At 39.8% G+C, this 144,179-nt stretch overlaps 1 non-coding gene across 1 annotated transcript; it reads left to right on the top strand.

The window, feature by feature from the left end:
- The first annotated feature begins 92,237 nt into the window (after positions 1-92,237).
- Positions 92,238-92,344, top strand: LOC122223263. Its single transcript, XR_006204149.1, has one exon. It is a non-coding gene; the product is annotated as a U6 spliceosomal RNA (small nuclear RNA).
- The last annotated feature ends 51,835 nt before the right edge of the window (positions 92,345-144,179 follow it).

Genomic DNA, 144,179 nt, shown 5'->3' on the forward strand with positions numbered 1-144,179 from the left:
GCTGTCAGCACCAAGCCTGACGTGGGGCTCGAACTCACAAACCGTGAGATCATGACCTGAGCTGAAGTCGGTCACTCAACCAACTGAGCCACCCAGGCGCCCCTGTTTTTTGTTTTTTAAAGAAGGACCCAGTTGTGTTTTGCTGCAAATGGTACACTTTAGGTACAAAGACATATATGATTTGAAAGGAAAAAGAAGAAAGAAGACATAACTTAAAGTAAAATACATTTCAAGATAAGGGGCATTATCATTGATGAAGAGGGATATTTTGCAATAATATAATGATTAACTTATTGAGAAGACATAACAATTATAAATACATACTGTAGTGACAGGGCTTCAAAATATATGAAACACAAACTGACAAAAGTAAAAGGACATATAGATTAATGCACAATCATAATCATAATTGGAGATTTTGAACAATTCTTTCTCAGAATTGAAAGAACAAGGGAAAAAAACCAGCTTTTAGCATGTACATGATCTTTACGACAATATCAACCACCTTGACATCATTGACATTTATGTAGTGCTACATTCAACAACTACAGAATATATTGTTCTTTTCAAAGTACCCTGAAAATACATCAAAATGGACCAAATGTTAAGACGTAAATAGTACTTGAAAAGATTTACGAAGCATGTCATGTGATCCCAGAGGAATTAAATTAGAAATCAATAACATATTGCGAAAAGCCCCAAACATTTGCAAATTAAACAGTGTGGTTTTAAATATTGCATAGATCAAAGAAGAAAATAAAAATGAAAATTAAAAAATATTTTGAGGGGTGCCTGGGTGGCTCAGTCTGTTGGGCGGCTGACTTCATTCAGCTCGGGTCATGATCTCGTGGTCCGTGAGGGCTGTGAGTTCGAGGCCCGCGTCGGGCTCTGTGCTGACAGCTCAGAGCCTGGAGCCTGTTTCAGATTCTGTGTCTCCCTCTCTCTGACCCTCCCCTGTTCATGCTCTGTCTCTCTCTGTCTCAAAAATAAATAAATGTTAAAAAAAATTTTTCAAAAAAATATTTTGAAGTAAATAATCATAAAAATATAACATGCAAAATTTATGAAATGCAATTAAAACTGATTAGAGGGCAATCTATAGCTTTAAATGCTTACATGTTTTTAAAGGGTTTAAAATCAGTGATCTGAGTTTACACATTTATAAGCTAGAAAAATAAAAGCAAATTGAACCCAGTATAGTAGAATGAAGGAAATAATGAAGAGCAGAAATTAATGAATTGATGCACAGAGAAAAGATTTAAAGTCAGTTGTATTTCTACATACTAGCTACAAATTAGTATTATTCATTTAGAGTATCTTTAAAAAATAACTTACTTAGGAATCATATCCTTTTTTTTTTCATGTTTATTTTTGAGAGGTGGGGGGAGAAAGAGACACAGAGAAGAGGTGACAGAGGATCCTAAGCAGGGCTCTGCACTGACAGCAGTGAGCCTGATGTGGGGCTTAAGCTCACAAACCACAAGATCATGACCTGAGCCAAAGTCGGACGCTCAACTGACTGAGCCACCCGGGAGCCCCTAGGAATAATTTTCTTTGTGCATGACTGATAACCTGAAGACTACAGAATAGTAGTCTGTCTCACTGCAGAGATAAATTATTAAAGACCAAAATTAGTAGAGAGATAGATATACTATGTTTGTGAATCAGAAGACTCAATATTGTAAAAATGCCCATTCTCCCCTCTCCAAATTGATCTACACAGATATAATATGTCTTATAATCTTAAAATTTATATGACAATGCAAAGAACTAGATTAGCCAAAGGAAAGGAAGAATAAAGTTTAAAGTTTAAAAACTGTACTCCCTGACCTCAAGACATTTTATAAAGCTACAGTAATCAAGACAATGTGATGTTAGGCAGATACATGACAATGTAGATAGGCAGATAGGCATATAAGAAAAAAAGAGAACCTTAAACATTATCTCATATCAAACACAAAGATCCATTTGAGAAAGACTATTGACCAGAATAGAAAAGCTAAAATCTACGAAGCCTTAGAAGAAACTACGGGAGAATATATTTGTTACTTAGGATTAGTCAAAGATTTCTTAGAAAAGATAAGAAAGGAAGTTGGCATAAAGCAAATAACAAAAAGATAAATGAGACTTCATCAGAACTTTAAACATTTGATAATCATCAAGTAATATTAAGGAAATTAGTAAGTAAGCAAGAGATTGAGAAAATACTTGTAAAAATATATCTGATACAAAGGACTCTACAACCAAAAGGTAAATAAACTAATCCAAATATGCAAAAGACTTGATTAGACAATACACTAAAGTAAGAATAGGAATGGTCATGCACACAAAAAAGTGGCTAACATCATTCATTATTCATTAAGAAAACACACATCCACATGAGCTATGCATTGCAGACCATTCACATGGTAAAGGTTAAAAACACTGTCACTCTTATTGATAGGAATGTAAAATGGTATAAACACTTTTTTAAAAAGGTCTGATAATTTCTTATAAAAGTAAACCTATGTGACTCCTGACCCAGCAATTCTACTCATAGTACTTACCTAAGAAATAAAAGCATATATTCACAGAGACTCATAGACGAATGTTGATAGCATCTTCATTTATAATCGATCCAAACTAGAAACATCTCAGTTTTTCATAGTCAGAATAATATACAAAGTGTTATATATTTATACAGTGAAGCACTACAGAGCAATAAGATGTTTAGTCATATCGTGGACTATTTAGCAATAAGATGGAACAAATTAATGATTGATGTAATAGCATGGATGATTCTTAAGAGCATTATGCTGAATCACAGAAGCCTTGTGCAATAATACATACTGTTTGAATCTCACAGATATCAAGATGAGCAAATGAAGCCAGAGCAAAAGAGAGAGGGAGGGATGGAGGGAGGGAGGGAGAGCAAGAGAGAGAGAGATGATTACATTCATATAGGCAAAATAAATCCTGAAAAAAAAATTCAGAGAAGTGGTTGCCTCTGGTAACTGAGAAGGGACAAGGGGAACTTTCGTGGTTCGTGGACATGTTTCATGTCTTGACAGGAATGTGGTTTAATGAGGTATTTTTTTTGTTACAGCTCATCAAATTGTGTAGTTCAGATTTGTGCATTTGAATGTATGTAAATTTGAGATTAAGAAAAAACTATAAACTAATAATTGAAATCAAATTAGTAGGTTGCCTTTTCACTGCCTTTTGTGTATTGCAGGCTCGCATAAATGAGCAGATAAGGAAAGTATAAAGAAAGGTTTCTCACTGTTGGGGAAGAGAGTCACAATCAAGGGAAGGAAAGGCAAGAATGCACCCTGTGCTTCTGGATTGGAATTGGAGATATCAATATGAACTAATGGATATTAATGTAGGTACATAGATGAGTAGATGGATAGATGAAGTAAAGAGAGAAATGGAAAGATTTTATATCTAACATATGTAAAATACTTGAGATATATATACATGTATACACATGTACACATTGGTATTTATGTATATACCATGTATATACCATATATATATATATATACATGTATATATACATACATGTATACACATGCAATATTTGTATATCATATATAAATGCACATCTATAGGTCATAGATTTTTGACACATATTATCTAGCTTTGTTTGCTGAGGGGGGCAAAAGCAATGATACACCAGTAGGAATAAAGATTCCTAGTGTCCAGATCTTTATTTATGCCTGGACTATACTCACATGGCTTATTCTCTTATGCCCTTCAAGTATTTTCTTGAATGTATTCTCAGTGATGCCTAATCTGATCTATCCTATTTAAAATTTCAACCCTTCACCCAATCTGTACCTCATCAGCCATCTTTGCTTTTTGTCCTCCATGCCATCACTTGCTATCATGCTATATAATTAATTATTTTATATATTTTCTCTCGTCCTGCTAAAGAGTGAACCTGGAGGGCAAGGATTTTTGATTCACTGATGATTTTTCAACACTTAGAACAGCATCTGGAACATAATAGGCACTTAGTATTTGTTAAATAAATGAATGACTGGCATTGTTATGATAAGGAAACTGGGGTTTGAGTTCATGGCTAGTGAGTAACAGAGGTGGGATGTGTACCCATCTCATTTACTACAGAATTCATTTCACAGAATGCCTTTATAGTGTGAAAGATCTGTAATGTGAAACCAAATCTGACTCTATAATCTAAGCACTACACCCTTCATGGCACTGAATATAAATTTTGATTGCTTCCTAGCTGGGCCCAGGCTAAGGCTAAGCCAGCTCAGCAACTATATTCAAAGTCCTTTTGTCCTGAATGCCCATTTGCATCAATGAAGATAGACTGGGCCTTTTAAGTAGATATGGTGACTCCTGCCAAACGAGCCCACCCTGGGGACAATGCTTTACTCATCCACATAATTTACTGGGGCTTCAGCTCACATATATCCTCTCTCTTTATCCTCACTCTCACCAAGAGCCTTGTAAGAGCATGCAGATGAACCTCAAGAAATTTGTCTACGTTGGGAGAAAAAGGGTGTGAACAGAAGAAAGATGTCACATTTAGCGAGAGGTATCTGTCAGGAAGAAACAAAAATTAACATCAGAAGAAACAGCTACCTGTTTGGTGACTGATGGCATTTTTTTAAGAAAAACAATATTTCTTTAAAATTAGATGCTAAACAGGAAATTGTGCAGGAGAAAGAAAAGGCTAGAATTCCCTTTAGTAGAACCACAAAGCTAAAATCAACAATAAGCAGCTAAACCAACAAATGAGGGAAAGGTATGTCTGGAAATTTTGGTTTAAAGCAGTTTGGGGGTTTGGAAGAGGAAAAAGAATATGACAATTTAAGCATCACTCAAGTCTGTCCAAGTGTGAATACAGATCTAAAGGTCCAGTTACTTTAGGTTCCCCAGTCCATTAGGTTCTGAAGACTCTGCTAATTACATGATCTATCCCTTTGACCACAGGAAAAGACATACTATTCTTGCCTGGATAACCTTAATGCCCAGAACCCTTGGCCATGGTGACTGGCTAAGGAATGATCTCATGCCCATATGCGCAGGATTTTTCTCCAGATTTCATGGATAGACTAAGTGAGATAAGACCTCACTTTCTCCTGGCTACCTAAGCTGGAATGGTAGAAACTTGAACTTGTTTAGTGTCCATGCCTTCCTCCTCTTGCCAAAAGAGAAAACCTGTGGAGCAAAACAAATGAAGCCCAAACCCAGAACAAACAAGACAGAGAAAGAGAAGGATGGGAGCACTGTCTGAATTCCTGGTAGTCTTTATAACTAAGCCTAATCCTAGACTTTCCAGTGTTTTGAGTTGTTTCTAGGTACTTGAAGCAAAGAGTCCTGACCAACAAACCTACCATTCAAAACTCTCTCTCTCTCTCTCTCTCTTTCTCTCTCTCAGTTAAATTTTTCTTGACACCATACTAAGCACTGGAAAGAAGGAAAACCTGCCATGAACCCAGTCCTCTGGGAGGTGAAAATATAAAACATGCAGTATTAGCTGTTGTGATTCTAATAGTCCCCTCACCGTGCTTTGGTAAAAATCAGGTGGGCCCAGGGGGGTGGCTCACTGGATCTTAGCAGCACAGATGGGTTAGACAAAGCAGGATATTTTGATGAGACCAAGTTCAGGGGAACCTGTGTAACTATAGGACTGACTGAGGAGAGCACTCAGGAGACCATATAAGAGCTAGATTTGGGCCAGTCTCAAAATTAGAGGAGATCCAATACAGGAGTGAGGCAAAGGGACAGAGCATAAATAGTGGATGAATCTGTGAGTCAGAAGAGATGGGAGAATTATAGTTCCAGGGGATTGATCCATGGGCGGAAGGGATAGTGTCAGCTAGTAGCTAGAGGTGTGAGATGTGGTGCCAAGGTCCAGTTGGCCAGAATTCAGCAGAGTTCCAGTCTAATAGTCTGTAGTTCTTTGGAGATCTGGTTTGCTTTTCTGTGTGGACAAGACATTTACCAGCCAACTGGTCAATGTCATTGTGAGAACCCAGAGCTTAGAATTTACAGTGGGCTCTGGGTCTTTACCCAGAACAGCCTGGAGAGGGTGAACATGATGATGAGTATAAGCTACAATACTAGGAAGGGTCATGGGACAAGCCAATAACCAAAATTCAGCATTCATATGCAAAGGCTTGTGGAGAATCCAGAACTGGGAATGAGAGACCAAAGTGGTCCAAGACTGAAGAATCAAAGGAACAGAGTATGAGGCAAGAGAAAGGATGCGAACCAAGTGAATGCTTTTGAACAAATTTCCCAGAGGAGACTGCTGTTCACCCAGCATGTTTTTATTAATGGACTGCTAGGTAGGTTGTGGGTAGTCATCCTGATTTAAAGATGGATGTAGGAGCTGGTGGACATCAAGGAATAAGGGAATTGAAGGCAGAGGCCAATGATGCAGAATGAGCAAACTGTAAGGCTCTCAGAAAGGCTACAGATCAGTAGGTATGCAAGTTGCCTGGTTTCCTTCCTGTATAGTATTGGGGTGGGTAGTGACACTCTTTACTGGACTTAAGGTCAGGGTCCCAGCAATGGCAGAATCCTGTTCTGCCATCCACCCCATTCACTCCAATAGAAGAGTATAGTATAATCTATATGAGCAGACTACTTGGGTTCAAATGCAAGGTTTACTATTAACTACTTCTATGACTTTAAACAGGTTATATAATACCATATTACTTATTTTCCTCATCTATAAAAAAGAGAATGTTTTGGTACTACCATAGAAGATTATTATAATAATAATAACATTAATACACATTAAGCACTTAGAACTGTTCCTAGCAAGTATTAAGGAATCAATGTTAGCAATTAATACTACCTCTCAAGAGGAAAATACAAGGGAACAGTAAGCAAAAGGGCGGCAAAGGACCACTTTGCTGTTAGCTTGCAAGAGTGCCTAAGAAGCCCAGTGCAGAGCACTCGAGAGCATATGACATGGGTTTAAAGTCAAGGGATTTTCACCATTCTCTAAAGTTTAAATCCAAATCTTGGATCTTCACAGTGTCTGACCTGGCTTATTATTAGAAACTAAAGGAATGGGGCACCTGGGTGGCTCAGTCAGTTGAGCATCTGACTCTTGATTTCAACTCAGGCCACGATCTGACAGGTTGTGGGATTGAGCCCTGCATCAGGCTCTACGCTAACAGTGCAGATCCTGCTTGGGATTCTCTCTCTCCCTCTATCTCTTTCCCCACCCCAAGAAATAAACAAACATTTGAAAAAAAGAAACTAAAGAAATAACCTTCGTGTTTGGAAATGTGTGAGAAAAGAAGAGCAAAGCCTGCGTCTACTTATTCTCCAGCTGCAGTGAAGAGAGGACAGCAAAATGGAGAGTGAGTCTGGGGTTCTAATACTGAGTGACAATGCCTTCAGTTAATGCAACCCAACAAGTATCCCAGGCTACTACACCGTCACATTAGCAGCATATTTCCCTACGTAGGCATGGGTAGTAGAAAGTAGGAGTGGGGTGAAAGCAGGCAGTGGAATCAGGTCTCTGTCAAGAGAATAGAAGGAGGTACATCTACTCTGGATGAATATCCAGCCAGTTGTAATAAAGCTACTTCCAGAATCCACAGGCGGGTGGGTCTGAGCTTATTTCAAAAAATCCAGTCTTTCATTTTTAGGATTAACTCAGGAGCTAGCTCAGATAAGAAGCAACTCATCATAGGCAGGGCTGACTAGGCAATGTGGCAATTGACTGAACCTTTACCCTTGACTGTATGTGTATTTTTTTTTTATTTTTTTAATGTTTATTTATTTTTGAGAGATAGAGTGTGTATGTGAGCAGAGGAGGGGCAGAGCGAGCGAGAGAGAGAGAGAGAGAGAGAGAGCCACGGAATCTGAAGCAGGCTCCAGGCTTTGAGCTGTCAAGCACAGAGCCCGACGTGGGGCTCAAACTCACAAACCGTGAGATCATGACCTGAGCTGAAGTCGGATGCTCAACTGACTGAGCCACCCAGGCGCCCCAACTGTATGTGTATTTCTAATGAAGAGTGTACAAACTGGGCTTGATACTTTCTGAAATGATGAGTTTATATTTATAACTCCCCCCACCATCGTTTAAAGCTTTATTTTTTTCTCTTTTTTTACTACTTATTGTCTGAGTTAAAGCAACTGAAGAAGGGTAAACAGTGGTCTCTTTCATTGCAGAGTCCTCCAGTGCTCTTCAACAACTCCTCCACAGCCTTTAGCACCACTGCAGGCTGCTTTCAAATTTATGGTTCCTGATGATTCTAAGGGCAGCCCCCCAAGCCAAAACTATCCAGAGATAGGATATCTCCTTGGTGTGCACCCTAATTTGAAATGATGAGAACACATAGGAGGAAATGCATGAGGGAATATTAAGAAGTGTAAAGAATTAGTATTTATGTGCAGTATGACACAGGGGCACCTACTGGGATGTAATGATTGCATCTAGCAGGGGTGTTACCTGTGAATCCCAGTTTCTCTTCATTTTTTATAGATTGGATTCTATAGAGATTTATGGCAAACCTCCTGCAGTGAAACATTGCTGTTAAACCTAGGAGGGCAGAAATTTTATTTTCCCTTTCCTGCTTCTTTCTCACCCCAAAATAGTCTCCTTTGATTAAGTACAGACAAATTTCACAGAATCACAGCATTTCAGGTCTGGAAGCAATTTCTTTGCTCGTTGTTTCTTTTTGGAGACATATATCCTTTCTAGAATCATGTTTCTTTTACTTAAAGTACATGTTTTAGATATCCCTTGAGGATAGATCTGTTGTTGGTAAACTTCAAGTTTGTTTGTCTGAAAAGGTTTTTGTTTCATCCTTATTTTGGAAAGATAGTTGTCCTCAGTGTATAAATGTACAGTGAGTTCTGAGTTATTTTTCCTCAGAATTTTGAAAATATTATTTTACTATACTTTGATTTCTGTATTGTAAGAAACCTGATAGGAGTCCAACTGTTATTTCTTTGCAGGTGAGTAATCTTTAAAAAAAACAAACTACTTTTGGTGTTTTTATTTATCTTCCTTATCCTATGATTTTATTTATAGACACAGATTTCTTTTATGCTTCAGATTTGTTGTGGTTCCTGAATCTGACAGTGTGTGACTTGAATTAAATTCTGGAAGTTTTTCATTATCTCTCAAATGCTACCTTTTCTACTTTTTCTAGTCTTTTTTTTCTGGAACTTGGAAAAAATGTTTCCTAGACTTTGCTTTCAATCTTCCCTATTTCTTTATATTCCCTATCACATTTTCATCTTTTTCTCTAAACAGTAATTACTTCAGTACACAATAGTATACAGTAAGAAATTTCTTTAGAGCTATTTTTGAGTTCACTAATTCTCCCTTCAACTCTAATTTGCTCTTTGATCCATCCATTAAATTTTTAATTTTAAATGTTATGTAACTTTTTAAATTTCTAGATATCTATTCATTTGTTTTTTTTTCAAGATGTCCTAGTGTTTTTTCATAATAAATTGTTCCTTGATCATATTTTCAATTCCTTCTTTTATTTATTTACATGTTTTAAACATACCAATTATTATTTATTTATTCTTTCATTTATTTTGACAATTGCTCTCAGAGGTCCACAGGAACCTAAATTTTTTGCTTGCAGTTTGGTTTTGTTTGTAATTTTGTTTGTGGTTGCTACTTACTTTGGTTTGATTCTCAGAGTTTTATAACTTAGGTTTTTCAACTCTTGTTCATTTCAGTAATAGCTTTGTAAATTCTGCAAAGTCCACTTTGAGACTGATTCTTTACAGGAAGGATTTACTTCTGTTTCTGCCCAGCACTTGTTACATGATCACTGTAAATTCGTATTTTTGACTTGAGGCTTCCTAGATCACCTCAGTGGCGTAGAAATAAACCTGAAACCCATGTGAGCACAGACCTGTGTTCACAGATTCTCAAAGGAGACATTTTTTCCTCACAAGAGCTTACACCCAGATTAACAAGTTTCTTCTCTTGCCAGTAGGCTAATGTTTACTATCTTTCACTGAAATTAGACTCCTTTTGAAACTCTTGATTCTTTATGGAGTCCTGAATTCAATTCTCTATCTTTCACAGTCCCAAGACTTATCTCATATCCTCTTATACAGCCATTAAACCCCACTTTGTCACAAGAATCAGCAAAGACCTTAACAGCAGCCAAAGTTACAGGCGTTCTTGCTTCCTGTTCCCTCTTAGTGTTTGGCCCCTAAAGATTTCCCTTACCTTGTTATAAACTTAGCCAAACTTTATAAAACTTGCATTTTATCCTGTATTTCTAGGTGTCATGAAGCAGGTGGTGTTTTAAAAAATATTTAACAGGGGTGCCTGGGTGGCTCAGTCGGTTGGGCGTCCGACTTCGGCTCAGATCATGATCTTGTGGACCGTGAGTTCAAGCCTTGTGTCGGGCTCTGGGCTGACAGCTTGGAGGCTGGAGCCTGTTTCGGATTCTGTGTCTCCCTCTCTCTGACCCTCCCCTGCTCATGCTCTGTCTCTCTCTATCTCAAAAATAAATAAATGTTAAAAAAAAAATTTTTTTTAAATTAAAAATTCCCTGATATGGACCACAAGTTTAATTAACCTAGATCAATTTGTTTTTTTTATATAACACAACAACTCTTATTTCAAATGATTTGTAGAACCTCAGTATATTAAGAGAATAGAATAGAGTAGAATAAAATAGAATAGAATAGAATCAGAATTAGAATTTCTCTGGCTATAGCTGGGCAAGCCCAGAACTCCACCTGTTTCGAGTTTTTCTTATTCTTCATGACAGCATCCAAGAACATACTGGGACCTATAGGACTACACAGGTCACACTTGGAAAAAAAATCTAATCTTGACCAAACTCCTGATTTTCAAAAGAAAGAAATTCTAACTTCATATAGCTTGCTACGGTCAGACTTCTCTCCTTAGACTGGGTCCATGCCACAGATGGACATGAGGAAGGATGTTAAATTCAGTATAGCATCTCTGCTATTGAGGCATTTGACTTCCTATTTGTAAATACAAAGGAGGTTTAAACATAAACTTAAGGCTAATGTATTTATACAGTTCTCTTAAGTTTAAATGCAGGGTAACGTTGTTTTCTAAAATAGCTAGACCCATGAAGCATTTGATGTAAACCAAATCCTACATTCGCACTTACTTTCATTGTAATATCAGAGCTATGTTCTCAGGAGAAAAACAGTATGGTCCCAGGATGCAAAATTACCTTAAAGAATGCAAAAAATGTAATATAAGTGCATGTTAATTTTTGTAAATCACTTATAATAAAATATTATCTCTTAATAAAATATTAAACAGGGCCACCTGAGTGGCTCAGCAGGTTAAGTGTTTTGGGTCAGGTCATGATCTCACAGTTTGTGGGATCGAGCCCCACATAGGGCTCTGTGCTGATAGCCTGGAGCCTGCTTGGCATTCTCTCTCCCTCCCTCTTTCTCTCTGCCCCTCCCTTGCTCATGTGCATGTGCTCTCTCTCTCTCAAAATAAATAAACTTTAAAATTGTTTAAATATTAGGCAAAAAAAAATGGAACTTTGTAAGTTGAATTATAAATGGCATGTAGAAGAAAGAAGCTTCATTTCATTAATTGAGCAGTCTGGTCTTTAAAAAAATTATACTTACTGTATCCACAAACCACATCACATTCAAAGACAGCTGAAGTGAGCATGTCTTGTCTTATTTTGTTCATTCTATGAGAGTTTCTGGTTCACACTTTTCCCAAGTGTGTTAGGGCAGATGAAAATGTAGTAGAGTAAAAAGCTGGTGACAGACACTCAGTCTTGGATTTCTGTAACAAAAACCTGTATCATTGTGAAGGCTCCACTCTTTCTCTTCTGGCCACAATTGCAGTCCGATACTCATAGTGGCTAGTTTCAGAAGAAGTCAGAGCCAGAAAGATGTGTGATTGGAAAGGTTGGAAAAGTAGGATTTGGTGGAATGGCCACATGGCTTGGAGATTTGATGGTTTCCTCAGCAGGGCAGCAAGAGCAAAGGCAAAAACATAAAAATGAGAAAGACCAAAGAAAAACAGAAAGCAAGATACAAAAAACAGATGAGCAGAGGCACATTGAAGAAAGGGTATTTGCATCTTCAGCTCCTCCAAACTCCCTCACCCAGTGACCTATTGTCTACATTTTGTGGTATGTCCTGTCTTTCTGACTTTAAGTTTCTTAAGAGCAGGGCATAAATAATAATTTATTATAATTCTGTAACACTTCAAGGTTTGTAGTGAGATTGCCTCTTAACATTATCTCACTTATTCAAATTAAGGAAGGCATTTATTAAGATTATCTCCATTTTACAACTAAGAAAATTGAGTTTTAAAAGGTTAAGTAAGAGATTTGCCGAGGGTCACATAGCTAGTATATGATAAAACCAGGAGTTGGACAAAGTTTCTGTGTTCTTCCTACCAAACCAGCACCCATGTCTGGTTCATTCCTGTCTCATTCATTACATGTTGCACAGGACTTTGCAGATAGCAGATGCTTATTTGGTGAAGGAATAAATATTTTTTTTTGGAAGAAAGTAAACTTCATACTGAAGTTTCTTAAAGGAGTCATTTCAGATATCTCATGATAAACTATGTCCTATCCAATTTTATTCTCCATTTATACTTCATCTCATGTGTCGTATGTGGTTAGTTTGTGTAGCCTTGATTTTCCAAATGATTCCAGACCTTTCTCCCACATGTTGGGGCCAGCTATAGGAATAGAATTTATAGCCTTTCTGTAATAGTTTACATTTCATGGTCTCTTCTGGAAGCTGGAGTGGGCTCATGCCTTTGGGAGTGATGGTTAAACTGCTAGAACTAACTAATATTTGTAAGCCATCCAGCAGAGGCCAAGACAGTGCTTGGCATTTTGATTCCATCAGATCATTTAATCCCCTTGAAATATGATTCTGTGAGATAGGATTATTATCAACAAGACTCAGAGGCATTTCCCAGATTAAGCAACTTTCCCAAGATGATTGTACTGGTAAGTGAGAGAATGGGGATGCAAACAGGTTGATCTCATTCAGCAAACATCTACACCACACCCACTTTGTTCCAGGAGGTCAAAATGCTAAGCACTGCCTCCAGTGAATTTTTAATTGAGCTGAGAAAGCAGATAGGCAAGAGTAGAGGGTTGTAATCCCGTATGATAAAGGCTATTTAAGAACCAAAACCAATGTGCAACAGTAGGGGTTTTTGAGGAATATCAAAATAAAACTTGGGGGTTGGAAGCTCCCAGAAGAAAATGGCCTTGAACTGAGTCTTTAGGGATGTTTGAAATTTAATCAGCAGGAAAAAAAAAAAAAAAAGAGAGAGAGAGAGAGAGAGAAATACATTAATGACAGGGGCTATAATATGCATAAGATACAGGAAGGCAAAACATCATAGGTCTCTAGACATGATGAATGTTCAATAGTAATTGCATATAAGAATGAACGAGTGAATAGATAGATGGTTGGCCTTCTCAGAGAATGGTCAAAGGAACCAAAACTGAGGGTGTTCAGTGGAGCTAACAAATTAATAAAAGTTTGTGCATTGAGCTAACCAGTTACAGTTTGAATTTTGTCCTGGAGGTAATAGGAAAACCACTGGAAAATTTTGAGCAGGGTAATAATATGAGATTTATGTTTGGGAAACACCACTCTTGCAACAAGCAGTGTATGGTGTGGAAATGAAGTGAGCTCAAACTCTTAGTGAGGCAAAGAGGTAGGAAACTCCTGGGATAATACAAGTAGATGTTATAATAGGTTAGACTAAAGCAGTGGTGGAGAAAATGGTTGGGATAGTACTAATTTGAGGAAATTCTTAGGACAAAGAACCTGTAGGGGACGTGGGAATGATTGGATTTGGAGATGACCTGGCAATGTTGTTTCTTTGTAATGAAGTTGATGATAGCAACAGTGGAAAATCTGGGTAAGGGGAGTGGATTGTGTTAAATTTGGTGATGAACACCTTGAATTTGAAAACATTGGAGAACATCTAGTTGCATATATGGGCTTGGAGTTCATGAGAGAAATAGAGTCAGAAATGTTGACTTGGGAGTTACCAGCTTATAAGTAGAATTTTAATCATGGTTTGGAATAAGATAACCAGGAGATAGGAGTGGAGACCCAAGGATACAGCCCCAAAGAACACTGAATATAAGAGGTAAGAAGAAGAGCCCAAAAAGAGCCTGTGAAGGATAACCCAGAGGAGGAAGAAAACCAGGAAGATGGAGGGAAAGTTGGTAGGGACACCAAGCCTAAGAGAGAGTAGTCACTTTTCTCAAAAGGTCGGAAAGCAGATGCCTAAAGTAAGGACAGAAAGTTGTTCAATGGATTTCACAACATGGTGATGCTCGAAGGAATGATATCTGCATACAGGGATGGACTGCAGTGTGAGCATTGCAAGACAGTGTAGGGAGCAGGCACCAGTAAACACTCTTTCAAGAAGCTTGTCTGTGGAGGGAAGAGCTGAGCTGTATAGCCTTGATCCTATCTGCAGAAGGATCAGATAAATGTGTTGTGAATATTTTCTCTCAACCTGAGGCTTAATAGTGTATTTTCATAAGCGTGTCTCTTAATGAGCAGTTTTTAATTTTTTTTTTTATTTTTTTTTTTAACGTTTATTTTTGAGACAGAGAGAGACAGAGCGTGAACAGGGGAGGGGCAGAGAGAGAGGGAGACAGAGAATCCGAAACAGGCTCCAGGCTCTGAGCTGTCAGCACAGAGCCCGACACGGGGCTCGAACTCCCAGACCGCGAGATCATGACCTGAGCCGAAGTCGGACACTTAACCGACGAGCCACCCAGGCGCGCCGAGCAGTTTTTAATTTTGATGGAAGTCGTCTTTTACTTTTCATTTATGGTTGGTGCTTTCTGTGCCCACTGAAATCTTTGCCTACCCCCAAGGTCATGAAGATACCTTTCTATGTGTATTTCTAGAAGTTTTGTAGTTTTAGCTCTATTTAAATCTATGATCCACTGTAAGTTGATTTTTGTATATGGTGTGAGGGAGGAATTGAGGTTCATTTGTCATATAGATACCCAGTGGTTCTAGAACCATTTTTGAAAATACTTTCTTTCTTCCTTGAGTTGCTTTGGTCAAAGAAAAAATTACCAAAAATTACTTCACTGCCTAAATGTGGGTTTGTTTCTGGCCTGTATGTTCTGTTCCATCATTCCATTCACTTATCCTTTTCTCAGTACCCTGTTATCTTGATTATTGCAACATTCTGCCATGGTTCTACTTATTCAGTTTTTAAGCAACTAGTAGTTCATTTGACTTGCCATAATTATAGAGACATTTGCCATTGTTTCAAATATTCATTTTTCATTTATTCAATAAATGTTTAAATGTCAACCTTATGGCAGACATGGTGGTTGGTACTGGGAAATAGCAGTAGATTAAGTAAATGTAATTCCTGTCTTAAGGAACTCCCATAGCGAGGGCCACACTCACACCAACAAGTAACCATTATACAGTGTGCTAAAAGTAATCACTCAGCCAATAAATATTTGCTGAGCATAAACTGTCAGCATGGCTCTGTGGAATAGTGAGTTCATGTCATATTTCAACTTTGCCAACACAAGTGTCAGCTTCTCTTCCTAACCTCACGTCACCCACATCGTCTATTTTCCAAGCTCCCCATTCCCCGCTAATTAGTTAGATACTTCTCTTTTGAACATTTTCCCACCACAAAAGCACAATAATATGAATAGTAATACCTTGTATTAGCATAGTGCTTTCAACTTTTCAAAGTGTTTTTACATCCATTATCTTGTTTTTCTCTTCACATTTCTCCTGCGCATTAGAAAAGGCAAACATTAATATTTGTATTTGACAGAGACAGGTAGATCACAGAAGTGGTAAGTGATTTGCTCACTGTCACCCAGCAAAGGCTACAGCCTTCCCCTTTCCCGCCCCCACCCCAACTCCCTTCCTGCTTCTTTTCCCATTATTCTCTCTTCAGCATCTTATCAGTACATACTGTACCTGGAAGGCTTCCAATTTCAGGTACCACTCCTGAGCTCCCAGTTAAGCTGCCACAATGGTACCTTATGTTGAAAGACTACAATAGATTGTCAGCGTTATCTTCAAATGCTGATGGAGATTTATGAATGGGGATGGAGAAAAGAATCATGATCATTTTCACCATTACAACTGCCTGCAGAAGATTCATAAAATTTCTGACACTTTCTTCATCCTTTTTGCCAGGCATCAGCTGTCACGGGAAGGTCGCCCCTTCCCACCCAGCTTTGGAATGAAGTGATAAATGTGTCAGAAAGCTCATGCCGGGTACAATCTTCTGCCTTGTAAACAGTTTTCATTGATACATACATTAAAGTTTGCTTTCTTTTTTTAAGCCTCCGTAAAAGTGCTTGAAAAACGGCACTGTCACAGATAAATGTCTCCCCTATTGTGGGACTTTTAAGAATATGGGCTTGTTTAAAAAAATATAAAGATGTATAAGTGGCTGGATATCTTGAGTCTTGTTTGACAGCAGGCTGACCAGGGTGTCAAGGTTGCTGTTTTTACATGAGGAAATTTACACCAGCGTTCTGAATTTTCATGAGCTCATTCTCTTCTTCCAGCCCCTCTCTTTTCCACCTCCGATATCTTACCAAAAAGAAAACCTTATCAAGCCTCTAAAGACATGGAAATATTGAATGCATATTTTTTTAAAAAGGATTTTTAGGTCAGTTTTTTTTTCAGTGTTTAATGCAGGAAAGGGCCCCATTTTGCATTCCCATCGGCAATGTAGACAGAGTGAGGAGTGTGTAATTGGGATCACGGCAGGAAGTGTGCTAGGGACTGAGAAAAAGTTTTGCGAAATTAGACTATCAAGAGGGTACCGTGGGGAAAAAGGAAGAAGATCTCTTTGGGCAGAATACAGGCTGCAGCATGTGCCCACTTTTCAACAGAGGATGAAAGGGATGAATTATCCTACCAAATCAGAAAACCAAAAAAGCTAGCAAAAACAGAACATGAAATGATCAGTTTAGCCTCTAGGACTTCAACTTTTATTATAATTGTTATTATTATTAAATCATATATTACCCAACCAAGCTTCCAAGTAAAGAGAATTAAGTCAAAATTGGATTAAATTTTTGATCAAGTATACATCTATAGGACTCTCAGTTTCTTAGTCACTCAAATTCGTCATCGTGGGCTCCATTGATGGATGAAGTCAAGAGAAACAGAGAGACTAAATGATTTACCTAACATCACACAGCTAGGAGACTGTGCAAGCAAGAAACTGAGTCTTTTTTTAAAAGTTTATTTTTGAGAGAGAGAGAGAGAGATAGGTAGACAGACAGAATGCACGCATAAGCTGGGGAGGGAAAGAGAGAGAGACACACACACACACACACACACACACACACACACACACACAGAATCTGAAATAGGCTCCAGGTTCTGAGCTGTCAGCACAGAGCCTGATGTGGGCCTCGAACCCATGAACTGTGAGATAATGTACTGAACCGAAGTTGGGATGTTCAGCTGACTGAGCCACCCAGGCACCCCAAGAAACAGAGTCTTTTTGAGTTAGTCCTCCTCTTCCCCATTCTTATCCAGTCTGTTAGAGTGCTCTGACAGTTTTTCTGCTTTTCTGCTCGTGTGATTCCTGCTGCCTCCATGCTTACCAAGTCTCTCACCGATTTATCCAAGGTCTTTCTCTCTGGCCTCCTCCTATGTTACATGTCCTGGACTCTGACCTTCAGAAACATGGCTGCCACCATGTCATTCTCAGGCATGTCTCCTCTCCCTCAGCTTTCTCATTGTCAGTCAGAATCCCTGTGACCCATCCCCTTCTTTATTCATTTCCTATAGTTGCCATAACAAAATACCACAAACTTAGTGGTTAAAAATAACAGAAGTCTATAGTCTCACAGTTCTGGAGACTGCATGTTCAAAAATCAAGAAGTCAGTAGTGGCATGTTTCCTCTGAATCTTTCTTTGACTCTTCTTGGCTTTTGGTGATTTGCCATCAATCTTTGGCATCCCTTGGCTTATAGCTACATAATTCTAATCTCTGCCTTCTTCATCACATGGCACTCTCCCTGTATGTCTATGTCTTCACATGGCCATCTTCTTAAAAGGGCACCAGTTATGTTGGAATAGGGGCTCACCCTACTCCAATGGAACGTCATGTTAACTAATGACATCTACAATGACCCTATTTGCAAATAACATCTCATTCTAAGGTACCAGGAATTAGAACTTCAACATATCATTTTCTTGTGTGTTTTTGTTTTTGTTTTTTGGCAGGGGAGGCACTTTTCAACCTGTAAGATCTTCCTAAAGTAGTCACACCTGACCTAGCTAATTTAAAATCCCAAGCTTCCAACATGTAGCCTCAGTGTGGTTCTAAGTATGCAATACAGATAAGCCCAGAGATAACATCACCATGAAGAAGAGACTGAGTCCTGAATGGCAGGTCTACCTGGGAGGGAGATTTACTCAAGACATAATATAAGGCATAACAGCTGGAGGAAATTGTGGTCAAGGTGAGCATAAAGTTGCTGGGTAGGACTGCATAATCTACCTTGTCCAAGACCCACTGTATTCATTCCCATTTCCTGGGTTTGACTTATTTTGTTTCTTCCCACTCCCCAAATGTTTTCATTGGACAACTATCCACCTTGAATTGTTTTCATTCTTCAACCCTAATGGTACCTGCATTTGCATTTAGTTAGGTACTGCCTACCACTCTGTGCACCAGGTGTGACCATCCATTCCCTTGTCCCTAGAAGGCAAAGACCTGAGATGAATACTTACAATGCTGAAATTCTTTGGAGCTAGATGGAGCTTAGGCATCATATATTCCATGATCTCTTAAATTATGCTCAGAGGTGCCATGTAGAAGAGCACAGTGAGAGGGAATGTCAGCCTGGAAGATTCTAAGCCAGCTACCTCAGAGTCACCCTCCTTTGATGCATTTTTTTTCTTGCAGAGAGCTATATAAAACATCATTTGTGTTTTAAAGAGTTCTCCAGCTGAAGAAAAGTTTGAAAACACTAATCTAATTTAGTTTCATCATTTTACAGACAAACTGAAATGCAGGCAGGCTAAGTGTCTCATCCACCATGACACAACTAGTTTGGAGAACTAGAAGTATATTTTTCCCTGTCTTTCTGATTTCTTCTAGAAGTATATCTGTTTCATCTTGTATAACTCTCTTTTTTTTTAATGTTTATTTATTTTTGAGAGAGAGAGAGAGAGAGAGAGAGAGAGAGCGAGCATGAGTAGGGAAGGGACAGAGAGAGAGGGAGACACAGAATCTGAAGCAGGCTCCGGGCTCTGAACTGTCAGCACAGAGCCCAACATGGGGCTTGAACCCACAGACCACGAGATCATGACCTGAGCTGAAGTCAGATGCTTAACCGACTGAGCCACCCAGGTGTCCCTCATCTTGTATAAGTGTCTTAACAAATCTTTAGGCATTCTTATTTTTCCTTTAAAATTATCAAAGTTTAGGGGCGCCTGGGTGGCGCAGTCGGTTAAGCGTCCGACTTTAGCCAGGTCACGATCTCACGGTCCGTGAGTTCGAGCCCCGCATCAGGCTCTGGGCTGATGGCTCGGAGCCTGGAGCCTGTTTCTGATTCTGTGTCTCCCTCTCTCTCTGACCCTCCCCCATTCATGCTCTGTCTCTCTCTGTCCCAAAAATAAATAAAAAACGTTGAAAAAAAATTTTTAAAAAATAAAATTATCAAAGTTTAATGTAAAATAAAATTCACACGGTTTGCTCAAGCTGTGCCAGTTAGCAGGGGTGAGATTACATCCAAAAGTGCCTGCTTATTCTACTGGACCACACTGAGAAACTCTTGGAGCTAAAACATGAAGATCATTTAGTTGAACTACTTTCATGATATTTGTGGCAGGAAAAAGAACCCAGACCTCAAATTATAAACTCATTAACTGACTATCATCATGGTGGGTGACACCTATTAGGGATTCACTAAAACTTGATTTCAGGAAGTCTGTCATTTGGTCATATTTTAAATAAAAAAGCAACTCCTCCTGAAATTCATGTACCAACTTTGTAATAAAACTAGTATTCTATTTCTCTGTATCCCCAATAAAACTGGGTATAATAGGTTCTTATTTAATGCATGGTCCTGCTGAAATTACCTCATAGTGAGGCATTTACTCTCTTGGTATCTCAATGCATTATGCTAAAACACTTTAGTGTTCCCTTCATATTCCCTCCCCTTTGTGCCTCTTTTGATTTCCAAACAGGCTGGCTTCTTCTAGAAGCACTTCCCTAACTGCTTTTGGAAAAGTGCTTCAATTCTTCTGTGGAAGCCCATTTATAATCCAGAGAGGCTAAATTAGATCCAATTAAGTTAAGAATCTGCAAAGGTCCTGTTTTTCCTGGCCTCAGGCAAGAGGCCTTCTTTGAAAACAAATAGATTCCTCATCTCTCCCCTTGAACAGCATGACCCTGAATCCAAGGAGCTGTAGGAAGGGGGTATATAAGAAAGCTGGGGAAGGGATCTTTCAAATTCCAAGTGGTTGTTAAATATTTCATTTGTCCATGACTTTAAAGTTGCCACAGGTGTGGCTAATTTTTCTTTATGTTAGTTATGGGTGACATCATTTTGGCCAATGAAAATTTAAAAAGATACCTTCACTGATGTCTGCTCTAGATGATATTTCTTGTCAGTTCAGAAAGCATAATAGAATTTTTGAATTCTGATGATGTGTTGCAGTATTTAGATATAGGGAGAGTTAAAAAATTGTCCCCAAAGTAAGCATTCATTTAGAAAAGGGGAAAGGGTAGCTTGAGCCCTGTAGTGTTGGATTGTAATCAGAGGTATCAGTATGAACTCATGGTTTTATAATATATATACAAAATAATAGATACAGAAATAATTATAGATATGTATGTGAATATATATACATAAGGGTTAATATACATATGTATTTCCTAGCTCTGTACAGTGACAGCACCTAGAAGAAATGCCACTCAAGCACTGATGAGCACACCTTGTGCCCAGATCTTGGTATCTAAATGCCATTTCCCAATAAAAGGAAGAACTTGGGCTCCTTGGAAGTGGTTGATTACAGGGCTGGGGCAGAGAAAACACAAGATGAGCCTGGAGTATCTGTGGTGCCACAAAGTAAGAAGTACTCAAAAACAGGATGGGGGGCAGTGCTCTAAGGTCAAGGAGCTCTCAATGGTCAAAGTCAGAACAATTCCAACAACAATAAAAAAATAATGACAGTATTGGATGATAGCCCATAAAACAAAATAAATATTCATGAGTCTATGCTAATATAAATGAATAATTGAATAAATAAATACATGGGGAAGAAGGGACAATTTCTCCTTACAAAGGAATTCCAATTAACAATTGTAAGGAATGTGCAAACTACAAAATCAACATTAGGACACCATAATAATAATTGTTTCAGACAAGATATACCAGTGGACAGAAGTTTGAGAAAGAATAGGATATTCGCATAGTCTAAAAGTATGTCTCCTAAGATTTTTATTTACTACAGAGGGAATAAGAATGATAATTTTACAGTGGTAAAATCCTATAGGGCACCATCTTCACCCAAGTGATCAAGGTCAGCGTTGATATCATGTACCTCTAGTATGATGCACTCTGATGCATTTGCCAAGGTGGCAAGTTTTAGCATATTTTGCCAAAAGTGTATGACCTCAATCTAATCATGATAGAACATCAGACAAGCCTGAACTGAAAGACAGTCCACAAACTAACTGACCACTGTTCAAGGTTGTGAAAGGCAAGGAAATTTTGAGGAACTGTCACAAGATTGAAGGAGGCTACGAAGGCATAACAACTAAGTGCAGTGTGGGACCCTGGGTTGGAATGAAACAGAGAAAGGTTATTAGAAGAAATACTGGTGAAATTTGAATAAAGTCTGGAGTTAGTTAAAAGCACTGTGCCAATGTTAATTTCCCGGTTTCAATCATTGTACAGTAATTATTTAAGATATTAACATTATGAAACTGGGTGAAGTGTGCATGGGAGGTCCCTGTATTATTTTTGCAAATACTCTGAAAATATATAATTATTTCAAAACAAAAAAACTTTAATTGTAAGTAAGCATCCAGCTAGGATATTTTATTTCACAGTGGAATTTGATTAATTGCACCTCAACTAACCGGAACCTTAAAGTGTTGGAAATTTTCTTCTCTATACCTCTGCATTTAGCAGAAAAGCTTGCAACTAAGCTGTTACATGGGGTTTATTCAGAAATTTTATTTCCCAGGGAAAGTCTGGAGTTAGTTTGCCTCCAGTGTAGACCTCAGTCCCGGACTCTGTGAGCCCCACCCAACCTCCCTGTCTAGCCTCTTCGTCTCTGGGTAGTCTCCTCTCCAACCAGTTTCTGAACCCATCGGGCACTTCCACATCCATATGTTGTCCATGCTCTTTGCTCAGCCAGAAACTGATTTTCCTCTTCATCTATGTGCTGGCTTTGGAATCTACCAGAGCTTGGTTTGAATGATGGGTTGTCCTGCCAAAAATTAGTTATGTGAGTGTAAGTGAGTTACTTCATTTTCTGAGTCTCACTTTCTTCATCTGTAAAACATAGACACTAATCTTTACCCTACATAAATTTTAAGATGTTTAGCCCAGTGGCTGATCCACATAGATACGCTTTAAATGGTAGCTCTACAGTCAGGATTGATTAATAATGGAAAACTCAGCCATGCCACCTTTTCTGAGAAGTCCTTAAGTGATTAATTCATTTACGTATTCATCAAACAGCAACAAAAGCCTACCGAAATCTCCCTGTGCCAGGCTCTGTACTAGAGTTTAGAAATACATCACTCGGCAATTCAGCCTCACTCCTGCCCTGGCACAGCTTACAGAGGCTGATACAGGAGACAGGTGTTAAGCCATTCCGAGTAAGACCAGTGCTGGAAGAAAGGAAGTTAGTTTTGTAACACAGTGTAATCTCATTGATTAGAATCAATTATTTTTTCCTCTGCTTTCAGACAGCAAGGACAAATTCCTGATATTCACTGATTTCCTATGATTAAGCAGGAGCAAGGGCAGGCAAAATTAAGATTATTTACAACTAAATACAGAATACTGAGTTTTTTGGAAAACTCATTCAAACTTCATTTAAATAGAAAGTGCCAGTTTCCATTCACTGAGTGTCCTAGGTAATGAAAATTAACTGTAATTTTTTTTTATCAGTGCTACTCACTTCATCCATGCATTCAGGTAAAATCTCTCAGGGACTTAGTTTTGGCCAGGTACTTTGTTGGACTTTGGCTTCAGTGGTGACATCAGGGCACATAAATATTATAATACAGGGCAGTGAGTTAAAACCCAAAGATGTAGCATTAAATTCTGCCTAGGGGGTCAGTGAAAGCCTGACCAAGGATGTAATATTCATCTGGGTCTAAAGGAAAACAAGGCTATTTTTTGTGAAAAGGGCCAGGACATCCTTGTGCAGAAGAGTAGAGAAGATACCACAGAAAAAAAGAACTTATTGGCTAGGCAGTAGTATGCTCCCAGGCCAAGAAGTAGTCATTTTACTTCTGTTCCACTCGATTTTGTAGGCTAGGGGGCACAGACCACTTAGGGCCCTGAGAAGGAATCTATTTGATGTTCTCAGCTGACCGTCCTGAGAGCCAAATTTGGGCAAGGTTTGGTTATGTTCACCAAGTTTGCAGCAGTTCTGGGTGATTTTGTTCTTTGTTCAAGTGTTAAGTTTCTTTTGATTAATATCTGCAGATGAGTCACTCCCTAAGCTGTATCTTTCATACTCATCATACCTCTTTGCAGTCACTTTCAAACACCTCCCCGCCTTTCAAACACTTCTCTGCTGTGGGTGTTTTTGTAGAGAGCAGATCCTCCCCCAGAAGCCCCAGGCTCCCATGTCTGTCACCAAATATATCAGCAGTCTATCCACAGTGAAGATAGAAATTCCTGTCCTGGAGGGCACCGTCTAACCCCCAGGGATGCTTGCCAGAGGTTCCACAAACTTGGTTTCCCAGAGAGTCAGGCAATGAGATGTGCCAGAAAGGGCACACATTTACTGCACCTGGAATCTTCTTCAGAATCTACTTTTATTTTCAGAGCATACAGTGGGGATGCTACAGCTGGGGTTGTAGAAAGAGCTTTAACCTAGGAGTCGGGTGATTTGGATTCAGTTCCAGTTGTATCTCTTGTGAGCCACTGTGAGTAAGCTTTAACCTTTCTAAATTTTAATATCCTTTTCTGTTAAATGGGGAGAGTAATCATTGAAGATGCCCATCTTCTTGTGGAAGTCATATGAGATAATGAACATGAAAGTGCTCTGTAAACTGCAAAGAACTGTACAAATTTGAGCAAGATATTATTAACTTTGATGATAACCTTAAATAATCTTGAATATAATGGAATTATTCTTTGTTGACATTTTCAGATTTTAAAATTAATCAGCATCATTCTTCTAGACAGATTATTACGCTGATCATACATTATTGGAGAAATAAATTGTCATTTCTGTGAGCTTTTCTAGATGAATCCCTTTTTACTAGTATGTTCAGTTTGTCATATACATCCGAACTCTCAGCAAACTGCAAAATTTTAACAAGAGATGATGCGTTTGGACAATATCCCTGCCACCAGAGTTTACCTGTGAAGTCAGAGGGAGACACATGCTGAGAAAGCATATCCAGTGCTAAGAGCTCAGGCCAGGTGAGGGATGCCAGACACATGAAGTTGGGATCATGGCTCAGCTGGGTCACAGCTGGGTGACCTGGGCCTCTTACTTGACTTCCCTGAGCTTCAGCTCCTCAATGGGATTAATTACATTTCCTTGGTAGCTTAGAGTGAATATTGAATAAGAGAATGCATGTGGCAAGTTCTTTAACTGTTCAGTGCTTCGGATAAAATGTAGTTGCTGTCATCAGGTGAGAGATCTTGTATTCTTTTCTAGATTGACACAAATCAATCATGTCTCTGGGCAGTGATGCATGTCGGACAGTGCTCCACATAATAATGCATTCTCTATTGCATAGTGGAGAAAATGGTGAACTGCAGTCAGATTTCTTGAGTTCAGATCCTGTCTGGCTCCACTCTTAGCAGCTTAGTGACTTGGGGCAAGTTCTCTACCCTCTCTACGCCACATTTTGTCTTCTCTAAAATGGAAATGACAGCTGCTTCAGCTTCGCATGGGGTGTGATGCAGGGAAAATGAGCAAGATAATGAATGAAGGGCTTGGCATGTAATGGTTAATTCTTTTTATGACTACATTTTTTTTTTGTCTGTCCGCTATCTCACAAGAGCCTCTTTTTTCATGCTCAGAGTAAAGACCTGCCAAAGGAAAATAAACTTAAATACTGTCAGTGGGCAGCAGCCCTCCTATCTCAGAAGCAATTTGCCATCAGCTAGTTTATTTATACGGGGTCTCCATTTGAGAAGACTTGCTTTTCCTCATGTCTCTTCCTGTGCCATTACTGACTGTAACATCCAAAGGCAAGATTGGCATTTTCTTGGAAACCTGTATCGTCAGATACATCCTAAACTGAAAAGGTCTTGTTTGAGTTTTGCTTATCACGGTTTAGATGCTGCTGTGTGGGAGATGAGATACAGGTTGGGGGAGTTGCCATGTTCTGACCCCAGCTCTGCCACCAGATCTGTGGCCTTGGGCAAGTTGTTTCAGCTCCCTGGCTCCCTGTGTCCTCCTGTGTGCACTAAAGAACAGAACCTCTGTTTAAAGAAAAGCTCCAGTTACCAAAACACTTCTTTCGATATTTATGTTAAAAATGTTATTATTTTTTTATTTCTAAAACCACACACAAAAAATATGGTCGGAGTAGTTAGGTTATTTTGGGATTATTTGCTTGATTATTTGTTTGTTTTTCCTTCCAAGTTTTTATTTAAATTCCAGTTAGTTAATATACAGTGTAATGTTAGTTTCAGGTGTAGAATTTAGTGATTCATCACTTACATACATCAACCAATACTCATCACAAGTGCCTTCCTTAGTACCCATCACCTGTATAACCCATCCCGCCCCCACCTCCCCTCCAGTAACCATCAGTGTGTTCTCTGTAGTTAATACTCTATTTCTTGGTTTTCCCCTCTTTTTTTCCCCATGTTCTTTTTGTTTGTTTGTTTCTTGAATTCCACATATGAGTGAAACCATATGATATTTGTCTTTCTCTGACTCATTTCACTTAGCATAATACTCTCTAGCTGCATCTACATTGTTGGAAATGGCAAGATATTCTTTTTTATGGCTAAGTAGTATTCTATTGTGGATATCTATATCTATCTATCTATCTATCACATCTTCTATTATCCAGTCATCAGTCTATGGACATTTGGGATATTCCCATAATTTGGCTATTGTAAATAATGCTGCTATAAACAAAGGGGTTCATGTATCCCTTTGAAGGGATTATTGGCTTGTATGCCCATTTTGAGGCAGAAGTAAAGCTGATAGTTTCTGCTGCTACACGTGTGAACTTCTTAAACCCCAATTTGAAAAGAGATGCACTAGATAAGATTCGGGGGACTACATGAGTCCCTTAGTGATGGCTGTCTATTACCTGAGTCCCTCCCCTCCCCAAGTCTACTGGAAGGAAGGATTCTGGGGACTCCCCCTTGCTGTTATTCATTAGGAGTGGCTAGATTCCCAAGTGCATCGCAGAGTTGTTATTCCCTAGGAGGAAAATGGACAAACATACAACGTTTAATGAACTGTCACAAGAATGGATTGTCACTTTCCATTTTTCTTTCTCTTTTTTCCTGACACCATATCCCTCATCACCTCCTAATGCATTGATCTGTCTCTTCTTTCTCCCCTTTAGACCAGAAGCATCTTCCTTGGGGGCAGGAGTTATATCTTATTCCTGTGTCCCTGGTGACTAGTACCCGACTCCACGCATAATAAACACTTAATGAACATTATTTAAATCAGCTATTGATGAGTGATTGATGGGTGATCTCTAAGATCCTCCCAGCTTGCACATTCTGATACCTGTCCCAAAATATTGGCTAATTTATTTCAAATATCCTTTCTGCTACTTATAGCATGGCCTCCTGGTCTGTGAGAATAGCACTAAAGTATAATGTATTAAATATGGAAGCAGTCCTTTCTCCTTCCTTTCCTTTAGCCTGTAACAGACACCTTATTAAGTATAATTGAATAAAACAGACAAAGTCCCTGCCTTCACAGACCTTACAGTCTTACAGTTAACGAGATGGTTGTTAAACAGATAATCCCAACATAGAAAAATCAATTCCAGTTGTGAATGATAGGAAAGCCAGAGTAGAAGGCATGACGCAGAGGGAAAGTGCATGCTTCCTAAAGTGGAAAACTCTGGAAATGTAGCTGGGAACTTTCTGTTGGCATTCCAAGAGTTAAAGTAAGCTATGTCATAGATTGAGTAAAGTGTTTCTCCTGAGACCATCCCTACTTAAATTCACTTCTGCCAATCATAATGTCCTACTTACATGAGCTTGCTTGGGTATTATCTCTGTCTCAGTAATGTAATCTTCTACCATCTCCTACCCGTGCTGCCATCTTATCTTTATCCTAATGGATCACACTTCCTTCTCTGTGAACTCAATATCATATTGTTTGGGTTTTTTTTTTAATTTTTTTTTAACGTTTTATTTATTTTTGAGACAGAGAGAGACACAGCATGAACGGGGGAGGGGCAGAGAGAGAGGGAGACACAGAATCGGAAGCAGGCTCCAGGCTCTGAGCCATCAGCCCAGAGCCCGACGTGGGGCTCGAACTCGCGGACTGCGAGATCGTGACCCGAGCTGAAGTCGGACGCTTAACCGACTGAGCCACCCAGGCACCCCAATATCATATTGTTTAACTCCTCCTCTGGTCAGCGCTCTCATGTTCCTCTTTCTGTTTTCTAGTGTTGATATTTTTTACTTTTGTAGCTAGTCTTTCTACCACTTGTCTCATTACCTAATGGGAGGCAACGGATTATAGAGAAAAGAGCCTGAGCTTTGAAGGCAGAAAGACTTGCGCTCAAAGTCGAGCCTCACGAATTAACAGTTATATAACCTTGGTCAAGTGGTCAGGGATTCCAAATGTCCCGAGATGCCAAATAGAATGAGAAAACTCAGTTTCAGAAAAATGTCTCCCCAATTATTTCATTTGCTCTTGATTGACCAAATGACTTTTATAATAATAGCTCTCATAATGTGTTAGGCACTGTTATAAGTGCCTTACACATAGTCTTTCATAAATTCCTCACAACGCCCCTAGAAGATGAAATAATAAAACAATAATAATCTCCCACCTCATCTCTATTCCCATGTTATGTAGGAGAACATAGAACACAAGAAGATGAGGCATGTGCCTAACGTTGTGATAGCTCATGAATGTCAGAGGCCTGATCTACACTCTGACATCTCAGTCCACACCCCTGCACTGTGCTGCTTCCCTGTCCCTATTTACACTCCCTCGCAGTTTTCTCATCTGTAAATTGAGGCCAGTACACCTCATGGAATTGTTATGAGAATTAAATAGGATCACGTATATAAAACCCTTGATGCTCCGCCTGCTGTTTAGTAAACTGTAGACAAATGTCCATTTGGACTCCCTCCTTTATTAAAACCACATACATTCTGTGATTTTCCGTTTGTGTTCATTGTGTTAACATGTGCCCACTATGTTCTACCTGTTCTTCATTCCTCATAGAAATGTATCATGCTTTTTCTTTTATAAATATTCTCCCTTTTCTATTCACCCATGAAGTTTCCTGACATTCTGTAGCCTTTATTTAACAAAAAATGATCTGTATTACTGTAAAACATGTATGTAGTTCGAAATGGCAAACAGTACTAAAAGATTTATCCTGAAGGATATCAGTGTCCTAACCACTCTGCCCCATGTTCAAGCTCTGTTCTTAAGAGGAAGTTACTTTCACCTCTTTAAATCTTTTTCTAGAGTTTACTGTTATGTTTTCAAATGTTACACACATGCTGTATTTCTTTGTTCTTCAATTTTTTAAAAAATAATGTTTCTATTGACATCTTTCCATGGGGGTTAAACAAACAGCTATCAACCCTGGCCATACACAAGACTGTCCCACAACATCCTCGTCTTTAAATTATATCACAGTTTTGAAAAAAGTGTTTGATCTTTGTGTCATTACAAACACAGTTACATAATGCCATTATTATGTTACATAATTATGTATGTATGTATGTATGTTTGTATGTAGATAGCTAGCTAGATAGAAAATGTGTGTGTGTGTATATACAAATATGTTGTTTATAGCTTAGTCTAGTGAGTTAGAATGATTACATTTAATTTCCCGTATTTTTGTTTTTCATAGAATTAATAACTACCTTTAATTTTCTGAGTCCTATCACTAAATAATCTGACATAAGGGAAACACCACATTTCTGACAGAAGGGATTATTCACTCTTAGCAGACCGAGGTCAAGAGTGCAAAAGGAATTGCACATATCATGTGTTTCTGTAGTTAAGAGTTATCACTATAGCTAGGAAACTGTTACATAATTTCCTATGACCTCCTGCCTTGAAAAATAATCATAATAAAACAAAATATGTGTAACACAACCAGTTCATATCAAATATTTGAACTATAATAACAAATTAGTTTCATTTTCTGTCTAAGAGCAGTGGAAGTGGCCATTCCCAGGGTTAGAAGAGGAAAAAGAAAGAAGTTCTTCTCACCTGCTGCTTTGCTGGAGCTGGCATCCTCATGGCCTCTTCCAGCCTTTGGGAAATCTACAGGGTCAATGCCCACTTTTTCTTTTTTCTTCTTCTTTTTTTTCCTCTTGGAGGCTCAGGTGCTCACCCACCCATCACTCCACCTCCGGGTACTTTCACCACCCTAAGCACAGAAAGAAGACTAGGATTCTGTATGTAGACTTACCCTCTCCCCTGACTTTCACTACCCTGCCTCACCCCTCCCTTCTCTGTGCTCATGTTCCCAGGTCTGGGGCTTCTCTGTTCTACCATATTTATAGATAAACCTCTGGATCCTTTTTGGGTGGAAAACAACAGAGACTTCTCTGCATGGGCTCAGAGAAGAGTGAGGGATCCTTCAGACCAGTCATTCTCAACTGGGAGGGATTCTGTCCCTGAAGAAATGTTTGGCAGTGTCTGGAGACATTTTCATTTGTCACAACTGGAAAGGGAGACCTATCTAGTGCATAGAGACCAGGGCTGCTGCTAAATCTACAATGCCAGATAGCGCCCCACACAAAGAATTCTCCTGCCCAAAATGTCAGTAGGGACGAGGCTGAGAAACCCTGCTTTAGACAGAATTTCCAGCAGTCATCCTGTTTGCATTCCCTCTGTTGTCTCCAGAGGAACCTGGCATCTCTGATCCCTGAGCTTTTCCAAAGCACTAAAGCATGAATCAGCTGGCTTTTCACAGGTACCTCCCTATGCAGGCACTCATGTCCCAATTATCTCTCATCCACAACTTTTCCACCTTCCAGAATACCTTTTAGCATCTCTGGTCCATTGTTGTCTCCTGTCCCATTCTCCTTGTCCTTGTAGACTTCAAACAGTTTTGTTCCTTTACTATCTTTCTAATTGAGATTTAGACAGAGAGCCAAAATAGTAGATATGTTCAATCTTTCAGGTTTGACCGGCAATCTACAACCTTCCTATAATTCCAAGAACTGTTTTCTCACTTTCTCTTTACAGTCCAGTGTCATGAACTATAAACTGTTCCTGTGTTTGTTAAATAAAGATTCTGGGAACCATTGAACCAGGTGAATTGTAATATAAGGAGAATGGTTGAGGGGTGTTTTATTCTTCTCTGTAAGTCTGTTGGCATTATTAATGGAAACAGCCACTAGTGGGGTGGGTGATAACACCCAGCTCAGGTGCTGTAGGGGCTCTTGGTGGTATCCAGACCAGTGTTTCCTACCTCTAGTCATGTCGTTTAACGATTGTGGCTATGTCTATTTGTCGCTTGTACAAATAATGGTATTCAATAGACATACTTCTAAAACATGTAGTTCCATTTATTTTCAAAGAAAACATCATGTTACTAATATCACTGGAATACCAGGATCTCCTGCCATCATTAGAAAATGACCTCAAATTCATATACCATTGGCAGGAGTAGAGAGGGTATGATATTTAAATTCTAGCTAGATATTGCTACCTGCCAAAGGCTCTGAGCCTGTGGTTTGTTCTCTTAAAAAGAGAAAATCAGTAAGAAATCAAAGAGGTGTTGAAGACATATCAGCACCAAACTGAGGTTTTCTCCACAATACAATGCAAAAAAAAAAAAAAAAATACTGAGAGAAAGTTGCAAAAGAGATTAACATTTTTTAAAATGTGATTCAGGGGCGCCTGAGTGGCTCAGTCGGTTGAGCGTCTGACTTCGGCTCAGGTCATGATCTCACAGCTCATGAGTTCGAGCCCCACGTCAGGCTCTGTGCTGACAGCTCAGAGCCTGGAGCCTGTTTCTGCTTCTGTGTCTCCCTCTCTCTCTGCCCCAACCCACTCGCATTCTGTCCCTGTCTCTGTCTCTGTCAAAAATAAATAAACATTAACAAAAAAAATTTAAAAAAAATAAAATAAAATAAAAAATAAAATGTGATTCAACATTATCAAACATCCCCTAAATCCCAGGTCAGCAGTGTTAGGACTCTGCTCCATTGGGAAGCCTAGTCTAAATCTTCTCTTTAGTCTTCAGATGATGAATTGAAGGGTGAGAGGGAAATGCCCTTCACAGTGTCCCCAGCTAGGGAACAGCAGTGCTGGTGCTCATTTCCAGGTCTTCTGACTCCCCAGTCTGTATTCTCTCTCCTGTACACCTCCAATTTCCTATGGAAGTACAGATGTCAGTGTAGCAGTGTGGAAAGGGCTGAGTGACAAAATGTGACCTCAGAAAAAGTGAGGCCTGTTCTCTTCTCCACTTTCTGTCAAATAAGGATTGTTAAATTTACGTGAATATGTCGTGGAAGCTCTCTTTGTTCCTCCCCTTCCTTTGGATCATTTTTCAGTTAAGGATTGTTTTTCTTTTGAAAATATGTTTTAGCTACTCTTTCACAACATTATCCACACTCTACAGAAAGGAAGCTTATTAAAAGTTAAAAAGGAGCACAGAAAATAGCACTTACACTGCAGCTGAACAAAAGAATGCATACGGTGGAAAACTGAAACTCCTGTCTTTATTAATTAAATGACAGTATTACAGCTTCTGTTTTCATATACATTTTTAACCAGACAGATTTAGAAATAGATATTTAACAGTCATGGTCCTGAAAATATAAATCATATTTTGACTTGGAGTTTCAAGACATATAAAGAGAGGAAGGCATGTATCAGGCATAATTAATCTGCAATAGAGATTCTTACAAAGAAGTAAAACCAAAGGAAGTAATTCTCACAAATTCCTGGGCTCTTTCATTTCTCCAGTCTTTATTCCTAGATGCATTTCAAAGCCTACTTTCACTTCCAATTAGGCTATTTTTGGCTACTTAGAATGCCCCCATAATATGGGATGCTGGGGAATCTAACACTTATTGAACACACTTTTATGTACTGCAAGGGGGCATTTTTTATAATAAGGTGGGTTTGTCTAAATGTATTACCCTCTATGTGTTTTATATGTCTTGTTTTATTTGCTCCCATCATAACATCGTAAGATCAACCCTAGCAGATGAAGTATTGGCATGTTGGTCATAGTGCTTTTCCTCCCTGGGTCCCTTTTGATCCTAACACATGGGGCCCCCTCTGGCCCTGACTGGGGCAAGGCAGTAACTTGATTTGAGAAAAACCTCTGTTAATGGTCAGCAACCAGTGACCTGTTGGGAAAGGCTTTCTCCAAATGAGCTGATAATAACCGAGATAATCCAACCGGACTACCTCTTTCTTCAAGTTGGCATTGATAAAATAGAGCTGCAGTCGGCACACAGCAATGGAAATGCTATGCAAGAGAAATCATTTGGACCATAGAGAAGAATGCAGAGATCTATAGGCTTGATTCTGAGCAGCTTCCTACTTTCAGGCTAATCTGGTTGTATTTTTGCAATAATTCACTTTTTCTTAAGATGGTCCAAGGGAGTTCTGTTGCCTTGCTAACAAAAGTAAGTATTAGTAGCCCCATTTTATAGATGAGGATGCTAAGGCTCTAAAAATCACTCATGTAATTCAAATTCAAGCCTGCCTTTGTCCCAAGCCAATTTACTATGCCATGCCACTTCCCTAGATTCATCTTCAAAGACCCTCTTATCCTAGGAGCCCACAGAAGTCCAGAAACATTCAGAAGAAGTGAAAGGAGTCCTCTGTCAGACATATCTCCAAAATATATCCCCTAGTCTTCTACTTCGCTGTTTTCTTTTTACTCCCTCAGTTAGGACCCAGCTCCATCACCTTGCACTTGAATCACAGGGACCTAAATGGACGCTTAGCTCTGACTTCTGCCTCCATTCAACCCTCTCTCCACACAGCAGCCAGTGTTTTGCCTAAAACATCAATTGATGTTTATCTGATGTTCTGCTTCAAGATGGTGGTTTGAATGCACCTATTAAACGACCTGTCACCCACCCCACTTTCTAAATCTACTGGGATTAGGAAACATGGAATAAACACATTTTTTTCAAGTGTTGAGACTGGGAATTGAGGGAGTTATATCCATAGCAGAGATCTTGTTAAATTCCTGGAGGATTGTAAGGGGGATGGAATTGTGTTAACTGGTCAACCAGAAAGAAGGGTCGCCCAAGTCAGAAAGGCTGCAGGGAAGGCAGGGGTTTTCCTTTGTGTGGATTCCCCCACAGTGGCTCTGGGACAGGAGGCAGAAGGCCAGAGTTCTTGTTGAGGACAGAAGCCCAGAGGCAACATTGGTCCTAAAAAGTCTGTGTTTAGTGCTCTCTCAGGTCAGATGCTCAGCATGATCCTGCATTTGTAAATATGGAGGGAGAACCAAGGAGCACTAGACAGCTGAGGCAATCCAACAGCAAAAGGTGAAAATTCAAAACAAATCACCTAGGAGATACAGAGAGAATCCAAGGAATAAAGCAAGCTTAAAAAAAATTCTTATTAGTGTCCTCAGAGAGACTTATGAATGTATTTCACCTGTAAAGCAAGAACAGGCCACTGTGAAGAAGCAGTCAGAGAGGGAGAAAGAATTCATGGAAAGAAAAAATAGATACGCTTGCCACAAGTTCATTTAAAGAGCTACTAGTAAACATTAAGCAGTGTCCCTAAACATGGAGCAAAAAACACACAGATAGAAAAAGAGAAGGGGAAAAAGTATGAGGCACAGAAAATCAATCAAGGAAGGCCAAATCCATCAAAGAAGGAACAGAGTAATGGAAGAGGAGTAATAAAAGAATAATAGGAAAATCTTGCCAGTACTAGAAAGATTCCAGTCTTCAGAATGAAACTCTTCCCTGGGTGTCTGTCAGAAAGAATAAAGAAGACCCACACCTAAGGATACCTGGGTGGTTCAGTCAGTTAAGCATCTGACTCTTGATTTCACCTCACGTCATGATCTCATGGTTTGTGAGATCGAGCCCCACGCTGGGCTCTGCACTGACAGCATGGAGCCTGCTTGGGTTTCTCTCTCCCTCTCTCTCTGACCCTTATCCATTTGTGCCCTCCTTCCCCCCCCCCCCCCCGTCTCTCTCTCTGTGTCTCTCTCTCTCCCTCCTTACCTACCTCCCTCCCCCTCTCCCTCTCTCTCAAAATAAATTACTAAATATTAAAAAAAAAAGACCCACACCCAGATTCACCTTTATACAATTTCAGAACATTAAGATGAAAAAGGAGATCCAGGGGCACCTGGGTGGCTCAGTTGGTTAAGTGTCTGACTTCAGCTCAGATCACGATCTCTTGGTTCATGAATTTTAGTCCCGCATCCAGCTCTATGCTGACAGCTCAGAGCCTGGAGCCTGCTTCAGAGTCTTTGTCTCTGCCCCTCACTCCACTCACACTCTGTCTCTTTCTCTCTAAAATCAATAAACATTTTTAAAAAATCCAAATAAAGGTTAAAAACGTTCAAGTCGAAATATAAATGTATAATACATACAGGTAGGTAGATTATAGGTAGGTGGATGGATGGATGGATGGACAGAAGGAAGGAAGGAATGAACGAAGGAACGAAGGAAGGAAGGAAGGAAAGAGGAATAGATAGGAATCTAGATACAAGGTCCCAAACACTTTCAAATGGAAATAAGAACGTAGTGAGGCATATGTCACATGTGTCTGTGAATTTGTGTTGTTCACACAAAAAAACAAATATCAGATTAGCATCAGACTTGTCAGCAATTTATCAAGACAAATTATCAGCAACTTACCATAACAACCCCGAGTTACAACTGAATATAAAAAGTAACTCCATAACAAGTTAACCTGTATCTCTAGTACAGTGACTATGGAAAATACATGTGAGGCATACTTTCTGTTCTCAGTATATATCTATAACAGATACAGTTGAAAATCAAGAAAGTAAAAAGTCAGAGTTGGATTGGAGAATTGGCTAAGCATATCTGTAAACTAGAAATAGAAAAGAAATTCCAAGTGATAATCAGAGAGTGAGGCTGAGACTAAAATTGTTCCATGTCAAGGAGGGGACCAAAGCCAAGCTGCTTCTTGAAGCCTGGGGCAGGTATCAGGCTGCCCTCCTCATGAGGAGCCTGAAAAATCGCTATTGACCACCAGACATTTTTGCCTTTAATAAGCTGCAAGTTTCTGAAGGCTGAATGGCACGGATATTGACACATCTGACAAGCAGGGTCTGACCCAAGCACGTCCGTCTCTCCATCCTTGGATCTGCAGTAATCTGAATAGTATCTTGGGAAAGGAGTCCTAAAATGTCATAGCACGTAAGTCTAGACTGAGGACCCAGGGTTCTCAGAAGGAGCCATTGGGAAAGACTGAATAGAAATGAATGTGCACAGAGGAAGAAAGAGTAAGAAAAAAACATATGAACCAGAAATCCTCCTTTCAAACTGAGCCTGTGGACTAAGTTCAAAAACCAACAAAGAAATCTAAGAGTCAACAAAATCAGTAGTCAACCATCAAAATATGCCTTCACTCAGATCATATAATCTGCCAAGACTTTAAAAAAAGAAAGAATGTTTAGAATGCTCAAAGACAAAGGAATTTTTTTAAAAAGGAAATATAATCTTGGAAATAAAAATAGTATAAAAATTAAAAACTCAATAGATGAGACAAATTTTAGATTGAACAGTTTAAGGAAGAACTAGCAAAAGAGAAGCCCCTGGGTGGCTCACTCAGTTAAGAGTCTGACTCTTGATTTCGGCTCTGGTCATGATATTGTGGTTTGCAGTTCATGGGTTTGAGCCCTACGTCGGGCTCTGTGCTGATGGTGCAGAGAACCTGCTTGGGAGGCTGGCTCCCTCCCTCTCTGCTCCTCCCCTGCTCACTCTCTATCTCTCTCTCTAAATAAATAAATAAACATTAAAAAAAATTAAAAAATTAAAAGAGAACAACAAAAGGGCACTAAGATAAAAAGATGTTCAACTTCAGTAGTTATCAGAGATTCATGAGTTAAAACAATGGTATACTATTTCACATCCATTCAGCTGGCAAAAATTTTTAAATCTTAAAACACTAAATGTGGACAAAGATATGAATATAAATGGGAAATCTCATACACCGCTGAGAGATTGGCACCACCCCGTTATTAAATATTTAGCAAGATTTAGTAGCAGTAAAGATACATATGCCCAACAAATTAGCAATTCCACTAGTTAGTATCCTAGAGGAAATTTCACTCATGAGTACAAGGAGATATTTGTAAGGTCTGTTGCAGCATTGTTCATGGTAACTAAAAATTGAAAACAACTTTAATATACATCAACATAAGGGATAAATTTAGATAGAGCTATACTGTTGAATACTTTATATTACCTAAAAAAGAATGAACTACAGTATCCGTGTATCAACATGAATAAATCTCAAGAACTCTGTTGAAATATGCATTATGATACTATTTATATACATTTGGAAAAAAATGTGCAAACCAATTCTATATATTGTTTTAGACATGTATGTGTACTAAAACTATAAAAATTTTGGAAGGAGGTAGAAAACACCAAATTCAGAATGGCAGCTACCATTCTGGGGAGGAAGAGAGGAAGTTGGGATTAGAGAAAGTTACACTGGAAACTTCAATAGTATCTACAGTTTAAAAAGATATTGTAGAAAATTTCAAATCTACACAAAAGTGTAAGAAATAGTAAAATGTACCCCTATGCACCTAATGCCAAGCTTCAATAATTAGCATATAATTATCAAACATTTTGCCAATCATATTTTATCCATTCTCCATCCACACACATCCACTTATTTTTCTGGAATTTTTAAGGCAAAAGCATACATCATGCTATTTCACCCATAAATATTTCAGCAAACATCTATAACAGTTGAAGACATTTAAAAACATAATCACGATACTGACCCATCATATACTGGTCACTCATATTGGCCAAAATTATCAATAACTTGTGTGGTGAGCTAAATATCACTCTACCACAGATGTTCATGTTCAAATCCCTGAACCTGTGACTTTGTTACCTTACATGGTAAAAGGGACTTTGCAGATGTAATTAAACTAAGGATCTGGAGATGGGCAGATTATCCTGCATCTTTCAGTACAAGGGAGGCTGAAGGATCAGAGTAGGAGGTAGGATGAGGGGAGCCAAGTGAGTGTTGAAGATAGAGGAAGTGGACATATGCCAGGGAATGCAGATAGCCTCTAGACCTGGAATAATCAAGGAATCAGATTCTCTCCTAGAGCCTCTAGAAGGAACAAAGTCCTGATGACATCTTGATTTTAGCCAAGTGGAATCCCTTTCAGAATTTCGAATTCTACTAAGGCCATAAATTTGTGTTGTTTTAAGCCACTAAATTTGTGATAATTTGTTATAGCAGAAATAGGAAACTAATGTATTTCCTTACTACCACCTAATGTATAATTAATACTTAATTTTTCCCAGTAGTCTCAGAAGTATCCCTTTATAGTATTTGTGCCTACTACTTCAATAGTAGAACCAAATTAGAGGACAAGATTTCTTGTTATTTGTCTTTGGGCAATTTGTTTGCCCCCAATGCTGTTTCTGGGGTGTTTTTTTTTTTTTAATTGTGTAATGGGAGTTTTTAACCAGCATCCTTGTCACAGGGGATGAATTAGCAAGTATAAACATGTTTTTAAAAGGTTAAAATAGGGGCGCCTGGGTGGCTCAGTCGGTTAAGCATCCAACTTCAGCTCAGGTCACGATCTCACAGTCCGTGAGTTTGAGCCCCGCGTCGGGCTCTGGACTGATGGCTCAGAGCCTGGAGCCTGCTTCCAATTCTGTGTCTCCCTCTCTCTCTGCCCCTCCCCCGTTCATGCTCTGTCTCTCTCTGTCTCAAAAATAAATAAACGTTAAAAAAATTAAAAAAAATAAAAGGTTAAAATATTGTGCAACTATAAGGTAATTGGTATATAATCCCAGTTAGCCCAATAATATTTATTGAGCAACCATTATATGCAGGACACTTCTAAGCAGAAGTGGGACACCAGTATGAAAAGACCATTTATTTTGTGATTACCATTTATTTGTGAAAAGCATCCTGATGTCAGGTAAGACAATATAAAATAATAGGAACACCAAAATCTGAGAATCAAACAGACCTGGGTCCAAGCCAAGTCATATTCCCAGCTTGACCAATTATAAGCCAGGAACTCTTGGAAAAGTTACTTTCAGAGAAGTAACTTTTCCAAGAGTTGTTGAGTCCTTCATAGAGTTGAATAAAGGTGTGAAGCCCTGTTAAGCTATGGGCAGGTAAAATGTGTTCCAGGTAAGCTGGTTTCCCTTCCAGGGGAACATAAACGTTACTCAGCCTAGATTCATACTATTTAAAGGATGATACTATTTAAAGGATGTACAAACTCAAGGTGTTACTGGTTCAGAGAGGATGAGGCCACTGTAGAGAAACTGAGAAAGCCAGTGGCTTAAAGGAGATGGTAGGCTGTGATCCGAGTCTTGCCAAGTGTAGACTATGTGGTTTGGAAGAAAGCAGGGAGGAAGATATTCCAGGTGGGAAAGGACAGGAAAGGGAAGGTGGACCCACATTAGCAATCAGACGGCAAGGAGATGGTCTCAGTGAAAGCGAAGGTCTTCAAAGAGCAATAGTAGAAGAAAAAATGAGGATTGTAGGAAGTTATTTATTAAACATTCCTCATTTATTACACAGGTCTTAGTACCCGTAATGTACCATTAGGAAACCTTCCCTTTCCAGCTGCTACTGCCTCTACAAAGAACCTTGAACCCTGGTTTATCTTGTCTTTTGGAATTCTGTCACTTAAAAAAAGAAATAAATAAACCTAGTACAAGCAAAATTCATAAATCCCAGACAATGGCATCATGACAGAGAGCAGAGTATCTTGAGGCTGCTGCCAGGATCCATTTCACAATTTCTGCTCTGAACCTTTCATTAATCCTTACTGTTTCCATTTAATTTGAAGGCCTGAACAGAATGTCCCACACAGAATTGCTTGCTGTCTTTTTCACCTTCATCTCTGAGTTCCTATTTGACCCTCACATTAGCATATATTACCCAGTCCCATACTCTTCATGGTTTTCCATTTGAGGGACCAACTCTGAGTAAAGCCCTCCCTGAGTTTTGTGCCCAAAAGGAGTTGGTTGGGCAGATGTAGAAAGAGGGGATTGTCTCAGTGTTATAATGCTTGTTTCCTTTCCCTGTTTCCTTTCCCCTTGCTGGCTGTAGGTTATGAGGCTGGATAGGGAGTAGTGCTGTTGGTTAGGGCTGGGAACAGCAAGGAGAAATTCCCTATAGATTTCAAACAGAGCAACATTTCAAAGAGGGAATTGGCTTATCAGACCATTTAAGAGGGAAGGAGGAGTGGTCCCTAGGTTGAGTCCTCCCTGCCAGTGACTCCCAGAGCACTGAAGAGCTGGTGCCACCTTCTCTGCTCAAATCAGGAGGCTGTTTCTGGAGTTGAAGACCACTCCAAGCTGAAGGTCACTGAGATCCAAGTATATAAAGCTACTGCCTCCACCACTGCCCACCCCCAACACTCTAGCATGGACTACAAATCCTCTACCTTTATTTACCAGTAGAGAGCAGCCAAGCTGCCTCCCTTCGCCTCCCAAATCTTTTACAAGTGTGAACAACTGATAGAACTAATTCCCAGACAGAACCCTAGCTGCAAGGATCTGAAAATTGTAATTACAATTTCCAGCCTCTGCAGTGCAGAAAGGCATATCAGAAGAAGGTGGGAATGGGTACTATGGACATTTCAACCTTATCCAATATGAATAGGGGTCCTGAAAATGTCAGGATCATGACAGAGATATGCTGCACTGAAGCTGGCCAAACAGGCAAAGGTTAAGAGGTCTGGACTTCTAATTCTGTAACTCATTCCCAGCTCTGTCACCTGGCTGGTGTTTGATGCTGAGCCTGTACAGTTCTCTGAGCCTCCATTTTCTCCTCTGAAAGATGGATATAAAGTGCAACCGGGACGGTGTTGGGAAAACTGGACAACTACATGAAAAAGAATAAAGTTGGACCACTTTCTTACACCATACATAAAAATAAACTCAAAATGGATGAAGGACCTAAATGTGAGGCCTGCAATGATAAAAATCCTAGAAGAGAGCATAGGCACTAATTTCTTTGACATTGGCCATAGAAACACTTTCCTAGATGTGTCTCCTGAGGCAAGGGGAAAAAAAGCAAAAACTACTAGGACTACATCAAAATAAAAAGCTTCTGGGGCACCTGGGTGGCTCAGTCAGTTAAGCATCCAGCTCTTGGTTTTGGCTCAGATCATGATTTCCGAGTCATGAGATGGAGCCCTGATTCAGGTTCTGTGCTGGGCATGGAGCCTGCTTAAGATTCTCTCTCTCCTTCCACCACTCATGCTCTCTCTATATATATCTCATAAAGAAAGAAAGAAAGAAAGAAAGAAAGAAAGAAAGAAAGAAAGAAAGGAAGGAAGGATAAAATTAATAAATAAATGAATGTTTTAAGAAATTAAAAAAACAAAAAGCATTGGCATAGCCAAGGGAATAATGAACAAAACTAAAAGACAACCTACTGCATGGGAGAAGATATTTGCAAATAACATATCTGATAAAGGGTTAGTATCCAAAATATCTAAAGAACTTATACACCTCAACAAACACGCGCGCGCGCGCACACACACACACACACACACACACACACACACAATTCAGTTAAAAATGGGCAAAGGGCATGAACAGATATATCTCCAAAGAAGATATACAGATGGCCAATGGACACTGAAAAAATGCTCATCATCACTTAAAATCAGGGAAATGCAAATCGAAACTACAGTGAGATATCATCTCACACCTGTCAGAATTACTAAAATCAAAAACACAAGAAACAATAGGCATTGATGAGGATGCGGAGAAAAAGGAACCCTCTTGCACTATTGGTGAGAATGCAAGTTAGTGTAGCCACTCTGGAAAACAGTATGCATATTTCTCAAAAAAATTAAAAATTGAATTACCATATGATCCAGTAATTCCACCACTGGGTATTTACCTAAAGAATATGGAAACACTAATTTATAAAGCTATGTGCACGTCTGTGTTTACTGCAACATTATTTACAATAGCCAAATTATGGAAACAGCCCCAGAATCCATCAGTAGATGAATGGATAAAGAAAATGTGGTATGTATGTGTGTGCATACACACACACACACACACACACACACACACACACACACACTGGAATATTACTCAGCCTTAAAAAAGGAAAGAATCTTGACATTTGCAACAACATGGATGGATCTAAAGGGTATAATGCTAAGTGAAATAAATCAGTCAGAGAAAGGCATATATCACATGATTTCATTCATATGTGGAATTTAAGAAACAAAACCAGTGGACAAAGGAAAAAAGAGACAAAACTAAAAAAAACACTCTTAACTGTAGAGAACAGATGACTGGTTACCAGAAGGCAGGTGGGAGTATGATTGAAATAGGTGATAGGGATTAAGAGTACACTTATCATGATGAGCTCTGAGAAATGTATAGAATTATTGAATCATATTATACACCTGAAACTAATTTACCACTATATGTTAATGATACTGGATGTTACCGATTCTGTGTCTCCCTCTCTTTCTGCCCCTCTCCCGTTCATGCTCTGTCTCTCTCTGTCCCAAAAATAAATAAAAAACGTTGAAAAAAAAAATTAAAAAAAAAAAAAAAAGAAAAAAAAAGGGGCGCCTGGGTGGCGCAGTCGGTTAAGCGTCTGACTTCAGCCAGGTCACGATCTCGCGGTCTGTGAGTTCGAGCCCCGCGTCAGGCTCTGGGCTGATGGCTCGGAGCCTGGAGCCTGTTTCCGATTCTGTGTCTCCCTCTCTCTCTGCCCCTCCCCCGTTCATGCTCTGTCTCTCTCTGTCCCAAAAATAAATAAAAAACGTTGAAAAAAAAACTTAAAAAAAAAAATAATGATACTGGAAAAGGAAGAAAGGAAGGGAGGGAGGGAGGAGGAAATGAAGGGAGGGAAATCCAACCAGGAAGGTAGTAGAGGGAAAAAGAGATAAGGTGATAATAGAATGGACCTGCCTTGGTTTGGGCTCTCAGTGAGTTTCAGTTTCCTTCTTCTTCCTTTTATAATAACTACTAAGTACCTCAAAGAAATAACCAGTCAGTATGGAAGCAAAATATGGGTTTAAGTTTCTGGCTATTGGCTATGGGAATAGCATCTGGAGCAATATTAGAGAGTAATTGAGAGAGGGCTTAACTCTGTGTCAGAAAAGTGCACAAGGAAGTAGTCAACATACTCAGTTTAGTTTAAAAACAAAGGTTTGATTGATCTGTACGTGCCATGGAAATAACCTTTTCCACTGCCCAGAGGGAAAGGGTGGCCTGGTATGGATGCTGCTTTGTAGCCTTTGCTCCTTTTCACAGCTGTAAAGAAGAGCTCCCAAAGGAGGTCAGAGGGACCAGCCTAGCTGCTGTGCTCACCAGTAGTGTTCATGTCTCTATGACAATGGTGGCAGCCTGCTTGTTTCTTGCCAAAACAAGCCATGGCCCCATTGTAATCTTAATGAGTATTTGTTCAAACACTACACACAGTCTCCTCAGTCAGTGTGATTAACTTTTTTAACTTTCTTAACATTTAATGGGGAGATACACTCAGCCAGACATTGAATTACCTCTGGAGAAAATGTAGGGATGCATTAGGGTCACTGTCAGACAGAAACTATCATTCAGTGTCATAAGTGTGTAGAGAGGACCAAGGTTGGAGTGGGGCAGAGGAGAGAGCCCTGAGAGCCAAGGCAGGTGGGGTACATCCTAGAAGGGCTTCCCTTATCTGGGTCAGCCTCTCAGCAGGACCCTCAACTGATGTCTTCTTTGAACCCTCCTTCCCCTGCTCTCCCCTCGCTCACTGTTCCTTCCTCACCAGTCTCCTTTGTGGGTTCTTTCTCCTCTATTCAAGCTCTAAATGGTGAGATTCCTCAGGGTCTTCTACTGGATCCTCTTCCCTCTTTCCCTATGATTTGTCATTCAGAGATTGCATTCATTCCTGCAGGGGTAGATGCCCACTGTGTGCTGATGATGCCCACACCTATTTTCTAAACTCCCACATCCAACTTAGCATCTCTCTTTGGAGATCTCAAGAACAGCTGGCACTGAAAATGTCCAAAACAGAACCCCTAATCCCAACCTGTCCCCACCTTCCTTCATCTCAGCAGTACTACAGCCATCACCTGCCCTTTGCCCTCCGAAACATCACCTTTAATTTCTTCCACATCCAATCCATCAGCTCGCTGATGTTCACACTCCAACGTTTATTTCTCATCCCTACGACCACCTCCTGAATTGAGGCTCACCATCATCTCTGGCCTAGACTATGCTGTAGTTTCCTACGGTAACCCTGCCTCCACTCCTATCCCAATCCATTCTCACAAAGCTAATAAACACTATCTGTTAATAATGGGAACTGCATTTTAAAAAAATGAGAATTGCATCACGTCAATCATCTGCTTGATTGTAATCACATCATCACATCTACTTAAACCTTGTCATGGCTTCCCATTGCATTTAGGGTAAAATCCAAATTTCTTCCCCTCTAGGCAAGGCCCTGTATGATCTGGCCTTTTCTACCTCTTGCCATAAAACTAGGTGGTGTCAGAGAAGTTGCTTCATACTAGGTCTGGGGACACAGCGGTATTGATTGGACCAGTGACACAGAAGAGGATTGAGGTCAGGATAAGGGGCAGGGACATGACCATCTGAGCAATGGCAAGGTTCCTGACCCCCAGCAGTGGTGCCATAAGCACACTCAGACCAGAAAGATTCAGGTGCAGCTCAGTGGACACCAGAGCAGGATCCCCAGTGAGCAGGCACAGCATTTGAGGTCACATGTCCTCTCATGGGAGCCAGGGCAAACCCAGAAAACAGGTGCACTACCTCAGGCACTCTGGTGCCATGCAAGGAGGAGATGGGGCAGTCTCTTTGAAAAGAGGGAAAGGTACAGACAGGGAGTTCGAACTTTGAATTGATTGAACATTTATCAAAAGAGAAACTATTTTAAGTCGTAGAGTCCCTTAAGTGTGAAGGCTAAGTTTGTCTTTTCTTTTTTCTTTCTGTTTTTAACACCATCACTTGGAATGGAGGCTCCACAGCCAGGTAAAGACAATTATAGTAGCTTTCGAAAGTTCTGTATCAGGAGCACATCTTATTTGTGAGCATAGATTTTTATACCTATTACAGACATATATATACTATAGATATGGGTAAGAATGGAAAGAAATTAACCTAAATGTTAACACAAGATATCTCTGGTTTGTGAGAGTAAATATTTTAACTGTAATTTTTCCATTTTTCTCTTTTCCAATTTTTCTACAGTGAGCATATATGACTTAGAATAACACGGCTAGCATTTTGGAGAGTTCAGGTGTCTCTTCATCTGATTCCAAAGACAAGCCCTAAGAGCTCTTTTCCTGCCCTCCCATTACCCATGGCCCTCTTAGAGCACTTTTATTGCTGTATTGTAATTATCTGGCTTCCTCACGAGGCTAGGAGCTCTTTAGAACAGAGGCAGTGTCTTTTCATCTATATATTCTCAGCCCAAGACATACAACCACTGGACATTTAATAAGTATTTGTTGAATAAAAGATTAAGAATCCACAGTGAGACAGTCACTCTTTTGGCTTCAGACATTGTATTTTAAGGACACTTTTGCTCAATTGCTAATTTCTGAAAGGAGAATAAATCCTTTGTCAGCAATTAACATTCAGTATGGATTAACTGAATAGAGCCTAGAAAAACCAGGTAGCAGACAGTAAATTGGGATTGTCAGGGAGGAAACAGAGACCACGTTATGGGCCAGCATGCCCTGTGAAATGATACAAGGTGAGGTGATGGCAAGGGTGAAGTTATTGTGAGGCACTGGCCTTGGGTGCACAATTTCAGAGGGCTCAGAGAACTCAGTGATCAAGATAAATCATATTTTAGTGCAAATTTTTAAAAATTGAAATTTATGCAAAATATCCATGCTAAACAAAATATCAAGATTGTTCAATAACACATAAAATCAGTATATTAATTTTTCCTTTTGCCTCAGGCTTCAATATGGCTCAGCACAGAACTGCCACTGATCTTGTCTTTTCTGAAAAGTTTGGTATTTTGTTCATCCTGGATTTTTTTTTTTTTTTGCATTAAGCTTAATATTTTTTTTAAATATTGCATGGGAGTGTTTCTATTGATGACTAAGTTTTTGTCACCACACTAATGCAAGTGCCTCATACTCTTCCCCTTGTCCCAGCCCTATGTGACTGCCAGCTATGGGGAGTATGTGAGCAAGTCCACTCTCTAGGACAGAAGAAGGGATCTTGCCTGACTCAACACTCAGTGTGTTGTCTGCTGGGCTGCCCTAACGAAATATCACAAACTCAAGGACTTCAAGAATGGAATTGTATTTCTCACAGTTCTGGAGCCTGGAAGTCTGAAATCAGGGACCCAACGTGGTCAGCTTATAGGTGAGAACTATTTTCCAGGTGTGCAGACAGCTCTTTCCCCTGTGTCCTCATGTGATAGAGACAAAGAAAGAATAAGCTCTCTGATATATCTTATTTTAAGGGTACTAATCCCATCAGGGGGCTACCCTCATGACCTTAGCAAACCTTCACTGTCTCCCAAAGGCCCCTTCTCCAAATACCATCTGACTAGGAGCTAGGGTTCAACATACAAATTTGGGGGGACCCAAGCATTCAGTCCATGACACCAAGGGTCAGCATTGCTTCTGATAATAGTGCCCCTGACAATAGTAGGGAGAGTAAGAATATTAATAATGTCACACTTAAAGCATGTCCCAGTTTTACTTCCATGGTTTCCACTGATCTTCACAAAAAGTCTTTTGAGGAAGGGTGAGTTAGCATACTTACAGAATGAGGGAACTGAGCAAAGGCAAGTTGTACATCAATAGCAGAGACGTTATTTGAACCAAGGGTCCTGGTTCCAAAGGAATGTTCTTCCTAGCACTATAGCATTCTCTCCCTTTTTGATAACCTGTGAAGGACATTTTATTTATCATGTGCTTTAACCTCCATTATCTCTTTTATGATTCTAAGAGCAACTCTGTGAAGTAGGCAGGAAAGGGATTCTTATCCCCTTTTTACAGATGAGTATGCTGAGTCCAGAAAGCATTGTGCTGGCTTAAACCATAGAGTACCTAAGTAGGAGAGTCAGTTTTCAATCTCAGGTTCTCTGACCATGCCTCTTCCCTGGGAGAGAAGCACCCATGTCTCCACTTTTCCCATTATGAGGTATGGTGGGGTCCTGCCTGTTTGCTGGGCCTGAACTGCTGTAATAACAGAGGGCCTTGCAAACATACTAAGTGGGAGGGTCTTCCTGCAAAGGCACCATGGAACAGCATTTGGCTTCCTGGGATGATGAAATGTGTGAATACGTGGGCAAGCTGTTTTACATACAGCTCAACCACTTACTGGAGGTCCTGCCAGTGCCTCTGATATTCACAATCATCCTGTGGATGATAGCAGGACCCAGACTCACAATATGCAGAAGATCCCCAGAGCAGGCCATGGAGCACTGGCGGAGTCAGGCACAGGTCTGTCACTGCAGCAGCACTGTTCAACAGGTAGAAGGATAGGGGCTTTTAGGGTCTTCCACAAACCATAGTTTCCTCAAAACTGAAGGCAGCGCAAAGACCTAGAGCCCCATCAAGGACTGTAAAAATGCCAGCACATGGCAAATGGACCACAGATCTTAAAATTCAATTATGGTGACAGGAGAAAAATACTGGGAAAATAAATTTGATCCCAGCTAAAACACTGAACCAAAGAGGAAAAAAATGAAATCCACTTAGGAAGAACTTAAGGGGTACCTTATATAGGACCCAGCCCTTTGAAACCCAGGGAATCAATTACCAAAGACCTTCGTGAGCTTAGTGGAGTAATGATGAGTCTTTAGAAAGAAGAATTCCAATTAATGTGTTTGTGACTCAGAATTAAGAATTAATAAGTGCCAAAATGTCCGGTGGCCATAACATTAAATATGAATGATTGGGAACAAAAATGTCAGAGGCTGGTGATGTGTTGGAAGCCACTGATGGGATGAGAACCCAATGAAACTTTTATTTTCCTTAGAAAGAATCTATTATATGAAAATCTAGAGTAGGTATGTTTAATCTGAAAACACCAGATGTTTGCCTCTTCTTCATCCTCTCAACTTCCTCCTCCTCCTCTTCCAGTTCCTCCTTCCCCTTTCCTTCTCTTCCCCTCTCTTTCCTTTTCCTTTCCTTCTCTTTTCCCTCTGTCATCTTCTTTCTCTCTTCTTCCTCTTCTTCCTTCCTCTCTCCATTTATCTCTCCTTCCCTCCTCTTCTTATTCTCTTTTATTATTTATTCCTTTTTCCACTTCCACTTTTTCTACCCTTTCCAGGAAGATTATTCTGCTCCCAGATGCCTTTGACTATGTGATCTGGGGCCACTTGGAAAATTCTTAAGTCTTCCTGGAAATGAAAAGGCTGTACAAAAGGCTTCTTGGCACAAGAATGGAGAGCATGCATACTGCTTGTAAGTTTTCCAAACTGGAATGTTATACAGCCACTAAAAATGATGGCCCTGAAAACTGAAATGGCATGAAAACAGCTTATCCATTATATTTAAATGAAAAATTCAGTATGCAAAATTTTATGTGCAGCATAATGGCAGTTTTGTTCAAAAACGAGCCAAAATCTATGCATAGGGAAAGCCTAGAAGGAAATATGCCAAAATGTTAACAGCCATTTTCTTCTAGTAGGGAGACTTTGGAGGATTGTTTTCCATTTTTTACTCCTTTCCAGATTTTATTTACTAAGCACATATTGCCTTTATAATGATAAAATAAGCAGTAAAATGGTCTTGCCAGACACTTGCTGTCAAGACACCGCCACTTTGCAGCTTGAGGTCACTCTGTAATGAGCAGTGCTTGGTGCCAGCTGAGTGAGAGTCAGCTATTTACAAAACTTCGTACCAACCCCCTCATGTCGAAATTCATGGAACCCTACTTGGCTTTTTAGCCTTAACACAGGAAACTCATATTCACTGGGTCCACTCTACTAAGGAGCAGGCATAGTGTTGGAAGCTTCACATACCATGTCATTACAGTCCATAACAGCCGTAAGGGAGAAGAGCTCTCATCATTGCCATTCTACAGCTGATGAAAATGAGACTTAGAAATCGGAAGTGATTCATTCAGTATCACACAGAGACTCAGTCATAAAATAAGTTTTAACTCAGTTTGGTCTGAATTTTCCATAACCCCAAATGATTACTCCCCAAGGAGCTCAAGATTCTGAAAGAATCAGAGGAGGAGAAAAGCATCTAGGGAATGAAGAATTATAGAAACCAGTAAAGTGTGGGTTGGGAAAGGAACTAGCCCAGACTCCAGAGCTCCTTGGCCTTGAGTATTGAGTGATATTGGTTATCTGAAAATATCTTTTTTCTTGACATCTTAGCTCAAAATGTTTCCATATGTGACCAAACTGTTAATATTAAGGACCTTAAGAATCCTGCATTCACTACACATTATCATGTACTACAAAAAGAGTTTTAAAGTATTTTTCAGTCTATGTTGTTAATTATTTTTACTTATTATTAAGACAAATTTACAGTATTTCAAACATAGCCTGACTACCCATCACATTAACTATTCACGTTTTTCATTGATTTCTATAGCTTTTCACACTTTGTGTGCATTGTCATAGTTGCAATTACACTTTTATACAATTTTTGTCTCAGTTTTGTCCCTAACATTTCATATACTCTTTCCCATTTTATATACAGTCTTTTCTTTATTGAGGTATAATTGACATTATATAGTTTCATGTGTGCAATTTAATGATTTGATATTGGTATATATTGCAAAATGTTCCCCACCCTATGTCCAGTTAACATCCATAATGTACTTAGTCTTTATCATTTTCAGTATGTATCTCATGCTCTTGGAATGAATATATCACAGTTATCTTAATTCCCCTATTATTGGGCATTTAGGATTTTTTAACCATTACAAATAATGCTGCTATAAATATGTTTTACATACCACTTTTTTTTCATCTGACTTACTACCTTAGAACAAATTCCCAAGAGTCAAATTACTCATACAAAATAAGTAAAAATAGTAATGACTCTAAATATGTACTGCTGAATTATAACCCAAAAGGATAGGCCAATATATAGTACCCAGATCTCAGTAGGTGCTCAATAAATGTTTAATGAATGCATGAACAGATGCCATCAGCAACATATGTAAATCTTCTGTTGAATATATAAACTGTTACAGGAAAAAAGACTTGGCCTTTCTTTATTAAATGCATGTATTCTAGTCACAATGACTGAAACCAGAATTTCTGAGAATCAGATATTCTTCCCTCATTTTAGTTTTTCTAACTGCAAATTTCCAAGAAAGGGAGGTTCTTCAGGACACTAACTTGGATACCTTTGCTAGGGAAAGAGCGGAGGTGAGCTCCATCATTGTGACCGCAATGGGAGTCTGCATCTGAGTGGGACGCACTTGGTTTCCGTGGCCCCTCCACTCTCCAAGCTTTTCCACATCCCCTGGGGCTCCCCAGGTCTGTGCATATGTCTTCTATCTCTTATCATTCCTTGAGTCTAAAGCTCTAGTGGTTTTAGTTCTCCTTTCCTGATTCCCGACTTAAGCAGTCTTGGAGAATAAATACACCACAGACAACCCAAATGAAGACACATGAAATGAAGAAATGCACCAGCCAGAATGCAGAATCTAAGCCCAGAAACCAATGTGTAAATTTGAGGGAAGTAGGAAACAGTCTTTGAGGAAACAAAATCATATTACAACTCCAGAGAGGAATAGAAAGCCAACAGGAACACAGAGAAGGCACCAACAATAGCAGAATCTCCCTAAAGGCAGCAGAAAACATCTGATAACCGCCCCTTGGGTAGATAATAGGAAAAAGAGTAACTGCAAATAGAAGCTTGCAGGAATAGCAAAAGACAGCACTGAACTTGTAATGTGATAACAGAACCAAAGGCATCCATGGAGACCTTTCCATCAGGGTTAAGTATTGGCCGTAGAACCCTTTGCATGCCCAAATGAAATCCCACAAAATGCACGGACATTTGATGCATTGTGGGCGAACAAGAGACCTGGACAGAAGAATGAGGAGAGTTACATCAAGTGAGTTAAAAAGCCAAGATCAAAAGGGCCTATGATGAAGAATGTAAAAGCAGGGAGTTGGGGGTGAGTTCCAGCAAAATGTCTAGCACTTATGCTAAGAGAGTGTCTCTCAACAGCTATCCTTAAAGATAGATCCCCAGAAAGTGACCTGTCAGAATTGAACCTGAAGGACAAAGACAAGTTCTATTAAGTAATCATATGCAAAAATAAGAATTACGTCATACTTCACCCATTCACATTTGGCCCAGAGCAAGGGCCCTTGGAGGGACATCCACTCAGACTAAGAGAAATAATGCTAGTACACAGAACTTCTTGCCAAGATTATTGTTCTCCTTGTAAGCACAAAGAGCATGTTCCAAGACCCACCCACAGGATGTGAAATGATTTGTTAACAAAGTCCCACAGACACAAAGATCACTTTAGGAAGTAATGAAGATTTAAAGCTCAGCAGAGTATAACTTTTTTCCCCCTTAAAGTTATCTACTGGCAATTAATGTTCATTTTACCAAAATTTGCTATCTCATGAATGATGTTCTCTAGCCTAAGTGCTTCTGAGTTTACAGCTCTGGTTAACACACAATGAAGTGTCAACCCTTCCTTTTCACCTAATCTTGTAAGGTCAAAGCTTTGAACTTCATAAGATGAATTTGCTTAAAATGATGCATTATTCTGACTCTAGAAACAGTATTTAACACACTGCTCTGCAAAATTGTGTGCATTTTATAAGTGTTAGTAATGATAAAATGGCCTGTGTCAAAACTGGGGAAAAAATTGTTTTCAAAGGGATTATATCATCATACTCACTGAACTTGGATTTTTTAAATTAACATTTATTTTATCAAAATAATACATGCATGCAGTTTAAAAGTCAAGTAGTGCTAAAAGTCAAGTAGTGCTAAAATAATTCTCTGTCCCATCACTCCACAGTCTTTGCAGCCTACCTCTTCACAGGCAACTATTTTGTTCTTTTAGTTTTTATTTCTGGCATTTAAGCATATACATTTCTAAATAATATGCATGTATTTCTCTCCTTGGATTAATGAATTTTAACCATTATCTCTGACTTTCTATTGTCATAGATGAGGACTTAGCTCCTTCTTCTCTGCTTCTCCTTCCCCATCATATTTGGATAAATCAGTAGTTATTTATTACCACAGTATTCCTATGCAAATATTTCCAGCTTGGCACTGTTGAGTACTGTGTTTGCTTTCTTCCTTGCCTTTCATCTTTTCTGAAGTGGACTCGTGTGTGTGTGTGTGTGTGTGTGTGTGTGTGTGTGTGTGTGTTCACATTATTAGTTGTCTTTTTATATATTGCTAATTTCCCCACAATTTTCAAAAGCTTTTCAGTATAATTTTCTACACAGTCAACTGCATCAAGAAATTTATAGGTTAAAAGTTGATTGGAAATGGGCAATTTCACACAATTCAACCTTATGTATGCTATTTTTTCCATATCACTTTAAAGAGCTCTTTTCGTGGAATGAGAGAAATCATGATACATTTAATTTTAAGTGATGCTCCACATGAAAGCATAAGATCACCCTGAAAAATAGACCTCAGTGTTTTTGACTGAATTATACCTGCCCACATTTTTACCCCCCACTTTAATTGCTCTTTTTTCCCAGTAGGATGATTTCAGTGTACCTTGCCAGGGCAAAATGAGCCAAGCTTTGATGTACTGAAATGAGCAATGGTGTTGACATTAAAACGCCCAATTCTTACCTCCAGTATTTATTCTCTGTGTAATGTTGGAATTCCCTGAACCTCAGTGTTTCTTTAATAGAAACCTCTACTTTTGGTATTAGATAGCACTGGTTTTAGAAGTTTGTTAGCTAGTTGGTCTTGGAGAGTCTTCATCTCTGTTTAGGAGGACTAAATGAAATAATGAAAGTCATGGTCTTAGCATGATACCTGGCATGTAATAACTGTCTCAGTAATGTTAATATTATCATTATTAATTATTCGTGGTATTAACAACAGTGTTATATATATATATGACAGCTATTAAGTTATAAGAATCAAATATATGTTCATTTCCTCCCTTGTGATCACTGTTCTGGAAGATGTAAGAATCAAGTGAGAAAACTTACTTAAAATCTCCAAGTAGGGGCGCCTGGGTGGCTCAGTCGGTTGAGCGGCCGACTTCGGCTCAGGTCATGATCTCACGGTCCGTGAGTTCAAGTCCCGCGTCAGGCTCTGTGCTGACATCTTGGAGCCTGGAGCCTGTTTCGGATTCTGTGTCTCCCTCTCTCTGACCCTCCCCCGTTCATGCTCTGTCTCTCTCTGTCTCAAAAATAAATAAACGTTAAAAAAATTTTTTTAAATAAAAAATAAAAAAAATCTCCAAGTAAATGCTATCCATAGTGTGCCGTGTATTGCAGACCACTGATCAATATCTTCCTTTGAACTGGTTAACCCAAAGGAACCTGCACAATGTTGAAGGTGACTTCTTAGTGCACCTGCCAGTCAGACAGGTGTATTTTCTGTTGCTTTTGTGCCTCTCTGCAGTAGCTCCCCAAACCAATGGGATTCAAGTGGCAGAAGTGTCAAAAGTCAGGCAAGCCAAATCCTTTCTACACCCAAATGTATTTTATCTTTCAAAATTGAAATTGGTCTCAAAGAATAATCCTTGCCCCTAAAACTTTCAAGAAAGGTGATAATTAAGGGAAAAATAAGGATTAGGCTTCATTTTCCAAATGTGATCTTTCCTCCTTGTTTTTTAAATGAAGCCTTGGTAAATAAAACCAAAGCATGGCTGTTCAGTGTGCTTTTTAGTTTCACTCCTGTGAAACCTACTGTGATCTTGTACAGTCTTATGAGACTTAAGCATATGAAGAACCTGTAGAGGGATCAAATGACTGAAAAAAATTTCCAAGGTTATCCTCCTATGGGTTTGAGATGATTTCTCTGGAAATGTGTCCAAAAAGGATATATGTCTTTTGTCAATTTGAAAGACTGGGGTATGAGGTGGGGGGGGGGGGGGAGTCTTAAAACAAGTTGTGCGGGAATGTATTATTACTAGAGACTTATTAGGAAGAGATGTCTTATAGAATAAAAGAATTGTTCAAGTCATCGAATAATCTGTTTTTTGGAATTACAGAACACTATGGTTACAGAACAGTCAGAGTGGAGGGGCAAATTAACAGTTACTGAGCACCCACTCGGCCTTCTGGGGAAAGAAAGGTGGGGATTAGTAGTGCTCTATTAAAAATAAGTAAAGGGGCGCCTGGGTGGCTCAGTCGGTTAAGCGGCCGACTTCAGCTCAGGTCACGATCTCACGGTCCGTGAGTTCGAGCCCCGCGTCGGGCTCTGGGCTGATGGCTCAGAGCCTGGAGCCTGCTTCCGATTCTGTGTCTCCCTGTCTCTCTGCCCCTCCCCCGTTCATGCTCTGTCTCTCTCTGTCTCAAAAATAAATAAAACATTTAAAAAAAAATTAAAAAAAAAAAGATAAGTAAGCAGAGGCTCTGGAAGATTAATATGTTCAAGAATTCCCAGCTCTTTATGTTGATGCAGATCTAGAACTCAGGACTGTCTTGTTCTAAAGTATTAGCTTTTTATTCTCTACTTGACAGATGAGAAAACTAAGGTACAGAAAGAGGAAGAAATACAGTCTGGGTTTTGCTGCTATCACAAAATGATAAGCAAAACACAGGTCTTTCAACTCTTGGTTCAGCTCACCGTCCCCTACCTTGTACTGCTTTTCTCACAAATTGCCCATAGACTGTCTTTGGATAAATAATTCTCCCATGATCAGAAGTGAGAATGGATTTGTCATGGTCTCAGGCTTTGACACACGTTAGTAGAGAGAATAGAGATGAGACTTGCTTTAACTGATTCTTTGTACTTTCTTGACTTGGTCAGATGGTGGCTATTGAGATTTATTGTCTGGTTACTTCTCAGAAGATATCTAAATAATTGCGAACTGATAAGGCCCCTTTAGAATAGTGATAGTGGAGGGGCGCCTGGGTGGCTCAGTCGGTTGAGCGTCCGACTTCAGCTCAGGTCATGATCTCACAATCTGTGAGTTCTAGCCCCTCATCAGGCTCTGTGCTGACAGCTTAGAGCTTGGAGCCTGCTTTGGATTCTGTGTCTCCCTCTCTCTCTGCCCCTCCCCTGCTCATGCTCTGTCTCTCTCTGTCTCAAAAATAAATAAAAACATCAAAAAAAAAAAAAGAATAGTGATAGTGGAGCATAATTATAAGAACCCACTTTGTTTGACTTTGCATAAGAGAAAGCTCATTTATCTATAGGAATAATCCCTTTGAGTGTGATGATTCAGGCCATCATTTCTCTAAACCCACTCTAGTCATTACAGATGCCACAGGCCTGGTGCAACAGAAGGACTTTAAATGAACCCTCTGAAAATGTTTTAAAGGGACATCTTCATAGCTAATTGCTGTACTTAATGCTAGGGTGTTGGAAAATTTTGTTTTAAGTAATGGAATATTTTTCATGGAGTAAAAGAATTGCCTTACTAATGAGCTCCATGTTAAAACATACTGAGTACCAACTCTAGATATATATCTAGATATATAGAGATATATAGATATAGATATAGATATATAGAAAATTATAGAAAGAATAAATGACAGAACATATTAAAGAGATATGTGGAGATTGTCAGCAAATAGTAGCATGCAATGAACATGCAATGAAATTAGGATTGTTTTTAATTTTCACTTTTCACTTTATTTATTGAATTATTAAAGTGTTTGTCAAATACAATATATATTTGCATGTATATCCTATATGAAGATTAACAGGAGTGCAGGAGGATTGTTTGATGAATTCTGATCTCAAGAAGGAATGATACCAGATTTGAAACCACACAGACCCTTAATGAGAGATTTAAACATTTTGAGCTGTCTATAGAATCATGATAATGCCTACCCATTATACATATGATGATTAAGCATCTAAGAGCATAAAGATCTTAGATGTGTTCCTAGCACATTGTATAAGTTGCATTATTTGCCTCCATTTCTTCAATTTCCCTGTGTGCACACACTCTTTGCTTTGTGCCTTTACAGTGTTCTTCTACTGTGAACAGAATGTACTCCCTTGCCCCTTGACTTGGGTTTGGACATACAGCATGCTTTGCCAATAAAATGAAGCAGATTATGATGCGTGCCAGTTCCTAGTTGAGACCTCAAGAGGCCTTATCTGTTTCTACTCTTCTCTTGCTTCTTGACCATCACTGTGAGAATATGCTGGGGTTAGGTTGCTATTCTCAGGAGAATAAGAGACATGTAAGGTGGAAATGCCCTACTTAAGCTACCCCAGCCTAGAGCAGAGCCCTCACCACACCCCTGCCACAGCCAACCCCTAGGCAGATGAGTAAGTTCACCCAGGGTGAACTGAGACACTCAGACAAGCCAGCCTACATTACCCAACCCCCCAGAAACATTAGCTCTCATAATAAGTATTATTTGTAAGTATATAAAAAGTTGAATTAAATTACTGACTATTGAGGTAGTTTGTTACATGGCAGTTACTGATAACATTCATAGTAGGTACCTAGTAAGATCTCTTCTAATAAGATGAAGAGTTGAAAAACCACGACACATGAATAGCTCAACCTGTTTGTACCAGTTTGGCTTCTTAACACAGCTCTCTGTACATCCATGACTGAGGCTATAGGCACTCTTAAAAAAATTCTAGAACCGATATGTGAATTCAGCAAAGTCTCAGGATACAAAATTAATGTACAGAAATCAGTTGCATCCTTATACACTAATAATGAAGCAACAGAAAGACAAATAAAGAAACCGATCCCATTCACAATTGCACCAAGAGTCATAAAATACCTAGGAATAAACCTAACCAAAGATGTAAAAGATCTGTATGCTGAAAACTGTAGAAAGCTTATGAAGGAAATTGAAGAAGATACAAAGAAATGGAAAAACATTCCATGCTCATGGATTGGAAGAATAAACATTGTTAAAATGTCAATACTACCCAAAGCAATCTACACATTCAATGCAATCCCAATCAAAATTGCACCAGCATTCTTCTCTAAGCTAGAACAAGCAATCCTAAAATTTGTATGGAACCACAAAAGACCCCAAATAGCCAAAGTAATATTGAAGAAGACCAAAGTGGGAGACATCACAATCCCAGACTTTAGCCTCCACTACAAAGCTGTAATCATCAAGACAGCATGGTATTGGCACAAAAACAGACACATAGACCAGTGGAATAAAATAGAGACTCCAGAATTGGACCCACAAAAATATGGCCAACTAATCTTCGACAAAGCAGGAAAGAATATCCAAAGGAAAATAGATAGTCTCTTTAACAAATGGTGCTGGGAGAACTGGACAGCAACATGCAGAAGAATAAAACCAGACCACTTTCTTACACCATTCACAAAAATAAACTCAAAATGGATAAAGGACCCGAATGTGAGACAGGAAACCATCAAAACCCTAGAGGAGAAAGCAGGAAAAAACCTCTCTGACCTCAGCCGCAGCAATTTCTTACTTGACACATCCCCAAAGACAAGGGAATTAAAAGCAAAAATGAACTATTGGGACCTTATGAAGATAAAAAGCTTCTACACTGCAAAGGAAACAATCAACAAAACTAAAAGGCAACCAACGGAATGGGAAAAGATATTTGCAAATGACGTATCGGACAAAGAGCTAGTATCCAAAATGTATAAAGAACTCACCAAACTCCACACCTGAAAAACAAATAATCCAGTGAAGAAATGGGCAGAAAACATGAATAGACACTTCTCTAAAGAAGACATCCAGATGGCCAACAGGCACATGAAAAGATGCTCAACATCACTCTTCATTAGGGAAATACAAATCAAAACCACACTCAGATACCACCTCACGCCAGTCAGAGTGGCCAAAATAAACAAATCAGGAGACTATAGATGCTGGCGAGGATGTGGAGAAACGGGAACCCTCTTGCTCTGTTGGTGGGAATGCAAACTGGTGCAGCCGCTCTGGAAGACAGTGTGGAGGTTCCTCAAAAAATGAAAAATAGATCTACCCTATGACCCAGCAATAGCACTGCTAGGAATATACCCAAGGGATACAGGACTGCTGATGCACAGGGGCACTTGTATCCCAATGTTTATAGCAGTGCTTTCAACAACAGCCAAATTATGGAAACAGCCTAAGTGTCCATCAACAGATGAATGGTAAAGAAGTTGTGGTTTATATACACAATGGAATACTACTTGGCAATGAGAAAGAATGAAATCTGGCCTTTTGTAGCACCGTGCATGGAACTGGAGAGAGTTATGCTAAGTGAAATAAGTCATACAGAGAAAGACAGATAGCATATGTTTTCACTCCTATGTGGATCTTGAGAAACTTAACAGAAGACCGTGGGGGGAGGCGAAGGGGGAAGAAAAAGTTACAGAGAGGGAAGGAGGCAAACCATAAGAGACTCCTAAAATACTGAGAATAAACTGAGGGTTGGTAGGGGTGGGAGGGAGGGGAAAGTGGGTGATGGGCATTGAGAAGGGCATCTGTTGGGATGAGCACTGAGAGTTGTATGGAAACCAATTTGACAATAAATTTCACATTTAAAAAAAAGTACTGGGAGATTCCCTCCAGCAGCTGAGAGTTGATCTCCAGTCCTCTCTTTCTCTGGTAAGTTCTCCTCAAATTCCATTATTTAGTACCTAGATTCTTGCTCTTGGCCCAGCTATGCAGACTTTCATCATGGTTGTCCCAATGGCTTGGCTTTTTATTTTGATTGCAGCTGGACACTCTGTCATATGATATTCAATTTTATACCAGTAGCTCAACACCTGTCCCACCACATCTCCATACTCAAACCAAACTCTGAGACATGATTTCTGACTTCCCTTTTATGTGGGAAGAAAGACTAAGCAAGAATTACCCAGTGTGCTAATAATGGCTTAAGCAGTACTCTCATTGTAACTTTTTTTTGGATTCACTTGACTAAATAATTCTTATTGTCATATGAGGGCAAAACAAGGCATTTAGCTGAGTTTTGTCAAAATTCTCTTCTCCGACAAATGGGAGTCCAGAACATTGGAATCCCGTAAGCCTGCTCTGGGCAGAGGGTATAGCAGGATCACTATTTGGGTCTACACAGTACAGGAATAAAGAAAGTCCAAGAGACTATGTCCCCAAATGAAACCAACATCATGAGCCAAGTAGACAGTTCAACTAAAGTGCCAGTACAAAGGATTTAGGCAAAGAGGTACAATCCAATAATGAGGAAATAGGTCAGCGACCAGGAATCCTAGTCCTTTTAGGAATAAAATGATTTCCACTGGAAAAGGAAAGGGGTCCTGAAGAACATACCTAAATTGTTCATAGAGCTACTAGGCAGTCAGCTATGACAGGGGAAAGAGCTCTCCATGTCACCTGCCAGTTCCTCAATGAACTATAAATCAACTAATCATTACTGTCATAAGACCTGTAATGGTTCTTGTACTGTGTATATAATATACATTCAAAAAGTGATTCTTATCCTGCCATCTTTCTTCAATTGCTCACAATCGTTTCACAGTAGGAAAGGGAACAAAACAATTGCCCTAACTCGCCAGACCCTGGGGACAGCTCAACTTTCCTATTTCCCAGAGATACCATGGAGGTGTAGTTGACAGAGGAGAGAACTTCTATCTGTATATGAAGAAAATTGTTCATATCTGCCCACGGGCCATGTGTTGTCATAGAATTTTAACACAGAAGTTGGGGGGAAAAAAAAGAAAGCTATATGACCAAGAAGGGATAATCTTTCAACAGCTTGAATTAGTGGAGACCTAGGTATGAATGCAGTTTCAAATGTCTAGTAAATCCTATTGCCCTTCAAAAATATCTTGCGTCTTTTCCTGAAACTGTGTCATTAGAGATTCATTTTTCTGGGTACAAGAATACCTTAAATACTTCTCCCAGAGTACTCTATTCTAATATAGAGGTCCTTGGGAGAAGTAAGGATCCATGAGTCATTTAAACCTTAGTGGCAATTAGCTTAATAGTGGGAGGTTGGGGATAGGCAGACCTGTTGGAATTCCATGGTGGATATTGTATGGCCCCGAGCACTGTGAAAATGATGGGAGAGTAGGGACCAGGAGACACAGAGAGTAGAAAAGTGAGAAGAAACACAAGAAGTGAGAAAAATTTTACACACTTAATGATTAGAATGTTGGAAACAAATAGACGGAGAAAGGACAAGCCAGGATTGAACATTAGCATTTTCCTCAGAGGATTGTCTGGAGGACAAGCCAAAATGGATGTAAACCTGCTAGGTGTAAAACATCTAGCATAATGCTTGACACACACCAGACACCCAATAAATGACAACTATCATTACTTTTTCTATAAGTCTCATTTCCCTAAGAAGATGCCTGTGTTCTTAGAACAAGTGCCAGGATACCAGTCTTTGAGATCAAATCCTGAATCTCTTAACTTCATCCACACCCAGTCTTCAGTCCTTATTCTACCCAAGCCTCCTGCTACCATGTCTCTTGCCCCATCCCACTTAAGCCCTTTCCTTTCCTTCCATTTGGATGTAACATCTGGTTCCATGGTCCTTCCTTGTTATCTATTCTCCTTTTACTTCCTTGTTCAGTGTTTACATGAACATAACTTCCTTTCTGAAATAAATCACCCTCCAGACTCTCCTCCTATATACTGTCCCCCTTATGCAGAGTTTTCTAGTCTGTCCTGGATTCATAGACACAACATTACAGAAAGAAACTTATACTTTTAGTAAACCTGAATGTTAGACCTGATGCTTCCCTTGATCACTGTGTGACTGTGAAAAACAGTGATCGGGGCACCTGGGTAGCTCAGTCGGTTAAGCGGCCAACTTTGGCTCAGGTCATGATCTCACGGTCCGTGAGTTCAAGCCCCGCGTCGGGCTCTGTGCTGACAGCTCAGAGCCTGGAGCCTGTTTCAGATTCTGTGTCTCCCTCTCTCTGACCCTCCCCCATTCGTGCTCTGTCTCTTTCTGTCTCAAAAATAAATAAACATTAAAAAAACTTAAAAAAAAAAAAAAGAAAAACAGTGATCATCTCTGTGCCTCAATTTTCTTATCTATACGACATTTCTTACCCTATTTATTTAGCATTCAACCTATATGTGCTGAACAACGTACTAGGTAAAAGGTACACTGTAGTGAGTGTGAAAATAGGCCTGGTCATTCTCTCCACAGAGCTTATAGTCCAGGGTAGGAGGAAACAAATTCATACAAATAATGTAAATAAATATAAAATAATAAATGTGATTTAAAATAAAGGTAAAATATCAACTGTGGCAGGTGCTATGAGAAAGGGATGGTGGGGATATAACAGAAGGATTTTACATAGTTATGGGATCAGAGAAGATTGACTACCTGAGGAAGTGATTTTTGAGCTAATCAGTTGAGCATCTGATTCTTGATTTTTCTTGATTTTGGCTCAGGTCATGATCCCATGTCAGACTCAGTGCTGAGTATGGAGCCTGCTTCAGGTTCTCTGCCTCTCTCTCTCTCTCTCTCTCTCTCTCTCTCTCTCTCTCTCTCCCTCTGCCCCTCTCCCCCACTCGTGCTCACTCTCTTTCTCTCTCTAAAATTAAAAAAAAACTTAAAACTTTCTTAAAGGGTCTATAATTTTATTCCACTGGAAGCTAACAACTTAATCTACTACAAGTTTATGGTACTGGCAGAAGACATGAGATTCCTGGGTCAGACACCAAGGACTTTCTTCTCATGCACAGGCAGTTTCATGTTTTTATCAGTTTCTCTTGCCCCAAAATTGCATGAGGGTGAATGATGTGACCCAGGTGGGTGCTGAGCACACATTGGTTCCTATCACAGCTGAGAACCTCCAGGCTTAGGAAATGCAAATCCTTTATAACAGGTTGGCACAAACCTGCCCTTGTCCTAGAAAGAAATATGATCTTTATTTTACTGGACAAGCAAATCTGCTCTTTGTTCGAGAGGTTGATACTCATTATAGAAATATCCTTAATAAGACAGTCCACATAAAAGGCTGTGAGTGCCCTGCTCACAGATGTGCAAAAATATGAAAGACCCAGAGGGAATTGTCTTTCTATAGTGGTAAACCCTGGAAAACAACCTTGCAATTTTATGGCTATCCTGAGGTTTTCTATGAGGATCAAACAACACAGTGTAAGCTAAACTGACTACAAAACTGCAAAGTAAGAAGCATTAGTAACCATGCCACCCCCTGTCCTTCATGAAGTCACCCTATATGCTTCACTTGAAGTTTTGCAATCAACAAGAAGGAACGGAATACAAGAAGGAAATTAACATTTGGGAGTAAGAGAATTACTAGATATTTTCCACATGCCAGGTTGAATGTTAACACACACTATCTTATTTAGTTTTCACAATCAGATTATAAAGTTTAATATTTATTATGTGTATAAGAAATTGAGCTTTGAAGAGGTTAAAAACTTTTTCAGAGCCCCTTGTTTTGTAAGTGATGTGCAACAGCCATTCAATCCTAGGTCTCTTCTCTCCTTCAGCCCATAGTCTTAACTCTTCTGTCACATTATATGCCTTTTTGCTACATTTGATCTTCACACAAACTTACAGGGTTGGATTATCATCTTCATCTTTCACAAAAGAAAACTGAAGGCTGGAGACATTGAGTAATTAACTTGGCTTTGCATTCAGCGAGATGGAGATGTGATGGGCCTCCCTTCCTGAGTCCCACCAATTAAAATGCCAGTAAGCAAAGAAGAAGGGTCATGGTAAGGGCTACCTGGCCCTGATCAATAAAGGCAGAATTGGCATCTATTTTGGTTCATTATAGACTACCTTGCAATCTATAATAGTCCTGAGAAAGTTTTTAGTGAATGTATTAGAAATGATGCCTTCTCAGGTATTTCTTAGAAAATAGGCAGACAAGCCTTCTTTAGAATTTTTGCTATAATAAAGCATTTGCAAACACTTTCAATAACATCAGTAAGATACTGGCTAAATAAATTATGGAATATCCATGATGTAAGATAATATGTTAGCCATATGTTAACATAAAAGATCCTGTGTTAACCATTTATATATGTATGTAAAGTTATGGCATCCAAAGGGATCTTTACATTTCATTTTTTATACTTTGGTACCATTTGAATCTTTTACAGTAAGAATGCTTTTCTATGTCACTTATACAATTAAATGAAAAGACAAAAAAAGCTTAATCTCCACTTGTATTTGTCCCTTCCAAGTGTCTTCCATGTCCACAGTTTGTTACAAGGACACATTTCCATTTATTACTACATGATCTACATTTAAACCAAGTGCTTGAATTTTGCATGGGCCCAAGTACCTTTTAACATTGCCCATGGAAGGATTGTCATTTAAAATATGTTTTGTACTGCTTTTGAAACACATTTAATCTTTTCTCCATTAATCTGCTTTCCCTAAACCTTTCCCTAATTCTTCTCAAGGATTTCCCACCTGCTGTGCAGGATATACAACAGAGTGACTCTAATCATGTTTAGAATTATTTTTATCAATTTAATCCATATTTGCCAGTTATTTTCATTCCAAAGTCTTAGACATTTTAGGCTGTATGCTGATCAATTTCTCAGTGTTACGTGACATTGGCAACAGATAAGATAATAATTGGATAATTATCTTCTGAAAAATATGTTAGCTCTTCACATAGGCTAAGCTAAGCTTGGATCTATGCACTGAATATGTTTTAGACCTTCCAGTCATAGAGGTTCTCTACAACCAAAAATAATACCTTTTCACTACATTATATACAGGCTGCATATGTTTTGAAGTCTTTTTCATGCAGGCTTATGGGCTCATTTTTTTGCTGATTTATGGGCTACTTTTTGATGCAAAATCCAGTTTGAGACTTTTAATAGAATGGGAAGGTCAGATGGCTCAACATTTGAGACTGCACCTGCTTAGATTTGAACAGGACTCTCTTTTGTCCTTGAAGGAACGGAGAGTCAGTTTCTCCTGGTTTGGTCATCCCCACACCCATTAGCTGCAGATGCTGGGTCTTCCTCCTAATTTTGCTCTTTATCTGTAGCATGCCCATCACTATTTCTTCATTTTCACAGAACCAGGAGCCTTTGGGGATGTGTGGGTAAAGCAGTGAGACTGGCATCAGAGAACACAGCCCTTGGTCACTAGGTGGGCACAGAGCTGCAGGGAGACAAGGCAGGCACCACTGGATGCATTGTTTGATTTGTTTGTTTGTTTGTTGTTCTTTTCTCAGGAATGGAAATCCATGAAATGATACCTGGTAGCTCTGATAAGAAGCTCTATATTTTGAGGTATTTTAGGGTATATTTCCAACATTCTGACATTATAAAATGGAAGTTATACCAAATAACCTTGTTCTACTGCTGTCATAAAACACTAAAAATTCTTTACATAAATAAAACCTCACCAGATTGTAGTATTTAGTTACTTTCTATACCCAAGGCTTTATGGGTTTGACCCTGGCCCTGCTTCTTATCACCTTATGTGACAAATAATTTAACCCTCCAAAGCCTCACCTTCTTCATGGCTAAGCATTGGACTTTCCTTATGAAACTGTCATGACAATTAAATGAAATAAAAGTAATCAACCTTGAACCCACTCTACACTTGGACTTCTCTTCATGTGAAATAATTAATCTCATTACTGTTTAAAACATAATACAGGTTTTTTCTGCTCACAATAAAGAGTATCCTGATCAATGTGTCACATTTGATTTTGTTGCTTCCAGCCCCTAGAGCTGTCCTTCAATAGTTTCTGCTTTGTCCTCAGGATTCTCCTGTGGGACAGTGGCCATCCATGGGTCCTCCTGCTTCTTCCTCTATATCCTGACAGTAAACCTCTGGCAGAATCTGGAACTTTTCTTCTTTTTGTTTCTTTCTTTTCTCTTCTTTTATTTTTGAGATAGAGAGAGAGAGAGACAGAGCATGAGCAGGGAAGGGGCAGAGAGAGAGGGAGACACAGAATCCGAAGCAGGTTCCAGGCTCTGAGCTGTCAGCAGAGAGCCTGACACAGGGCTTGAACTCACAAACATTGAGATCATGACCTGATCCCAAGTGGGATGCTTAACCTACTGAGCCACCCAGGCACCCCATTTTCTTTTCTTTACGTTTTTACTTTAATCACCTGGTGTTCATCACAAGTGTACTCTTTAATCACCGTCACCTATTTCCCTTATTCCCCGCACCTCCCCTCTGGTAATGATCAGTTTGTTCTCTCTAGTTAAGAGTCTGTCTCTTGGTTGCCCGCCCCCATGTCTCATTTTTGCCCTTTGCTCATTTGTTTTGTTTCTTAAATTTCACAAGTGAATTAAATCATATAGTATTTGTCTTTAACTTACTTCATTTAGTTTTATAGTCACTAGCTCTATGTTGTTGCAAATGGCAAGATTTCATTCTTTTTATGGCTGAATAATATATATATATACATACACGCACACACACACACACACCCCACATCTTCTTTATCCATTCATCAATCAATGTACACTTGGGCCGCTTCCCTATCTTGGCTATTGTAAATAATGCTGCTATAAACATAAGAATGCACATATCCCTTTGATTTCGTGTTTTTTTTATTCTTTGGCTAAATACTCAGTAATGTGATTACTGGATTGTAGGGTAGTTTTGTTTTCAGTTTTTTGAGGAACGTACGTACTGTTTTCCAGAGTGGCTGCACCAGTTAACATTCCTACCAACAGTGCAAGAGGGTTCCTTTTTCTCCACATCTTCATCAACACCTGTTGCTTCTTGTGTTGTTGATTTTAGCCTTTCTGACAGGTGTGAGGTGATATTGTAGCTTTGATTTGCATTTCCCGGATGATGGGTGATGTTGAGCATCTTTTCATGCGTCTGTAGGCCATCTGTGTATCTTCTTTGGAGAAATGTCGTTCATTTCTTCTGCCCATTTTTTAATTGGATTATTTGTTTTTGGGTGTTGAGCTTTGTAAATTCTTTATATAATCTGTAACTTTTCTTTCTAATTCTTAGATATTATGTTCCTGAATTCTTACCTTATGTTCTTTTTAATTGCTTCAAAGAGGCAAATCCATGGCTCCTTTCTCTCAACTATTCTACTTGTAATCTAAATCCTGGAGCTGAGTGCCTACCCTATATTTGTCTCAGACCTGCTGTTGGCATGAAGTTTCTGTGGTTTCCTTCATAGTTGCTCCTGTGACTTTCCTTATGAGGATCCCTTACCTGCTACACTTCCTTTCTCTGCAGGCAGGATGAAGCCTCTAAATGCCACGTTTTGCAATTTCTCCAGAGTTCTACATGAGGTGGACACTCCCAGGGAAAACTTTAACAAATGCTTGTATTTCCTTTCCAATTCCTTTTTCTTATATTCTTTTTCTTTTCCCAGTTTAATTGTTAATACAGTAACGTTGATATATATGAAGCACCCAGACTTCAATTTTCTCAGATTTCTAAGCCATTTTGTTGAATTTCTTCAAAGCTCCCACTCCTTTCTTATCACTACCTCATTCAGCTGGATATTGTGTGAAATAGTCTATCTGATCCTGACTTGCACGCTCTAAACCACTGTATTTGCCTAGAGTAGGGCTAGGTTTCCTGAGTACTGAATGGATAAATAGATTTCTTTTGCCTAATATGGCTACTATATATGGTAGCCTCTAGCCACCTGTGATTTTTAAATTTAAATTCACTACAATAAATACAATTTAAAGTTCATTTCTTCAGTCATACTATCCACATTTGGCTAGTGGCTACCATATTTGACAGTATAGGTTATAGAATATTTCCATCATTACAGAGAGTTCTGTTATATAGTATTGCGCCAGGTTGCAAAATATCAAATTTTAAAAGCAGAGTGTCAATATTCCAATAATGGAAGGAATATGGGTTTAAATATGGGAATTAATTATTGACCCTCAGGTTCATACCTCTGCTTTGCCACCTAACCATGTGACCCTGGGCAAATTATTTTACTTCTTTAAACTTCAGTTATTTCATATCTATAAATGTGTATATGTGATAAAATGTATTACCTACTTCCCTGAGCTATTGTACATGAAAGTGCTTTGTAACTGCAAAAGTCACATCGCATTTTGTTGGGGATTGCAGGTAGGGCATGTTAGGACAAGTGATCACCATGTGTCTATTGCCAACTCTTAAGACAGACGAAAGTATTTCAGGGCTGACCTTCACAATAGGTAGGGAGAGAGATGTGGCAGTGGCCACAGCTCCGCCAACTCCTGGGATTGGCCACATGCTGTTTTTGACAGGTCAGATTACCAAACTTTCCTCTCAACCCAGCTGTACTCAGGGACATACACTGATTGCTTGACTCTATTGACACATTCTGTCCAGGGCCACAGTCTTTAAGGACAGCCTGTACCTACCGTTTCACCAATGCAGATCTGAGTAGCACAAAAGGGCCCTGGTTCCACTTGGTGGCTGTTACCGACAGCCAAGAACCGCTTGATTCTTGAGGCCAAGTTCAGAGATTCCATTCTGCCTTCTGATGCAAGTGCAGAGGTCTACCACTCACCCGATGATAATGCTGTTGTATAGCATTACTGAGCTGACTGTTAAATAATCTCATCACAAATAACGTGTAAGCCATTTGCAAAGTCCCACAGTTTAAGCCATTTTCCCATAGAGGAGGACATTAGAAACTCAGCCCCTTTTCATTATCCATTTGAATAACTTTTTCAATTTCGAGCTTGCTGCCTAACCATGAAGGCTGAATTATGACTAGATTCTCCCTCTCTTGCTCTCTCTTTCTCTCTTTCCTTGCCTAGTGGGAGCACTAAATAGATAAATAAAAATCACTGCAGATTAATTGTAGGTGCTGTGGGCTAGAAGCCAAACTGAGCTGATCTGCAGCCTCTGAGCTTTGTCTGTCTGGGTCTTTTTTTTTTTTTTTTTTTTGGCTCATCATTATAGAGGATTCAATTATAATCTTTCTCCATAAGCACAGCAGAGGTTTGCATACACCAGCCCTGGGGCATTATTCATCATAATGCATTTTGAGAGTGAAAGAAAAAGAAGGAGATGTCTCTGGTTTCCCCTAAAGCTGTATTTTTCATTTGGAGACTTGGTCAAATTTTAGTATTTTTATCCTTCCCCTAAGTCCCTTTCTCAAGCATAAGCTATTCTCAGAGTATCCTCATGAAAATGCCAGAGGATACTGGAGTAGAAAGCCAGCGTTTGTTGGCATTTGTTGGGGAGGGTGCCTCAAAAAAAAAAAAAAAAAAGACAAACAAGCAGAGAGAAATGAAAGCCTGGAAATGTGTCCTTTTCCACGCAGGCTTTTGGGACTTGGGATAATCTTGGGGAGGGTTTCCATTGAGAGTCAACCAAATCTGTAAGAGTCTGCTTTCTCTGATGCCTGCAGCCTCTCCTGATACTGACAGCAACCACCGAATGCTTCCTCCTGGCCAGCACTATTCTGAGTGCTCTAAAGGTATTAACCCATTTAAAATCTACATAACTCCTTTGAGGAATATGGCATAATTATTCTCATTTTGCAGAGACAAATGAAGAGGGTTTTTTTTTCCTTTTGAACACTTAGTTCTGTTCACAGAACAGGTAAGTGACTGAGATGGGATTCAAAATCTAGACAGCCAGAGCCTCTGCTTTTAGCCTTTTATATACACAGATAATTTCGTGTAAAAATAAGGAAGAAATATTCAAAACTGCTACAGTCTTCACATAGTGGGATGGTTGTGGCTGCCATTTATAACTACTTTCTTCCACTAATCATTCTGTATTACATTCAGCAAGTGTGTTGGCGGGTATGTTTCCTTGCCTGATAGAGTGACCCAAACCTTTCTTCCTGAAGGGTGTTAACCATAAGCTGTTCTGTCTATATTGGGTTGTTGTGGTTTCCATTTAGTTTAGTCATAGGACAGGGGAGTATTAAGAGGCTTCAGGGGGATTTCTTGCATTGCAAACATAGTCCTCCTTTCCCTCATGTTGTGGTAGCAAACCATTTTCGCCCCAGGAGTCAGGTTCAGTCACCCCAGTTAGTAGAGAGAAAAAACTCTTTTTTGCCTGTTCATTCCGTGTCTTGCAGAACCCCAAATGGCCAGGTGGCAGTTTCAGCTTCCACTTTCAGAGAACTATTGCTGTGTCCCATAGTGGAAGCATTCCTCCTTTGGAAATTGTGACCTATAGCACACTTGTGGGGATGGATGCAGAAATAGTTCTAGTAGATCACTAGTGAGAGCAAGCAGTCTCTGCATTTTCACTTCTGGTCACAATGCCATGAAGCCTATCTATGGAAAAAATGGCACCACATATTGGTTGCTGATTTACAGCACCTACTGCCTCCAGGAAGACATTGTCCTAAACAAGGTCTTTTTACCTATCTGTCACTGCATCTAAGCCTTAAAAGCCATGCCACTATTCTGTCAGGACAGCCATTTTAGGGGTAATTGGGAAACATAGTGATACCACAAACATGGGCCCATTGCTACGTTGCATTTGCTATACAATGTGTTTTTTTATCAGAAGCTAGGCTATTTAAGTTGTTGTGATGGTGAGTACAGCATTCACCAGTCAATGGATGGTGGATTTACCAGAAATATTGCAGGGATGGGAAGCAAATCTATATTCAGAGTAAGTGTTTATTCTCCGGTAAGTGAGAATAAAGCTCTGCTCCTTCCATAATGGAAGTGTTCCAGTGTAAACAACCTGCCACCAGCTTGCTGGATGGTACCCCTCAGGAATGATGCCATATCAGGGGCTCAGCAGGTTGTTGGTAGATTAGGCACTCTGTAGGGGTAGAAGCCAGTTTGGACTTCATGAATAGAAGTCTGTGTGACTGAGCCCAAGCTTAACCTCTATCTTTGTCACCAGGGCTACTTTATTTGTAAGCCCATTGGACAAGGATGGAGGTGGCTGAGGGAAGAGATTCACTGATGTCCACAGGGCACTTTATCTTTTCCACCTGATTAAGTTTGTGATGATCCAGTTATTCCAAAATATACATATGTTCTGCATTGTTGAATGGAAATGTGGTAGGAATCATCATGCCTCTATCTTTCAGGTCCTTGATGGTATCACTAATCTCCATAATCCACTTAGAAATGTGGTTTTGCTTTGACTCACTATTTTCAGTGGCTACCACTTGGCCATTATTACCATATCTCTCAGTTAATGGGTCAAGGAGCCAATATGGAAATTCTCTCAGTTTCTTAGTTATTTCTATTCCAATTATGCATTCTAGGCCTCGTTTAGTGGTAGCAGTTCTCACTGTCGTTAATGGCCTTTAGAGAACAACCACCACAAATCTCTTTGAGGAGACTGAAGCCCCCTAAATTTGCAAATGTATTTTTCACAGCCTTAATAAACAGAGTGCATTTATAACTGTGCAAGGGACATGATGAGGGAGTGGGCGAGCAGGTCTTAACTTATATGAAATCCACTGTGATGTTCTAGTCTCTCTAAAATTTTAGATACTTCCCTCTGCAACATACTAAGGAAGTTGTGGCATTCCAACTTCATTTAGTGTCAGATACCTTCACATCCAGGTTTCTTTTAACCAGCTAAGCAAATTATTAAGACCATGCACAGCTCCCCATCCTAATACATTGAATCTGTGACCCCAACCCTGCACTTGTACACCTCTGAAGTTCTGCATCTACGTGCCTTATTTAACTTACCCTAGACATGGCCCTAGTAGAACTGAAGAATAAAAAGAATTTTGCAGTAACCTATAAAGGTGTATACAGTGGGCTGCTAAGCAAAGAAATACTTCTTTAGAAGTATTCAGAAAGCTAGAATGTTGGATGTAAAGCATAAAGAGCTCACCAGAAACCTGCAACTTGGGATGTAAAGTATAAAGAGCCATCAGTAATTCTAGGCCTAGCTGAAGGGAAATTCCTGGTTTTGCTCTCAAAATATTTAAAGCTAGTGGAAAACTGAATCTAACAAAAATGCCTTATCAAATTATAGACCCACATAAACTACATAAGAGATGAATAAGCTTCCTCAACTAGGGGTCTTACAGGTAAAGAGACATGCTCTTTTCTGAGAGTATATATTGTTTAGTTAAGTTCCTACTGTTTTTAATACACAGTGTCTGGAATATGATAGTAATAATAAAGATACTGGCAAAGAAGCAACAAAGTGTGACCTAGGAAGAAAAAAGGAAATGGTCAATAGAGGCATAGCTAGAGATGGTCACAGTGTTGGAATTTTCAATGAAGACAATAACTACAATAAACATGTTAAAGAATCTAGTAGAAAAGGTATAGGCAATACATATTAACATATGAGAAGTCTTTGCAGAAATATGAAAATTATAAAAAAACAAAATGGAAATACCAAAGATAAAAAACAAGATACGTGAAAATAATTTATTCAAAAGAGTTTATAGGAACAGGAAAATCAGAGGTAGAAATCAGGAAACTAGAAGAGAGGTCCATAGAAATTAACCAAACTGAAATGTAGAAAGAAAAAAAGAATGAAAGAAAAAGAAACAAAGCAAAAGAGAACTAAGAAACAATACCAAATGATCTATACCTTTGTAATTGAGATTCTAGAAGCAAATGAGGTAGGGAATAAGGGTAGAAAAATATTTGAAGAGACAATAGCTGAAGAACTCAATTGTCCCAAATTGTGTCTCTTGCAAGCAAGAGAGATCAAGAGATGATATTCCAGTCTCTCTAAAAGTTTAGATACTTTCCTCTACAACATACTAAGGAAGTTATGGCATTCCAACTTCAATTAGTGTCAGCTACCTTCACATCCAGGTTTCATTTAACCAACTAAGTAAATTGTTAAAGCCATTCACAGCTCCCCATCCTAATACATTGAAGAACGAGAGACAGTTATGCCAAACCTAAGCATATGATACTGACATTGATATAAGCTAACATTAAAAAAAAATCTTTAAAGCAACCAAATTGGAAACACATGCACACACACACACACACACACACACACACACCCCACATTATATCCCCAAAAACAATGATAAGAATTATGACTGATTTTCCATAAGAAATAGTAGAAACCAGAAAACGGTGGAAAGACATCTTTGAAAGTGCTGAAAGGGGGAAAAACTGTCAAACTAGAATCTCAAAACCCATGAATAATATATCCTTAAAAGTGAAGACAAATAAAGGCATATTTAAATATACAAAAGAAGAGAGAATTAACTACAGCATACCTACATTACAAGAAGTGCTAAAATAAGTTCATCAAACTGAGTGGGAAATTATGCCATATGGAAGCTCAGATCTTCAGGAAGCAATGAAAAACATCACAGGAAGTAAATATAAATTTAAAAAAATATATTTATTATTTATATTTATATGTGTATTTTCATATCTTCACAAGACTACTAATATTTAAGCAAAAATGACAGTAGTGCTTTGTGACATTCATCACATATGAAGAAAGTAAAATATATGATGAGAACATAAAGGGGATAGTAAAAGGGTAATGTCAGTTATAGTATATTAACAGTCTCACATGGTTTGGAAATACGTATAATATTTAAAGGTACACTGTTATAAATTAAAGATACATATTGAATCTCTAGAGCAGCAACTAAAAATAAAAACTAAAAAAAATAAAATAAAAAATAAATATATCTAAAAAATGAATAAAGAAGATAAAATGGAATACTTAGAATTACTCACTTTACCCAAAGTAGGCAGAAAAGACATAACAGAGGAAAAAAGCAACAGAAGAGACAAATAGAAAACAAATACTAAGATGACAGGCTTACCCAACCCTATCAGCAATTACATTAAATATAAATACACTAAATATTTCAATTAAAAGGTAGAGGCTGTCATACTAAATTAAAACATTAAGACTTAAATATATGTCCTTCATAAGAAACACACCTTAAAATCAAACAAAGGAAGATAAAAAATAAAATTATCAAAAATCAGTTGGATAAATAATAAGGATCAAAAGCTATAGCAGTTACATTAATATAAGGCAGATCAAAATCAAAATTATAAGTATTATTATGGATAAAGGGGGATATATAATAATCATAAAAGAATAAAGTCATCAAGAAGACATAATTGTCTTAATATGTCGACTTAATAATTGTGTTTCAAAATACATAAAGCAAAAATTTTATTACTATACAGAGAAATTGATTAATTGTCTATGATAGTTGGAAATTTCAACATTCCTTTCTCAGTAATTAATAGAATGAGTAGTCAAACAATAAGTAGTCTGTAGAAGATCTGACAATATTAATCATCTAATTGACCTAGTTGACATTCTTGAATAACACATCCAACAACTGTATTGCAATGGTTGGTCTATAAAACAGGTTTCAATACATTTTAAAGGAGATAAATTGGTAAATTTATAACATGTTTTCTGACCATAGGAATATTAAATCAAAACTGAGCAATAAGATATCTAAAATTTGGAACATTTGCAATTAGAGCAACATTTTTAAATGTCCTATGGGTTAAAGAAGATAGCATAAAAGAAATCAGATAGATTTGCAAAGTGAAGTATAATAAAAATATATCACAGTTAATGGCATGCCCCTAAAGTAGTGCTCAGAGGAAAATTATGGACTTAAATGGATATATTAGAGTTGAAGAAAGGTATAAAATCAGCAATCCAAGTTTCCTACTTAGGAAGCTAGAAAAGACAAATTAAAACAAAATAAGTAGAAGAAAGTAAAAATTCCCAGAAGTAAGTGAAATATAAAACTATTAATAGAGAAAATGAACAAAGTTAAAGTTTAGCCTTATAAATGAGTGTTCATAGTATCTTTATTCAGTACAGCCAAAAATTGGAGCCAATGTCAGTTTCCATCAACAAATAAATAAGCAGTGGTACATTCCTACAATGAAATGTGGAATGAGCTGATACATGCAGCAACATAGATAAATCCCAAAACCATTGTAGTGAGTGATAAAATCAAAACAAAAGAGAAAATACTGTATGATTTAATTTACATGAACATTAGAATAGGCAAAACAAATCAGTCAGTGATTTGTCATTCCAGCCTAAACCATGGAATGAATAAGGATTGACTAGTAAGGAATACAAGAGAACTTTCTGGAGTGAGGAAATGCCTATGTCATGACTAGAGTGATGCATTTTTTATCCTTATGTTAAAAATGGTTATATTCACTTCTAACTACATTATTGAGGTAGAAATACCATATAGTTCTCCACTTGTAAATTTGTAGTTTGATAATTTGTGGTAATTAAACAGCTGCACAACCATCATTACAATCCAGGTTTAAAACAATTTCATTACCCTAAAAGAATTCCTCTTCCTATTTGTAGTTCGTCCCCATTTACATCCTTAGCCCTAATGAACTACTGATCAGATTGTTTTCTGCATTTTTGCCTTTTCTTGAAATTTCGTATCAATGACATGATAAAATAGTCTTTTATATCTGACTTCCTTTATTCAGTATAATGTTTTTGAGGTTCATCCATGGTTTTGCATGTATTTGTAGTGCCTACATTTTTACTTCTTAGTAGTATTCTATTACATAAATACGCTACATTTTATCTTTTCATCTAATGACTGACATTTGAAATATTTCCACATAATGGCTATGACAAATAAGCTGCTGCTAACATTTGTATTGTAAGTCTATATGGACACGTGCTTTCTCTTAGGTAGATAGGAGTGGAATTGGTGAGTCATTAGAATGAGTGCACATTTAACTGCTATTTGAAAACTACTTAAAAGATATTTTAAGAAACTGCTTTTTAAGAAGCATCATGTAATAGTGGAAAAAATACAGTCATTAGACACCAGCAAACATGAACCGACACCCTGCCCTTGGTATTGAGCAGCTGAGTGACCGTGGATAAGTCATTTAACCCCTCTGTTTCCTCACCTGCAAATGGGAGTAAATAACTGTATATTTTATCAATGTTGCAAGAATTTATTGAGATAATGTTTATAGGGAAGGCTCTCCATTCAAGCTAAGAATAGTAATAGTAGTATAGTAGTAGGTAATTCCTCAAATACTTTGTTATTTGGCAAACAGAGTTGGCACAAGAAAATAGTCAACTGATCATTCTCAAACTCCCAAACAAGCAACAGGTGTATGTCGTTTAAAGTACTTGCAGATATTTACTTTCATTCTTCCTTCTTTTTCTAAGTCTTACTTGGCATATGAATTAGTAAACCTACCCAAATGCAGGCCATCAGAGAATGTTGTTGACAGGAGAGAAACCAGAAGGCAAGAGAGTACAAACCAGAAAAACAACAGTAGCCTTCTAAATGTGGCTAGGAAAAACTTTCCGAGTGGTTCAAGATCTGAAGGGTTATCACACAGGGCGAACAGGACTGAAGAAAGACTTTATATACCTAAATCTGCGTAATGCAAAAATGTGTCCGTGTACCTTATGTGTGCCTAGGAATAGGTTGTTAGGGGGCTCAAGGCATTTGGAGAACTATAAGCTTTCTTTAGCTGCAAGAAACTTCCTATCTAGTTAAGAGAGTAAGACCAATATCCGGGAAAGAGTCAAAAAATACAGTTAGTTGCTCAGTTATGTTGTCCAGATTCACTTAACTATGGGAATCAGTAGGGGGAAGAAATTTATGTAGATATGATGGAAATCTCCTTGAAGAATGTAGGGTTTGAAGTGGAGGCAAATATTTCCTCCTTTAAGAGAGAGAATTTTTAAAAGATCTCAGTAAAGGAGGAAATACAGAAATTACGCACAGATGTTTGGAGAGCAAAATGGTAGAAGATATGGACACACTGTGAAATGATCACTCTATTCATATATCATAACACTATAAGATATAGACTGATACTAATATGGCCATTAAAATGAATTTAATGTTCAATTTAATATTCACAAATCTAATAACGATGTCTTTTACTTTCAACGATGTTGAGTTTAGGTATCCAGGAAATAGTCATCTTGCAAAAGACAGGGTGGTAAAATATCTTACAGTTATGTACATCTTATGGCATTTCACAGTTATGCCCACTGTCCTGATTATATGGTAATACAGTGTGCACTGTGAAAACTTTGAAAGACATAGACACACACACACACACACACACACACACACACACACACACAGGCAACTCATTTGGCCACAATTCGACCTTCCAGAGAGTCTCCTTGTAGCGCGTTGCCATTATCTTTTCACATATGGCTTCGTGTGTATTGAAACGACCGCATTGAAGTCACAGTGTGCATTCTCACAGTGCACATTTAAAGCTCACTCATCCTCCCCCCAGATGAAAACCAGGTCACTTCGGATAAAGAGAAGTCCTTCAGCTACTTTTGGTCACAAAGCAGTTTGGATCAGTAAATAATGTCAATCCCAGAGTGATAATATAAACATCAGTCTTCACTTAAAGGCAATATCCCTCCCCTACCCCACTCATTCCTTTTCCTTCAGTTTGCCCCATGTAGGTCCACAGCCTATAGTGGTTAGGTAACCTTTTTTTCTTCTTTCCTCATCAAGTTCTTCTACTTCTCCTCTGACTTACCTACTGGGTTTCGGATCCTACAAAGCTGGAGTGTGTGGAGGGAGAAGGGGAAAGGGACACAGGAGAATTCTTACTTTACTAATGCTGATGAGTTGGCCTCCCCTGTATCTGGTCCTGGCAAGTATTTAAGCTCATTCTTTTACTCATAGAACATTTTTTTTAATTAAAACTTTTTTTTTTATCTTTGAGAGACAGACTGTGGGTAGGGGAGGGGCAGAGAGAAGGAGAGACAGAATTGGAAGCAGGCTCCAGGCTCTGAGCTGTCAGCACAGAGCCTGATGAAAGGCTCACACTCATGGACTGCGAGATCATGACCTGAGCTGAAGTTGGACATTTAACCAACTGAGCCACCCAGGTAGCCCACTCATAGAATATTGCTATGGGTTTTTTGGAGATCCCCACCCCACCTTATTGTTGAGAATATCTTACTTGTAATCCCCTTGATATGAGTGGGTGCATTCTTCTCGCTGCTCACTTAAGAGGCCTCTCTGAGTCTCTAAGATCTGGCAGGATATCTCCAGCTTGCTTTGCTGAAGTTCCCATATTTAGACAGGATCTGAGACAACCACTTACCAGCTCTCCCTGGCATGTGGCCCTCCAATCTGACCCACAAGAAACAAATCTTCTTGTGAAAGGAATGAAGTTACTCCCCCAACTGCAACCCCTAGTCCTCTTCTGCCAGGTACTTATTCCAGCTTTTCTCTCTTTAGACTTCTCAAGCATGAGTCAGACACATTCCAGAGGACATAGATTATGTTCTCCAAGTAGTCTCATTGAAATCTCTCTATGAGGCTTTCAAGTGGGGAGGAGAGGTATGGGCCTCATAGAACACCAGTGCCTCTCTTTCTCTCTAAATAAATCCTCTTTGCATCTATAACTTAAGATTCTTTTTATACTCTTGAGCCAGATGTGAGGTTGAGTTGCAAGACTGTTGTGAACACTTTCTTTGCAGATTCTACATGGTGCTTTCACATCTATTGTCTTAGGGTCATGGCTTAAATTGAGACTAATCTAGTTTTATTATATATTTATATTTATATACACATATATGACATATGTCTCCTATAAGGCATATAATTTGACTGTGGCAGAGATTAGATACATGTTCACCAACCATTTCCTCTTCTTCCTAGACACATAACTATACAATATTTCCTGCTTCCCTTGGACTTAAATATTCCCATGTGAGTGTGACTTAATTCTAACCAACAGAATACAAGTGAACATGACATGTACTTCTTCCAGGCCAGGCCTGTAAAAACTCCTATACATGAGCCCTCTAGGTTTTTCCTCTTCCATGGGTTGGTACCCTGGAATGCACCATCTTGGAAGCCACGTGTTGAAAATGATGGAGCCACAAATGGAAAACATTTGGTCTTTTAATCTTTACAGGGAGAAAAGCCTCCCACCAATAAGGAGGCTTATATATGTTAGACTTTACAAGAGTAAAAAAGAATTTCTATTGTACTAAGCCACTGAGATTTTTCCAAATGTGAGCATTACCCTACTAATATACTTTTTTTATGTTAGCATATTGGATTTTTCTTACTGACTTTTAAAAGCCCTATATTTATTATTAAATATATTCAATTTTGTCATAAGTTTTGCAAAAATATTCCTAGCTTGTTGTTTACATTTTAAAATTGTCTTCATAGCATTTTGAATGCCAAAAAAAAATAATTAAATTTTTCACAGTGAGAACTGACAGTCATTACTTTCATGGTTTGAATTTTTTGCCATTATGTTTTATAAAGGTATTTTGGACTGTTGATAATTATAAATTCAGTTGCCAACCTCTCCACTGATATGCTCATATGCCCAATAACTCTTAATTCCTGGTTTGGTGGCTTCTCCTCTAGATTCTACACCCAGATTTTGAAATAGTCATTTGAAATTCACTTTGGGATACTAAAGGTATCTCTTTGAAAGGGTTCTCAGCCAAAATGAAAAAAAATATATACGCATTCGGGTCTGGCAAGTAAGATTAATCTCTGCATTAAAGAAAAAAAAAAAGTCTTGTCAAAATTCACATAAGTTCAATTTTAGGGTTTTCTAGTCTGTATCTTCATCCCCATCTCCTGCCAGATACTCAACCCTCACAAGATAATTCCTGGCTGGTTTGGAGTCCTTAATAAATCCTTTTGTTATTCCTGGTCTTTGAGCCATGATTCATGCACCTAAGTTTTATGATGTCACCCTCCACCTTGTCTCGCACATAAAAGCTGCTTGGGAGGGGGTTCCGGAAGATGGCGGCGTAGGAGGACGCGGGGCTCACAGCGCGTCCTGCAGATCACTTAGATTCCACCTACACCTGCCTAAAGAACCCAGAAAACCGCCAGAGGATTAGCAGAAGGGAGTCTCCGGAGTCAAGCGCAGACTAGAGGCCCACGGAAGAGGGTAGGAAGGGCGGCGAGGCGGTGCGCGCTCCACGGACTGGCGGGAGGGAGCCGGGGCGGAGGGGCGGCTCGCCGGCCAAGCAGAGCCCCCGAGTCTGGCTGGCAAAAGCGGAGGGGCCGGACAGACTGTGTTCCGACAGCAAGCGCGACTTAGCGTCTGGGAGGTCATAAGTTAACAGCTCTGCTCGGAAAGCGGGAAGGCTGGAGGACAAAGGGAGGGAGAGCTGCTGAGCCCCCGGAAGGCAGAGCTCAGCTTGGCGGGGAACAAAGGCGCCAGCGCCATCTCCCCCGCCCATCCCCCAGCCAAAATCCCAAAGGGAACCAGTTCCTGCCAGGGAACTTGCTCGCTCCGCGCAAACACCCAACTCTGTGCTTCTGCGGAGCCAAACCTCCGGCAGCGGATCTGACTCCCTCCCGCTGCCACAGGGCTCCTCCTGAAGTGGATCACCTAAGGAGAAGCGAGCTAAGCCTGCCCCTCCAACCCCCATGCACCTTGCCTACCCACCCCAGCTAATACGCCAGATCCCCAACACCACAAACCTGGCAGTGTGCAAGTAGCCCAGACGGGACACGCCACCCCACAGTGAATCCCGCCCCTAGGAGAGGGGAAGAGAAGGCACACACCAGTCTGACTGTGGCCCCAGCAGTGGGCTGGGGGCAGACATCGGGTCGGACTGCGGCCCCGCCCACTAACTCCAGTCATACACCACAGCACAGGGGAAGTGCACTGCAGGTCCTCACCACGCCAGGGACTCTCCAAAATGACCAAACGGAAGAATTCCCCTCAGAAGAATCTCCAGGAAATAACAACAGCTAATGAACTGATCAAAAAGGATTTAAATAATATAACAGAAAGTGAATTTAGAATAATAGTCATAAAATTAATCGCTGGGCTTGAAAACAGTATACAGGACAGCAGAGAATCTCTTGCCACAAAGATCGAGGGACTAAGGAACAGTCACGAGGAGCTGAAAAACGCTTTAAACGAAATGCAAAACAAAATGGAAACCACGATGGCTCGGCTTGAAGAGGCAGAGGAGAGAATAGGTGAACTAGAAGATAAAGTTATGGAGAAAGAGGAAGCTGAAAGAAAGAGAGATAAAAAAATCCAGGAGTATGAGGGGAAAATTAGAGAACTAAGTGATACACTAAAAAAAAATAATATACGCATAATTGGTATCCCAGAGGAGGAAGAGAGAGGGAAAGGTGCTGAAGGGGTACTTGAACAAATTATAGCTGAGAACTTCCCTGAACTGGGGAAGGAAAAAGGCATTGAAATCCAAGAGGCACAGAGAACTCCCTTCAGACGTAACTTGAATCGATCTTCTGCACGACATATCATAGTGAAACTGGCAAAATACAAGGATAAAGAGAAAATTCTGAAAGCAGCAAGGGATAAACGTGCCCTCACATATAAAGGGAGACCTATAAGACTCGTGACTGATCTCTCCTTTGAAACTTGGCAGGCCAGAAAGGCTTGGCACGATATCTACAGTGTGCTAAACAGAAAAAATATGCAGCCGAGAATCCTTTATCCAGCAAGTCTGTCATTTAGAATAGAAGGAGAGATAAAGGTCTTCCCAAACAAACAAAAACTGAAGGAATTTGTCACCACGAAACCAGCCCTACAAGAGATCCTAAGGGGGATCCTGTGAGACAAAGTACCAGAGACATCACTACAAGCATAAAACATACAGACATCACAATGACTCTAAACCCATATCTTTCTATAATAACACTGAATGTAAATGGATTAAATGCGCCAACTAAAAGACATAGGGTATCAGAATGGATAAAAAAACAAGACCCATCTATTTGCTGTCTACAAGAGACTCATTTTAGATCTGAGGACACCTTTAGATTGAGAGTGAGGGGATGGAGAACTATTTATCATGCTCCTGGAAGCCAAAAGAAAGCTGGAGTAGCCATACTTATATCAGACAAACTAGACTTTAAATTAAAGGCTGTAACAAGAGATGAAGAAGGGCATTATATAATAATCACAGGGTCTATCCAACAGGAAGAGCTAACTATTATAAATGTCTATGCGCCAAATACCCGAGCCCCCAGATATATAAAACAATTACTCATAAACATAAGCAACCTTATTGATAAGAATGTGGTCATTGCAGGGGACTTTAACACCCCACTTACAGAAATGGATAGATCATCTAGACACACAGTCAATAAAGAAACAAGGGCCCTGAATGATACATTGGATCAGATGGACTTGACAGATATATTTAGAACTCTGCATCCCAAAGCAACAGAATATACTTTCTTCTCGAGTGCACATGGAACATTCTCCAAGATAGATCATATACTGGGTCACAAAACAGCCCTTCATAAGTTTACAAGAATTGAAATTATACCATGCATACTTTCAGACCACAATGCTATGAAGCTTGAAATCAACCACAGGAAAAAGTCTGGAAAACCTCCAAAAGCATGGAGGTTAAAGAACACCCTACTAACGAATGAGTGGGTCAACCAGGCAATTAGAGAAGAAATTAAAATATATATGGAAACAAACGAAAATGAAAATACAACAATCCAAACGCTTTGGGATGCAGCGAAGGCAGTCCTGAGAGGAAAATACATTGCAATCCAGGCCTATCTCAAGAAACAAGAAAAATCCCAAATACAAAATCTAACAGCACACCTAAAGGAAATAGAAGCAGAACAGCAAAGGCAGCCTAAACCCAGCAGAAGAAGAGAAATAATAAAGATCAGAGCAGAAATAAACAATATAGAATCTAAAAAAGCTGTAGAGCAGATCAACGAAACCAAGAGTTGGTTTTTTGAAAAAATAAACAAAATTGACAAACCTCTAGCCAGGCTTCTCAAAAAGAAAAGGGAGATGACCCAAATAGATAAAATCATGAATGAAAATGGAATGATTACAACCAATCCCTCAGAGATACAAACAATTATCAGGGAATACTATGAAAAATTATATGCCAGCAAATTGGACAACCTGGAAGAAATGGACAAATTTCTAAACACCCACACTCTTCCAAAACTCAATCAGGAGGAAATAGAAAGCTTGAACAGACCCATAACCAGCGAAGAAATTGAATCGGTTATCAAAAATCTCCCAACAAATAAGAGTCCAGGACCAGATGGCTTCCCAGGGGAGTTCTACCAGACATTTAAAGCAGAGATAATACCTATCCTTCTCAAGCTATTCCAAGAAATAGTAAGGGAAGGAAAACTTCCAGACTCATTCTATGAAGCCAGTATTACTTTGATTCCTAAACCAGACAGAGACCCAGTAAAAAAAGAGAACTACAGGCCAATATCCCTGATGAATATGGATGCAAAAATTCTTAATAAGATACTAGCAAATCGAATTCAACAGCATATAAAAAGAATTATTCACCATGATCAAGTGGGATTCATTCCTGGGATGCAGGGCTGGTTCAACATTCGCAAATCGATCAACGTGATACATCACATTAACAAAAAAAAAGAGAAGAACCATATGATCCTGTCAATTGATGCAGAAAAGGCCTTTGACAAAATCCAGCACCCTTTCTTAATAAAAACCCTTGAGAAAGTCGGGATAGAAGGAACATACTTAAAGATCATAAAGGCCATTTATGAAAAGCCCACAGCTAACATCATCCTCAACGGGGAAAAACTGAGAGCTTTTTCCCTGAGATCAGGAACACGACAGGGATGCCCACTGTCACCGCTGTTGTTTAATATAGTGCTGGAAGTTCTAGCATCAGCAATCAGACAACAAAAGGAAATCAAAGGCATCAAAATTGGCAAAGATGAAGTCAAGCTTTCGCTTTTTGCAGATGACATGATATTATACATGGAAAATCCGATAGACTCCACCAAAAGTCTGCTAGAACTGATACATGAATTCAGCAAAGTTGCAGGATACAAAATCAATGTGCAGAAATCAGTTGCATTCTTATACACTAACAATGAAGCAACAGAAAGACAAATGAAGAAACTGATCCCATTCACAATTGCACCAAGAAGCATAAAATACCTAGGAATAAATCTAACCAAAGATGTAAAAGATCTGTATGCTGAAAACTATAGAAAGCTTATGCAGGTAATTGAAGAAGATATAAAGAAATGGAAAGACATTCCCTGCTCATGGATTGGAAGAATAAATATTGTCAAAATGTCAATACTACCCAAAGCTATCTACACATTCAATGCAATCCCAATCAAAATTGCACCAGCATTCTTCTCGAAACTAGAACAAGCAATCCTAAAATTCATATGGAACCACAAAAGGCCCCGAATAGCCAAAGTAATTTTGAAGAAGAAGACCAAAGCAGGAGGCATCACAATCCCAGACTTTAGCCTCTACTACAAAGCTGTCATCATCAAGACAGCATGGTATTGGCATAAAAACAGACACATAGACCAATGGAATAGAATAGAAACCCCAGAACTAGACCCACAAACGTATGGCCAACTCATCTTTGACAAAGCAGGAAAGAACATCCAATGGAAAAAAGACAGTCTCTTTTTTTTTTTTTTTTTTTTTTTTTTTTTTTTTTTTTTTTTTTTTTTTTATTTATTTTTGAGACAGAGAGACAGAGCATGAACGGGGGAGGGTCAGAGAGAGGGAGACACAGAATCTGAAACAGGCTCCAGGCTCTGAGCTGTCAGCACAGAGCCCGACGTGGGGCTCGAACTCACGGACCGCAAGATCATGACCTGAGCCGAAGTCAGCTGCTTAACCGACTGAGCCACCCAGGCGCCCCAAAAGACAGTCTCTTTAACAAATGGTGCTGGGAGAACTGGACAGCAACATGCAGAAGGTTGAAACTAGACCACTTTCTCACACCATTCACAAAAATAAACTCAAAATGGATAAAGGACCTGAATGTGAGACAGGAAACCATCAAAACCTTAGAGGAGAAAGCAGGAAAAGACCTCTCTGACCTCAGCCGTGGCAATCTCTTACTCGGCACATCCCCAAAGGCAAGGGAATTAAAAGCAAAAGTGAATTACTGGGACCTTATGAAGATAAAAAGCTTCTGCACAGCAAAGGAAACAACCAACAAAACTAAAAGGCAACCAACGGAATGGGAAAAGATATTTGCAAATGACACATCGGACAAAGGGCTAGTATCCAAAATCTATAAAGAGCTCATCAAACTCCACACCCGAAAAACAAATAACCCAGTGAAGAAATGGGCAGAAAACATGAATAGACACTTCTCTAAAGAAGACATCCGGATGGCCAACAGGCACATGAAAAGATGTTCAACGTCGCTCCTTATCAGGGAAATACAAATCAAAACCACACTCAGATACAACCTCACGCCAGTCAGAGTGGCCAAAATGAAGAAATCAGGAGACTATAGATGCTGGAGAGGATGTGGAGAAACAGGAACCCTCTTGCACTGTTGGTGGGAATGCAAATTGGTGCAGCCGCTCTGGAAAGCAGTGTGGAGGTTCCTCAGAAAATTAAAAATAGACCTACCCTATGACCCAGCAATAGCACTGCTAGGAATTTATCCAAGGGATACAGGAGTACTGATGCATAGGGGCACCTGTACCCCAATGTTTATAGCGGCACTCTCAACAATAGCCAAATTATGGAAAGAGCCTAAATGTCCATCAACTGATGAATGGATAAAGAAATTGTGGTTTATATACACAATGGAATACTACGTGGCAATGAGAAAAAATGAAATATGGCCTTTTGTAGCAACATGGATGGAACTGGAGAGTGTGATGCTAAGTGAAATAAGCCATACAGAGAAAGACAGATACCATATGGTTTCACTCTTATGTGGATCCTGAGAAACATAACAGAAACCCATGGGGGAGGGGAAGGAAAAAAAAAAAAAAAAGGTTAGAGTGGGAGAGAGCCAAAGCATAAGAGACTGTTAAAAACTGAGAACAAACTGAGGGTTGATGGGGGGTGGGAGGGAGGGCAGGGTGGGTGATGGGTATTGAGGAGGGCACCTTTTGGGATGAGCACTGGGTGTTGTATGGAAACCAATTTGACAGTAAATTTCATATATTAAAAAAAAAAAAAAAAAAAAAAGCTGCTTGGACCTATATCCTCTTTCTTAAGACAATGAAAAACAGAATCTGAATTAATCTGAGCCCAAATCACTCATATTTGTTCACCACAATCAAAGCAGAGAATAGGAGAATTTGTGCAGCCTTGGGCAAGGAATCTCTAAGATCATGCTACTTTAGGCACCCCTACTTCATTCATGAGTTGGGCTGACCCTGAGTCAGACAGTGATCAATATAATTATTTAGCGTCTGAGTTTATCACATACCAAAAAAACCTCTGGTGTTCAATGATTTGATTTCCAGCATTAGTATACACATGATTTCAGTGAAATACAGGGTGTTATTTAGGGAAAATATTATATGTTAATACACCTGCCTTCCCAGAACTTAACACATTACCTGGCATATAAGCCATTCAACACATTATATATTGAATGAATGAAAACTTTTGTCATCCTAGGACAGAGAGTGGTTCGAAGGTGTGATGTACAAGTGTACTTGAGAAACAAGAGAAAATGAAGGAAAAAAAATTCATGCTTTGCCATTATTTATATCTATTGTCCAGAGGCATGGGAACCTGAAGAGAATGCAAGCTTAGGGCATCAAAGCCACAAGAGGAAGAAATGGCAAGACTAAAGCCAAGACTGTGATCAAGAATTTCTATAGGTATAGAGGGATGAGGCTGTCTAAGAAAATGGCACCAATTTGGAGAAACCCCATGTGTGAGAAACCAAGAGAAAGTTCCAAGGAAGAGAGAATCTAGGAGAGAAGCATATGGCAGAGAGCCATTCCAGAAGTTTCATGGGACAGAGACAGAAAGATCCCCAGCTCTCTTTATTTCAGGGACAGTACCTTGTTGGAGAGCCACATAAAGAGAATGTGAAAGTATTGTCATATAGATGAGTTCAGCCTTTGACAGGATAGAATTATGGGCCCTATATTTGGGAAGAAAATAAAAGCCCCTAGCATTGTCATTTGTCAGTAGACTTTTGCCAGCCTTAGTGGAGGTACAGAGAAGTTGAGGAGTCATCCAAGAGGGAGACCAGGTGAGATGACACAGTGACTTGCCTCTCTAATTTAACTTATTCAAAGAACCACAGAGCATTACTGCTATTATAGGGAGCTCTACACAGGCCACTGTGTTTTGTCCTCTAGACTAAAGCTTCTCAGGGTATAATATGCAAATAAATTGCCTCAGAAGCTTGTTAAAACATGGATGTTGACTCATTGCATCAAGAGTAGGGCCCTAGATTCTCTCTTTTTTTAATTTGTTTTAAGGTTTATTTATTTCTGAGATAACGAAAATATTTAAGGTTTATTTATTTTTGAGATAGACAAAGCACAAGCAGAGCAGGGGCAGAGAGAGAGGGAGACAAAGAATCTGAAGCAGGTTCCAGGCTCAGAACTGTCAGCATAGAGCCTGACACGGGGCTTGAAATCACAAACAGTGAGATCATGACCTGAGCCAAAGTTGGACACTTAACCAATTGAGCCACCCGGGTGCCCCTAGATTCTCATTTTTAACCAGCTTCCCAGTAATGCCAATATTGCAGGTCAGTTGATTAGTCTTTGAAAAGCAAGGCTCCAGAGGATGTGTTCAGGATATGACACTAAATTAACTTGATGAGTGGAGGTGGAGCTATTTAAAAAAGTGAGGAACACCTGGAACTAACTGAACAGTGATGACAAATGGAAGCATCAAAGCTACATGGAAAAGAAAATATATTAGTGGGGATTAGCAAACTGTCACTTGTTTTTTGTAAATAAAGTTTTATTAGAGTACATGGCCATTCATTTGCTCTGTATGAAAATGTACTGGAAATAAAGATCCCATAGTCTAAAAATTCCAAAACAATTACTATCTGGTCTTTTATAGAAAAGTTTATTGATCCCTGAGCTAGAGACAGCTGCTTCAGTCCACTACATCATGAGGTGCTCATAAAAGAAAGAGGCCTGTTTGCTTCCTCGTTAATGTTCATTCCTACAACATGCAAGAAATAGAAAGCCTCAGAACTGGAACCAGAGCCAAGGAAGGTGAATAGAGTGTACATTTGTTAATCAGAGCTGTGTTTACTGTGTGCCCAGTCCAAGGCGTAGGCCTTGTCGGGAGTATAAGAAAAGTCAGAGCAATGTCTTAGGTTTTTGTTTTTGTTTTTATTTTTGTTTTTAAATATAACTTATTGTCAAGTTAGCAAACATACAGCGTATACAGTGTGCTCTTGGTTTGGGGGATAAATTAACGTGATTCATCGCTTACATACAACACCCAGTGCTCATCCCAACGAGTGCCCTCCTCAATGCCCATCACCCATTTTCCCCTTTCCCCGCCCCCACCGGTGCATCAACCCTCAGTTTGTTCTCTGTATTTAAGAGTTTCTTGTGGGTTTGCCTCCCTCCCTCTCTGAAATTATTTTTCCTCTTCCCTTCCCCATGGTCCTCTGTTAAGTTTCTCAAGTTCCACATATGAGTGAAAACATATGATATCTATCTTTCTCTGACTGACTTATTTCACTTAGCATAATACCCTCCAGTTCCATCCACGTTGCTGCAAATGGCAGGATTTCATTCTTTCTCATTGCCAAATAGTATTCTATTGTATATATAAACCACAATTTCTTTATCCATTCGTCAGTTAATGGACATTTAGGCTCTTTCCATAATTTGGCTATTGTTGAGAGCGCTGCTATAAACATTGGGGTACAAATACCCCTGTGCATCAGCACTCCTGTATCCCTTGGGTAAATTCCTAGCAGTGCTGTTGCTGGGTCATAGGGTAGATCTATTTCTAATTTTTTGAGGAACCTCCACGCTGTTTTCCAGAGTGGCTGCACCAGTTTGCATTCCCACCAATGGTGCAAGAGGATTCCTGTTTAGTTTTAAGAAGCTTAACATCTAGTTGAAGCTGATTTTCCCTTCTCCATCCTAGTTTTTCAGTAGATCCTTTTGAATTTGAACAAATGACTAATCCTCAGGTACTCATGAGAAAACAATTCCTCCATTATGTCACCATTTAAATAGAATGCATTTTGTCATGTTTACTTAGATGTTCTTTTAATGTAAACATTTTAAAATCAGTAACAAAGTATATATGCAATTTGGTATTATAATCTATATCATAAATATTCCTCCATGTTGCCCTATAGCTTTAAAAAAAATTTTGAGAGAGAGAGAGAGAGAGAGAGAGCATGAGCAGAGGAGGAGCAGAGAGAGAGGGAGACACCGAATCTGAAGCAGGCTCCAGGCTCTCCTGTGTCAGCACAGAACCCTACGCGAGGCTTGAACTCACGGAGTATGAGATCATGACCTGAGCTGAAGTCAGATGTTTCAACAACTGAGCCACCCAGGTGCCCCTAAAAAAATTTTTTTAATGTTTATTTATTTTTGAGAGAGAGAGACAGAGCACAAGTGAGGGAGGGGCAGAGAGAGAGGGAGACACAGAATTCAAAGCAGGCTCCAGGCTCTAAGCTGTCAGCACAGAGCTCGATGCAGGACTCAAACCCAGGAACCATGAGATCATGACCTGAGCCAAAGTTGGAGGCTTAACCAACTGAGCCACCCATGTGCCCCACCCTATAGCTTTTATAATATTCATTTTTTGTAGCTGTATAATGTTCTACCAAATGAGCACCATAAATTTACTTAACCTTTGATATATTATTGGAAATACTTATGTCTCTAATAGCTTAAACATCTAATACTTGAAATAATTTTGGATATATAACATTTTCTAAGTTTTGGTCTCTTAGGATAATTTCTCAGAAGAACAATTATGATACCAAAAATATAAATACCTTTAAGGCATGCTGTGTGTATTTTGAAATAACTTTCTGGAAGGATTATATCAATTTACATTTCTATCAGCAATGAAAAAGCCTTCTAGTTTTCCCGTGCACTTACTAAAATAAGGTATCATTATTTTTGGTTAGTTTGACAAATATTATATGACAATTATGGTACAAACATAGGGATGATTTAATCCTTATGCCTGAACAGAAATTTCTATTATCTCTTCCATCCTGTACTTGAATGTAGAACATGAGTTGACATTGCTCATTTCCCTTCATGGAACTAGAAACTGGAACCTTCTTATGGTATTATTTGCTCAGGAGTCTGACTAAGGTATGTCTGATTTGAATCACGTCTAAGAGTTTAGTTAATTTGGTTCTAAAAAGAACTCTTAATAACACCACCACTTAGAAGGTGCTCTCAAGGTATGATCCCTGAAGTGTTAAATTGAGGTTTCAATATGAAAAGAGGAAACAAATAAGAAAAGACAGAGTAAGCCACATTCAGTTTTTATAATATCTCATATTTATACAAGCTTTTTTACTAAGCACTTATACATCAATTATTTCACTGGTGGAAATACATCATAAATTCATCTGTTGGTGGGATAAGCACTGTTACTTTGAGGGTGAAGAAGCTAAATAGAACAAAGTTTATAAAGGTTAAGTGACTTGCCTAAGATTACAGAACTACTTATTCTGAGATTGACCCAAAACCTAGAATATCTATTCATTAACCCATCCGTTCACTTATTGATTAATTGGATAAATATTTATTGAGCATGCTGTATTGCAATGCTAAATCCTGATATGAGAGCATTGACAAAAATAGAAATGGTCCTTGCCCACACAGAGTTTATTGTCAGATAGTAGGAAATAGACAGGAAAGTACTCAATTACATAATACCTAAATCCACCAATTATATAAATTAAATTGTGGTGAATATTATAGAGGAAGAAAATAGGGAGAGAATAATGGAAAGCTATTTTATTTAGATAAGATGGTCAGAGAAAGCCCCTATGAAGAAATGATATACAAGCCAAGATCTAAAGGATAAGAAGACTTCAAACAAGTGTGTGTGTGCGCATGCACACATGAACATTCTAGATAAATCCTGATGTCCAAAGCCTCTGAGATAGAAAAGATCTTAACAGATTCCAGAAATGTAAAAAACATCAGTCTAGCTTTTGCAATTTGCAATAAAATACACCAAGTGGTAAGTCCCACCAAGCTCATAAAGCTTGCAAGCAGCTTTTATTAACTAGTTTTGAATATAAATAAACAAAAAGAGCAGACATCTTCAGAATATCTCCAAAATGAAAGAAAAGAATAATACAATCTAAAAAAGGGAGAAGCAGGGGAAAGAACCTCAAAATCAAATGATAATTAATATTCTTAGAATGGTGAGAAGTGGTATGATATACATAACAAAGGACAGGATGCTATGAAAAAAGAACAGGAAATAAGTAAGAATTTTTGAAATTGTAATTTGACAATCAAATTTTTAAAAACAGAACAGTTGAAAGATGAATTAGAGGAAGTCTCATAGATCATATAAAAGCAACAGCTAAAAAGATAGATAATAGGCAAGAAAAGAGAAGATAATCAGCAGATTAATGTAAGAAACTCACTATCCAACTAATTTGATTCATTAAAAAGTCGCCAAATTAAAAGACACATTTCTTGAGTGTAAAAGGCACCATTGAGTGCTCAGCACAATAAATGAAAAAGACCTGGTATTTTCCATTGTGAAAAATGGAGCTCAGAGACAGACAGAAGATCCTAAAATCTTCTAGACAGAAAGAAGATAATGACATACAAAGTAAAAATAATCAAGATGACATTGGACTTTTCAACAGCAACACTGAAAATTAGAAGAAAATGGAGCACTGTTTCAAAATTTTGATTGGATATGATTTTTCACATAGAATAAGATTCTAGGTATATTATTAACCCAAAAAATGAAGATATAATAAATCCCTAATTACAAGGATTCAAAAGGGTATAGTCTTTCTTAAAAAGGTATTGAATGTTGTCAACTATACTTCAGTTAAAGAAAAGAAAAAGCTATTGAAGAATAGTCTTTAGCAAAGTAAGGTTGTAAACCAAAAAAGAGAAAGGGATCCAGAGAAGATTTCACACAGCACAGGAGAGTGGTGAAGGGGAGTCATGAGATGTCACCTGTGCTGGAGGATCAGATTGGGTTGATGCAGAAGGGCAGGTGCTAAGGAGGTAAAACTCCAGGGAAAGATATGGAACTGTCAGATTGTCTGATGATTTTGATTTGGGGAGAAAAATATTAATAGGCATTTATCAGTATTGTTTGGCTTTTTAACTCTGTGCATATGCTTCTTTGATAAAAATTAAAACCAGTTTTGAAAAGCCACAAGCCACTGGACTGGATGAGATTGGTCATGGCAAGTGGAGAGGAGTTAAGATTGAGTCCTGAGGACACTGTAACCTGGAGGTCACAGACAGGGAAGAATGAGTATCGTGTGATGAGTCAGAGAGGGAGCATTTGAAGGATTGGTTGACTGCTACTGAGAAACTAAACAAGATGAGGATTGAAGTTGTCCATTTGATTTGGCATCCTGCAAGTCTTTGGAAACTTTGGCATGTACTTTTCCAGTGGAAATCATTGGTGAGGGGAAGGGGGGCAAAAGCCAGACTGAAGTGGGAAAAGTTAGTGTGAGACCACCGTGTGGACAACTATATTTGTGAAGACTTAGGCCATGAAGTCAAGAAATGAGGTGATAACGTGGAAAGAGCTATGAGGTCAGTAGAGACTTTTTATTTTGTTCTGTTTGCTTTTGACAAATATAGGAGATAATACAGCATGTTTGTTTATTGGTAGTGCTGATCCAGTAAGAGAGAGAAGACTGATAATGTGTAAAGAGGGAACATCTGAGGGAGGACAGTGATTGAGGGGAGGAAATCCAGGGTGCATGTAGAAGCGATTGGACTTTGATAGGCTGAAGGGCACTTTTTCCATTTTAACCAGACCAAAGAAAGAGAAAATGGGCCCCAATGAAGATTGCAGGTTTGGTGAAAGGAAGATGATTTTTCAATTTTATCCATGAAATGAGAAGTCATCATCTGAGAGTAGAGAGGAAGGAATGTAGGAGGCTTCAGGAGAGAAAAGGAGGTATAAAATAGCCCTCTCAGGGAATAGGTAAGTAAATCAACAAAAGAAAAATAAAAAGCCTGCTGGGCAGTTTTTGAGTGTCCATTTGAAGCTGGGGATCATGAATTTAAAGTGACTCTTACAGCTCTACTGCATTTTTCTATCCACATTCAGCAGCCTGGGTACAAGCTCAGAGAAGGAGAAGGTAGAGTTCACCAGAAGCTGGGGTCTTGTCTGATTAATAAGGTGGAGGGAGTGGGAAGCAGAGATTTTTGCAAAAGAAAAGAAGTAGAGAAGGAACGCTGGAATCTAGATGGCCAAAGGGAAGGTCGGGGTGGGGGGAGGGGTGGGGGGGGGGAATTGCTGTGCAGGAAACCTCCCTGCCCTGTGGAGTTGCAGTCTTGAGGGAAAGTAGGCATTTGTATGGTGAATTAGGGCACAATGTAATTATTTTTTCTGGGGTGGTAATTAGTAGAATGGGTTGCATGCTTGTGATGAGAACCTGTGGGGCTTCCCTTAAGGCTGATGTTCCAGGACAGGGCTAAAAGTACCAATATCTGAGTTATTGCCATCCTTCTTCAGAGCTCCCAAGGGAAATAATTCATTTAAATAAGAGTTGGCCTGAGGCACCTGGGTGGCTTGTCATTTGGGCATCTGACTTCGGCTCAGGTCATGATCCCACAGTCTGTGAGTTCAAGCCCTGTGTGGGGCTCTGCGCTGACAGCTCAGAGCCCGGAGCCTGCTTTGGATTCTGTGTCTCCCTCTCTCTGCCTCTCCCCCACTTGCACTCTGTCTCTCTCTCAAAAATAAAAGAAAAACATTAAAAAAATTTTTTAAGTAAGAGTTGGCCTAAAATTGACCCCCCAAATGTCTTCCAGCTCTAATACTCCATATGCTGTAGAAGCAAAGGTCTAGGCTATGGAGAAATTGGTGTTTCAGATCCTGTGGCTTCCATTTAAAAGGCTGTGAGAGTGCTCGCTTCGGCAGCACATATACTAAAATTGGAACAATACAGAGAAGATTAGCATGGCCCCTGCGCAAGGATGACACGCAAATTCGTGAAGCATTCCATATTTTTTTTGAAGAAGAAGACCAAAGCAGGAGGCATCACAATCCCAGACTTTAGCCTCTACTACAAAGCTGTAATCATCAAGACAGCATGGTATTGGCACAAAAACAGACATATAGACCAATGGAATAGAATAGAAACCCCAGAACTAGACCCACAAACATATGGCCAACTAATCTTTGACAAAGCAGGAAAGAACATCCAATGGAAAAAAGACAGTATCTTTAACAAATGGTGCTAGGAGAACTGGACAGCAACATGCCGAAGGATGAAACTAGACCACTTTCTCACACCATTCACAAAAATAAACTCAAAATGGATAAAGGACCTGAATGTGAGACAGGAAACCATCCAAACCCTAGAGGAGAAAGCAGGAAAAAACCTCTCTGACCTCAGCCGCAGCAATTTCTTACTTGACACATGCCCAAAGGCAAGGGAATTAAAAGCAAAAATGAACTATTGGGACCTTATGAAGATAAAAAGCTTCTGCACAGCAAAGGAAACAACCAACAAAACTAAAAGGCAACCAACAGAATGGGAAAAGATATTTGCAAATGACATATCGGACAAAGGGTTAGTATCCAAAATCTATAAAGAGCTCACCAAACTCCACACCTGAAAAACAAATAATCCAGTGAAGAAATGGGCAGAAAACATGAATAGACACTTCTCTAAAGAAGACATCCAGATGGCCAACAGGCACATGAAAAGATGCTCAATGTCGCTCCTCATCAGGGAAATACAAATCAAAACCACACTCAGATACCACCTCAAGCCAGTCAGAGTGGCCAAAATAAACAAATCAGGAGACTATAGATGCTGGCGAGGATGTGGAGAAACGGGAACCCTCTTGCACTGTTGGTGGGAATGCAAACTGGTGCAGCTGCTCTGGAAAACAGTGTGGAGGTTCCTCAAAAAATTAAAAATAGACCTACCCTATGACCCAGCAGTAGCACTGCTAGGAATTTACCCAAGAGATACAGGAGTACTGATGCATAGGGGCACTTGTACCCCAATGTTTATAGCGACACTCTCAACAATAGCCCAATTATGGAAAGAGCCAAAATGTCCATCAACTGATGAATGGATAAAGAAATTGTGGTTTATATACACAATGGAGTACTCCGTGGCAATGAGAAAGAATGGAATATGGCCCTTTGTAGCAACATGGATGGAACTGGAGAGTGTGATGCTAAGTGAAATAAGCCATACAGAGAAAGACAGATACCATATGGTTTCACTCTTATGTGGATCCTGAGAAACTTAACAGAAACCCATGGGGGAGGGGAAGGGAAAAAAAAAAAGAGGTTAGATTGGGAGAGATCCAAAGCATAAGAGACTCTTAAAAACTGAGAACAAACTGAGGGTTGATGGGGGGTGGGAGGGAGTGGAGGGTGGGTGATGGGTATTGAGGAGGGCACCTTTTGGGATGAGCACTGGGTGTTGTATGGAAACCAATTTGACAATAAACTTCAGATATTGAAATAAATAAATAAATAAATAAATAAATAAATAAATAAATAAATAAATAGCTCTGAGGCTTCAGAGAAGCCACATAATCTACCAGAACATCCATTGTTTTTTTAACATGTTTCTTAGAGATCTGATATCCATTTTGGATAAGCAGAATGCACATGCCCCGCTATAGAGAAGAGAAAGTCATGCATCACCTTACACATAAGTGATAGGGTTTTATTATGTCAAATGAGGAGTGTCCAAATGGCCTTGCTGAATAATTATTGCAAAGAGGAAGAGCTATGGATCAACTACTCTGAAATCAATTATTTTGGTTGACATTTCTAGTCATAACTGCATGGTAGAGACCAATCCCGTAAGATGTGACCCTTTATTTAGTTGCTTATTGCCTGTCCTTCTAAGTAGCATGCTTTCTCCAGCTTCAGGGATTTTGCATTCAGAATGCTCTTCCCTGATCCACCCATGTTTAGAGTTTCTCATCCTATTGATCTCACCACTTTTTTGGAGACACCTTCCCTTCCTCCTTGTGTACCATCCCCACCCTTAGTCTCTCTCATAGACACACTCTTGTTATTTTCCTCCTGGCACTTAGCACTTTTTATTTGTGTGTCATTTAGCATCATATCCCCTATATGGAATCATGATGAAAACCATCAAATTTATACTGAATGTTTGAAACAACTGGAGAATCTTAATATCTTGATCATGAAGACCTTTTGTGGGATTAGGTGGTTATGTGACTGTTGGGTCTCCCAACTGGTCTTCCACCTCCATTTGGACAGTGACTGTGTTTTGCTCTCCAAAGTATATCTAGTATATGACAGGTATCCCCAGATATGCATTGGTTCAGTGAATGGATGAATGTTATATGTTTCACAAATAATTTTTTAGAAGAAATAACTGCCCAAATATAAGTATTCTATCAGTGTCTTATTGAGATTTTCTTTTAGCCAAGTGAAGATCAGTTACAATGGCCTTCAATTTTTTCAACATAAAACTGTTTTATCCTTTCTATGGCTGAATAATATTCCCTGATATAGATGGATGGATAGATAGATAAATGGATAGACAGATTGATATACATATATAACCACGTCTTTATATCCATTTATCTAGCCATGAACATTTAGGCTGCTTCCTTGCCATGTGAAGTATAATTTAAGTCCTCATCATTCAACTATCTGGAATCAGAAGAGCACTTATAGAGAATAATTCTATACCTGATCAGAATATTCCCTGAAGTTTACTCATCTCAGAGTGGGGCTGGGAAGGATTCTATTCTAGTTGTGTCCTTGTTAATCAACTGTGCCCAGTTTTCAGTTAACTTATGTGGATCTACAGTCAACTACCATTCCCTGCTGTTTGAGCAATCTCTAACCCACTGTTACTTAGCACCTTCCAAGGCTGAGCTAGGAAAATGGCATTGAAGGTTGACAATGAGAGGGGTTTCTTGAAAAATACAACACTTCCATTTCTCCAAGTTGTCCAAGCTATAGTTCTGAATCAAACCAGAGAAGCCAAATGCTAGGTACTAGACCATGTCACATTTGTCCCAGAAACACTGCATTTCTGAATTGTGCTTGGTTTTGATGCCTCAGCTTCCCCTGGGGATCTCTGTAAACCTAACTCTGTAAAAGCCATCCTCGGGTCCGTTCTGAGTAACTGTTGAAAAAGTCATTCATCACAAGAGCACACCAAATCTTCTGTCGGAGAGGCCATAGGAGATCTCCTCACATGATCTGGGTGTTAAGGGAGGTTTGAAAATTGATTTTATAATTATATGGTCACGGTGAGTTGTTCACCTGACCAGATTCCTCTTTTCCTGTTGGCTTCTGGAAAGTTGAGAACTAAGTATGGCTTATCCCTAAAGGCATGCCATCATTATGTGCTCTTTGAGAGCCAGATTTCTGGCTCTACTGTGTTACCCCCAGATTTTTTCTTCTTGTACCTACATGTAAACTTGTGCTCGTGTGTCTTATGTTAGATATTCTTGGACATTGCTTTAGACTTTTATTGGAAAGTAGAGTGTGAATAAATATTTATAGTCTCTTTCTTGCTGACCTGCTGTAAGAATTACCCAGAAAATGTAGACAGAACTTAAAATATAAAAGGTATTCAATTAATGATTCTACTGCTGCAGCTACTATTGCCTGCACTCTACGATTGCACCTTAAATTTCCTTACCTGACTAACCAAGTGTTGTCTGTAGCTTTAAATAGACCCTGGTTAGATTATTGTTTTAGCTTCAACTCTCAGCTCTCCCACACAATTACCCTAATGGTACACACTGGATAACAGCTGGAGAGTATTAGAGATGTCAGTCTGGTTTTAATTTCATTAAGAACTACTTGGGATGGCTTCAGAGATCTGGCCACTAACTACTCAGTGAGAGAAGGGAAGGTACTGAGCTTTGAAAAGAGGTCCTATTCAGAATCCAGTGCATAATTTGGAAGGGCTGGGTGTCAGCTAGGATTTTGCTACTCAAAGTGTGGTCAGCTAACTAGCAGCATAGGGACCACCTGAGTACTTGTAGCTCGGGCCCCACTCCAGACCTCCTGAATAAGGCTCTGCAATTTAATAGCCCCAGGTGATTTGTATGCACTTTGATGTTTGAGAGGCACTGAACTAGGACAAACTGTGAGGACAGCAGTGCGGGCAGCCTGCAGTGGCTGAGGGAGAAGTACCGTGCTGCCAGCTCACTTGGCAGAATTTCCATGGGATTATGGGAAGAGTGTGCACCCTGTAATCTGATGAGTGGTTCAGCTCCTAGCTCCGCTACTTGTGTCGCGTGACCTTGGGCAGCTTGCCTCACCTTTCAGAACTTCAGTTCCTTCATTTGGCAAATAAGTACATACATCTCAAAAGTTTGCCATGAGGACGGAGTGAAATGAGGTATGTTAAAATGACCCACAAAGAAATGAAACAGTCTGGCGATTTCTAAACAACTAGCTTTGGTCTTTGCCTGAAAGACACTAGTTGTCATGGACATTTCTAGATCATAGGTGGATCTAGAAATGGTGTATATCTATGGACCAGATGCCAGAGTCACCACAGGCACTGTCACTAATCGTCCAGGGCTCTTGAGAATGTGGGCGTTTGCCATTGAAGCATCTCTCCAAGCAAAATCAGCCAGGACGTTCTTACTTGATTCTACCCCAAAGGGAAACCAACTGGGAGACAGTATCCCACCCTGAAGAGTAGGAATCATGAGTCCCCTTTGTTAGACAAAGAAAGGAGAATTGATTGACTCAAAGCCCACAGCCAGCATTCACAGACCTGCTGTTTGGACACAGCTTTCCAAATCTGTGCTTTTTAAAAAAACTATATGACAGTTATTGGGGATACACTGAGGTACCCATCATTGTAATTACAAGTTTAATGACACAAATCTAGTAGTACCATTCCTGGAGTAAGGTACTCTCCTCTTTGATGCACATCCAGGATACATAGTCCATTCACCAAAATAAGGAGTTTCTTGTTTAAGCACTTTTGTAAATACAAATGATGTCTCCTTAATTATAACTCATTTCTATCCCACTGGCCTTGGGGCTCTAAATTGGTTTTATGATCCTGCTCATTGCAATTAGGGTCTCATCTCACAATGAATGATCTTTTTCCTTAAGGACAGTGACCAGTGGCTCACTCTACGTGATTAACTTGATAATATTTCACCCACATCTTCCTGGGCTAAAAAGCATCAACATTTCACATCAGGACCTTGATTTACTAGCCATCTGCTTAGAAGTCTGTCATCCATGGGGATGATTTCTTACTCCCTCCAGACTGCAAGACTTTGCCAAGGTTCTAGTGAGTCAAGGCCTGACCTTGAAGGCAAAAGGCATACTGTACTTCACTCTTTAATTGGTTTAATTGTCTGCCTGTAAAGGTAGGCAGCGAGCCATTTTGGCTTTTCTTGCCAAATTTTTTACACATTGGAGATGTGACTTAAAGGAAACCTCATATGGGATTTCTGAGGAATTTATTTATTGGGACTTCAGTGTTAGGATCTTTGATACAGTAATCTTTTAGTTAGAAGAAACAGACTTGTTCAGGTGCCTCTGGGAGGGAAAAAGAAGAGATTAAATGAAAAGATACAGGTTTATGCTAATCCAGGAAAAGTTGAAGAAGTGGGCAATAGCAAAGTCACAAACTGTACTATCTTTGGAGAAGAGCTTTTCTTCTCTACTCAACATTCTTTCACGAGGATGCCTGCTCTGTTTTTATTTCCGTCACATTTAGTTGCAATTTCTTTTACATTCAGGCTTCATTAACAGTCTCTCAGTCTCCAAAAGATAAACATCCTAGAGGAGAAGTCTGATTGGTCAAATTTGCTTCTACAGATCGTGCATTAAATTGGCTTTAGGTCAAGTGCCCATCCTTGGTCCATTCTGATTATGGCTCCCCGTCTCCTCCTTCCAGGAGGGACGGACCATCATGAGCAGAGGAGACACTCGTGGGCAGGGCATGAACTTCTAATTCCAGGGCACATCCTTATAATTCAACCCCTCTGACCCATGCTTTAGTCAGGACACAGCAAATATGCATAAAGTTACCTTACCCACAAGTACTACAAGTTAAGCAACCCCACTCCTGATGATATCAAGAGCACCCAAACATAGCAAGAAGAGTGAGTGGGAGAAAGAGCAAACATCCTCGATAGAATAACATCTGACCATGTAAGTTATTACCTTGTTGAATCACTGGGGCACTGTAGACCTTTGTTTTGACCCTTTGGGTCTTGTGCATTCCTGACTACCTCGCTCTTGGGCTTTCCCTTCTCCTGCCTCTAGTTAACCCTAAAATCTGACTCCGTAGACCCCACCCAAAGTTCTTGGTGCCTAGGTTTTGATCTGCAATTGCTAGCCACTGAATCTTGCCCTCTTACCTAACTTGTTTTCCTTTTCATTTCATCCATTTTGAAAATCTAACATGAGGAAAAGATGTTTAATATGTCTGCCTCAATTATGGGCATCTAGCACATCTAGTGAAATGTCACACATTTAATAAAGTGACTCTGTCTTCTATAAACATTGTGATTGACCCATCAACTTTGTAGAATATCAAGTAGCCGTCAACATTGAGAAAAATTATATGTGAAGAAATATTCTATAATAGACTACTAAAAAATAATGTGCAATCATTCTTACACTATGGGTATTCTTATATAAAATATGAAATATGTGAATAAGGAGAGACAGGGAAATTAAAAAAAAAAAGAAAACCTAGGGTGTTGACTTTGTGCCTTTAAAAAAGTTATTTGCAGAGTTTTGATTGCTATGTCATTTTTACATTTAATTTAAAAAGGGAGGTTGGCAAGAATGGTGTGAACCTAAAGAACAAGGAATCAGAAGGAGAATATTTATTCTAATTAAGCAGGTACAACTGATCATGCATAGGGGCCCTGCTGCTCTTTCTCCCTTGAAAACAGTAGAAATGTTTCAAGGCGCTTTTCCAAAAGTGATCAATTTTTCTTTCAAATCTGCTTTGTTGGACTGATCTGAAAAGTGGAGGGCACTGACCAGATGCATGGAGGTAGAGTGGAAGGAAATGGAGTTTGAGGCTTGGCTTACAAGAACAGAGGCATTCTAGGCAAGGAGCACCAACAGGATGAAGCAGAATGGCCTCTCAGGGTGATGTGTTTGGAGAATACTGAGACACCCAGAGAAAATCAGAAGGTCTCAGTTGATTTTCGGTAGTGCACGGGACCCACATCACAGAGGCCTGCATGTTACCCAAGATTCCAAGGCCCACATGACTAAGTGATGGGGGACACTCAGGGCCAGGAAGTCAACCTTTTCAAGCTGATGTCTGTGCAACTACCAGAGTTATTAAAGCAGAATTGCCCATCTGTGTGTAGCACCAGGGATGATGGCCTCAGACCTCATTACATCAGTATCTCTGCACATCAGCTTTCCATCAGGGTGCTGTGGCTTCTGGTGGTTTGGCTGCACTGCACTGAACACAAGTTAACACCAGGAGAGTATGTTTAGTTGTGTGTTTAGAGACTAAACTGGTCTCTATCATATATAAGTGACATACATTAGGCATCCAAATAGGCAGCCCTTCTGTTGGTGAATGTCATGTGTCAGAATCCCAGGGAGCATAGCTCTATCAACATGGATTGCAGGTGGAAGATTCTAGGCCTTGAGTGTGTCGCTTTGCATTGACAGCCCAATAGGTGATAGACAGTGGCTCTCAGGATGAGGATCTTAGCAAATCTAAATGAATTCCATTGCTCCATAGATGCTAAAGAAGCATGGATGGAAAGTAAGGTGGTAGAATAGCAAGAGTGTTGAACTAAATGTCCAGGAACTGTAGTCTCTTGGAAGCTCCACAGCTTACTTGTATACCTTTGGTAAGTCATTTAGTCTTCCAGGATCTGAGTTCCTCTTCTATCATATGGGAATAGAGCTATTTCAATTTTTTTTTAAGTTATGTTAATTGTTACCTGATTCAGTCCTATTATTCTAAACCAGTCAACTCATCCCAGGTTTCCCAACCCAAACCCAATAATAATGAGACCCTGCATCTCTTATATAACTCACAGTCCACATCCTTATCTGTTTCATTTTGTCCAACCTTGTTTCTTAGCTACTCATAGCTCAGGACTTGTTAGCTAAAGTGTCTTTTCAATGGTGAGATGGGATTCTTGGCGATGAATCCTATGACTCCGGTCTGCCCCTTCCCATACACTCCCCTCTTAGACTTGACATTACTCTGGACCCTCCCCATAGTGGGCTGGCCCACTGGATCCTCCCTGGAAACATTTCCACTGCATCTCCCTGCCACCAACAGTAAGAACTACATAGTTATTGCTTTGTGCTCTGTGATTTTATTCTGAGCCCTGTGCTTAATCAGAAAGCATGTTGGTGTGACAGGAGTTGGGCCTTGCTCCTTCATCTCTTGCTGATTAAGAAATACTTAAAATTTCATATGATTGTCTTGACTTGGAGACTGAGTATATTCTTAAAAATGTAAGTGATAGCAATGACCAAATACATACAAACAAATAAAAGAATCCTGAATAAACCTGAGAATACTCTGTTACAAAGCTCATTGTATATAAAGTGAGTCCTAAGAGTCATGAAAAGGTGCCCTATAAACAAAAGAATTTTATGGAGAGTTTGTTTGGAAAATGCCGTACCATGCATGAAAGCATATTAAAAGCTCTGAGAAGTCCTCTGTTAAAGAAACTTATTTAAATTTGCCTAATCCATGGGGCGCTTGGGTGGCTCAGTCATTTAAGTGTCTGACTCTTGGTTTAGGCTCAGGTCATGACCTCGTGGTTTCGTGAGTTCAAGCCCCACATTGGACTCCAAGCTGGCAGTGCACAGCCTGCTTGGGATTCTCTGTCTCTGTCTCTCTCTGCCCCTCCCCGACTTGCACTGTCTCTGTCTCTCTCAAAACAAATAAATAAACTTAAAAAATTTTTAAATTTGCCTAACCCATTATTTGCCACATTAATTCAATCAAGAATCCTCTGTTCAGGAGTGCCTATTCATATATATTATGGCATTGGAGTTACATGGAACACACTTAAAGAAACACTCCTTTAGAAAATCAGGACATCTGTAATGTTCTCTACTTTCATCTCTGTCTCTTTTATCATCATCATGGTTATTCTCATTTAATAAATCTCCAGTTGGTTGCTGTTTATAACACATTAATGACCAGAAAAAAAGCTGATGCAGTGCTGTACAAATATTGTGTTTGTATATTGAGAGTGCCTTATGGTGATACCTTTATTGTGTCACTTAGTAATAACTTAATAGTTACCTGCAAGCATCGAGTTCTAGATATGTGAAGTATATTAGATACTCTGGGAAAATGATCAAAGCAAAAAAGAAAAGAATTTAACAGCTTTCTAATCAAGTTGGAAGAAAAACTATCATATTACATACAAAATAATTTAAAAATAACTTTGAAGAAACTTATTAATATCTGAAAAATAGTAAAATAAGGTCTTTGGAGCTAAGAAAATAATGGTTACAGAACGGTGGAATTGATATCAGAAGTAACCTGGAGACAAATACAGGGGTGAATAATCAGAGAGCAATAGAATTCTGGAAGCTGGAAAGCTTTTGGGCAAGGCATATAAAACAACAGAAAACTGATTCTAAAACTGCAAAGGAAATTGCCAACCATTTATCTGATTTCACAGAATCTCCAAAAGACTCAGGAATTCATCCCATCAGTAACTTCAGGAAGTGGGTATGGAGAGGTTAAAATTAAGGATATTGGGCTGCAAGTGTAAGGAACATTGAAATCTCCAGATCTCCTTCCCTGCTCCTCTGACAGCCCAGTTGCTGTCCTTCCCCAACCCCAATAAAAGACTTAAAAGGGTAAAACAGTCTCTAGTTTAGGGGAAGTCAGGACAGTTGAGGATGAGAGTTCTGAACTGAAATGGGGGCAATTAAGAAAACATGGATATTTAAATGCCAAGAACAATTCCCCTACCCTTACCCGTTTTTTCCAAAACAGTGCAAGGCATCCTGGAAGGTATAACCCAGAGATTAAAAAGGTCAATTCTCAAGGATCTGAACTGCCCAAGAGGGAATAAGATGACAATAATGACACAAGACATCTAAGGAAAGCCTCTAAAATGGAAGATGAAGACACAAATAAACAGAAATAAGCAACTTGAAGGAAACAGAGACCAAGCAGGAAGAAGGAATTTTCAGAATATTACCATCACTCTCCTAAGAGAGATTTTAGAAGATCCTTCAACCATAAAACAAGAAGTGCACTAATAAAGGATCATTCAAAGAATGACAACCACCACCACTACCTCTTGGAAATTCACATTACATAGAAAAAAAACAAAACAATTGATAGAAATTTTCAAAGGTAAGTGCAGAAAAATTCCTAGAAAGGGAGGCAAAAACAAGAGGAGAGAAAAATAAGAAAATTAGACAGTTCAAGAGGTCCAACATCTAAAAATTTTAGAAAGGTAGGATAGTGAAAATGATTGGGAATAAACAACACAGTTAATTCAAGACAATTTCCTGGAGATGACAAACCCAAATTTTCTGTTCAAAAAAGTTTACTAATTGCTCAGAAAAGTGGACATAAATAGACCCATACAAAGAATATCATTCTGAAATTCCAGAACACTCAGCTTAAAGAGAAAAACATGTAAACTTCTAGGATGGAAAAAACAGGTCACATAGTAAGGATTAGGAATCAGAATATCTTTAGTCTTGTCAGAATTAATGTTGGAAAGTATTAGGCAATCAAGCAAAATTCTAAAGAAATGTTTTAAATCTAGAATTTTACAATAAGCCAAATAAGCATTCATGGAAGAGTATCATAGACATTTTAAGTGATGTAATATCTCAAAAACATTTGCTCACCCCAAGAAAGTAGAAAACATAGGTTATACGAAATGGTAGCCCCTTCAGAGGAAAGGAACAAAGGAAATCCCAAGATGATGGAGAAGAAAAATCCCAGTATGATAGCTGTCCACTAGTCTACTGTGTGGGTCAGAAGTCTACTAAGAGACTTCTTCAGAAGATAAAATTGGTAGATTGCCTATTACATCTGAATGTCCTGAAAGGAGATATAGACATTGATAAAAGGAGTTTAATTTGGGACTGAATTTGTGACAAAACATAGAAATTAAGCAAAGAAACAAAACAAATAAAAACACAATCATTATTTATTTTAGGCAAAACAAACATGAAGCAGGAAAGGGAAAACTATCTCAGTTTTGAATAGCACTTATACGGTCTGTATAATATGACTCTGATGAAGTCACTTCTAACCAAAATTATAACATGATTCCATTAGAAAGTGGATAGATGGAAGGAGTATGTGTGTGTAGGAGCAGAGGAAGTAGAGAAAGATAAATCCTCGTCCTTCATAGTGAGAAATCAATACTTATTACTAAAACTGAAGAATCAAGAGGTAGCAGTGCAAGCATGTTTTCCAGACATCTTGACTTAATTGTCAAAATAGTCTGCTAAAAGTTTTTGCCCCTGGGGAGAGAAAAATGATAGGAGGACATGCTTGGGGTGAGGGAAGTCTTTTTTTCGGTTTTGTGTATATTTTGTATCATGCCTTAGAGAAACTATTGTACTCTTCAAGACATGAATTTATAACTTTGATTTAAAACAAAATAAATCTGAAAGTAAAGAAAACTATGAAAGAAAAAATGAGGAGGGCGCCTGGGTGGCTCAGTCAGTTGAGTGTCTGACTTCAGTTCAGGTCATGATCTCATGGTTTGTGGGTTTGAGCCCCATATTGGGCTCTGTGCTGACAGCTCAAAGCATGGAGCCTGCTTCACATTCTGTGTCTCCCTCTCTCTGCCCTGCCCCTGCTCATACTCTCTCTCTTTCTCTCTCTCAGAAATAAACATCAAAAATTTTTTTAAAAAAGAAAAACTGAGGGAAGATTTCATAACTCATTTTATAAGGTTATTATAACCTTGATTTATATGAAAATGAATTTATAAACCAATCTCAATTACATACATAGGTACAGAAATCTCGTATAAAATATTAACACATCTTATTCAGCAGCATCTAAAAAAGTAATATTCCAAATAAATTTAGTCTCATAAGTAAAGATCAAACAAACATGTAAAAATTGATCAGTTTAACACACTGAACTAATTAATGAAAGGGAAAAACATCATTTTAATAGATTAGGAAAATAATTTGATAAAATTTGATATCTATTCAGGAAATAGACTCTTAGAAAACTAAATTTGGAGAAAACTTCCTTCATCTGATGATAGGTATCTACTAAAAATCCATGTCATACATTACATTTAATGAGAAACTTTAGGTGCAATACCACTAAATTAAGAAACATAACGAGAGGGGCGCCTGGGTGGCGCAGTCGGTTAAGCGTCCGACTTCAGCCAGGTCGCGATCTCGCGGTCCGTGAGTTCGAGCCCCGCGTCGGGCTCTGGGCTGATGGCTCAGAGCCTGGAGCCTGCTTCTGATTCTGTGCCTCCCTCTCTCTCTGACCCTCCCCCGTTCATGCTCTGTCTCTCTCTGTCCCAAAAATAAATTAAAAAAAAACAAAAACAAAAACAAAAAAAAAAACGTTGAAAAAAAATTAAAAAAAAAAAAAAAGAAACATAACGAGAATACCTACTGTCACCACTTCTAAGAGGCTAGCCATTGCATTAAGATAAGAAAAGTAATGACAAGCATTACACATGAAAGAGAAATGACTTTATTTACAATGATTGTTTATATAGGAGATCCATCAAAACTTTCCAAAAATTCCCATAATTATTAAGGTAGTTCAGCATGAAAACTGGATATCATTTCACTATTAAAAATCAATATTAAAATATATTTGTCTATATACCAAGAATAAACTATTTCAAAGTGAAACGGAAATAAACATTTTATACACAATAACTATAAATGTCTGAGCTAATTATTACTATATAAATAAATATGTATATTACTCTGAAGAAAATTTCAAAATGTTATTGAATAACATAAACATTATCTGAATTAATAGAAAGTTATACTGTGTTCATCACCTGTGAAACTCAATATCATGCATATGTCAGTTCTCACCATTTTAATCTATAGATACAATTTATAAGTGTAAAGAATGTCGACTAAAATCCCAAGGAAGTTCTTAGAATTTGGCAAGTTGATCCTAAAGTTCATGTGTAAGAGAAAAAAGCTCAAAGTGGCCAATACAATTTTGGAACAAAAGAACAAGTTTGGGGTTGTCAGTGGTGCTTGCCCTATTAGGTACTAAGATGTTTTATAAAGGTATACTAGGAAAAACAATGCATGGCAGGCATAAAGACGAGAATAGATCAATAAAACAGAAACAGAGCCATTAAAAATGGAAAATTGATATTTAACAGAGATAGCATTACTAATCAGGGGAGAGCAAATGGACTGTTAAAACATAAGATGTGGGGACAGTTGGTTATCTATATGGAGGTAAAATTAGATCCCTATCTCACACCATACATGACTAAGTTCCAAGTGGATTAAAGACTTAAATTGGAGGGCAGGGGGAACTTTAGGTCCTGTATAAGAAAACATTGAAAAACATCATTATGACTTGGGGTAGGGAAGGATTATATAAACAAGACACAAAATGTAACTACACAAAACTTACAAAATTGTGTTTGACAATAGACACAATAAGAAAAATGAAAACAAAAACAAAAAACAAATCCTAGACTGGAAGATGGTACTCACAATGCACATACTTACAAAGGATGGGTATCCAGAAGCTATAAAGAACTCTAGAAATGATCTGGAACACAACCCAAGGTGGAAAATGGCAAATAAGAGTTCAGGGAGGAGGAACCTCAAATGAAAAATAAGCAAATGTAGTAACGTTTAAGCCTACTAATAATCAGACAAAGGCAAAACAAGACAGCCAGAGACTATCTCATACCAACCAGATTGGCAAACATTAAAAGGCCTGACAATATCAAATGTTAACAAAAATGTAGGGATATGGGGCTCTCACGAATTGCTGATAATAGTATAAATCAGTAGTGCCTCCAGAGAGGGCAATTTGAAAATATCTAGAAAAGTTGAAAATGTATGTGCCTTACAATTCACCTCTCCCATTTTTAATATGAATGCTAGGGAAACAACAACAAATGTGCACAAAGAGCCAAACAGAAAAATGTACATGCTAGCATGGTTTGTAATTGCAAAAAAAACAAAAACAAAAAACTGCAATATGATCTTAGCTAACAATGGCTATTAGCCTTTGGACAGAAACATTAATACCATGTCATATCCTGTGTAACTTCATTAAATATCACCAATGTAGCAAACAGCCCAGAAGTTTTATGGTCAGCCATTTCAGGTCCAATATCATGTGAGCTACATATATCCTAAAAAAAAATCTTCCCACTCCATGTCCCAGTTGTGTGCCTGTTATCTAAAGGACTAAGTTGTGTATGATCATTTAGAACAGAGTTCAGACACCTCAGTAGTGACTAATTCAAAGTTCACTTTGTACGATTGAAGAGAATACAAATGTGATTTTTTTATATTCAGAAACAAGGATTGACAACTATGTTAATCAAATATTTATTTGTCAGTCGTAAAGTGCCTTTTAATTTCATGCGTTTGCACTTAGTGAGAGCTACAGGTTCTACAAGTATAAATGTGGTTGGAAACAATCGATACAAGCCAATTCCCTGATGATTAGTGGGCTCTTCTGAGTGGCCCCTAGTGACACGTTCTCCTTTGAACACTTAGTACTTTTGGCAAGAGCCACCACTTGGACTGGGCAGCTATGATTTCCAGAGGCTCTGAACATCTGTCCAAATTGTGGCACAAAACCTGCGTGTCCCAAATTGACCTCGTTACTCATTTATAAACATACAAATAGATGACGGGGGGAAATCATCCTTGTGTTCCACAAGAGACTGCTCATTATACTCCCCATCAGTTCTGTTGCTGGCTTGCATTTCTGGGGAGACCTGGAGATCCTTTCAAAGGGCAGTCTTAACAAACACCGCGTTACCACTTTGGATGTGGCATGGACATAACAAGCCTGGAAGAAAAGAACAGTCTTTGTCCCTCCCATTCAGAGATGATTCATATATGTAACATGAACACATCGTCCAGAACGCTTGTTCTTTGATGCTTGTTTCCTGTTTCCTCTTTTAATGAGCAGCCCAGGTTTCCCTGTGTACTGTGGGCTTTGTGAGCCCCTAAATGGTTTCTAGGGAGCTGCCAGTAGCATTAGCTGGTTTGGTAAAGCATTTGGACCCTCTCCCAGTTTCCACTTCACCTTCAGATGAGGAAGAACCCAGTTGAAAGCTCTGATCAGACTCTATGCTCCCTGTAGTTTTTTTTTTTTTTAAAGCCCAAGGGTAGCTTGAGAAGGATGAAACTTTTCAATGTTCAGATCAAATCCAAGTACCAGGCAATTAGTAATATTCCCTATTAAGCAGGAGTTCCTTTTTTGTACAAAGGACTCTTTATTGTAGAGTTAACTTTTTTCTGTTTAAGACAAAGTCATTTGACTCATTAATAAGTATTAAAACATTTATAGATCACCTAGCACAGGCCGCTTGCAATGAGTGGTCAAGGGTCTGGACAGCCTGTATTTGAACCCTACCTCTCATACCTCCTTGCTGTGTGGTCTTGAGCAATTTACTGAATCTCCCTAAGCCTTGCTTTTCTCATCTGTAGACCAAGGATAACACTAGCATCTACCTCACAGGGTAGTTGTGAGGTTAAATGGGTTAAAACACACAAAGAGCTTAGAATACTGCCAAGTATGTGACAAATGCTCAAAAAATGTTGGCCACTGTGAAAACCTAGCACTATGCTACACATTTGGGGATAAAAGAAATTATACAGCACTGTTGCTTCCCTCAAAGGTATTTAATTGAAAGAGACAACTACTATTCATATGAGATAATTAGGGCACAAAACATTTTCTCTGTCAGCAGCATATGCTGAGGTAAATTCCTAAACAGAGCAATACAGACTATCAGAAAGTCGGATGGCATCTGTTCCACCATTTCAGCCCCATGGTTCTGAAAGAGTTAACAGGGTGACTAGATCTGAGAGGAAGGGAAACATGAAGGGAGGCTCACAGAGAAGATAGAACTTGACCTGGATCTTGAAGGGCCAGCAAAATAGAGATAGCTAGAAGGCCATTTTGGAAGGAAGAACCACATGAGAGAAGAGACAGATGGTGTGAGTTTGGCAGGTAAGAAAATGGTAAGGCAACATGAAAAATGGGATCTGGGCACCTCTTACTCTTTGTAGCGTCACTTCTCACCTGTACACCTGCAATGACTTTGTTCATTGCTTTTCCAACCAGACACCCTCATTTCTGTCCATGTTATTTTCTCCCCTTTATCTCCTTTCCTTTACCCAACAGACCAGACACTTCCCCTCATGACTATAATCAGAATCTTCCCTTAGCTGAATAGCCTCTGGACATTCTTGTAAAGTGTCTCCCATCTTAACATGGGCCTTGGTATCCATTCTCCAGGATAGTGCTCTTGCTGGATTGGAGCCAGATGAATGTACAGGAAATAGACACGTTAATCAACGATATTCATTGTCAGCTGCTTTGTGAATGCATTTTTAAATATGAAACCTACCTAAAATCTTTGTCATCTTCCTTTTAGTCAGAGATACAGCCAAATTACTGCTTAGAATCAGTATTACATTCTCTTATAGAATTAGTTTTACTAGATATTGATTTGTAATCTCCTCACCAAATCTTTAGGTAAAAAGTAAAGAACTTAACTAAGAGAGTACTTTTCCCCCAAAAATGAATTCTCTAACAAAACTAATCTGAGTTTCCTCCGAAGCTTTCTTTCTCCCCATTTTCCTTTAATTGAAAATTTCATGTTCATTATGCATTTTAAGTGAAAAAAAAGAAACAAAAAACCAGCTAGATGCATGCAAGGAGAGGAAATGGTACAACAAAGGAATGGAAGGCTTGTCTTTGTGGTGCCCTAACAAGCTGGAAGTTTGCTGCCCAAGGATGATTCCTCAACTCTAAGTGGGACTTTTCAACACCTGCCTCACATCCCTCTTCAGTGATTTCTAGTAAAATCACAAATCTTGAGCCCTCTTACCCTCACCAACAGTAAGGCCTCCACGTAACAGGCCCATTGCACTTGGTCTGTAGCTGAGTGGGGGCGGAAATGCATTCCTAGAGCTTGTTCATTCTGGAGCATGGTCCTTCCAGACTGCCCCATGCTTCCAAGTCCTAGGATTGTGCTTTATAAGAAGGAGTGCTGGGGAGGGGAAACTCTTTTCTCATAGGGGAGATTTCCCATCCAAAGTCCAAGCTTTTCTTAACCCTTGACAAGGGAATCTCTTAGTGTTCCTTCCCCCTCAAAAATTCCAGTATGTGGCAAGAGGCCTTTGAACGAAACAATTCTGCATAAATGTATGACAACTTGCATAATGTATGGCAGCTGCTGGCTTACTTCTTGTGAATCCACTGGCATACCATGCACTGGTAACTGGCCCAGAAAAGGAACACAGTTAAGGCAACAATAAAAGGAAACACATTTTGCTTTTCTATGTTATAAGTCAACGAATTTGATATACGGGGTAAAGCAAACCACAAACATAGCTTTAAGCTAAATGCACAGGTCAAGCATCCAGAAGTTGGAAATAACTCTGAACTGATCAGAACACGTCAGAAGTACTAGATGGAATCTCCTCCAGTCTACACACCTTTTATCAGTATCTAACTACCTGCTAGGATTTATGCAATGCCTGGCATAGATACGTATTTAATAAGTTAACAAAAGCTGCACACTAATGAGTCAGAGGATCTGAACAGAATCAATCAGAAGAGGGAGAGATTGGGGAATCAGGTAGGTTAATGGGGTTATGATTATGTTTGTTTAGTCTGTAGGGGAGAAGACCTAAAGCATTCATGATTTAACAGGTCACTTTCATCTATGCAGGAGAGAGCTCACTGGTCCACAGTGTAGGGAATTTTCATTTCACTCTGGCGCTAATTTGTATTGCACGTGCTGATGAGTTAATGTGTATGATCTCATCAGATGGCTCCTGAGTGCACCTCGCAGACTCCTGGAATCTACACTTGACATAGACTTTTGTTCTCTACTCACATCTATGTATGTGTTTTATGGGACAAATTGTGTAGGCAATTTTAAAGTTTCAAAGTACCTCAGGGTCTCCTGTGATTAAAGACTTGCCATACAGAAGAGGAAGGAGGCTTCAATCTAATAAATGGGCTGATTAAAACCAAAGTGCAAAAGACACAGGGATGAAACTTAAACACTAGAACAAGTTTCCTTCCAGGGCAGCTGAATGACTTGTAGGGGGTCTTTTTTTTGTTTGTTTTTTTAAGATGTATTTATTTTGGAGAAAGAGAGAAAGCCAAAGTGGAAGAGTGGCAGAGAGAGAGAGAGAGAGAGAGATTCCTAAGCAGACTCTGCTCTGTCAGCACGGAGCCCGATGCAGGGCTTTAACCCACAAATCATAAGATCATGACCTGAGCAGAAGTAGGAGACTTAAATGACTGAGCCACCTAGGTGCCCTGTGGGTCTTAAATAGCCAATTTCTCAAGGCTTTCATGACCAAGGGAACTTATGACATTTGTCTTCATACATCCGGTACTCAGCACGGTGACTGGCACATTAAAAGGTCCTAGTGAAATCACAGAATATTAGAGCTCTTGAGGCTCTCATCCAATCACACTACTAATTGTTGAGGAAAACAAACCCCAAAAGGCTAACTGACTTGCTCAGCACCTCACACTACAAAATGGCAGGGCCAGTACTAGAGCCCAGGTCTTCAAATGCCATTTCAGTGCTATTCCTGATAGAGAAACACTTCACATTTATGTTCATCAAAATACTCTTGAGTGTTAGATATGCCACACATATTAAGTGGTTTCTCAAGCTATTTCTAGAACTACCCTGAAAGAAAGGGTTGTTTGAGGACATTCTCGATGGAGCTTTCTCTTCACCCCAGCTTCACCATTGTGCCGCCATCTCCCCTGCAGCAGAGATTGGCCAGAAAGGGCATGAAAAAGGAGCACAGGGGATTCACTGCCTCCAAAGAGTTACACCCTCATCTAAAGAATTGGAACTTCGAGATCTCAGTTGAGGGAGGGACACTTCCCAATTCACCCTCTTTTGTTTGACTTTGGTACATGAAGAAGTTTCAACCATTTATTCAGCAGGTGTTGAGAGCATCATTTATGTTCTAGGCACAGGGGCACTGTGGCTGGATCTAGAAGAATTCAGAGAGAAGTGCTGTTAGTCCAGAGGAGACATAAGACAACTGCTTTCATGCATAGTGCATGTATGGAGGGACAGATGAAGTGCTTCCTTCTCTTCCTCCATAGAAGGAAGGACCTCATATCTTGGATGGTAATCAGAAAAGTCTTTCTGGTTTTTGAAGGAGGAGTAGGATTTGCAGATATGGTTAAAAGACAATTCTAGGCAGAGGGAACTGAATGGGTGAAGCATAGAACCTGGAAAATATTAATGTATGTACATATGTATGTATATAAAATACTGAATCAGTTTGTCAGAAGTGTACAATGTTTGAAGAAAAAAAGGCAAACATGGGTAAGCAGTTGGTGCTAAATTATTGAGACTCTGATGTAGTTAAAGAGCTTAGAGACCTTAGGAAGTCATTGATGGTTGCTAAGTAAAACAACGATTGAGCGGTAATCGGGCAGTGTTTTGCTGGCCATATAGTGTAAGTTGGTGTAGTGGACACTGCTGATGCGCTCACAAGTGCCCACGTTCCCTCAGATCCCTTTTACTATTTCTTTGTGCCCGTTGATGCGCTCACAAGTGCCCACGTTCCCTCAGATCCCTTTTACTATTTCTTTGTGCCCTTCTTCCCAGCTTCCGCGTGCTTCCAACAGTTAACACCTGTGACTTTATTGAGCTGCCTACCTGCCTTTGGGCAACAGGGAGCACTTTGACAAAACAAGCAGAGTGCTGACAATGCCTGGGAATTGACATCGCTTGGGGCAGCCCTCAGCCAATGATTGATAGTATGGAGATACGAAGGCCCAGCTCTCCTGCCTCAGACGTGCAATTTAGGTTCCAGAGTTCCTTGCAGGATGGGGTGGAGCCAGGACTTCATGAGAAGACTCATCTCGTCTTATTTTCTTCTCTTTCCCTGTCTTGCTTCCTGCACTCCTACCGGTTTCTCCCAGAAGCCCTTCTGTAACACAGTGGTTGTTCATGAACCTTCATCTCGGCCTACTTCTGACCAATAGGTTGTACTGAGGAGAATGCTGAGTTGTGGCTGATTGGGAAGCTGCTGTAAAACTACAAGCAAGAGATCACAGGGCCCAGTGCTAGGACAGTGGCGATGTTATAAAAGGCAGGGAAGCAACAGGAGAAATATTCCAAAAACAAATAGACAAGACCTTTACAGTATATAGGGAGGAAGAATTAGGAGTCAAGCAAGAGTCAATAATTTCAAGTCTAGGTAACAGGATTCTGTGAAAGGAGCTGGAGAACCTCAAAAGGAAGAGCATATTTGGGCAAGGAGGCAGGTTCAGTTTGGAGATGTTGCCTTTGCAGTAACAGGAGATGAATATCAAGATTATCGTATGAATGCCGAGCAGCTAGCAGAAGGGATCAGGCTTAGAGAGCTTATTCTGGCAGTCATTAAGCATGGCCTATTCACAGAAACCATGAATTAGGAGAAACTTCCAGAGAGAATCTGGGCTCTGCGTTCATCCGTGGAAGTCCCCAGAGAGGAAACCACTGTAAAGGTTTTAGCCTTTGGAAAACCACGTCCAGCTCTAACAGTGGGCGTGACAAAGTCTGGAATGGATCTGACTTGTGTACCAATGTCTGCTTATAAGAACACTCTCAGTGAGTGAGTACTCTGGATAGGTACTAACCTCTACTCTCATAGCCTCCTCCTCAGAAAGGTATCTGGAAGATATACAGGGGCCTGATGGCCACTGGAGAATAAACTGTGACAATTCTTGAGGATATCCTTCTAAAAAGAAATGTTGCCTTCAAAGAGCTAATTGGGGGAATTGTTAATAACTCTATTATGTTAATCTAAAGATCTTATCATGGAAGTTTAAGGCTGGAAGTGACCTGAGGGGTCTTTAGTCAGTTTGATAGAGGAAAAAACTTGAGGCTAACTGTTGTGTGATCAGTCATGGTGGGATCATGGCTGAAGAACTCACACCTTATAAGTCCAGTGCTGAGCTGTTTCCTCACCCAAAGTAGTGCCCAATCCCCTACTGACGATGCTCTCTATCCCTGTCTGGGACTACTTTATATCCTGGTCATGTGCAGGAGGCTGTCTGATTGGAATCATTTTTCCTAGTGAAATAACAAGTTATATATATTGGAACACCTTTTTTTGTATTATTTTTAAGGATGTACTAAGATAAAGGATGTGAAAATGTTTTAACATAGAATACTATTCAAATGTAAGTATGCAAAGTGACTTTATTTTGTGGCTTGGTTCCTGTGTGATGATTATAGATGTATATTGGGGTCATGGTATAAAGTGAAGCCACCAGACCTATGTGGGACTAAATACCTTTCCATCATTTTCACTCACACTCGACTCTAAGCAACCAAATGAACATCATTTGTATCTATTGGAGGGAAATCATGTTTATTTTTATTTATTTATTTATTTATTTATTCATTCATTCATTCATTCATTTATTCATTCATTCAATTTGAGAGAGAGAGAGAGAGAAGGGGAGGGTCAGAGAAAGGAGGAGGGAGAGAATCCCAAGCAGGACCCACGCTATCAGTGCAGAGCCCGAAGTGGGGTCAAACTCATGAACCATAAGATCATGACCTGAGCCAAAATCAAGAGTCAGACGCTTCACCAAATGAGCCTCCCCAGCACCCCGAAATCATATTTAAACCCAAGTTCCTAGCTAATTAAGTCAAGTGAATGTCCTTGCCCTGAAATAATCAAGCTCACAAATAAATACTGATCAGCAAACATGGGCCAGACATTGTATGGGGTTCTGGAGTTAGAGAAATGCAGTACAACATGTGCCCTCAGGAAGTCATAGTCTACCAGAGGGAAGAACTTATAAAGTTGGTGCTTGACCCTGAACTTGGATGAGTTGGAGGTGAGCCAGATAGGAAAGGCTGGGATGGAGGACATTATTTCAGAAAAGTCAACAATAGCAAAAGCAAGGAAGTAGATAGTGTGTGTAGATAGTGCTTTGCTCCTTTCACAAACTCTTAGGGAGGGGCACCTGGGTGGCTCAGTCAGCTAAGCTTTTGACTTCGGCTCAGGTCATGATCTCAACAGTTTGTGAGTTCGACCCCCGCATTGGGCTCTGTGCTGACAGCTCAGAGCCTGGAGCCTGCTTCGGATTCTGTATCTCCCTCTCTCTCTGCTCTTCCCCTGGTCACATGCTGTCTCTCTCTCAAAAATAAAGATTAAAAAATTAAAAAAAAAAAAAAAAAAAGAAAAGAACTCTAAGGGATTTAGTATCAGGCACATAGTTGCTAACTGAATGAATGAAAGACTGAGTGAATGCCAGTATGCAATAACAATAGATAAAAAGGATGGAACAGGAGGAAGGGGCCAAATGATTAAGGGCATTCCATAGCACAGTGGCTTGTTGGCTTTATATACTCGAGCCCAATGGTTCTTTGATGTGTATATGGACCAGCAGCAGCAGCAGCATTCCTTGGGAAATTGTTAGAAATGCAAATCACTAAGTCTTACCCCAGACCTATTGAATCAGGAACCCTGGGGATAGGACACAGGAATCTGTGTTTTAATAAGATCATCCATTCTGATGGATGCTGAAGTTAGAGAACCACTGCTCTGGACACTCGGGAGAAAGAGAAAGTTGAAAAAATAGTTTATGGGGGACAAAGAGCCACATTCATTTCTTGGGGCTAAAAGGGAAGATGAAAGCATTGACTTCTTGCTACAAAAATGCTAGCTCAATCCTCCAGAAGTGCTCAGCCAGAGCCATCTGGGGTCCTGCCTGGGTTTTCAATCGAGTCCTCCTGTCTCATCAGGTAAGTAATCTTGTAGAAACAGCACCTCATTACCCTCCATCAAATGAGCAGTGAGGAAGCACTTTTCATCTGAGAGCTAGATGGCTGAAAAGATTTGTCTGGGGCAATCGCGGTAGATGGCAGTGATTTAAGCTAAATTCAGTTCTGGAAGACAGCTGAGCTATGGGACAACTTGTGTAAAGTTTAGGCTGAGGTATCAGCAGGAATGTCGAACAGTGCACTCAAACCTGAAATAGCAGGAATTAATTTCACTCATGGATCCTCTTTCAAACCAATTTATATATTGAATAAAATGGAAGTTTGCACCTGGCCTCTGATCTGTAAATGAAGTCAGATAGCCCATGGTTTGGTTGACTGAAGAAGCAAACAATCAACCACCACTATTACCCTCCCCAAAAAATACTAATGAAAGAAAATGGAAAAATCAGTAGAGAAGCCAAATGATTCATAAAAATCAATTTTAAGCAGCATGAGATAAGCAGAAAGCTTAAATTTTTGAAAATGCAGTTAGGCCGTCAGACAATTTCAAATGAAAATAAATATCTTTAAACAAGATTCTGAATAATGTTGGTAATTGTACTGAGCAGGAATTGACCGCAAAATCCATGGTTAAAATTCAGAGAGCTACCCTTAGCCAGCGACACATTTTAATAGACGAAAGAAAAAAGAAAGAAAGAAAGAAAGAAAGAAAGAAAGAAAGAAAGAAAGAAAGATAAAAGCAGTTTGAGGACCAGCACCCTGAACAAGGATGTGGGGATGATGGACAGACAGGCTCAGAAGCAGACTCTATATGCACGTTGGAAGCTTCCCCATTCATGATGACACAAGCTGCTCACCACTCCCTATCGCAACAGCTGGAGCTGGTGTGGAAGCAGGCAGAGTCCATAGTCAATAGGCAATCACAGTAATCGAATCTTGGAGGAAGTGACACAAGTGTAAATAGCTTACTCCCAGTTGGCCTGTGATTAACGTGACAACAGCTTGGATGTGATTCCTTCCATGGAAGCAAGGGCAGCCTAGTCACTTGGAGTGAAATTGATAAAAAAAAAAAAAAAAGTAAATATCCTACTGTTATGGCCAAAGTCTGTTAGTATCAGCTGGAGAGGAAACCTAGGATGAAAGGAATAGGCGGGTGCATTTGAAATAAGAGAAGCATGTTTTGAAAGTGCCAAATATTTGCAGAGGATCTCACATGTACATTCATTCAGTTCTTTAAGAAGCAGATGTTAGCATGAGCCCTATTTTATCCCTTTTTGACATGGACTCAGATGCAGAAGTAACAACACTCAGATTTGAACTCAAGGGTTTTCTGAACCTAGATTCTGAGCTCTTCCAACCACAAGAAAAATAAGATAATTAACTGGGGCTGCATGGGAAGCAAAGGGATGCAAGGGTTTATAATCAGAAGAGATTAATGAAAAGCTTACTAGATCCAGCCTTAGGAATTAAACATGGCCCCAGTGTCAACAACACCACCTCAATTGCTATGGCTGTGTGCTCGTATGGGTACTCAGGAACGTGAGGACTCTCCAAATCTTGGCTGTTAATGTACGCTCAGAGGAAAACAGACCTTAGCCTTCATTTTGAGATTCATGAGAGTGGCAACAAACTAAGAGACATGGAGATTTTAAATGTGGTTTGAACAATGAGGTTTGGTGGGGAAAGTTAGAGTGAGAACTATCTATGACAACCATGATGGGAGAGGGTCATACCTCACTTCCCAATGGGGTGGAGATCAGGAAATCCAAAGCTCTTGCTTTTAGTGAAACTAACTTTAGAGAGGAAAAGACAGGTGAAAATGACAGTCCTCAGAGGATAAGATCAAGTGTATTGGAACCAGAGCTTCATATCAGATATAAGAGAAAGGATGGGGAATCAAGCTATTCTAAGTGGGGGTGGGGGAATGTTTTGGTAAGCAGGAGAATCTTGTTATCTTGATAGAGGGATGAAGCACTAGAGAGAGACATAGGCATCATCTTGGCTCAGGGGGTGAGCAGCCCAGGGGCAGGTCCTGGCTCTATCGGGGAGTGAGTTTAGGGGAAGCCTTGAGCTGTGGGTTCAACTTTTGGGGGTGGGGTGGCAATAACACCCTGTAAAGGCTGTAATGCCACTCAGCTTGTGCTCACTCTCAGAGCTCCCGCTGACATCTACATGCTCGGTGGGACTGGGGATGTCAGCATGGAGGCTGAGGACCATTCTTCACCCATGAGCCATCAGCTCCAGGAAGCAATATTTCAACAGAAGTGTCAAAAGCAGATGCCTTCAGAGCCCTTAGGAGAAGGTGGGGGAGACTGTGCTTGAGTCTGAGGAGACCTGGATGCCACTAGTAGCCACTGTTTATTTTGGCTCCTTCCTTAGCTGTCAATGCCTTGAGAGAATGGTCTTATAATAACTTGTATGTAACAGGGAAGACATTTTATTCTTTCTGTTGGGAGGGAGAGGAAGGGGATGTGCTCTAATAAGCTGCTCATGATGAAGGCTAAGAGGCCAAAAGCAAGCTTGAGAGATAAGTGTGCTCCTCCCTTGGTTTACAAGTTATCACAGCCAGTTTAGGCATGCACCTGTAGGGGGAATTCAGAGAAGACATCCAGTGACAGGTGTGAGCTCCATAATATCTGGGTTGGGGATAAAAGGACATGGCCAAGAGGCCAATGGGATTTTGAGAGAACAGCAATGTTGAAGGAGGGATTTCACAGTGTTGGTTGTGGGGTGTGATGTAAACCTCCTCTTCTGTGTCCTGTACAAAATCTTTGCTAGACTATAGTTGCTTAGTGATGCTTTTCCACAAGCAGATTATTATTGGGGGGTCAAGGTCGTCTAGGAAATGAGCTAGTTCTGGCATTTGCATGAACACAGGAGCCTGATGATTAGGGAAACAGCCCTCTGGGCTATACATCTGACATTTTCAACAACTTTGTAAAATAGATAGTATCACCATTTGAGAGTAAGGAAGCCGAACCTCCCAGAGGTTTAGGAATTTGCCAAGAAGCTGAGTCATCTGGAAGGTCTATTAAAGCACAGATGCTGGTCCCCAACCCCCAGGGTTTCTTGGTTCAGTAGATCTAGAGGTGGGGCCTGAGACTGCATTTCTAACAAGTTCCCAGGTGATGCTAATACTGCTGCCCCAGAGATCCACACTTCGAGAACCATTAATCTGAAAGTGAAACACGTGGGCTTTAGCATCACCAAGATTTTGGTGCAACTTTGGCTCAGCCATTTTTTTAAAAAAAAAAAATTTTTTTAAAGATGAGAACACTGAAGCTTAGTTAGGCGATTTGCCCAAGGTCAGATGCACTGATATAAACTGAACAGTCAGACCCCAGAGCTTGAAACCATTTTGCTTAGTTTGCTGTGCTGTCTGCAAGGACCATTCCTTACAACCTGGGTGACTTGGGCCAAATTACTCACCTCTCTGAATGTCATCTGAAAACAATCAAATAATAGTAGTTCAGCAGGCCTCACAGACTTGATATAGGGATCAAAAAAAAAAAAAAAAAAAAGAAAGAAAGAAAACCAAAACCACTTTAACTTACTACACACAAAGCTAATTACCATTATTGCTAGCTTTCTTACAAAAAGAACAAAGGATGTATTTATTGTAGGGCAATTAAAATGAGAATAAAGGAACAAAAACAGTAGCAGGAGGCTAGACTGACGTGAGTTACAGCAACTGAGCCCTGAACTTATTAGCTTGGAGCTTCCCATAAGCCAAGGCAAAAAAAAAAAAAAAAAAAGAAAGAAAGAAAACAATGCTTTCGTGATCCTTTAATCAAAGGAGTGATGCCACATTATCAGGAAAGACCAGCTACTTGCAGTGCATTCTAAGGATAATTCATTCCTTTATTATTCCCTAGAGGATGTTAAAGAACACAATAGAGGTGGCTAATGGTGATGATGTTCTAAAAACCAGAGAAGTTTTGTGAGTGATCTTCCTTATAAAAACTGAGGGCTTACCTGTCATTCTAGGAACATGTTTCAGTGAGTTAAAACAATATGGCAGTCAGTGCGTGTGTAGCTTTCTACCACCTTCATAGGGAAATAGAATCTCTGTGATGAAGAGTTTTTATTTATTCTCAGCAACAGGGTAGGATTTTAAATATAGAGCCTTTTCCTTTGAGGGTAGGAGTCCAAAATTTCTCTACAACTATTCCTCCTGCTGCCTCCCAACATACAAACAGGAAAGGACTTCTCCTCTTGGATACCCAAGGAGCCGCCAAGTGGAAATGGCATGGGCATGGTTTCTGTGTCCTCATGGAACAGAATTAAGATGAATAAGTGGAAACTGTCCACAGATCCAGTGATTCTGTCACAACATACGGTAACCATTTTCCTGCTGGAGGTGAAACTCCTAGGTGTGCCCTCTCAGAAGTAAACCTGTGTTCTGATTTTCATGGCTATGACATCTCTGGGAGTTGGAGATGGGATGGAGAAGAGGAAGATGACTTGGAGGAAATGGAGTATTTTCCTTCCCTTCTGCTTCCATTATGAAATGCCTTTAGAAAGCAGCATAGCCCAGTGTTGTTGGAATGAGTCCCACCAATAAATTCTCTGGGTTCAGATCTGGCTGCTGTTGTTTACTGAGGATGGTGGTAATACTCAGCTCTTGGGATCCAACTGGCTGTTCAGCTACCATGTCAGATCCATTTCCACCCCTCTCTGCCATGACCAGTACCCAAGAGGCTGAAATTTATGGACTGTATCACCCAGCTCTCAGGCCCTCTGACTTCCATTAGACTTTGGCAAACAAAAGGTGGGAAGAGAAGAGCCAGGGTACTTACTACCTTTCAGTTCTTCCCCACAGCCTGCACTCACTGAGATCTTAATTTGGGCAGTGAATGCGTTCCTCTATAGCCACAGCTCCTGAGGGGAGGCCACAGCTCTCAGCTCTAGATTCTAAGTACACCATTACCTCCCCTTGTCCTTTCTCATTGCTGTGACGGTCCATAATTGTTGGTAGTCTGTGGGTGCAGGGCCATCCCTAGTTGGTTCTCTTAATCCAAACTACACATTTGCAAGAGTAAATAGCTCCTTTACTAAATTCTCTTAAGTTATAGCCTTTGAATGGGCCACTTTTATTTTTGGCAGGGACACTGATGCAGAGTTGTAGGGAAGTTAATGTGCTTAGCACCTGACACATGGTAAGTGCTCGGTAAATGCTGGGGAGTATTATGAGCAGCAGCGGTGGTGGTGGTAATAGTGGTCATAAAGCCCAGACCCTCCTAAGCCCAAGGGATGTAGACAAGCTTTTTTTAAATCTCTGTTATCTGAGCCATTCCACTGCATGAAGCTCTGCCTGATGAACCATTGGGTTCTCTGGTGGGAGCAGATGAGCTGAAACATTCATTTGATTTGAAGGAATTAAGAAGAGAGGGAACTAATATTGACAGGAGAAAAAGGACAGATGAGAATAGGAAACCTCCTAAGACAGAGCCCATAGCCCAACAGCAAGTGCTGGAACCAGAGGATGGGGAGAAGGCTGCTGGGGTGGGGGTGGGGGCCCTGAGAGCAGTGGCTGGTTGAAAGGAGCCACCCCAGACCCAGGCAGAGGAGGGCTCCCTGGGCATCTGCGCCTGTGTTTTGGGATGTGATTTACCCACCATAGGTTCAGTGACAGTGTGAATCCACCCAGAACACCCTAGGTCACTTGCAAGGAGCAACTCTAGTTGTGGGAGGGAAGAGCTCAAGTATCTGTATTTTGGAAGCAAACTGGATGCAAGTGGGAGACCCAGGGAGAGAAAAAACACCTGTCACTCATGTTGAACCTCTGTTGGACTTGGCCCAGGAGAAACTGCTTCTGTGGAGATGGTGCCCCCTGTCACTACAAGGCCCGCCATTTCAGAAGGTTGTGTCAGCTGGGGTCCTGAGAGGAAGCAGATGGCCCAGTGAAAATGGGTAATCAGGTGCAGAATTGAATATAGAGGCTGTTTACAAAGGCGTGGGCAGGTTGCAGAAAAGCAGCAGTGTGCTCAGACCGGCCCATCATAGTCGATTGGGTGTGCCCCTTCCCAGTTCCATCTGCCTTGGGTGACTTCATGTCGGGAGCTTAAAATTGGCCATGATGGATCATTTGTGTAATGGAAATCCGTAAACATGACAAATCAGGCTTGTGTTTTTGTTTCATGTTTTTGTTTTTGGAGAGCCAATTTACTAGCGCATCACTATAAAGAAGCATCCCAGAGCTATTAACAGGGCTTGAAGGAACTAGGATAGGCAGCAATTACCAGAATATCTGGGCAAACAGCTGTGTGGCCAAGGCCTCCAGACAGGAGCTGAGTCTTTGGTGAAGAGACTGGCATAACCCATGGTAACCTCACAGGGAAGAAGCCAGAGAAATATTTACCAAATTTCCTTCTCCTTCCTGCAGGGCTCCCATTGACCAAACCCAATGAGAATCAGAAGTCCAGAAGCCAGTGGATAGAATTTACACAGGCCAGTCTCCTGGGGTTGAGGGTGAGGGCTGGAGAGCAGACCCCGAGAGCAAGTAGCAGTCCTACAACTCCCGTGCTCTCTAGCACTTTGATGAGAGTGGAGGTCGGGGCTGGCCCTGGGAATTTTGAGGCTCTTGCAACCCAAAGGTCTGGGATAACAGGCCAGGCTTTTCAAGGGTCCAGGCAGACGTTTACATGTTTGAGATGAAAGGCGTGGTATCATGGAAGACAAGGAAGGGACTCCAACTGTATGGAAACCAATACGCCTGCCTCAGTTTGGTCCAGCCCAGTTCAGCATTCACATTGGAATTTGATTAAGGACCCCCTTTTCCAGAAACACGGCCCTTGAGCCCTTGGAATTCATAATGAATCCCTTTTCTTTGGCTTCTGTTATTTAGCACATTTCAGACTAGAAAGAAAACATAAACATTTCCATGCCACATCTAATACAATTATAAGGTCATTACACATTCTGTAGCACAAAACAGCTGTTTCAAAGATCCTTATTAGAATTTAACAGAGTTTTATTTGTTTGGGGCAAAAAAAAAGCAATCTTTTAAATTATGATTTAATGAGACTGTTAAATGTTCATCACTAAGTGGTTACTTATTAAAGCTGCATGGCGCTTTGTTATTTGGGTTCATAGGAGGTTAACTGAACTTTTCTTCCCACCCTAGCCCCGGACACACACACACACACACACGCACACACACACACACACACACACTCACACATGTGCACACAAAAACAAATCTAAACCCTCCTTTCTCCCAAATCATGGCCTATTCTTTCAAAGACCAACTTCATAAAGCTAAATAGGTCTAAACTCCAAACTTCTGTGCCTGAGTTGGCTTTTAGGTCAAATTCATGAGTCTATGTAAAGATACCTCGGCTTCTAAAAATCTTCTTCCTGACACCTTTGAAGAGAGAAGTGTTTGCCCGAAACCCACCCAATGGGTTTTAATAAAGAATAAAATGTCTGTGACCAGCACTAATATTTGGGGTTCTACATATTTGGTTCTTTTGGGTTTTATAGTATTTCTTACTGGATTAGGAAACATTTCACACAGTCCTATTTTCTGGGGTGAGTTTTGGAGTATAGGGAGAGAGAGGATTTTGCCTGATGACCTCCCAGTGATCTACTACAGGTGTGTCATTTTTTAAGGCTGCAATACTGTAGCAGTTAATCCATCAGCATTTATAATAATTGCGGTATCCTGCAGAAGCCGTACTGTGACACAATGTATCCCTGGAATTCATAAGTAGGTTGTTTAAATGCAAAATAATTATTAAGCACTCATTCTTGGAATTCATCCTGAGATAAGTAGCCCTTAAGAAAATGTCTAATACAAAATGACATTTGGGTTTTAGAATATATAACCTTTTGTATTAATGGTATCCCAAGGTGTTTTACATAGTAATTGGATGGTAGTGTGGTAAGTATTTCAGTAAATGAAATGGCTCTTGGGACTGAAGTAGAGGTTTAGCTATTCTTGGATTTCAAGTTGGATTTCATTGACTATGGGGAGGTGAGGTAGAATGCCAGGCTGTTTAAAAGTAGCCCAAGGCCTTCTTGAAACTTCATTGAAAACATCAGGAAGCAGAAGGGGTCTTAGAGTTAAAGAGAACAAACCCCTCTGTGATAGATGAGGGACCTGGGTACAAAGGTGAGTTAGTGACCCACACGGGGCTGGACACCAGGTCTCCTCACTAAGAGGACCCGAGGTATGATACTCAATCAGGGCTCCTATTTCAGCTCTCCCAGGTCCTAGATGGTTAACTTAGGGCAAGGCACTTAAAATTGCTGGGGCTCCATTTTGACATCTGCAAAATGAAAAATAATAATGTCTGCCAGAGACAGGGGAGAGATAGAAATAATATATATATATAAAGTAACAAGTACAGTTCCTGGAACATAATAGCTGCTTCCTAAATGGCGATTATTATTATTATAAATCCACGTTGCCATCAATCTTCCCTGCTTGAACATTTTCAATATCGATTTGCATCACTTATTGTATTAATGCTGTTCTGTCTTACAATTACAAGTTATAATTAGGCAAATATGACTCATCCGGCTTTCCATGTCCAATTCTCAGCACTCCACCCGCACATCAAGAAACAAATCAAAATGCAATTAGATGCTGACTGGATGCTAAATAGAAAGTTTATAATGTATTGTCTCATAGAAGATTACATTGTGAATGTGAATTGATCTTGCATCAGCGACGGAAAGGTTGAGACTAGATCTGTGTCAAGCGTGAAGAAGATTAATGTAGATGCTGACTTGACATGTTTGGTGGGGGGATGTCTTAAATTGCAATGGATAGGTGTTTAAAAAGTACAACCACACAGCAACAGACTGAGAGACTCTGCCTGGCATATTTGAACAGATAACATCCTGCGTTTCTGTATGTGATAATATGTATAAATATCCTTATGTGGAGACCACTACCACCCAATTGAGGTATATATGGAAGTTCATATTTAACCCCCTCCACAAAATTAAGAGTCATTATTAATTTTACCAAAGGAGTCACAACCAGAGGGTTCTTTAAAATGGCTCATCTGCCTCGTATGAGTAAAGGATGATTTGACTCGTTTTAAAATCAATTTACAAGTAAAATTTTCAGGAACACATCTGCTAGGTAAAGCAAGTTCTGCCAGTATCCTGCAATGAAAGTGACAGTGATATGTTCAGTTTTTTTTTAATGGATAAAATTATGTGAGCAGGGAACATAATTATATATTTTAGAAAGAGCATAGAAATACTTATAAACTCAGGCTTTAAAAAAATCACTTTTTGAATTTCTAAGCCACTGTATGAAACTATTCAGTATTTACCGATTTCTCCATATAGGCCATCTTTGAGACACAGGGTGGGTCATTCCACAAATATGAAAAACTTACTAATGGCTAAACCCTGGAGGCTATTAGATGAGTTGCCGAGTGTTTGCACAAGCGTAACAGAATTTAATCCTTCGACAACCTGTGGCCAGGAATGTCATTATCCCCATTCTACTGATGAGGAACTTAAGGCTCAGAAAATGAACGAATTTATACAAATTGACAAGGTTAATAATGCATGGCCAGGCTGGAATGCTGGGCTGGCCTCCTATGTATTTTTTTAAACCCACCACTCTCCCCCTTCTCCTCCAGCTGCCCAGTTCAGCACAGCACCATCGCTCACCCCAGCCATCAGGCAACCCCTTCTTCCTTGTGTCTGCCTCCGGCCTCGTTGCCATCCACGCATCACAAATCTGACCTTACCACTCTCTGTTCAAAACCATCAGGGGCTTCTCATTACCAGTGCGTAGAGTCCAAACTCTGTAACATGTATTAAGACTGTACCATCTGCTCTGCATATACATCTCTACCCTTATTTTCATTCCTCCCTGCTTTGCATGTTTTAATCCCAGCCACACAGTCTGATTGGAGGTATCTGCAAATGCTACATATGTCACCTCCACTAGCTTGCTCATGCTCTCTAAAATGCCTTCCTCCCCTCTTCTCCTGGTTCACTTCTGTTTACTCTTCAAGACTCTGTTAGGTTATAACTTCCAAGGACCTTGCTCTGCCCAGTCACATCTCCCCTTGGCTAGCTTTGCTGTGCCTCCCCAGGGCTTTCCTAATCCTCCATTATTATCCTTGATATATTATCCCATGAAAATGTCATTGTCTGGACATGTCGCCAGTCAGGGGCTCCTTCACATCAGAGGCTCTGTTACCATCTTTGTCTGCCCACAGCCTAGCTCAGGGTCTGGTCCACATTAATAATAAACATTTGCTGAGTTGATAAATGTATACCTAAATTAGCAATAAAACACACTGCAGGGCTCTTAAATTTAAACCCAGTTTTCTTTTCAATATGCCAAAGCTCAGTACAAAACAACAACAACAACAACAACAACAACAACAACAACAACCCCCCTGGGCTTCATGCTGAAGAAACTGAGACAACACAGACATGGGATACACAGACCCAGAATCATTGGGGAATGGCAGCCAATGGCACTGCACCAAGTGCTCAGGGATTTCACACCGCACTGTTCCCCCTGAAGGCCCCGGGTGGCAGGGGAGGTCCTTCCTGGTCTCCCCTCAATTTCTGGGGGCTCCCAGAAATCCTGGGTTTGTGGCCACATCACTGCAGTCTCTGCCTCCATCATTACATGGTCTTCTTCCCTGTGTCTTCACATGGCCTTCTTTTTATGAGGACACAAGTAATAACATTTAGATCCAACCCTAATCCAGTATGACCTCACCTCAGCCAATTATATCAGCAAAGACCATATTTCCAACTAAGGTAGCATTCTGGTGTTCCAGTAGGCTTGAATTTTCAACCCGGTATAGGAGGTATCTCTCAGTCTTTTCTATAGATGGTACACTTTACATCTCAGTTCCCAAAACCCAACTTTACCCACTTCTCCAGCTTAAGTTGGAATGTCTGAAGAACTTAGACTGGATATCTTCCCGTTGAACACCCAAGTTGTCCTATGACTGGGACCCCGGTAACCAATGCCAGACTTTCTTATTATCAATCTCTCCTTTTGTGCACCCCAGTCACTTCCTGCTCCTTCCTTCTGTTTGGATGATGATCTGAAACAGAATGGCCTCATCCTGGACTTTTGTCTAATGGTAACTTGAGCCTCCTTCTGTTCCTCTCACAGACTGGCTCCCATATTCAGAGCAACCACAGACTCATGTTCTACATATGTCCCCCCAAGCCTGCCCTGGCTCCCACACTCTGATGCCTGGCCTTGCCTAGGCCTGCAGGTCTGATGGATTCCCCGTCCTGGCATTTTCCCAGGCTGGTCCATCTCACCCCTCCCACAGATCTGATTCTAACAAAGAAGTATCTTTTCCTTGAAGTAATTTTTCTCTTCCTGAAATCCCGTGACTGTTGCAGCTCTCATTTATAAACTGAAGTGGTCCAGATGACAAGCTCCAAATGTACTAACACTTTAGCATCATAACCTGTTACAAGGGAAAATATTCTTGGTCATCTTCCTCTGTTTAAGATGTTTTCTGTTGATCAATCTGCATGCTTCCCTCTAGGGCACCTCTTAAAACACCTATAAAGGCAAAGGCAGAGTATTCAGCTAAATGTGGCCCATCATTGCTGGCGTGTTATATGGAAGACAGATGTGAATTTCATCTTTTATTAGCACAGTACCTATAGTCTTTTAAAAATGGACCTGCTTATGAATGTGAGGTATGAAATCCATCTGAATATGTTCTTCACCTTAAAAAAAAACTAGCAAATTTCACACCAGTAACTTCCTCCTGTATCAGGCAATGGGGTGAGATGAGGTTTTGACAAAAATGGTAGGTATTACATAACACTCCCGTCTTCTTACAGATGCGTGCGCAGCTTTAAAATAGAAACGGGAAAGCGGTGCATTGTCTGCAGAAGCAAACTGTTTGAGGGAGGTTAGCAACATTCCCAATGCCCGTAATATGAACAAATCAGAAGGGGAGGAAAAATGTCCCCTGCTGGGCATCTTGGAGTGATCTCAGAGAAATGATGTTGGTTAGACACTTTTTAGGAGAGCTTCCGTGGTCACAGGAAGGGTTTCCGTCCCCTTGATGGGCCACCTGCCTTTGTATCAGGAAAAGCTGTCCCTGTGTCCAGAAGCAGGGTCTTGGTGACCACCTTGTAAATTGTACCATTTATAGAAAGGATATACTATGTTGAATAATGTTCCCTAAAAAGTCATGGCCACCTGGAACCTAAGAATGTGACCTTATCTGGAAATAATATCTTTGCCGATGTAATCATATGAGATGAGGTCCTACTGGATTAGAATAGGACCTAAATCCAGTGGGTGGTGTCCTTATGTGAAGAGAGCCATGTGAAGACACACAGGGAAGGCCATGGACGGCAGAAACAGAGATGAGAGTGATGTAGCTACAAACCAAGAAACATCAAGGATCACTGGGAGCCACTGGAAGCTAGGGAGTGACAAGGAAGGATGCTCTGTGGTTTTAAGCCCCCATTTTGTGGTAGTTTGTTCCTGCAACCCTGAGAAACTAACACACCACCCAAACCTGTTTCACAACCAGCAAAACCAGACTCCCTGTCTTGCTGCTACCCATCATGAAGATGCTGCCCAAGTCACACAAGTGCCTTCTCTGCCCTCCAGTCCACTTTGCTCATTCCTCCCTTTAGACTCTGGCTCATGCTCTTGGGATTCCCCTTTCTCCATGCCCACCTCCAAGCCTGGTTCCTTCAAGACCTTGCTCAGCCCCTCAACAGGTTCCAACTAACTAGCTTAGGTTGTCTTTCTGCTCCTCTATTAATTGTTTATATCGGTTGTTTGGGCCCACCTCTGTCAACTTGGAGCCCTCTCCAAATTCCATGTTCCTGCCATTCCTCCAGGCACCTCCGGCTCGCCCGGCACTGGAAGGCCCCACACGTACAAGACACACTCGCTGAATTTGTGCTGAAGGTGTGTTACTCGCCGGGTAGATCAACAGCGCAACAAGGAATTGTGTAGCTTTTCTTTTTTTTTTTTTTTTTAATTTTTTTTCAACGTTTTTTTTTTATTTATTTTTGGGACAGAGAGAGACAGAGCATGAACGGGGGAGGGGCAGAGAGAGAGGAGGGGCAGAGAGAGAGGGAGACACAGAATCGGAAACAGGCTCCAGGCTCCGAGCCATCAGCCCAGAGCCTGACGCGGGGCTCGAACTCACAGACCGCGAGATCGTGACCTGGCTGAAGTCGGACGCTTAACCGACTGCGCCACCCAGGCGCCCCTGTAGCTTTTCATATAGGGGCTAGCTCTAGCACTGCAATGCAGACCCAAACATGTAAATTAGGTCGAGAAGGTGGCTTGGCATCGTGCGAAGCAAAGTCTCCTTGGAGACCTAAGGCGGAGACCCAAAGCCTTTGCTACTTATCAGGTATTTTAAACAAATTTGAGGTGACAGAAGGCAAGAGACTTCCTCCACAAATTGACAGCTCTTTATTTGGAGCCATGTTTGTGCTCAGATCCCCAGTGAGACCACTGGTTCCATCCAGGTGCACAGACTGCATGAACAACTGGAGGCTTAGATGTGCTGCTGAAGCTCTCGCCTTCAGGATGTGTTTCAGTGGAAGCATTGGGGGTGTGGTGTGTGCAGCAATGGGCATGGAAGCTTTGAAGCTAGACAGGGAGTGATGTTCTCTGCCTGCCATGGGGTGCCCTGTCCTGTGTCTCAGATCTAGTTTCCCACAGGCCCTGCTCCAGGACTAGAGGCAGACATGTCTCCCCATACTCAGTCAGTGCTGCCTGCCAAGAGAAAGGAAGGGGCATGCAGAAAGGCAGCAGCCTGGCTGGTCCCACTAACCAGCCTGCCAGCATCCCTGGGCCCCTGCTAGGGCACCGCCATGCCCAGAAGTGGAGCTCTCGGCGTTATCCCAGACCTTCATTAGAGAGCTCTACCGGAACAGTCTTACTCTTCAGTCTAGATTCTGTGCTTTCTTCCCAATATCTCTCATCGTTGCTTCTAGGCCATCATGACTTTCAAAATGTTGCTGTGATTTCTTCTCTCACTCGCTCTCCCTCTCTTTTTTTTTTTTTTAAGTTTTGTCTTTCATTTCTAGGGATTTAGATCAGGAAGGAGAAGCTGTAGGGAGGTGATCAATCTACCACCTTGAACAGGAAGCTCCAGACAAATTATTTAACTTCTCTAAGCTTTGTTATTTTTATCTATAAAATTAGAAAAATAATAGCAGCTATCTCATAGTTCAATGAGATAATGCACAGAAAGTGCTTATTACAATGCCCACACACAGAAGGGGCCATAGGTATTATAAATTATAACCTCTGATGAATCACCTAACTAGCTTCTCTGAGCCTAGAACTTCCCCCTCTGTAAAATGGGGTCATGATAATAACTTCATAGCTGCTACCAGCCAATGTTTTTGTTCTACTTTTCTCCTGAAAAGCCTATGCTGTAGCCACAGTGGCCATTTGAAGTTTCCCACGTGGTTCATTGTTTCCAGGCTTCTGTGCTTTTATGGAATTATTCTTCTTGCCTCTAATTTCATATGGGGCCACACTTCCCTGTCAGTAGAAACACTATTCCTCGTCAGGCTTACTCGATTCTCACATTGTCTGGTAAACCTTCTCCTTAATTCAGGCAGGGGTTCTTCAGTTGTTCAGTCAATAATTATTTACCAAGCAGCACACTAGGCTAAGAGCTAAGAATTCGGCAGTGAACAAGATGGACAAGACCCCTGTTCTCGTGAAGCTAAAACAAAATTTTAATAGACTTTGTTTTCTACAGCCATCTTAGGTTCACAGAAAAATTAAGAGGAAGGTTACAAACATCTCCCATCTACCCCCTGCCCCCACACGTACATAGCCTTCCCATTTTCAGCAGCCCCCACCAGAGCATTATATTTGTTGCAGTTGATGAACCTGTATGAACGTTGTGTTATCAACCCAAGTCCATCGTTTACATTAGGGTTCACTCTTGGTATTGTACATTCTATAGATTTCGACTACTGTATAATGACATGTATCCATTATGGTAACATACTAGTATTTTTCGCTGCCCTAAAAATCCTCTGTGCTCCACCTATTTACGCCTCCCTCCCCACGAACCCTAGGTAACCACTGATCTTTTTACTGTCTGCATTGTTTTATCTTTTCCAGAATGTCCTACCTTGGAATCATACGGCATGTGGCCTTTTCAGATGGGCTTCTTTTACTTAGTAGTATGCGTGTAAGCCTACTTTGTGTCTTTCTGTGGCTCGATAGCTCATTGCTTTTTAGCACTGAATAATAATCCATTGTCTCAGTAACCGCAATTTATCTCTTCACTGACCGAAGGACATTTCGGTTGCTTCAGAGGTTTGATGATGATAAATAAACCTGCTATATAAACCCACATCCACGTGGAGGTTTTCTCGTGGATGTAAGTTATCAACTCCTTTGAGTCAATACCGGAGAACACAATTGCTGGAATGCATGGTGAAGAATACACTTAGTTTCATCAGAAAGTGCTGAGCTGTCTTCCAAAGCAGCTGTACCAGTTGGCATTCCCACCAACAATGGATGAGAGTTCCTGTTGCTTCACATCCTTTCCAGCGTTTGGTGTCATCAGTGTTCTGGATTTTGGCCGTTCTAATAGGTGCGTGTTGGTATTTCACTGTTGGTTTAATTTGCATTTCCCTAACGAGGCGTAAAGTGGAACATCTTCTCGTGGCAGCTCATATTGTAAGCCTGGCAACTTAGTCTCTGTTGTCTGTAGCCACTGGCCCCAGAGCACCACCCTCTCCAGAAGCCCCCATAGGCCACGAGGTCATTGCTATCTCCTGCAGCCTGGGAGGCTTTAAAGCAGGCCCTGTTTTCACTCTCATTTTTTATTTCCTAGAGCAGTTGGCACACGGTAGGTGCCCAACAAATGTAGGTGAGATGTCTGCATGTTGAGTGATTGGTTGAAAATTTAAGCAGCGTACTGATGTGGAGAATTCATGGCTGAGGGCAGGAGTAAAAAGATACGTAGCAACATTTGTGAGGTAATACACAACAGGCGTGTTATGTCAGTGTCCAGATCAAGTGCCGCTCTCAAAATTGCAAATTGACTTCTGGCCAGAGCCCTCTTGGAAGTTTCCTTATTCTGCAAGTGCAGCTCTTTTCCTCTGCTTGACAAGGGAATGTATTGAATACTCCCAGATGGGCCTTTCCCCAAGCAGGGCCCACTGGGGCCCAAATGAATCAACTTGAAGGAGAGTGAGCAGAGTCAGCAGTGAGAGAAAGACTTAGCTGCAAGGTCATACCCCATCTGAAAACAGGCGTGACGGAAGGCGGAAAGATTTTCTTGGATCATTGTACAAGGAAAAGGGATATTTCATTCCTTTGTCAATGAGTACCTTCCTACTGTATGACTAAATAATACTGTCATGATTGATTCCCTATCTCCCACCTAAGATGAGGAGAATTGTGGCAAAACCCAGTGGTAGAAGACCCAGGGTCTAGCCCTAGCACCACCCCAGACAGCTGGAGTGACCTGGACCCCTCACCTCCGTGTGCCTCCATTTCCAGAAAAAATAAAATGGGTGTGGTGAATGTATAACAGTTAATGGAAAATATCTTGAAAAACTATAACACACTTGACAAAACCAAAGTGTTAATATTTACCTCTTGGAAGCGAGTTCCTACAGTAACCCCTTGCCTTATCAGCATCTTTGTCTCAGTATCTACTGTAGGAAGGAGCATCTAAAAAATATTGAGAAAAGAGCAGAGAATGCAGAATTGAGGGAAACCAATGGCCATAGAAAGAAAGCAAGAAAGCAGAAAGAAAGAAAGAAAGAAAGAAAGAGGCAGAGAACAAAACAACCAACAGCAGATACAAAGGCACCAAGCAATAATAGCCTCTTTACGATACCCTGCATCATTCAAAACACATTTACTACCTTTCGCTGTTTTCCCAGCAGCTGGTTGAGTCCATCCAAATAGGATAGACATTCTGTTCCATTTGAGCAATGAACAAACTGAGCCCTACAGAGAGTGCATGACTTGTTTGAAGTCCATGGAAGTCCAGAGTACAGCCAGAACTAGAATAAATGTCTCGCAAATCCTAGCCGGACGCTTTTTTTCCAAAACAGCACGCGTTGCTGTATTAACAGGCACGCATGAGTGTGCCTTGGTGCCACAGTCCCTGAACCAAAAAGGATCCAGGAGATGGGTGTTAGCTTTTAGAGTCTTAAGAGGCTGTTTTGAGATTGTGATGAAGCCTCACTAAAATCAGCTTCCAGGAAATTGTATGCAACTCTCTCACAGTTTTAGTACACATGTTCAAGGGCTTGCTTGAAGCCAATTTGCAGGTCTGGACTTGGGTCCCTCTTCTAGGCTGTACTTAGAAGCATGTTCTACGCGAAGAGATGAAACGTTACTGACTGTTGAGGGGATAACTGATAGGTCGTTTTTGTTTTGTTACGTATAATACCTCAAGTAACTCACAAGTTTCAAAAAGGATCTGAGTTTGAAAACAGGAAAATAAAAAGTGGACTTTAGTTCAAGCACCTGTTCCAAGAAGTGTCAAAACTTTAGAGATACAAATCCAACTTTTAAAAGGCTTCAAGGAGGCCCAGTAAGTTAGTAACTTTAGAAATTACTGCTGTTACTGCTTTTATTGTATTTTTTAAATGTTTATTTATTTTTGAGACAGAGAGAGACAGAGCATGAACGGGGGAGGGTCAGAGAGAGGGAGACATAGAATCCAAAACAGGCTCCAGGCTCTAAGCTGTCAGCACAGAGCCCGACGCAGGGCTCGAACTCACGGACCGTGAGATCATGACCCGAGCCGAAGTCGGCCGCTTAACCAACTGAGCCACCCAGGTGCCCCTGCTTTTATTTTTTTTTAATGATTCTTACCATGTCTGCAGTTCTAATCATTTTTCTCTCCAGATGTAAGATTTTACCAAAGTAATAGTAGATAGGGTAGCTAAATGTAAAACACTGAAATTTTCAAAACTGCTCAGGAAAGCATCAGCAGGTGGTTCACAAGGTCAACAAGAACTAACAAGAATAGCTTAGTCTCCTGTTTATAAATTGAAATCAAGTCTAGTTTTGGAAAGAACTACAGTTGTGGGTTGTTTTTTTTTTCTACAACTCAGTGTAAATTCCTGCAACAATTCCTTTAAGCCTTGAGTCTCAACATTTCTGTACCATTTTTTAGGTATAGCCTATGTGTAAATCCTTTATTTAAAAAAAGCATTCAGGAAAGTCTTGGGTCAGTGCTCCTTGGGCTTCATAATCAAAGTGCTTGGTTCATTCAATGTGAGACGCCTTTGTGGATTAGAAATTCTTTAAAAACTGGGGCACCTGAGTGACTCAGTTGGTTAAGCCTCTGACTTCATCTCAGGTCATGATCTCATGGTTTGTGAGTTCAAGTCCTGCATCAGGCAGGCTCTGTGCTCTCAGTGCAGAGACTGCTCCAGATCCTCTGTCCACTCTCCCCCCACCCCGCCCATTCTACCCCTTCCCTGCTCATGTTCTCTCTCTCTCTCTCTCTCTCTCTCTCTCTCAAATAAATAAACATTATAAAAAAATTTTTAAGGGGTGCCCGGGTGACTCAGTCGGTTAAGCGTCCGACTTTGGCTCAGGTCATGATCTTACAGTCCATGAGTTCGAGCCCCACGTTGGGTTCTGTGCTGACAGCTCAGAGCCTGGAGCCTGCTTCCGATTCCGTGTCTCCATTCTCTCTCTGCCCCTCCTCTACTAGTACTTTTTCTCTTTCTCTCTCTCAAAAAAATAAACATTAAAATTTAAGAAATTCTTTAAAAACTGGCTATTTAAAAAATCTTTTCTCAGGTAAGTTCATCCACTCTAACAGCTAATGTGCAACCCCTCCAGAGTCTTGCCAGGGTTTTAGTGCTTTCACATTTGCACCTGAACCCTGGAAGTGCCCTTGGAATCCTTCATTCTAAGTATTTGAAGGTCAAGTCTCTTTTCCTCTGGCAACATTCCTGCTCCTCCATTTCTTCGTGAGGGGGCCATGATCTGCCTCAGTACACAGGCCAAAAGCTGCTAAGACGCGTGGGATGCTCCCATTCCTACTACCCACTCCCCCCACCCCATTCATTTCAGCTATTTCCCAGGTCCTCAGTTGTCCATCTTGACAATGTCTCTCAACTGCCTGCCTGTCTCCATTCTCACAGGTGCCCTCTTAGCACCTGTCTGGATGGAGGTTACTCATTTTCCCACAAGGGATGCGATGTGTTCCTTCTCATCGCTAGACATTCCACAAACCCAGGGACCAACCAAACACACAAAACAGCTCTGTTCAAGTCATTCCTGTGCTCAAAACCTTCAAAGGCTTCCCAAAATGTGTGCATATGACTTAGTATGGCATTCAAAGCTCTCCAGGACCTGGTTCCTACTAATATTCCTAGGCTTCTCTCCCTGACCGTGATTACATAGTCTAGACTCCAGTCAAAGCTCATTTTTTTTTACTCCCTGCTTCCACTTGACTCCATTAGAGGGAGATTTCTGGAGTTTTCACTGCCTGGTTTTCCCCCACTCAGCCCGTTACAGCCGTTGTACCGGGCAAGGCACATAACTTGTCTGTGCCTCTTGTTTGTACCGGGGATAACACAGGCACGGTGAGGGTGACATGATTTAAGTATGTAAAACACATAGCAAAATGCCCAGCATATAGGAAAATAGAAATAATCGTCAGTATTACTATTATCGTGCCAAGAGGCAGTATTTTCTCCCTGATTTATTTGTATCCAAAGTTGTATCATTTTTTCAAGGCCACACACAGATGTCGTCAATTGTTTGAAGCCTCTTGTTCCCATAACTCAAAGGACAATTTTTCTCCTATAAGATGTCCAGCCTCACTCACCTCCACCTTCTTTATGCTGGATACCGTTTTCTAACACAGTTATTTGTATCCATGTATTGTCTCCATAACCATGTTACACATTCCTTTTTGAAGCAGGATTTATTCATTCAATTAACAGCCACTGAGAGCCTGCTCTGTGCCGGACACTTTGCTGAGCACAAGATGCATCTTTTCCCTCTTTCTGTGCTTGCCAGCATCCAGCACAGATACATCTAAAGCTGGCACTTAACCACCATTTGTATCAAAATAGGAGGGTCTGGGTGGCTCACTTGGTTAAGCGTCCAACTTCAGCTCAGGCCACAATCTCGCGGTTCGTGAGTTTGAGCCCTGCATCGGGCTGTGTGTTGACATCTCAGAGCCTGGAGCCTGCTTAAGATTCTGTGTCTCCCTCTCTGTCTACCCCTCCCCGGCTCATTCTCTCTCTCTCTCTCTCTCTCTCTCTCTCTCTCTCTCTCTCTCTCTCTCTCTCTCAAAAATAAATAAAACATTAAAAAAAACATTCTGTCAAAAAACCTTCTGTCAAAACAAAGGATTGTTATGTCTATTCCATTTATGATTTGGCAGGGACATAAATCGTCTCTTTTCCCCAAACTGGGAGAATGTTTAAGACCCAATATGGTGAAATTAGCAACCTCAGACTATTGTTAAGACAATGCTTAAAAGCCCTGTAATCCTAAAAGCTTCCACCTTTTAAAAAATATTTTAGAAGTTCTTATTTTTATTTGACAAAACTCTTAGTTTTTCTTCAAACTTAAAGGACATGTGCCGGTTTATGGAATAGTACTTAGCAATAAAAAGGAATGAACTGATAATACGGCAGCACCTTAGATGGATCTCAGGGCCATTATGCTAAGTGAAAGAGTCAGATCTGAAAAGGCAACATTCTTTATTTTTGCATTTATATAGCATTCTCAAAGTGACACAATTATTAGGATGGAGAGCAGATCACTGGACATCAGGGATTAGGGACAGTAAGGTGGAGGTGACTCTGTGAAGGGTAGCACCAGGGAGATCGCTCTGGTGATGGGATAGTTCTGTATATGCTGGGGTGATGAGTGCAGGGCTCTCCACATGTGCTAAACCAACAGAACTATCCACACACAGTGCAGCCTCGTCAATTTCCTGGTTTTACAACTGTGCTGTCCTTATGTGAAGTATGAGCACTGGGGGAACAGGGTGACAGGTATGCTGTGCGGTGTTTGCAACTTGCTCTGAATCTATTTCAAAATTCAAAGTTAAAACCTTTACAGCTTCAACTTTGGAAACGGCCTGGGCTCTTCTGAGAAGTGAAAAGGCATCATCAAGTCTACCGGAAACTCAAAAGGCCGGGGCTTCCTTAGAAGCATAGGCAACTTCATGGGGGACTCTTCTTAGGGGTCCTGATGTCCCTGCTTATCAGAGCACTCTTGCCATCATGCAATATCCATCTTTAACCCTGTCACCGTTTCCTTCTGGCACGCACTTTCCTGCTACATGCATTCTTTTTATCCCTTAATTTTCAACCTTTATGTTTCAGGTGTATTTCTCATAAAGAGCAGTTTTTATCTGATCTTGATGCAATTTGAGGATTTATACATGTGAAGATGTGAGTTGAAGCCATTTCCATACTGTATGTATCAGTCAGCATTCAACTGGAGAGACAAAACCGGTAGGAAATAGAGATTTATTGCAAGGAGTCAGAAAGGGCAGGCCGGAACTGTCAGGCCTGGGCTGAAGCTGCTGTCCACAGCCTGCATTTCCTCCTCTTCAGGGAAAACTCAGCCCTGCTCTTAAGACCTTTCACTGATTGAAACAGACCCTCACAGATTTTCTAGGATAATCTCTGTTACTTCAAGTCAACTGATTATGGGCTTTAATCGCATCTACAAAATACCTTCACAGCAACATCTCAATCAGTGTTTGAGTAACTGTGGATTGCAGCTGAGTCAAGTGGATAAATAAAACTGACCATCAAAAATAGTGTATTTGTCACCATTAACATATCTGTATTAACTCCTACCAACTAACCTTGGATTTTCTATTTACTCTGTTTTTCAGTTGCTGCTGCGGCTTCTCCTCCTTTCACTCTCTACCACCTCCCCTCCCTCTTTCTTAATTTCCTGCCTTGTGTTCAACTGTGAGTCTCTCCGTTTACATTTTAGCCATTTTCTAGTTTGCAAGTTATGAGTTTCCCTTTTTATTCTTTATGTGATTGCCCTTAAAATTTTAAGTCTGGATGTTTTCCAGCAAAGTCTAAAGTTAATCATCTTTGTTTACCCAAACGACACAAGGAGAATAAAATTTGCAAACCTTATCTGTACTACTCCCCACTAACAAAATACTTCATTTAGCATTTTTTTTTACATTTATTTATTTTTTGAGAGACATGAGAGACAGAGCACAAGTTGGGGAGGGGCAGAGAGAGGGAGACACAGATTCCAAAGCAGGCTCCAGGCTCTGAGCTGTCAGCACAGAGCCCGACGTGGGGCTCGAACTCATAAACCATGAGATCATGACCTGAGCTGAAGTCAGACACTCAACCGACTGAGCCACCCAGGCGCCCCTCATTTAGTATATTTTGACGCTTACATTATTTAGGTTTTTTCTATTACCCCTCATTTTTTATGTGCGAACAGGCTTCCTAATGCTCTTCTCATTACTGCCACTTGGTTTCTATTCCTTCCTTCTCGATTCTGTTTCCCTCGTCAGAAAGTTCTTTCAATGAATAATAAACTTTATATCTTAAAATACCTTTATGTCATCCTCATTCTTGAGTGATAATTTAGTTAAGTGTAGGATTCTGCATTGGCTGCAATATTTTTCTCTTCAGACTTTGAAGGCATTATTCCATTTTCTTCCAGATTACTTTCTTACTGATGAGAAGTCCTTTGTCAACCTTATTGTTTTTCCTCACAGGTTATCTGTCTTATCACTTCTGGTGATTTTTAAAATTTCTTCTTTATATCTGATAGACTACAGTCTCCCGCTCTGTGTGTGTGTGTGTGTGTGTGTGTGTGTGTGTGTGTTCTTCAGTTTGGGATTTGGTGTGCGACTTTTTGATGTGAGAATTCATGTCTTGCTAGAAAATTCTCCATCAGTGTATTTGCATGTTACCATTCCCACATTCTTTTCCCCCTTCTGGAACTCTTTTAGACACACTGGAGTTTTTTATTCTATTCTTCACATCTCTCATCGCCTCTTTCTCATCATACATCTAGTCATACTCTAGTTGTATTCTTCAAGTCATCATCCAATTTATTAACTCTTGCTTTGGTCTACTTTGACATGTTATGTTGAATTTTACAATTAGGACAGCACTCTTTGATTTCTCAGATATCTACCTGTTTTCGAGTCTGCTTACTCTGTTTTTATCATGTCTTCTTCTGACATGAGTTCAATTGATTCCTTTATGTCTTTGAACATTTTTGAAACCACTTATTTTGAAGCTCTTCGGAAACTGCTCTATTTTCTTTAGTGTCTCAACTGGAAATTCTCTCATTTGTTGTGTCTGCTGACTCTCTCTTATGGGAATGGATTTCCTGATGTGCTTCATATCTTTTTACTGTTAGCTTACTTTCAACAGTGGTCTTCCACGGTAGTTTCTCAGTGGTGTCCTGGATTGTGGAGGCGATCTGATCGAGCAGGTTAGCATTTGCCTCCAACAGCGCCCTGCACATTGACCAATTCTGGACCCCTTCAAAACTGTTTTATATTAAAATATTTCAGAAACACCACAAGGTATAAAGAATAGTGTGGTGGATACCTGTGTAACCATTAACCAGTTTAAGAAATAAAATGTTACAAGTAGTTTTGAGGGTCCCCCCTCCTTGTATCTTCTTTCATTTGCAATTTCTACTCCCCTGCTACCTCCAGAAATAAACACTGAGCTGAATTTGGTGGTTTTTTGATCTTTTGCATGTCCATGTATTCCTGCAAATAAAGGTAGTGCTGCCTTCGATATTTTTAAACTTTCTAGGATGGTATCACACTAACCTTTTGCTACTTTTTGTTTTCAATTAAAATTTTTGTCTGGTCACGTTAATACATAAATCTTTATTTTCAATTTGGTATTATACTCAATAACATGAGTTTAATTTGTATTTACTAATGATATAATTTAATGACTTATTCTGCTGTTGATACATATTTAGTTTTTCCCAGTATTTTGCAATTGCCAAAAATGCTGCCGTCAACCTTCCTGAACTTGCCAACTTGTGCACATGTGCAAGAATTTTGCCAACTTATGCGCATGTGCAAGGATTTTTTCCAGAGAAAATCCCCAGGAAAGGAATTGTTGGGCAAGGGGGAAGCCGTAGTGACAAATTAATCGGTTTTGCCAAACTGTGCTCCAAAGTTACAAGTCATTTCACCTGCCTCTTCTTTATCAATTTCTAGAATGATCCGAATTGTAATAGTTGCCCTTCTAATGGATTTGAAACCTTATCTCCTTGTGATTTTCATTTGTGTTTTACTTCTATGGTTCAGATGAAGCATGTTTTCATGCTTTTTACCTTTTGCTGTTTGAGTTTCTCCCTTTTATTCCTGTTCTTTTTCTTCTTGATGTGTGGGATGCTTTAGAATTAGCAGGATGCTAATTCCCAGTCTGACTTAGCTTTCCCTTTTTTTCATGGTGACTGTTGGCCTACAAAAGTTTTTATTGTAATATAATCAAAGCTCTCCATCTATTACTTTAACATTTGTGCTTATTTTCCTTGTTAAAAACAATCCTTCCATTAATTACAAAAAAAAAAAAATCCTTTCACACTTGTAGTCATAAAAATATTTTCCTACTTTTTTTTTTATTTTAAGGTTTTGCTGTCTAAATTAAGCACTTAAACCCACCTGGAATTTATTTTGAGTATGCTGTAAGATAAGATTCAATTTTATTTTTGTACATGAATAATTAATTATACGAGTAACCTTTATTAAATTTTCTTTTTTCTAATTACTTTACAGTTCCACCTCTATTCCATGTAAGCTTTGCATTTATGTATAGGTCTGCGTCTTGCTTTTTTTTCCATTCCATTGCTTTATCTGTCCTCCCTGTGTTAAGTCCACACCATTTTTTTTTTATCTTTCAAGTTTATTCATTTTTGAAAGAGAGACAGAGTGTGAGCAGCAGAGGGGAAAAGAGAGAGGGAGACACAGAATCTGAAGCAGGTTCCAGGCTCTGAGCTGGCTCTGTGCTGACAGAGGGGCTCGAACTCACAAACTATGAGATCATGACCGGAGCTGAAGTTGGACACTTAACTGACTAAGCCACCCAGGTGCCCCCACACCATTTTGATTATTATAGTTTTATAAAAAGATTTGATATTTGACATGGTAAACCCTATTCAAACTTATTCTTCTTCAAAGATGCCTTAGCTATTTGTGGTATGTTGCTTTTCTATATAAATTTTAGGACCAATTTGTCAAGTCCTACCAAAGAACTGTCCATTTTAATTGCATTTGTACTGAAATATCAGTGTAAATTATGCATTTTACACTAATTATATTATGTGATTATGTAAATTAGTATAAATAATGATACTGAGTCTTCTAAATTTGTGATACTCAAAGTGCAGTTTGTGGACCAGCATCATGTGGGAGCTTATTAGAAATGCAGAATCTGGGGCACCTGGGTGGCTCAGTTGGTTGAGCGGTCGACTTCGGCTCAGGTCATGATCTCACGGTTCATGGGTTCGAGCCCCACATGGGCTCTGTGCTGACGGCTCAGAGCCTGGAGCCTACTTTAGAATCTGTGTCTCCCTCTCTCTCTGCCCCTCCCCTGTTCACACTGTCTCTGTCTCTCAAAAATGAATAAATGTAAAAAAAAATTAAAAAAAAAGAAATAGGTTAATAGAAATTATCCATTAAAAAAAAAAAAAGAAATGCAGAATCTAAGGGGCACCTGGCTGACTCAGTCCAGAGAACATGTGACTCTTGATCTTGGGGTCATGAGTTTGAACCCCGTGTTAGATGTAGACATTACTTAAATAAAAAATAAAAAAGGGGCACCTGGGTGGTTCAGTCAGTTAAGTATCCAACTTCAGCTCAGGTCATGATCTCACACGTTGTGGGTTTGAGCCCCGCATCGGGCTCTATGCTGACAGCTCAGAGCCTGGAGCCTGCTTTGATTCTGTGTCACCCCCTCTCTCTGTAACTCCTCACTCATGCTCTGTCTCTCTCTCAAAAATGAACATTTAAAAAAAATTTAATAAAATAAATACTTTAAAAAAAAAAAGAAATGCAGAATCTAATGGCACCTGGGTGGCTCAGTTGGATAAGCATCTGACTTCAGTTCAGGTCATGACCTCATGGTTTGTGGATTCGAGCTCCGTGTCGAGCTCTGTGCTGACAGCTCAGAGCCTGGAGCCTGCTTTGGATTCTGTGTCTCCCTCTCTCTCTCTCTCTCTCTGCCCCTCCCCTACTTGTACTCTGTCTGTCTGTCTCTCTCTCTCAAAAATAAATAAACATTAAAAAAAAAAAAAAAAAAGAAAGAAAGAAAGAAATGCAGAATCTAGAACATCACCCTGGCCTTCTGAATCAAAATCTGCATTTGAGCAAAGTCCCAAAGACTTCGTATTCACATTCAAGTTTGGGATGCCCTGGTGGAATCCCTAAACACAGAAGCCCTCTACAATTATTTAAATCTTTATAAATTTGTCTGTAAAGGGCTTGTACCTTTTTTGTTAGGTTTATTGCTAGACACTGTGTTTTTAATCATACTTTATATCCTGTAGGTATTACAGATGTATAGAAATGTAATTGATAGTTGCATATTGAACTCACATGAGATTATTTTACTGACTTATCTTAAAATTCACTAATCTTTTCTTCTACTGTATCTAATCCACTAGTAATCTATTAAATTCTTAATAGATTAAGTATTTGGTATTACACTTTTGTGTCTAAAGTTTCTATTTGATTACTTTTTTCGGTTCTCTGATATATTCTTTGAGGAAACACTCCCTCTTTCCCTCCATGTTCTTGAGCATACAATCATGTTGTGATTAACCATGAGACTATTTCTATTGTCTTTTATTTTTAACTTCGTTTTTGGTCACTTGATTCTCTCTGGCTATCTATGATAATTCTCACTAAATGTTAGACATTGTACATAGCAATAGAAAATTGTAAAGGGTCTGGATGATGTTGTCTTTCTACAGAGAGGACATTAATTTTTTCTGGCATGTGCACAGAATACAGAGAGATCCCACTGATGCACCTGAGGTTGGGCTTCAGGCTCAGTTGGGACAAGGGTTTCCATTTCCAGTTTGTCTTTGTTCTAGGGCACAGCCCTGGCTCCTGGAGCAGATGCTTGAGGAGTCTCCCCTGGATGCCTGGGATGTTAACCTGAGTTTTTCCAATTTGGTAGGTCCCAGCTCCAACCTCTTTCTCTCCAACCAAAGCCTTTAGTCAAGCTCTTCTGCCTCACAGAAGCTGCTTTCCGCTTAGATTCTTGGCCCCTTGCCATGTGGATATGCAGCTTCTTAGGGGTTAAAAATCAGCTCTAAGGAAAAGTACAGGTCAAATTTCAGGCTCGCTTTTCTGCAGCTTCCACTTCTCTGAGATCTGGGCTTCTCGGGTCCTGCCACCATGGCCACCGGAACTCTAACTTTTGTCTCTCCAGCTCAGTGAGAACTCTGCAAACTGTAAGCTGCTTTCTTCTGCTTCTCTTCCTTGTTCCACAAATCAGCAAAACCCCTCAGGGGACCAAATGGAGGCAAATGTGATCTTGCCCTCAGTGGACCTTAACTACTCTTGAAGATCTTGAACTCTCAAGTCCTGTTTACTTGGGTTGATCTCTGATGCCTGCAAACAGTTCTTTTTAAAATTTTACCCAGTTTGTATAGTTATTCTTGGTAGTGTGGTTAGTGTTATGCAATCTTTTTCATCATAGACAAGAATAGAAGTCACTTTATACATAATTTTAGTTTATTCTATTTTCTAGATTTTGAGTAGATGCTTGGCTCATTGGTTCTCATTTTTTTAATAGAAGGATTTAAGGTAAGATGTTCTTCATATACAATTGTAGCTGTACCCAATAAGTTTGTATACATCATGGTTCCATTAGTATTTCGTTCTAAATATATTTTTTTTAATTCTCAAGTTAGTTAACATACAGTGTAGTCTTTGCTTCAGGAATAGAATCCAGTGATTCATCACTTACATATAACACCCAGAGCTCATCCCAACAAGTGCCCTCCTTAATGCCTATCACCCATTTTCCCCACCCCCATCAACGCTCAGTTTGTGCTCTGTATTTATATGATTTTCCTCCCTCTCTGTTTTTATCTTATTTTTCCTTCCCTTCGCCTATGATCTTCTGTTAAGTTTCTCAAATTCCATATATGAGTGAAATCATGTGATATCTGTCTTTCTCCGGTTTATTTCACTTAGCATAATACCCTCTGGTTCCATCCATGTTGTTGCAAATGGCAAGATTTCATTCTTTTTCATTACCAAGTAGTATTCCATTTTGTGTATATATGTGTGTGTGTGTGTATATATGTGTGTGTATATGTGTGTGTGTGTATAATTTTAGCCATTTATATGTGTGTGTTTTAATTTTAGCCATTCTGACTGGTGTGAGGTGGTATCTCATTGTGGTCTTCATTTGTTGGCTCTAAATATTTTTAATTGTTCACTAGGATTTATTGCTTGCCCTAGGAGTTATTAAGAAGTAAGGTTTTAATTTCTCAGATATTTGGGATTGTTTAGTTTTCTTTTCCTTATTGATTTCCAAGTTATTTACGCTTTGTTCAGAAATGTGATCTGCACGATATCATTTCTTTGAAATTTACTGAGACTTGCTTTATGGTCTTGCTTTATGAGGTGTACTTCATGGTCAGCTTTCATTGAAGATCTACAAATGCTTGTGAAGAATGTGTATTCCCCAGTTGTTGGGCATAAGGTTATATTTCCATCCATTATGTCCAGCATGTTGATTGTATTGTTCAAATATTCTTTATTCTTGCCAATTTCTAATTTCTAGAGTTATTGTAGTGAGTTATATATTAAAACCTCCAACAAAGATAATGGATAACTCATTTTTTTCTATGTAATTCTGTCCAGTTTTCCTTTTCTGTATATTTGGGTATTCAGACTTAGAATTATTATAGCTTTCTCGTGAATTACATTTTTTATCATTATGTAAATAATGTCTTTA

This window comes from Panthera leo, chromosome B3, assembly GCF_018350215.1.
Source record: "Panthera leo isolate Ple1 chromosome B3, P.leo_Ple1_pat1.1, whole genome shotgun sequence".
NCBI classification, from domain to species: Eukaryota; Metazoa; Chordata; class Mammalia; order Carnivora; family Felidae; genus Panthera; species Panthera leo.